Source organism: Cyprinodon variegatus, unplaced genomic scaffold (assembly GCF_000732505.1).
Source record: "Cyprinodon variegatus isolate N-32 unplaced genomic scaffold, C_variegatus-1.0 Scaffold270, whole genome shotgun sequence".
NCBI lineage: Eukaryota > Metazoa > Chordata > Actinopteri > Cyprinodontiformes > Cyprinodontidae > Cyprinodon > Cyprinodon variegatus.
This window is the reverse complement of record NW_015150723.1, coordinates 733,151-844,315: the sequence shown is the minus strand read 5'-3', so window position 1 is coordinate 844,315 and position 111,165 is coordinate 733,151. Positions and strand designations below refer to the sequence as shown.

Here is a 111,165-nt window from a genome sequence, read left to right as displayed (position 1 = left end):
CCAGTGGATATTTTTTGAATTTTTACGGAATGACTATGACCTGGATGACTGAGAACCTTCATCAGCATATTCCCCAAAATCCTTCTCTATATCTTTAAACCTTCGATCTTACCGGCGCACATGTTCCACCATCTCTGTAGGGACTGAGAACATCTTTGTAGGAGTGCGCTTGGTGACCTTCTGTTCCCGCACCATCTGCTGGATGGCGTGTATGATCTGCTGGGTATGTTTAACTCCAACCTTCACTGCATGGCAGAAGTCTTGCTGCAGCACATTCTCAGCAGACGCCTCGATCATCACTAGTAGGAGCAGAAACAAAAGCTGAGCATCTTACAAAGAGGGAAGAAGGGCCGATTATGAAAGAAAGTCTGACAGGAACAACTGAAGGACCTTCAGAAATTTGAAGGAATATGCCAGATTGTGATTTTAATTTCAGCTTTTGACTGAAATTTGAGCAACATTAGATTCACTGTAGCAAGATAAAAAAAAAACTAAAAGGCAGAATATCCAGAAATATTGCTGGTTTACAGTAGCTGCCTGACAAAGTTCTTACTCAAATTTAAACATTCCTGTTTCTTTCAGCTTGAATGGAGCAGGACTTAGGATTTACAAAACTACTAAACACAATCAGCACAAACTGAACTCTAAGTTAAATGTCCTCAGCAATACCTCAAATAAACAGATCTGATCAAATCTAGACTGACTTCTGAGCTCATTTCACCAGATTGTGCCTAAAATAACAGAAGTTTGACAATTTTAAAAAATCTTATTCATTTGAATATTTTTTCAACAAAACAGCATTTAAACTGACCAATTTCAACTCACCCACTTGACTGCTGGGAGCTCCGGCCACAACCAGGTTAAGACTGCTTGATGCCATCTCTGCCCTGGTGGGGTTAACCAGTAACTCTCCATTAACCATTCCCACTCTAACAGCACCTGTAATCCAGGGTTATCATAGTTATCTATTACCAAAAAGAAATTGAGAAAACATAATAAAGTGAAATAAATAAAAACGGTAACTAAAAGGTGAAAAATATTACTAACTGAAACTGATATATACCCTCATTATTTATAGGCTTTAGAAACCGATATAATCTGTTGGTTTTTATTACTTATACAAATAATTACATGAGCACGAAAATGAAAGCCAGAAAAAACTAGCTGTAGACCTAATGAGAACTACACTAAAACCAAATTAAAATAATAATAACTAAAAATAACTGATAAAAACTAGCAAAACCACCCTAAAAATTTATTTAAATAAAGTTAATTATTGGGAAAAAATGGTCACAATAAAACTTAACTAGAATCAAAAAAGCAAAGCTATTATAGCCTTTCTGTATAAATGACAACCAGTCCCAATGTGAGCAGGGCTGCACTTAGAGGACTGCAATATAAAAGCAAAGAAATTCAACTGAAAATCTGAATGGAGCAGAAACAGCTGCAGGTTTCCTCACCTATGGGTCCATGCCAGGGGATGTCAGACAGAGCCAGGGCAGCAGAGGCTTTCAACAAAGGAATTTGGGTATTAGAAAGATTTTAAACGTAATATTTGAAAACAATGGATTTTACAAGATTCTTTTTTTTTACCTGCATTAATTGCAAGCACATCTGGATCATTGACGCCATCAACTGCAAGCAGGTTACAAAGGACCTTTAAAAGATATGAAAAGGATCAGGAATATTGTCATTTCTGGAAAACTGGTGCAAACCTTTAAAGGAATTATGTTAAATCAGGATCAAACTGAACTTACCTGAGTGTCATAAAAGTATCCAGCAGGAAAAAGTGGTCTGATCGAGCGATCTGAACGATAAAGAGTCGGTTAACGACATGTACATCAGTATCAATACATAATAAAGCTTTAGATAAAGCTCACCAATGAGTCTGCTGGTGAGGATCTCATTGTCTGTGGTGCCAAGCTCTCGTCTCAGATAGTTGGTGGGGATTCGACCTGCAGCAGCTGCTTTCTGTCTGTAGTCCACCTTTAAAACATAGAAATTACTGAGCAGCACAAATCCAGAACTAGATCCACCTTAACTCACATACAGGTCGACGTAACAGAACAGCAGCATTTCTGAGAATGAGCTCGATTAGCTCAAAGCGTTCAAATTTTTATGACAAACACAGGGTAAGGAACTTACAACAAGTGGCATGAACTGAGATGGTGAAGGTTTGGTTTTGCTGACAGCAGTCACCATCACAGAGGTTTCTCCCAGCTGAAGGTAAGAGGAAAAATACAGGAAAAGGTAGCATCAACACCCTCCATTAACAGCAGCCTTCTTGGATTCCATATTTAACAAAAATCATTTTAGAAAACAACATCTTGTTATGCTTGCGTTGTTACAAAACTCTCTTCGATTATTAACTGCAGAAGGAAAATGTAACACTGAAAGTCTAAACATGGACAACCAATCTCATTTTATCTAAAGTTTCTAAACAATTTTTAAAAGATTTTCCAGTAACAAAAATGAGAACTTAAAGAACAAAAACATCACATTCACGTATTATCCTCCATAAATATCTAAAAACATGATCAGTGGGTTTTTAGTCCTGCTTCATTGATCTTAGCTGCTTTTAAAGGAGGCTTTAGTATTAGATGAATAAAACAAAAAGCCTTAAACATTCAAAGCAGTTAACAATACAGAATCTCGCATATATATTTATGCCTCTTCAACATTTCCACACTCCACCCACAAATTAGGAGAAACAGCAGGCTGATTTTATAGCCATGAAGATAACAAATCAGGAGCAACACCTTTTTTGGGCAACTGAATTTCATAGTTATTAGATATAACTACTTTAAAATACTGTTTGTTTTTTGTTTTTTTATATCTCTTGAACATCGGTTCCAAGAGGTATATTGACAAAAAAGGATACACAAAAAATCCTGTTGGCTTCATGCATGTTGTTAAAAAGTAACATTGAATGACTGTACTTACTTAAGATAGAAACTGTCATATAAATAGTATGTATATATTGCGGAATTTTGTTGAAAGAAAGACGAGGAGAGGTTCTACAAACAATGTTTATTATAGATCATGAACTGTCATTGTGAATTGTTACACATATAAAGTAAAACTTGCTTGATAAACAGATAGATAGATAGATCTTTGGCCTAAGATTTAAGATAGGAAAAGAGGTGACCACAGAAGACTACTGGTTGCATTTGGAGAACCAGGTCTGTTTTGATTTGGTCCTGTGTTATGGAACATTATCTACTCCTTGGCATGCCTAATGATGACCTGCTTTGACTGCTGGTGATCAGTTTAATGAGGTTTCATATATTTCCAAGGTTTCAGTCATCTTTGGAAGAGAAACAGGCCAACAGCATTACAGTTCCACCATCAAAATCAACAGAAATGAGGTGATTTTCTTCTAGTTCTTTCAAGCCTAACCCACCTCAGATGTTCACTTAAAAAAAAAAAATCATCATGGTCTCAGATCCAGTACTGTTTAATAAATTCATATTTATGATCATGACTTAGACAGATTTTATTTTGTCATTTTGTACACACAAGTGTAAACTAACGAAAATTTAGTTAAGAACAGCTCTCTAGACTATTTTATTTTTTTAAGTGCAGCCTAGATAAAGGTGAGCAGCAGTGATAAAAACAAAAAACATTTTGATGAAAAAAACAGTAATGTAAACATATCATTGTATGGTTACAGTTCTAACATTCATTTTTATTATGGTGGTAGGAGTTAAAAAAGGCAACTATTTCCAAACTGGGGGTTTATTTAACCCATTAAATTAATTAAACTTAACTATAGGTTGTGTTCACATATAAAACCATCTCAATGTGAGATTATTCTCATATATTAAAAGATTCACTGACCCAATAAAAAGAAAAAAAATGTGCATGAAGATGAAAACATGGGAAAAATTCAGGATTTTCTTTCCTACCTGCACTACAGCAGATCCATCAGCAAATCTGGCCAACAGCCCAGAAGAGATTTCAAGTCTCCTGCAAAATCAAAAGCAGAAAAAGTCCCTTAATCACAGCTTCACCTCATCTATCCTGAACGAACCGCGATTTCAGAGTCATATGGAGCTTGGTTCTAGCAAATAGAGAGAGAAAAAGAGTGAAAGTCAACTCACTTCTCTCCAAGGTCCACTCCCACTCTCCGTGGGTTGGAGTGTCTGCTATAAATGCTCTGGTGACATGAGCGGACATGGAGGCGGACGGACGAGCGGCAGAGTCCGAGGAGATACCTCATGTTTACAGAAACTTAAGGAGGCAGAAATGTTTAGGAAGACAGACAGAGGGAGCTACACTTTACAGCTAGGAGCTGCCATGACAGTTGGTCACATGTACGAAACTACGTAACGAAACCGTCGCTTCTGATTGGTTGGGAAGAACAGATTGTGTAACATCAAAATGTAGTCGGGTCAGATGGTTCCGGCGTGCATGTAAATAAGGTATAAAGTTTTTTTTTTTTTTTTTTTTTAAAAGAAAAGAAAAAAGAAACAAACATGCAAAACCATTTCTTTTAAAACGTTGATATCAGGAATGCATCAAAATCATGACTACCATTTTCGGGAGTCATTCTTCAAAAAAGTGGTGATAACATTACTCAATTAACAGTTATTTTAGTCAATGAACTTCAATTTCAAAAGTTGTCTATCTGGAGTTAAACACTTAATATTATTGCAATAAAATATATATTAATTTAAATTATAAAGGACCACTTAAAAAGAAACAAAAGAAAAAGTTTTCATTAAATGTTGGTCTCTATTTTAAAGCCAAGTGACTGAGACCATAAAATAAAACAAGTCAACCCAACAGTTTGTGAGGCTTCCAAATCTAGATCCCCTGGACCATCAGTTTATAATCTAGAATTAGATGCCTATTTTTTTCCATTAAGCTATGAAAGAGTTGTTATCATATAAAAATAGTAACTGTGCTTTTAATTTAATATACATATGAGTTCAAGCTGTAACTAACAGTGTTAGTATAAAATGTTAAATATTTTAGACAAAGTTGTTTACTTGACTTTCCGGTTAGGGGACATTCAAATATGACCCCAAGCTCAATAAAATGTTAAAAACCAACTAAATAAATCCCTGCTCACTCTTTTAGCCAGTATTAAGAAGCAATAAACATATGTATGGCTTATGTGAGGAAAAAAGTGTTGTTGCTGGATCATTATATACCCTCTTTATGACAGCATATTTAAAATAAATACATTTTAAAAACTACTCATTAAACATAAATTCTAATATGTGAGGAAAGAAAAAATATAAGGCAATATCAGACGTGTGCATCAGTTTGGCCCCTTCTTGGTATATTTTGTACACTTGTAAAAGTTGTGTTAGTTGCAACAACCCTTTAAAAATATTTTATTAGGCAGATTCCAACAGAAAATAGTGGTTTGTCTAAAGTCTCCAACAGTATTTCTATTACTGGATCATTCCTTTCATTTCAGTCATATATGAAAAAGTCACAATACTTTCAATCTATACTAATTAACACTATTGTGATATAAAACATTTTTTTCTTTCGTTATTTAAAAACATTAACTAATGTAATTGAATAGAAGTTCACAGGAAATAAAGGTAGAATAATTAGTGGCAAACCAAATTAGTTAAAAGTACACTATTTACACAATAGATATAATTTAAAAAGAGCTCACAATGTAAAGCTGAACAAGTTCTGAATGCTCTAAATGTTTGTGGAAATCAATTGCCTTAAAGTTTTTTGGTAAGTTAGAATATTAAAGTTTGAAATACCGGATTTGATGTAAAGGTTTAGAGTATTCTGAACTATATGGGTTTACACAGTGCATTTCCCTGAACATATTTTGGTACTTGAATTTAACTTGCTCAAATCTGATTCTGCCCCNCCCTGAACATATTTTGGTACTTGAATTTAACTTGCTCAAATCTGATTCTGCCCCGCTGCAATCCTTCATGGTCATTTGCAAAAATAAAGTTCTGGTTTCGTTAATCTATCAGTTCTATGTATGTTTTATTGGAACCTAGGATATCAAATACTATCAGATAAGCTTACCGGTATTTATAAAGTTCTTAACCAATGTTGTTTATATGTGTGTAGTCAAGTAAATTTTATTATTACGTGATTAAGTGGACTGCCACTTAAAATTGTGCTTTCGATTTTCCAATTATCTCTTATTTTTAAGCATGTATGTAGTGACAGTGGAGATAAAACCTCCACTTTAACAGGACGAAAACTCCAGCAAAATCAGGCCCAGTGTGAACATCCATCTGCAACAGGATGAACTGTGGTTTAAGCAGACAGAACAACCACACAAAAAGAACACAGAAGCCCTGATCTAGGAGTACTTTGAAAATAGTAAAAAGTTGATATCAATAGTGCTTTCATTAAAGGATTTATCTAGATGACAACATAGTTGTCATCTAAATAAATCAGTGTGCACCAGGCCAAACACAATTACCAAGAAGAGAGTAAAAACACCAACAGAAATAGAACATAGTTTATAAAAAAAAAAAAAAAGAACATAGTTTATAAAAAAAAAAAAAAAAGTTTGTTCAGTTGTTGTAAGTAAAAACATTTGCACTGATTAAAATAACTTTAACTAGAACTAAAAAACAGAGGTTGCACCAGTCTTAACTTTTTAAAAGGCAATCTACTTTCTAGTCTTTTATAATTTTCCTCTGGTGGGGAAAAGGTGCAATACAACATGTGACCGCTAGATGCCAGGCTTGTAAACATAACGCTATTGCACTGCCAATAAATCGTTTTAGATCTCTCACCAATACAGATAGACTGCTCATGTATTAGTTTATCTATGTAGCTATTTATTTACTTTTTTTCTGTGAATATTCTACTGATATAGTTTTAAATCTTCAGAGATCCCTCTCCTGATACTGATTCGTCATGCAGATTTTCACTTTTTAATTTCTAAACAGATGAAGATTGTACTTGAAAGCACAACAAAATGTAAACATTGACTTTTCTCAAAAAGTATGAAAGTATTTCCTTTATACATTTATGTTAGATTGAGATGCTGCTTAATTGATTAATTGTTCTTAGTTCATTAGTCATTTTAGTGAGCTAGCTTTCAGCTCATCCAGCACTAAGTTATCTTACCAGCAGTAAGCCTTCAGTCAGTCAGTAAGCAAGCCTCACTAGCAGTGGGAGCACTCTAGGTTGTTATGGCAACAGATGAGTGCTAACAGCATCTCTGGTGCTTGGTGGATTACTTACAGGCATGGAAACATGCACACACAAGCACAGACACATGAAAACAGCAGCTAATTGCTGGGGAACATAGAGGGGTGCACACAAGTGGCTCAAACAGCCTCACATTCCCATCATTACCTGAGGCTTCAACTATAGAAACACATCAGCCTATTATCTTCTTTGAGGGCTTAGGGGGATACTGACATAGCATTTGCATCACCTAAAGCAGATCAAAACAATGCTAAGGACCAATCAATATTCATTGAGGCTATAAAACAAGCCTTTCCCTGATTTATAACAATAGACTCTCAGTGGAACTGAGGCTGAACTAAACTTCAGATTATTTGAATCTTTGCTGTAAAGATACAAACCTGAAATAGAATATGGTGGATTAATGGTAGTTTAGGAGGTTTCCATCGTCTGCATGCTTCCATCCCTTCAATACTCAGAGGATTTCCATGAATTTGATGTTTTCATACTGCAGTATTGAGCAAGCTGTATGCACATGGAGATTCTATTCACTACAAGCTTCCAGTGAGCAGATGGAATTGTGCAGAATTGTAATGCATTCTGGTCATGACTCATCAAGTTTTCATCCATTATTCTGAGAGGATCTCCCCCTGAGGCTAGGGTTTATTATCAGTGATGCTAAATTGCTTGCTCATATCAAAGTATTTTCTGTAGAAAGAATATTGTATTGTTCTCCTCTCATAATGACAACCCTGTGAAGGATCTAACTGATATGCAAGGACCCTGATAGAAGCTGGATAGACAGCTCTTGGCAGCCTGAACTGGTGTGACATGAATTTCTTTGTCAGAAGCGTAATAATTACATTAGGGTAGATGGCAAACTTCCACCTGATTCTCTTCTCAGAAGAAGATTAAATGACTGAACTATGGAAGAATTCTTAGCAAAAATACGATCTACTCACCTCCTAACATGAAAAAACACTGACATTTTAAATTCAAGATTTTTACCTTTGCAGTAAGCTGTGTAAAAAGTATTAAAATTATAAATCTCCATGACTTTAAAAAAAATGTTCATCTTGCAAATTTTTTGTTTTTGTTTTTGCTTTTCTGCTACAGTCAGTTTCAAGATAGAAAAGATGGGAATAAACCACAGATTTTTATAGATTTTTAAAATAGTTTTGATAGCAATGTTGAATTTTGTCAACAATCGGAATAAAATAATTACCCTTCAAATGTGGCATTTTTCATTTAAAGGAATCAAGGTTGATTTATGTAATGTACTGAAGTTGTTTCCTTTTGTTTACCTCTGGAAAAGGTAATTTAGGTAATTTATTGTAAACGATATAGGAGCACAGCAAGAAGCTATTGAGCAAAGAGATGAATTGCAAGCATTTGAAAAGAAGAATCTTTATGTTAGGAGCTATTTCTAAATGTCATATCATAGTTGGAATCTGTCCCTTCTTAAGTGTTTTCATGTTCATTACCATTCATTGTTATAGAGTCTCAGCCTTTCATCTTGCATGGATTCTCCAAGAGCTAATGTCTCTTGACAGCACAACAGTGAGTCCCCTCATAGCAAACACTCATGTCACACCTATTCATTATTTAGTAACTGAGTTTACTCTGTGAGGATCCATGAGGATCTCCCTTGGCGGTAGGGATTTCATAAACATACATCATACATTCATAAACAAACATATATTCATGCCATTATATACATTATACATTATTTAATTAAAATCCTAGATTTATTTTTATATATATACAATATAATATACAATACAATATAACAATTGTCGTGATTCATATTTACCATGAGTTGAATTAGACAAACATTTAAATTTGTGCAAATGTATACCACACCTCTCCTTTATGCATACAGCTGAGAACAGTATCACTATATGTAATAGAGAAATATTTTGGTTAAGATAATATATTCAGTAAGTTTTCTACTGAGAATAACATGATTTTAGTTTGAATAGACAATGAGTAGAGAGAGCAGAGATCTACACAGTTGGAAACATGTAACTGCACACATCCAGCTGAGAGCTGCCTGGTTGTAAAATTCAAATCCTTAAAAAAAGGCATTGGAAGGATGTTTTTTCTAGTGCTAGCTCATTTTGTGTCATGGGTAAAAACCTTTCCTGTGAAGGACTGAAGTTGTAATAATAAAAAAGAAAAAATGAGTTAAAGTATTCCCTCAGTGCAGAGGTGTTTAAAGTACTCTCATGCTTTACCTTAGTAAAAGTAAAGATACCTGTGTAAAAAGACTGGTAATGTAACTGAAGTACAAAAGTAAGATAAAGTTTTTGCCTTAAATTATGCAAAAATTGTTTAAATAAAAAAAAAACTGTTTTATACACAAAATCATGATTATTTATTCTTTTTTGCTCACTGTGTCAATGGCGAGAACATAAAATAAAAAGCCTAACCATGAAGTTTAAGCTGTCTCATGAAGCACTGCACAAAACAAACCAAGAAATAATAGATATACAGTTATAAGCATGATTTTAGATTTATTGTAATAAACTTCATACTTTTTACTTTTCATCTGATGAATTTGTGGGATCTTTTAATAATGAATAGATTAGTTTATTTAGACCCAACTTTATTTTATTTATTATATTTTGGAGGTTCTTTTACATGCTTCGCCTTTTACATAACAAAACCAAAACGTGTGTTTAAAAAGATCATGTTTCAAAAAGCACAATAATTCTTTCGGCAGGCCCTATATTAAAGTTCCCTTCATGCTTAACTCTTAAACAGGAACTTACACTACACAGCCCATCTGTATTTATTTAGGATTTTATGTCGTAGAGGAACCTTGCTGTGGGTTAAATGTCACTTCAGTAAAATTTGAAAATTCCACACAGCATTAGACAGAACCACACTGCAGAACAAGCTCCAAATAAAAATGCTTGTGGTGACTTACAAATTCTTGTAAAATAACTACAGAGAATCTCAGCAGTGAGAGGAGGTGGTATTTGCTCTTAGTAAGCAATGCTGCTTTTGAAATAACCCTTTTAATGAACAAAACAACCTTTGATAGAGAAACATTTAGGCCCCTTGAGTCGTCATACTCCAAGGGAAGAGTGTGGTTTTCTATAAACTCAATGATTGATCAGATAAATGTTAAAGCTTACAAGAAAAACCCAGCAGTGCTCCAAATAAAATAAAACGTACAATAACAACACCCTGAACTTAAATTTATTCGCCTCCGCAGTGACAGAGCAGAAAATGACAGTGTTCTGGTTGCTGTGTGGGAAAGCTGCAGCGGTGAAAGGTTTTCATTAGGTGCGTCAGAGTTTAATTGTCTGCTGAGGTGATGGGGTTAGGAAGAGATGCGTGTGGCCTTTCTTAGAAAAGGGAACTGTTTGAAATAAAAATACTTCACATGCAGACATCTTGTTTTTCAAGTAAAACATACATCTGTGCATTTTATGAGAGAGTCAACAACACGATGCAAGCGAATGCCACATCAGCTGATTTCCTTAGAAAACTAATCTGTCTGTGTGATTTTATAACATAATATCTGTAAAGTGTCTTAAGATTATGCCGAGATAAATAAACTGAATTCAATTGGATCTCAATGAAAGATCCTCAACCTTTTCATTTATCTACGTTTTAACACATCTCAGCTCCAAATCTTAAGGTGCCTCATTGGGATTTTATGCCAGGGATTCATAAATTCATGGTTTAATTTTTCACTTCTAATAAGAGTTATTTTTTTAAGGATCTATAAAAAAAAAACTAAAGTTTAAAATGTGTCTTGTGTATTTGTATCCAACCACTTTACCCTAAAACCCCATATATATAAATAACTATGCAATGGGATTGCCATGAGAAGCTGGCAATTTAGAAAATTCTGAGCAAGTCAAGTTGAACTTTGTGGAGTTTATCATGCTGATTTAGTGCATTTCATACAAACAGGAGATGGATTTACTTGTGAGGTCAGAACAATCTGGATCTCAACACTTTAGAAAACGTTTATTTCTTTAAATGTAAATACTTTTTTAATGCGCACTTCCTCACCTTAAAGTCAAAATTTGAGGTATATACAATTTTGTAACCCATCCTTAAATAGATTTTTAGTTTTAGTTCTGCCTCAATGACTTCCTAAAACACTGTTACTTAGAACATATCTAAATCTCAAGCCATTATAAATGACTGCAAAAGCACAGATAGCAGTATCTGCCATAATGTATGCAACTGAGAGCTATCCTTTCGTAAAGGCTGCCTTTGAAAAGGGCTCAATTTTAGCTTTAATTCAAACTACACTGTAGCAAAACTCTTTATTTCCCAGGTTCCCAGATCAGCGATTGCCTTTTAAATTGGCTGTTTTACCATGTGACCTCTGTTCCCTTTTCACACAATCAGAGCCATTCATCAAGGAGGTGTCTGAAATCCCAAGACATTCATGCTGCTTTAACCTTCAGGCGCTGGGTGTGTGATACAACTCCCTGCTGCAGACTTTCTTTTAGCAATTAGGTTCAAAATTAATCTCCTTAATCCAATCAGAAACTGTTTCTTTTATTCATTGCAAGTGTTAAGATTTGCATGTTTGCTATTATGGATTGATAATTCAAAACATTTGTAATGGTAAACCACCATACATATTAAATTAGTTTTTCTTATAATGCATTTTAAGCAAGCAATATTTTGGAGAGAAAAACTACTCCATCCTTTTAATTTTGATTTAAATAATATTAATGAATTAGTATTAAGGTGAAGATGCTACTTTTTGTTAAAAGTACTGATTATTTATCATTTCTGCTTTAAGTGTTCCCTGTAACCAATTGATGTAAGCTTAACATGTTGCACATTTAAAATTATATCAAAGGCATAGAAAATTTAAACCATTGTTAAGGGGCCTCCAATAAATTAGTACATTTTAATAGAGGTATAGAAATATCATTTCATTTATTGAGAAATACAATGGTATCAACATGATTTAATGGTTTCAACACAGATCAATTAGAAAAATTTTAATTGTTATAAATGACTTAGAGATATAAAGGATGTGGAACCGTTTTTTGTAAAAGTGCAATGATAAGTTGTTTTTGTTTGACGGATGTGTTAACTGTGTTAACTGTGTTAATTGAATACTATAAGTTTAACCTAAGGTTGAGCTTGTGTCTACCGATGTATTTATATATATCCATCCATCCATTTTCTTTACATGCTTAATCCCAAGTGGGGTCGCGAGGGTTGCTGGTGCCTATCACCAGTTGTCTACGGGTGAGAGGCGGGGTACACCCTGGACAGGTCGCCAGTCCATCGCAGGGCAACACAGAGACAAACAGGATAAATTACCATTCACTCACACACTCCACTCACACCTAAGGAGAATTTAGAGAAGCCAATTAACCTAACAGTCATGTTTTTGAACTGTGGGAGGAAGCTGGAGTACCCGGAGAGAACCCAAGCATGCTTAGGGAGAACGTGCAAAATCCATGCAGAAAGACCCTGGGCTGGGAATCGAACCCAGAACCTTCTTGCTGCAAGGCAGCTATTAGTCTTTATTTAACTATATATATAAGCAAATAAAGACTAATAGGTTGTATGCAGATTAACAATAAAGTCATGGGACAGCCCTCTATATTTCACACACAGGAACATCAAAGACATAACATTCTAAGCAAATATAGTTCTCAAATTTTTCCCTATGGACCTGTTATTCCAGTTAAAGCCCCAGAAGCAAACAACAGATAAAATTTGTGCAAAAGCCATTTACACAAATTAACCTCTAATTGCAATAGTAACCAATTTACATTAAAAAAGGGTACATATTCAGTTGAATTCTGTCTGCTGTGTCATGAAACAGGATGAACACATTTCTGCCTGAGTTTAATGACACGTTTTTGCTCCTTTTGATAAAAATGGCTGAGATAAATTAGATTTAAACTTCTGAGAAGCAGAAAGTCACTTGCTCCAAATTAGTAGTTCCTATTATTTATCAGTATGTGTTAATGCAACTAAAGATGAAATCATCTTTATATATTTGGATCTGTCAGAGTCTGGGCGTCTTGTTCAGTTGTTCACCCACCAGGTGTCAGTATCATCGAGTCCTCACATATCTACCACATTGAATACAATTCATGCAAACAAAGGGGATCACCTTTTTTTTGTTTAGGAGAAATTAAATACCTAAATATGTGTTTGCTGCAGTGTTCATTTGAGGTGTTGATATATAATAAATATGGTTTTCATTAAAAAAAGAAACAAATGTAGGTTTATTTCCTTCACACACTTGCAATTAAAGCCTAATAAAATGACTTGCATGATAAAATGTTGACTAATAAGTATTTTTTTTTTTTTTTTTGTTGCAGCCATGACTCAGAGGAAATGTGAAAGGGAAGAGGATGCTTTGATCCATGTCCTAGTTTAGTAGGAGCAGGGAGGGCGGCGGGGATCAGGAGGCGGATCTTCTTGTCCTCCAGTCATCCTCAACTCCTCAGCTCACTCAGAGCTCAGCGTTTGAACAGAGACACACCGCAGAGGCTGTCTGGATACCGCTTTATTATTAAACACGAGAGGAACCCGACTATATGAACATGAGAACTTGAAACGTCTGGATTTTTCTCTTTTGCTTTTTTTTCCTTTATTTTTTTCCCCTCACTGCTGGATATTTTCCATTTAATGAACCATTTTCGGATTAAGAACCCGATTGACCTTACATCGCTGTATACCTTCAGTTTTTTATTTATTTATTTATTTATTTATGGGAGGAAAAAAATGTTGGAGAGGAAGCCAAGCCCCTTCTTTGGCATCTGACACAGCTGGGTCGCGTCGAGAAGATTGAGGATTAACATCTTTTTTTTTTTTTTCTTGAAGAAACCCCCCTTTCCCCGGGGTTGTTTGAACCCAATTTAAATCTAATCGTCAAAATGAGTGGAATATAAATAAAGGCATATTTCGCTCAGATTAGCCCTCAGCGTATCTGCGTAAAAGCGCATCAGGAGATGATGGAAAACGAGGTTTTCACTCCACTGATGGAGCAGTTCATGCTCACGCCTCTGGTCTGCTGGGTAAGGAGGACCTTACCTCCCCCTTTCAATTAAATATATATCAATCTGGATTATCTACTTACCCCCCCACACACACCTTTTCTTTTCTTACAGGTGAAGAGTGTTGGACAGTCTGCAGTATCCGATGGCAGCAAATTATCGGAATATATGGAGCTGGTGGATGGGATTTACCTGAACGAGCTCATGCTTGAGATGTAAGTGATTTGACAGGAAGGGAGACATTCCCATCTGTCCCTCCTCTTTGGCCTACATTGAGGGACAGAATTAGCCCGAATGAGGACATGCTCAACTAGATCTACTGTCGATCTACTTTCTGTGTGATTATTTACATTTTAGTGAATGGTTGAAATGACATTAACCCTTAGGGCCCCCCTTTTTTTAGTCGGGTTGAGGGGTCATCTCTTTGAGTCAATTAAACAACTGCAGCCTCTGTAGGTTTTTTAACTGAATGGGACAAAGGGACTCTGTTTTGGGTCAGAAAATCTTATTTCAAGGCTCCTTTTGAGCATTTCTGCAGCCATGTGTTGTTGAGTTGCACCAATTATCAACTCATATATCCATAACCTTTGTCTAACGGAGGGTGCATGGAAAAAATAATCTGTCCATTGATGCATTTGATTGGAAAATGGGTTTTGTTGCAGAAATTAAGCAAATCTGCAGACCATTTGGAGGCGTTAACCAGTACATTTGTTTTTGGTCCACTCTATAAAGCCTCAAACTCAATGCTATTTCTGATATTTTGAATTGAAAAAGCTTCCTGGATGGGAAGCGAAACGTCTTCAAACTTCCAGTCCAGTGCTTTGTCTTTTTTAACTTTTTTTGGAATGACTATGACTTAACTGATTGAGGATCTTCACCAGCATATAACAAGAAAATTTCTCCATAAGCATTGGGTCGCTTCTACCTTGTTTTATGCAGATTATTGTTTCACAACTTTCTAATGCCAGAATTGTTTTCTCCATTCTGCAGATGCTTAATAGATATTTAACTTTACCTACTAAATGATGAATTGTTGTGTTGGGTTGTAATACCAACTTTTGCTGTCAGTAGCTGTCTTGGTAGTCTGCAATGCTAGATTGCAAATCTTTATCTCATTTTAATAACCTGAGTTAAGTGCATTTTGTTGGCGCGTTTATGCAACATAAACTGTGGGATTACATGGGTTTGATGCATTTAATGAACAGGACATAAAAAGCATGTTTGGCCTGCCAATCTGATGAGAGCCGATAAAGGAGAAAGGAGCTTACTCAAATCTCTGGCCAATTGATTGTTGCGTCTGTAATCTTTGGTACATATATGTAGCATATTGCTCTCCTTTCAAATCTTTATTTTTTTTTTTAAATTTTTGTCTTCATTTTGTTTTTGTTATGTGCACCATATCCTCCATCAATTGGTGCTGATTAGAAGATACCTCCTTGAGTTGGCACCCCGCTGTGCGGTAGATTATTCTGCAAATATAGCCTAAAGCAAAATAATTACTTTTAGCTGCAAATAATTTCTTTTGCAATAAATGCTCACATTACAAAGGTTAACCTTAAAGTAAATTTGTTTTTATGCAATTAAAGACACAATAAAAAAATAAAAAACGTTTGTTTCTTGTTGCTGAGGGAACTATAGCATGTCAGATTCGTGTCGTTCCAGTCACTGAATAATGCATACTGCATGACAGGAGACTGATTTCCATTGTCTGGCTCCAGGCAGCTACATCTTCCTATTAAGAGTTTTCCGTATTCTTTAATATTTCCCACTAATGCCAGGCTTTACACTGTCAGCGTTTTATCCCGCTTGCATGTCTTAAGGAGCATTCAGCTACGGCTTCTCTCAGTCGAAGGGATTGTCACTTCACAGGAGAGGATTATGTGTGGCACATGCTGTGTCGCCTCACGTCAGCTCCACTCTTAGTCAGTTTGGCAATATTTAAAGCACAGAAAGATGATAACAGTTGTTTTTTTTAATAGAAAATAAGTAATTGATAAAAAGTAGATATATAGTGTTGATGTCAGATGAAGTATTTGAGTCAGTGGTGAAGAAGGGTTTGTGTTTTTTGCAGCTAGGATTCCTGCTCAGTTTTGGAATGTATTCCATTTGTTTTAACTGTTTCTGGGTTTTAAGGGTGGGAGAACTTTTTTTTTATTAAAGCTTTTATTCCTCATTCCATTATTTCAAAGTTCTATCCTTCCTTTTTTATACCATTATTCATCAGTGTGTAGTACATTGTGGCAAAGCTGCAAAAAAAGGAACAGAAATGTGAATGTTTTAGTCTAGAGAAGTGTGGAGCTGAAAGAAACGTTCCTGAACCCTGTTTTGCACAAAAAGCTGCTTAACCCTACTGGCTGTTTCCTGTCATTTGATGGCAGCTTCTCTCCTTCCTCAGTCCTTGACCTCCCACTGCTCCAGCGTTCAGTCTGCTTAGATGAATCCAGTTTAAACCACCTCTTCAAACACGTTCACCAGGACTAGTTTTCCTCCTTCGTTCTGCTTTGACTGGTTGAGCCATTTCAAAACTGAAACATGTTTAGAGAGGCTCTTTTTAGGTTTAGCTGGACGACTCCATGTTTTCTTGTTTACACATAACTGGTGCAAAAACAGAACAAGTCTGGTATTTTCAGCATTTTTCCCCTGTGGGACCAACGGATACTGGCAAGCGGAAGGGTTTTGGGGGGAGGGTTAGGGGGGGGAACAGAAACAAGGAAAAATTGGCCAAAATCTAAAGGATAGCTACCTTTCACACGATGAAAGCTGACAAAAGGAAATGCAGTAATTGAATTAGAAAATGTAAGCTCATAACAGCTCCTTAGTTCTATGTTTAATGGAAAAATATGTGACCTTGGTTTAAATTCTGTCAGCAAAAAATGTGCTGTGTGGGAATTTTAAATTTCCAGTGGACAGTTTAATGATCTTGCAGAGGGGAAAGCCTTTATTGAACTGAATAGGACTGTTACAGTGTCAGTTATTTCCTTACAGGATATCAGGGTTGCCATTCAGAGGCTTGCTTGGTTGCTGCGTTTCTCTAAGGCTTCTGTGTTTGTGTGGGAGTGTGTGTACATGTGGATGTTTTTTTTTTTTTTTTTTTTTCCATTCCCTGTGCATTTGGTTTTGGACTGAGGCAGCTGTTGGTAGTCGTCTAGCCCAGCCGCCCTCCCACACAAAGGGCTTCAGTACTTGTTAGAAGTTGTGTTGGTGAAACTGCATGCTCTTTGTCTGCTTCCCCACTTTCAGACTTTGTTAGTCTCCTTCAAAAACTCCAATTTGTCAGAAAAAGAAACTAAGTTCAATGCTTAATTTATAGATTCAAATTCCAGTTTCTGCTTTGAAAATGACAGAATATTCTGAATTTCTCTTCAAAGCCCTCATTTATGAAAGGTAATAGATATAAAGCCAAGAACAATGAAAGAAAAAAAAATCAGCCATTATAGATGTTTCCTGGTGTAGTCCATTATTCCAGTGTGTGTGTGTGTGTATTTATCATGGACGTGGTAGACCGGCTGGCAGCACTTGTCATCAGGACAGCATGGGAGAGCGTAGAGAGACCCCAAGATTATCTAACGGTTTGCTGACAGACACCCAGATGGCACCGGGTCCCCTCCCCTTGCCCTTGAGTGACTGACATCATCTAGCCAATTACATCGCCTCCATACTGATGTCATACCAATTAGCTGTGCTGCTCAGCAAGAAGGCGCCAATTAAAGTTAGTCAGAGATGCTGCATGTCTAAAATCAGTTTTCTTGGCAGTTCTGCAGACCAGTACTAACTGTTTGGACGTTCCAGTGAATCTTTCAGCCAGTCTTTTTCTGACTGTTGGGAAATAACTGAAAATAAAGTGAAGAAAATCCTTTTAATAGACATTTTTCTAAATGGTTACCATTTGTGATTTTAACTGAACATTTGTTTAGTGTTAGACCTGAACATGCTGTATAGTTTGTCTGGGTTTATTTACTTTCTGTTTTTCTGTAGGTCTGTACGTTTTCATAAATCTGCAAAGCAGAAACTGTTAAGTTCTTTACCAAAGTAAATCCAACAGGCCTGATCCTGAGCTGATGCTCACTAAAGATTTTTCCCTCAACCCATACCTTAGTAGAGCCATTGCTATTGGTAAATTTCTTAGTGATATTATGATTATATGCATCTCAGTGAACCTCCGATTTACAACCTGCCTTTCTGACGCCTCACCCTGATATGCATCATATAAACCAGCGCAGTCCTGATGAGGTATGAGTAAGATGCACCTCTCTGCCTCTCACAAGTTAACTGCTGCTTTTCTAGCCAAGGATGAAAATAAACTGAACTTTTGGTGGTATGTAGATTTGGTGAAGCTTTCGCTTGACTCAGATACATTATTTCCCTTTTCAGTTTGTACAGTCCTTTTATAGAGATTGGTTTAAATTCAGATGAGGTAAAATAGTTCAGTGAGAGTGAACTTAATAAGTCAGACTTTCTGCTGTTTTCCAGATGAGAATATTTGTTTTATCCGTTACTGTAATCTATGTCACTTTGATGTTTTCTTATCTTAATAGTTGGCTTCATGTTCTGTAAAGATAATGGGTAAGCAGGAACCCAGCAATTTGGATTCTAATGTTACAGTTTATTTCTATGAGGCTAATTTTATTAACTGTATACCCTTATTGCAAGTTTGTATAATCCAAAAATCCATCTTCCAAATGTGTGTTATCAAAGCGCTTGAAGGTTTTTAATGACTGACTGCTGAGCTCTTGTCTTTCTGTGCTGTATTACCCCCAAAACTTATTTAAGCTTTTGGTATATTTAGCTTCCCAAGCTGAATGTACTTTTGCTTTGGTTAAACGATAAAACAAATCAGTCATGGCTATGTACTATTAGTGCATGTATGCAGAATCAATAATGTCCGCTTTAAGATTGATTAAAAAACCGGGAATGCTTGCAAAATTGGTTTTAAATTCAGCTAATTGCAGAAAAATATACCACCCTAACCCACAGTTCCACGGAAGGTTTAATGAATGAAGGTTTAAATGGTCTTCCACAATCTATAAGAATTTTCTGATGTTTTAAATAGACTGTAGTGTTTTTCTTATTCTTGCCCACTGTGGTGAAAATATCCACATTGAAGATCTTTTTTGGCTGCTCAGTGGCTCAGCAAGTAGAACTGCTGCCTTGCATCAAGAAGATTACAGCTTTGATTCCCAGCCCGGGGTCTTTCTGCATGTAGTTTGCATGTTTCTCCAGTGCATGTATGGGTTCTCTCCAGGTACTCCGGCTTCCTCCTACAGTCCAAAAACATGATTAGGTTAATTGGTGTCTTTAAATTCTCTTTAGGTGTGTTTGTGTGCATGAATGGTTGTTTGTCTCTGTGTTTCTCTGCACCAATGGAATAAAGCAAAAAGATTCCACTACTGTATAGATGTATTCAGCTCATGTTAAACTTAAAATAAGAAGTTGGGACTCAATTAATTTTCGATTCTGTAAAAAAAAAAAAAAAACCCCCCCAAAGAAACGGCTATTTATGAAGCAAATACTGACTTCAATGTTGTTAACCAACTCTAATCTTTTGGTAACAGTTTTTGTTTGTTTTCTCTCTTCTTTTAAATCAAAAGCCCCAAACAAAGTCCCATGCGTTTCGGATCTCTGTCTTTATATTAATAGTTTACACCGATAAAACAACTAAATAGTGCTTTGCAAAACAGACCTGACTTTGACATATATGGCTGTGATTTGCAAAACGTCTAAGCTTTAGATACTGTTAACTTCTTACCCAAAGGCAGGTTAGTCCCTCTAACTGTATTGATGTGATCTGCAGAGAGGTGTTTGAGACCTAAAATCACTACAGTTGGGTTTAGGTCCCCTCTTGATGACTACTCTTTTCTGGTCATGATCAAGTTTTTTATTGGGTCATTAAATTAAGATGTTTTCAATTCCTATATTAGGCATTGTATTCTATTAAGGCTCTATTACAATTGTAAAACTAAACCATTTATGTTATATTTGTGATGGAAGAGGTTGGAGCAGGATTTTTTTAGTTGTAAGGATGTTTGTGTCGTATTTGAAGGCCAAATATCAGGAAAGTATAGAGAACTAAGTAACTGCATAGGTAACACCAATAATCTGAACAATCATTCAGTAAGTCATTGTTTAAAATGAGTTTTTACGAATACAATAAGCCAGAAAAGACCAAACAAGAATTGGATACTGAAGATTTGAATCACAGTTATAAATATCAATAAGCAGAGTCTTGCATGATTTATTGTTGCTCTTTGGATTGCAATTCTTCTCCTTTTTGTTGTCATTTCTTAATTGGCTATACAATAAAAGAGAGGGATATAGACTAAAAAACATATTTGAGAAAGAAATCAATAATGTATAGGTTTGTTTATTTATCTTTAGCTTCACATCTGGCTGGGGAAAAATATCACCTTTTGACTGTCTTCTTCTTCTTCTTTCAGCCCATACTTATATTGAACCATTTTACCTTTCTTAATGTTATTCCTTCTCTGTTCCCACTCATTTATTCAGTGCTCTTTGTTCTACCGTTTCCTGTCTGCGCCAGGTTATAGCAGACATAGTTCAGATTCTTGGACTGAAGAAGGGAGCCAGGCTTATCTGCCACTGGGGTGTCTCTCTGTCTCGTTTTTACGGCTACTGTCTGGGAGGGGGAACAGGGCCTCTTTTTTTTCAGTTTGATGTTAATCTTTCATCACTTATAATCATCTTTGAGTCATGCCAGTCTCGTTGTTCATACAGCAGGAGGTATTTTATCATACCTGTCAGGAAACTGCAGCTCTGACCTTAAGGGATGAAAGTTTAACACACAGCTGTGGTGATGTGAGTCCAATGCGAGTCACTAGGAGCCTCATAACCAGGAGGATGTTACAACTGTGAGTCTTAACTTTCTCATGTCACGCATTGCAAATTAAGTGCTTTTCATGCACAAACACAAAAAGATTAGGTTGAACACTATGGTTATACATTATTGTTTTACTTCTACATTTTCCATTTTCTGCTCCCATTATTGGGGTTAATTTTCTAGTCCTGCCTTTTCTCAGTTAATGCAGACTCAACACTTTGTCCATCTGTTCTGAGCCTCCCAATGGCTTAAGGGACACATAATCCCCCTCAATGGTCCCCTCAAACACATTTGTTATAAAACTTCAGCAGGATTATTAAGGTCCATAAACTACAGCTTAACATTGGCAATTAGCAGCATGGTTGCAATAATTATTTACCAGCTACTCTATCTTTCTTAGTTTGACTTGGAGCAAAACAATCTATATCATTAAAGTTCTGAATACTCTGTAGGATTAATTTGGCACTGACCAGTATAATACAGGTAATACAGGTTCCAATATAAAATACACTTTTTGAACTCTTGCCTGAAAAATTTTGGTTCATATAAAGCATGACATTGGGTTGTTTCTGCAGATTTATTGGCTGCACATCTGCTGACTGTGGAGACCATTGGAGACCATCATGTTTAGAGCAGCCATTAGAAAACAAGTAGACTGTGCTCATTAATGGACCTTATGTGCAACAGTACCCTAATAGAGGTGTGGAGTGTTTATAGGATGTTTAACCGAAGTTACTGAGGTGGCCGAAAGTGGACCTACCTGTAAACTGCCGTTGGACTGCGAAAGCAGTTTCTTTCCTGGAGTTTTTCCAAAATGTGTTGATAGTGCAGATATTTATGAGCTAAATAATGGGATGTCTGAAGTTGTTTACATTTGTGAACCCTCACCACCAGGACCCTCTACTCTCTCGCCAGGTTTCCTGAGCTCTTTTTCCATCCTCGTATTCACAAATTTTAATAGGTGACTGTGTGGAAATCCTGTCTGTATCGAGTCTGAGCAGAGAGGCGTGGAAGCCCAAAAAGACGTAATTTGGCTGCACGGACCTCGAGGACGTGTCAAGCATAATCCAAGCTTTAGCCTCATCCATGACTACTTTAAGTAAATCAGGTTTGGTTTTTTGGGCACCTCCCAGTACAATTAGACCATCACATTGAACTACAGTATGGACTCAAGGAAAGAAAGAACCCCTAAAACTGTTAATGACATTTTCTCTCTATAACATCTAAATGTTGCAGCTGATATTTAACCTCCGTCTATTGTTCTTATAGATGTGGTGGTGGGTTCCTCTGTTGCTGTTGCTGTCCATGCGCTTCACAGTTTGACAGGTTTTGAATTCAGAGATGATGTCAAGGGTACCTTGTTTTTTATCGGGTTTATTCTTATTTTATTAAGCTGATATTTCTTTTGTATATATTATCTTAAATGACTATCCATGCTCAACAAAATGTTTAGTTTCCACCAAAATAAAACAGAGAACCACAACTTAATTTCATTTTAAATTGTAAATATTTCTTTAGTTGCTGTTGGCTTTAGTATAATCTCCTGTCATAAAGTAAAAGATGGAGAGAGAACAGGTTTGATGTAATGTTTAAAATGTGAAACCTTGACTTTTATTGCATGTAGCATTTTATTTTATCTTCTGTTACCTGAACTATTAACCTCGGGCTTAAATGGTTTTCTATTCGTGTTGCCCTGCACACCTCAGGAGCCAAGCCCACGCTGCCCCGCTGTGCTTGGACAGTACAGCTTATAATCCCCAGCTCCAGCACGTGGCCAAATGTAGCCCGTATTCTTTGTGTGTGTGTGCACATTTAGGCTGCTCTCTGCTTCTATGTGTATGTGCGTGGCTGCCCAAGCTGAGCCTAATTCAGCCTGTCATATATAGGTTAACACGACTCCATAACCCACTCAACCAATCAAAGGCGGGACACGGGAGGAGGAAGCCCAGTGGCCCCGGGGTCTGAGGCTGCTGAGGAGGGACGGCACCGACGGGCCGGCTTATTGACTCGCCGTCTGGTCGTCTTGCTGAAGAGTTGTCCACCTTCCTGGCAACTGAACTGGCTTTGGCTGTCTACCCCTAATCTTTTTGTGTATTTAAAGTGTTAGATTTACTGTATCAGCAGGATTAGGGGGGTGGGGGTTAATAAGCATGTTTTTGACAGCCGTTACTGTTTTAAGTCTCCTTATTTATTAACTTCTTAATCCAAAAGGGTGTCGGGCTGTGCTTCACCGCACAGGGGTGGCATCAATGATGTTGATGTTTTGGTTCCACTTCTATGGCAGCCACGTAGTCATCTGACTCTGACAGTGACGGAATGCCATTTTTTTTCTCCCCCATACCTCCCACAACACATTACCCTGCTCGCCCTGATAGGATTATAGCTTCCTCTGTGATTTTAATTAAAGAGTTAAATAGACCCCCTATAATGGGCTTCGAAAAGGGCTGTGTGTGTGTGAAGGGGGTAGATGGGGAGGTCACATGAGGGTCCATTTAGACCAGCACTAAAAGAACCCTGTGTTCACCAATTAGCATAAATGACTCTGTGTATTGGGGTGGAGGCTGACCTAAGCTAATTAGCACATACAAAAAAATTGCCAGTTGAGTTAGAAAAAGGCTTTCAGAAAATATAAAGCATGCATCACTATGATCATTAACATTATTTCCTTGATGGCCTTCCTGTTTGTCTGCTGGCGTTTTTCACCTTGCAGTTGTGTTTAATGTGACAATTTATTTCTATAGATCAGAGGTTGTCGGCTGTTTCTGCTTAGAAAACATGTTTTTGTAGCCATTATTAGCCCTACTATGCAAAGGGACATTCTCATCTACTTTTATTTCAATATTAAAGTGTCACACATTTGTTGGTAAACAGATTAGCAGGCTATAGGCAATGCATGAACATGCATGACTTCACTGGTGCTGCTGCTCTGCATGCATTCATAAACAATTGGAGCCCCCTCCTCCTTTTTTTAAAGAGGATGTTCCTGGCATTTGACCCCTAAAAAATAGGTCACTGGGTATATATGTGTTATCGATTGAAGATCATATGAAAAGCTTGATGGAAAAAGGGCTTCTATCGATGCTTTAAGGTTCTACAAATCTTGAATATAAAAGAATTGTTCTACATGAATCCAAGTCAGATCCTGTGAAATACAGATATGGGTTTTCTTTCACAGCGTAGAGAAATTATAGTTTTTACTTCAGACTCTCTAAGATTAGAAGCTGAGAGATGAGACTGATTGTCAAGAGGAATCTCCCGTTGTCTAACAGACTAAATAAATATTCTGATTTGTATAAGAAAGTAAATCCTTATTAAGTTTAAACTCAATTATAAATTTTATATAAAGTTAGAGGAATTTTATATTCTGTTATTCTTTTAGATATTTTCAGATTCCACTTAAACATTCTTTCCTTTTAGGTTATATATGAGCAAATAACCATTTAGATGATATCTTATACTATTAAAGTTTAAGTGGCAAATAAAGTGGCAACTTGGTAAGATATTTCTAAAAATGTCTTATCATAAATAAATTGAAACTTTTATAAAGAGGGGGACTTTCTTTTTAACTCATAACATGATGTCACTAAAGATTTCTAGCTAAAATAGTGAATCAGATAAAGTGTAGTGCCTGGGATCTTTTTTTTAAGCATTTTTGTTTTTTGACTTTTTAAAATATAATGAAATCGGGTTGGCTATAAAAACTCCCTGCTTCACTGATTGCAGTCCTACTGCACATGTGCTCTCCAAGCTGAGAGATTATTATTTTATTTAAAATTTCTTTTGTGCATGCACAGGGTGACAGAGACCTGGACGATTGTGAAATTCGTCCACTTTCGAAACCTTTTTCAAAGCATACCATTGTCAGAGAAAGCCCGTCTTTTGTGAAAAGTAGAGACACAACAATACTTTTCAACCATGTTCATGTATTATAATCTCGGCCTCTTTAGTTGTAGCTCTCAAATGATGCAGGGATTACAATGTTTTTACCTGACAGATAGCGGATTGTCTTATAAGGCAAATATACATTCTAAGGAAGCATCAGGTTGCTACAGTTGTCAATGCTCTGTGTGTTTAAATAATATGAAGATGTAGATGTTTTAGACATTTCTGAAACATTTATAGTTGATGTTTGTTTTACACCAGGATTGCTGGTACAGAATTTATGAGCCATATTGATATTGTTTAAAACTTTAATACAGTAGTGGTCATGTGTTGTTTTGCATAAGCAGTCAAGAGGGTCTGTTGCACAAGAGTTGGGAATTTGAATTGGTTTCGGGGTCATGAGAACAAAGTCATGTGTGGAGGTCATACAAGTATCCAGAGACACTTATTAGGCCCAGAACGATCATTAAATGTTCTTTCAGTTTATTTCATCAAAAATATTTCAGTTTGAATTGTTATTTTAAAGGCTTGTAGTTTCCGTTTGTTGATTTTTCTTAAAACATGATCCATTAAAAGCTGTCCTCCTTATTTTGTCGCAGACACTTGTTTTAACAGTTTAAAAGTTAAACATTTGAGGGGAAAAAATCTTTGGTAACCTTATTTTATTGTTCTTCTTTCTAGAAATCCCAAAGCCACTGTGCAGAGGACCAACAAGAAAGTAAACAATGACCCTACGCTGCGTATTCAGAACCTTTCTATTCTCATCAGGCAGATTAAAGCCTACTATCAGGTAAGATATTTTACTTTTCCTATTTTAAATTTTTATATGTGCATCACATATAAAGTTTAGCTTAATAGTTTTCAACTATTAAGGTTTTCTTTTGTATAATGTAAATCAAATGAAAATCCCTTTTATTTTTGGCTTAAGCTGTGCATATTGTTGTATATAAGCACAATAACATGGTCATCAACTCTTTGCTGTATAACAAAGATATTTGCAGATGTGAATGAGTGTGATTTAGCATCCAGACAATCAACCAGATCTGTGATGGTGCCAAATATTTAAGCAAACATCGGAAAATGAAAGCACATTGATATGGCAACATGTTAAAACAATAAATCTCTTGTATTGGTTTAAAATCTTTAATTTATTACAGCTTAGTTTCCTTGGGATAATGTTCTTTGTTGTTCATCACCATTCTAGACGAGGTTTGTACTATAACTTGTTAGTTTATCGTAGAGTCTTGAAACTAAATGATATTAAAGAGGATCTTTAAAGTCATCTAAATTCTTACAAGACAAACCTTGGCTTTCCTCTGAAGTGAAAGCAAAACATGTGTTCATAGTGCTGTAAAGAGATGCTATCTTACCAGCTTTTCTTCGCTTCAGAGGCTTGTATCAGCTTAGCCAGCTTCAAAATATTGAGGTTTTTGTTATCGCCACGACTGATCTTTTTTGATCTGAATGAAAATGGCTGCAGTTTGCCATCCCTCTGTGCTCAAAATAAACTACGGAAGAGGAAATATTAAGAAGTTCTTTAACTAGACTTTACACAGCAAGGATCAAATTAACAACAAGCAGCATTTTGCTGTTTTTGGCAAACTGAAATCAGCTAGAGGGCTGCAGATGAGCTCTTAAAACTAATATTTCTGGTTTTTGCTGTTTGCTCCTGAGTTGAAAGAAAGAATAGAAAAAGGGGAAGAACTTAAAGCTTTTTAAATCCACCTTTACACTGAAGTTAGTTAGTTTTTATCATGAATCAAGGAATTAGAAAAAAATATCTCAATAGGGATTCAGACATGTTTTGAGAATAATCAACACTCAAGCCTGATTCAGGATCAGGATGTTTCAAAGCAGTCTGTTCATTTTGTAAAGATGCATACCTAAGAAGAAAATCTTGTTCATTTATAGCAATGCCTTTAGGAAAATATAAATCTGTAGTCCAGCCTTACTTTTAGGTATCTTGTTTTTCTTTTTTTGGATGAAGTCGGATGGGCTTTACTTTGCCAGTACATGTTGCAGCAGCAGAGATGGTATCTGTGAGGAGATGCTTTGTGCCAGGTTTCTGCAAAGTCCGAAACCTTTCAGCTCAGTAATGGTGCCAGTTGTCTGATCATTTTGTAACCGCAGATGTTGTATCCCATTCTCTTATCACATTTAATAACAGATAAACAAATAAAAGACTTGCCCTTACTAGTTTTTATATCATTGGTTTAGTTTTTCAGTCTCCCTGCTCCTGTACTGTCTTGTCTAAATGCAATATCAGTCATTTCCTGTAAAGTCTTTGTAGTGGTAGCAGTCAAGGCTAACCAACCAGCCTGTTGCACAATGTCGCAAGTTAGCGCTTGGTCTAAGACTCCAATCTTCTAGTGTCCTGGAACCTTTAGATGCATACTTGTTCAACACATCATTATCAAGTCAATAAATCATCTCCTCAGCAGGATTTAGATTTCTGAAAAGTCCTGCTGATGAAATGTTTGATGCAGGTCTGCTGAAAGGAGGTAGGCATCTAGATACTGTCGTCATCAAAACCCCATTTTTTTATTTTGGAAAGCAGCAAGTGGGCAAGATGTTAATTTTATTTATTTATGATTTAATTGATTAATGATTGATATCACAGTGTTTCTCAAATGGAAATCATTTGTCTTGTTTTTGTTGGATCATTGCTTCTGTGATTGTAAAAATCCTGGTAGACACTCCTGGATCATCTTATGTAAACTGTGAGGCTATTGTTTGAAAGGGAACCACTAAGAGCTCCATTAGGGTGCTTCAAAGTGCTACAGAATTAACTGTTATCAGAGTCTGCCTGCATTAAGTCCTAACTTGCAGAGTGTCTGGATGATGAGATGAAGAGAGGTTAACGACATTACCAGGGGTCAACTTTGTGACTCTGTTAGACTCTGTTAGAACTTTAGAGCAATTATATGATGATATAAAGAGCCGTCCTGATTATGGGAAATTTGAAGCATTAGAGATTGAACTATGGGTTAAATAGATATTTATATGAATTTGTTTTAGGGCTAGTTAAAAAAAACTGTTAAAAAAAAAGTTAGAGAAATAGGTAAGTATATATTGTCATAGGAAAAAACCCTGAAACAATTAGCATTCTGTTTTTAACCAATTAAATAATTTGTTTGGCAGCAGAGAAATGTCTAAACACATCGGTGACGTTTGTGACCATTCAGGTGTCAGGTTTGTATGGATTTAGATTTAGAAGAACATTATGAATCAACAATGAAACTGTTGTTCGTCTGCGACGTTTGATTAATTCTGCCCATTTGTGCACACATCTCCTCCATTGACCTTAAGGTCATACTATTGTTCTGCTACTTGTGTCTGTAGGCCCCGGCTCAGAGACCACCTATTGGGTTTAAATCCCTCGCTGTGTGTTCATTCGCCCTCATGATGGCATTTCAGAGACTTTACTGCTCCTTAAAGGCTCCTTGATTGACTGTAATTGAGAAATGTCTGTAAAAAAACAAACAACTATTATATCAACTGTCATAAATACACTTAGATGATGAAAATTTTGTTGACATTTCTTTTTTTTTTAAACCTCATTTAGTCATGTTCAAAAGATAAGCGTATGCCGTACCCCTTTGTTTAGGCTAGAGTGTGATTAAATAGCTTTTGAAAATAACAAACTTTGCACAGGGTTAAACTTCTTTTTTCTGATTACCTCAAATATCTACATTAAAATATATCTTTTTATTTGGTATTTTTATCCTGAATGTTTTGTTTTAATTAGCTGTTGGCTGAAATTCACCATAATTACTTAGGCTTAATCAATCTATGTGTAATTAATTTTTTTTCACATAGCAAAATGAGTTTCTGAAATAAAAAACCTTTTCCATTACCTCATTTGTTGAATATGACGGTATGTACTGCTTTGTTGTTTGTTAAAATGACAATGAATCAAGCAATGAAACATATTGTCATTTGAGAGATAATAGAGTTTATTCAGTCTGCCTTTATTTTAGGTTTTCATACATGGACTTGATCCAAAAAGGTACATTTTTGATGTTCTGTGCTTTATTTGCTAATAAACTGGGCTGCATCATTATTTTTTCTAGGGCTGCAACTAACAATAATTTTTCAAATCGATTAATCTGTTGATTATTTTTTTCGGATTAAATGAATAGCAAAAGGTTCCTTAAACGATATGTTTTAGGAAATTAAACTTAGGTGAAACTAAAACTTTCCAATTGAGGAGTTCAGGATAGAGCCCATTTTTATCTTAAATGCAAAATGTTTATATATTTTTTTTACAATTTTGGTATAATCGCTGCTCTGAGTTAGTTTCTCTGTCAACTAAAGGAATGTTTTACAGTCTCTACAGTCCAAGTAACGTTTAATTGATTACTAAATTAGTTGACGATTATTTCAATAATCGATTAATCAGGATTAATCTGGATTCATTGATTCAGCCCTAGTTTTTCTATATATTACACAGGACTAAAAGGTTGCAGATATTGAAGTCCACTTGAAGTATGTGATTTTTCCAAAGATGCTAAAGTTCCCAGACAGTAATTGGAACATAGATGAAAAAGCTGGGTAAAAGGCTTTATTATAACTGATATCATCATTGCATGTAGACTCTACATATAACATTTCACTGGCATCTAGTTAAAGAACTTTAGAATGGTGACGCTGCATACTAGAAAAAGCAGTTTTAGACCATAACCTCAGTCTAAAAGGTTTTGCACATTTCTATTTTTCCTATTTTGTCATAGTTTTGATATTAAAGAGGATCTTTAATGCTGATGCATAGGAGGGAAAATAAGCACGTAACCAGATGAAAGGTAGTGAGAGAGGTGCAAGACCATGCAGCTAAACAGTGCGGGGGGTAGGGTTGGTGCAATTACATTATGGTTATTTTGCACCTCCTTATACGATCAATACATTGATTATAAACTAGACTTTAATGTGAATTCACACTGATGTTCTAATACAAATTTCAGTAGAGTTAGAAAATGTGCACCTTCAGTTTCCACTCGTTAGTTTCACAGATTTTGAGGCCAGGCGAGACAGTTTTTCAGTTGCACTGAAATATTCTGAACTCATGAAGAACAAAGTCCTCTCATCAATTGGTCTGGACCAGAAGCAGATTCTTCTTTCCAAATGCTGTTCTTCTTCTGCCCAAATGCTGCCATTCTTATGTCACACTCTGCCTCTTATAAACTAGGAGCAGTATACATTCACACTGCAAGCAAATCTCTTCAAGCTTTGGATGGAGCAGCAGTAGTTGCGGTTCTCTGGTCAATTCCAAGTTCTGGGATTGGTTCACACTAACATGATGGGCTCTAGAATTAAGCAGAGCATACACTGCTGTGCAATATTTTCAATTGTACTATGCGCAGGGTTTAAAAGTTCACAGCTCACGATGCATGTTCTCATGCTGCATGTCCAAAAACCACACGAGATGAGCACCGAGAGATTGCGCTGGTTGGACTCCCATTTTCCCTCCGCTCATAGACACTCGTAGCTCTGCTTCAACAGCAGGATTTGCCCACGAACACCTTATGAGGGCCGACTAAATTTCAGACACGTTTGATTTCCTCCCGACCTTATGATCTCTAATTGGGAGATGGTCGTGAGAGGCTGATCGCCCCTCTCTACCCCCTGTGTGGTACACGACGCAGGACACACGATGAGGCTAAAACTTGGCCCGATCATAAAATTCACGACTAGAAAATCGGCCTGAAAAGGGAAAAAAATCGGGTATGCCCCGCTTTAGGTAGGGTAGCAAGCTTTCCAAGGGCTTTGTGTAAAAGTGCTGTGAATCTTGGCTGTTGTGACTTTCTAATCTACAAAAAGGGATTTTCTATTTCAGAGATATTTTATTTTCTGTGCAATAAACAGAGCACTTTCTTGTAATGTCTTTTGTAATATTGACTTTGTTGCCCGTTAGAGGAGGAAGATGATGCAAAGCAATTCATATAAGCAGAGCTTTGTAAATGTATATCAAATGTTGTGACAATGCCAAAGCTTTATATTTCCTATTTTAGAGGGAAACCAAAGGTAGGAGTTCATTAAATCTGAGCCCTGGCTAACTCCCTAAAGGATCTTTTGGTGTCAGGAGGAAAAGTAATTCATTAAGCTTGTTGGACTCTTATTGACAGACAGTTGAGGACCTTCCTTAGTCTGCTCTTTTTACTTCACCTCCCCCATTTGTCTTTTTCCTCCTCACGTCTCTACTGAGTGTAATATTAGGAGCTTGTGTGGAGAATGCATGAGAGGATGAGTGAAGGTTGACAAGAAATTCAATAATGATGGTTTAAATTTCATAAAATGAGCTTTCTAGGGGAGAGCTGAGTGTGTTTCCACACCATGTGCCATATGAGAGTGTTCAGTCTTTGTTGCTGTTTAAGTATATCGTGTAGGAGGACGTCTTTGTCTAGACTGGCCTTACTCTTTGATTCCACAAGCTGGTAAACGGATCAAGGCTTAGCAGCTGTAGCTTTTTAGTTTGTGTAAATTAAAAATGCTTTTTAATTTTTGATGAAAACGGGAAACTTTTTCTGTAGGATGGCCTCGATATATCTGCATACTAGTAATTACCACTTCTCTATGGGGCGACATATTAACTTTGCCAGTTGCTTAGCCATTTTTGCATAGCAGAGTCCACTTAAGGAATCATTAACCTGTTTTTCTTTCGGCGTCTTTTACTTTTAGTTGGGAGAGTTTTGTCCATATGTAGATTGTAGATGTTGTTCTTGTGTATATATATCTAGTTAGTTAGTTTGCAAAAGAAAAGCCCTTCTGTCTTTTTTTCATCTCTTTAGTTTGGGGTGTGTCATAAATGTTGTGAGCTGTGTTTTGACTGTTAAAAGGGTAACAGAGAACCCTATTCATTAAAGCTACGACTGGCCCTAAAGCTCTATGGTTATTTGGTCAGTCTGAGTGGTGGCTTGTGAGTCTCCCATTGCTTTGCTGTGTTTGCTAGATTCCACCATACTTTGGACTCTGGCTTTTTTGTTAACTAGTTTCTTTCTGGTTTATTCTGATTATAAATTATTTAAATGGATCAATTCAACCTTCAGATGGTAATACTTCTGACATATTCATACTCTCTAACCAGTCTTAATATCAGAACATTTGTTTGCTTGTTTAGTTTTTCTGCGAGGGAAATTGGTAACCTTACCCTTTTTATTGAAAATAAAAAAATATAGTCCTATCTCATGTTGATCTTCTTTCCATATGTTTCTCACAGTACCTGGTCCTCATGTTCAGGCAACAAATGGTCTATCTTTAGGGAATAGCAAAGAAAACTCACAAGGCACTTCAGATTAATTAGAGCCAAAAAGGCATTGGAAATCCTTTATGCCAGATAGTTGTATAAAAATGCACTAATTTCTAATATAAAAAGATGAACATGCGTTTATGTTCACTGTGCTTCATGTGTAGCTAAAGCTTCACTGTTCCTCATTTGACTCCTTGCTTTGCTGCTCTTTTCAGCATCAGTCATAGTCAAAGCAGTTTAGTAGGGCACAAGCTTAAAGCTGCAGGCTAAATGTGTGTCATCATGCTAAGTCACATGCTTGCTATTCTGAGTATCTATTTGTTGATGTCTGCTAGCTGGCTGGTTTTTTTTTTTAAATATACTATCTACATTTGTTTAGTTTATGAATCTAATGTAGCAGTTGCCATATTTGCATTTATGTAAATAACAAACGTTCATCTTTTTTCTGGAATTGTTTTTTCACTTTGGTCCTGAATCAGACCTAACTGTTAATTTTTTCCACCACTTTTGTTTTTGTTTGGTTTTGGCACATATAAAAGGTATTAATGAATCTATTTTGTTATTTAATTTAGCTCTAAGGACTATCGTTTAACCCATATTAAACTTGCAAAACTTGCATGTTGTTTTGATTACCTTGAAATATAACTGAAAAAAGGTTGGATATATCTACATGTGCTCAGTCTGTGCAGCTTTGTCTGTGTGATGAGCAGGAAATGTTCAAGTAAAATGTATTTAATATCACCTAAACTATACAAATAACTGGTATTGAATTTTTTTTTTAGCTAGTTTAGTGAAAAGTTAGCTTTTTTTTTTTCCTTTTCAGCTTCTGTTGCATGAATTTACTTAATTCCACATCTTTAGTCATTCATATACAGCAACATATAATCCAGAAGAGGCCAAAAAGAAAAATAATTTTTTTTTCCAACTTTAATAACTACAAACTAGTGACATGCTTGCAATGTTTGCGATATGTTTGCCTGCTCAGGTGGAAGATTCAGAATGTTACCTTTACATAAATGCTTTTGAACGTGCTCCAAATAGATCAAAACTGCTTATAATTTATATATAAGTACTTGAGCAGACTGCTGAGTTATGTAAAAGATGTAAATCCCTTTATTGTCCCATAATTGGGGAAATTAACTCTCAGCATTTAACCCATCCCCTTGGGAAGCAGTGGGCTGTCATTGTTTGGCGCCCGGGGAGCAGTGTGGGGTTAAAGGGTCTTTTGGGGATCGAACCAGGTACTTGCAACCTTCTCAGAGCACAAGCACACTGCTGTAACCACTAGGCTAACACTCTCCTAGAGCAACAGAATCTGTTACCATCCAAAAGATAATTGGTGCATAATCCAGTATACCATTAAAAAGCAAGGACTAGGGCTCTGTAGATGTTTGCTTTAAATAGCAGAACTGAGGACAAAATTAATCCTCATCATGACTTCCTTTAAAACAAAGAAAAAACATTTTAACCATGCAAGAGGTTTGGTTTTAAAAGTATATTTTCTGATATGAAATTATTTCAGGACTTGTCTTTACAGTAGCAAAACATTTGTCTTTATAAAAGTAGAGGTTGTTTAAAAACTGGTCCAAATATAACGTGATGTAATTACAGCCTTCAGGGGGAATGGAATATGTGTAATATGCGGTTACTGTTTATACGTTTGCCTTGAAGGGGAATTAGTGGCAGTAATGATGTGTAGCTGGTTTCCATATACTAAAAGGCAGCTATTTCAGAGTAACTAGGGGAAACTCAAAGCTGGCTTCTTGTTTTGCCTCACTGATCAAACAATGTGTTTGGGATGTAAATGAAATCTGTTGACGTAATGATTTTATTCATGATTACCATTCAGCGGTTTGTGCTTTCTTCTTGTAGCTCCGTTACAATTAGTTTGATGAAGCCGAAATGCTTTTTTTTTTTCAGTAAAAATAGAGTTTTACATTCAGTTGACTGTGGCTATGATGTTATGTAACCTCTACAGTACAATGAGTGCAACAACGTTTCTTTGAAAATGGTAAAGTTGTAAGTTTTTATAGCATCTATTTGAAATGTTAACATCTCAAAGCATATCTCACAGCTGTTTCTTAATAGTTTTTTGAGCCTCAAATACAGCAGAGCCATATGATTTTGGACTCATTGTGTATTAAACACAAATGATTTTTGGCTTCATATTGTTTTATCAACTTGTGAAATGTTTCAAGGAGCTGATCCAATGTTTATACTGAGTAAAATGGCTGCCTTGATTTAAATTTGATTGTGTGAACTTTTCATGCCACTCTGAAGCAGAGCCCTGGGGTGATGGGGTCATGCTTCCCCAGCCCACCTGCTACAACCGCTCCACTCATTCTGCCCCAGGGCTGTGTTGTAAAACACATTTTAGCTAATAGATTACATAGAAATGCGAACGAAACGAGATACTAATGGCCGGTTTCCTCCACCTACTCGTGTAAGAGATCGTGTGCCCATCTGTCTGTTGGTTTCTCCTCAGCTGCTGTTCTTTTCAGGGAGGTTTTTTTTTCCTTCACATTTTTGTTCCATATAATTCAATCTATTAAAATCTGAATGTGTTCCCTCCTTAATATAACTAGTTTAATTTCTGTTTTACATTTGAAAGAAAAGAGTCTTTGTCACCTGGCTCTGCTATAATGGTGACAAGAGTATTATTTAGATGAATTAATTTTAGCCAGCAGGTGTTGTCATATAGACTAACCTCATATTAGATTACTTACCCTTCTTATGTGCATTAGTTTGGTTTCTTGAAGTGATTTAACTGCAAACAAAGTTTCTTTGCATTGATTCACTTCGTGATGTTGGATCATCTGTGTTTCAATATGCATGTCTGCATGCCAAAAAGCAGAAGCATGTTTCTTCCCACTTCTGATGAGGAAATAACCTTTTACTTTAGATCTCATAATCTCTACAGCTTCTGCAGCAGAAGGACAGTCTGCAGAGGCCAGGGGAGATTGCTGGTGTGCCTGTGTGTGTAAATTTACTGTATCGTGTGCAGGAGGCTCCCTAGTATGGGGAGAATAAACCCATCTTCCCGTTTCTATGGTAACTCTGTGTCTGCAGAATGGGTGTGATTCAGGCTCTCAGGGTTTAGGCACACACACATTAAGTAGCTGTACAATTAGCCCCCTGTTTAAGCGTTACCGCTAGCGGAAGTTGTGCTTGGGTGGAGGGATGGAAAGGTGGATGGAAACTGGAGATACTGTTCAAAAGCAACACGGGAACTTTACAACCTTTCAACTGCTCTGCATTTCTTCAAAATAAAGCAAAATAAATGTGTATATAGCCTTGCAAATGTAACATTAAATGCAACATGAGCCTTACTTTATACTGTTTGCAGCTTTTGTGTGACCATCAGCTAGAATAATTGGAAATCGTCAGAATTGACATCTTTTTATCAGCAGAGGTGCATTTGTTGCGTCAAAATGTGACATGTTTACAGAGCTGGACTCATGTCACGCAAAACTCCAAACATGACTTGAATGAACACTCTACCCAGTGCTTCATTTATTCAGTCTGTGTAAATATCTCTGTGGGGTGGAATAGGATCCAGTGTTGAAAAGCCTTGAATGATGCTAGAATCAATAACACAGCTATGTTGTGTCAGGATAGGGGGATGGTGTTGAACCGAAAGATGTGGAGGGAGGTGTTAACGGCAGCACTGCAACACTAGAGTGAGAAACGATGGATTTAACACTTGGCTTTTCCGTATTTCAGTTTTATCTATGGTTTTAAATACTTCTCTTCATCACAAAGCTGGGACTTTTTCACAGCCAGCTATCTGACATGGACAGGATTATCTATACAAATCATTGAAGAGACTAATAAAGTGACCAAGCAGGAGACAGTTCTGCAGTGATGGCCTCAATAGAGTGCTAAAGCTTAATCTTAAAGCCTTAATGTGTGCTCACTTGTGTGCCTCAGTGTTTCACATATTGCTACAACATCCTCAGTGTAATGTTATTCCCATTGCTGCCATGTACATTATTTGTATATGTATAAAATCCAAACTATATCTAGATAAGCCAAAGTCTGTATTAGGTCTGTCTGCTTTATTTTTTATTATTTTGACTATTTCTGAGGGCAAATGTTCACTATTATCCATAATAAGTCCAGAACATTTAACTTGGATCATTTTAATTTATAAATTGTTTATTTAATATTTACCAGGTAATGCCAAATACGAGTTTATGTTTTTTTCTTATTTTGTTTATTATCATTCCCAGATCTTTAAAAAAATCTGGAGCCAGTATTGGTAATTTAACCTCTCCATGTGGACTGGATTATAATCCTCAGGTGTTGGCACTGAACATCTTTCAGGCCTCAAATCAGTGTTTCAACTCTGTTAAAACCTACAAAGTCATATTAAGAACACTTCTAGAGGTGAAAGTATACCTTCTAGTGCTCTTTTCCAGTAACAAACTATTTTAATTAGGCTGTGCATTACTGTACATATATAAATTGACAACCTTTGCATTTACTATTTGTCTACCCGACCTTTTTTATTTTAGCCTTGCTCTGACATTGGGAGTTTATGATTTTAGCTATTTGATTTTTTTCTCTTTTGAGTTTACAGACTGTTAATGTTTTTCAGGAATGTGAAAACATGGATTTTTATTTCATTTTAAGCAAACTAAAGGTTTAGTAAACCTTTATTTTCCTTTTAATGTATAAAATTATTTTGCCAGCTGACCAGAAGCGTCCAACATCACATCATTAAAGGGATTTTACATTTTCAAACATTTTGAAACTGGAATTTAAAAAACCTTAATAGTAACCAGTCCATTGCTGATGGGCTTTGTATAAACATGTTAAAATGGTCAGGTTATGATTCCACAGGGTACAGCACATTATCAATTGGTCGTTGGCTTAAATGAAAATGAATTCAATGTTTTAAAATAACCTGATTTTAGAATTTTAAGGTGCTAAACCTCTGTTGTTTTGCAGGATTATCTAACAGGTGCATTTAAAAAAGGGTATCCTCTGCTGACCGCAGAGTCACTGTTGTGTATTTGGTCGGTGACAGAAAGCACAGCTGTCTTCACATCATACTTACTCTGCAAATGCATGCTGCCAGACACAGTGACAGGTGGGAGATTTGATAGGACAGCTGTGTGGATATTATGCTTTTGACAAAATTATTGCTTTATAAGTCTAAAACCAGAACAATGTTACAGGAAATTAGAAACATAATAAAGTTTTGAGCAAAAAGTTAATGTTTTGTCACAACGCATAGTTTTCTTGATTTTTGTGTGTGTGCATGCATGTGTGTGGGAGGACTTCATGGTCAGCGGGCTGTCAGACACACCAACTGTCTCTGTGAGATGAACTGTGGCTCTCTCTGTTTTGATTTCTCTGTCAGAACCTTGTGGCGATCAATCTGTCTTTGTTTTCACACTTGAGGTTTATAACTAGAGCCTGCAAACTGTAGCCCTTATTTCCAAAGTTAACTATTTATTTGTATCATTTGTTTGATTCACAAATAAACTGTTGAAATAAGACTTCAAAGTTTTGAGCTAATAATGGAACTGCAGTTGATTTGTGTTCAATGAGAAATGTAAACCATGAAATATTCAATTTTGTTGACCTTCAAATTGTTTCTGTTTAGAGAAAGCAGACTTTATTGTGAATAAAGCTTTTGTTTTACATTAATTAATTTTCTTCTTTAAGGGTCAAACATTTAATTCAAACATTAAAGACCATTTTTAAGTTATGCAGGTGGTAGGGTTTCCGTGTAACTGAGAGATGATCGGAAATTGCATCTAAATCTGAAATAAAGTCTTATTGGGCAAATATGAGAGCTCATGTTTGCTTGTTGAGCATCAATGCTAAAGTTACATCTTCATGTTTGCTATTTGAACCACAGCCCCCACCGTCTCTGTCATGTGCCTGCATGGTTCTTATGAACTGCAGCTTTTGAGCCCGTCTTGGTTTTGATTGGTCGAATGAAGGGACTCCATAGGTCCCAGCTGTTTCATTCACGCAATCCACATAGTCACTCTCAAAAACTCTTTTGTTGCAGTGCCTACATGTGAACATCAGATTTTCTGTTTCATCATAGCATCCTAACAGGGATTATTGACACTATTGCAGTTAAAACATGTTTATATAAGGTTGTGGTCATGTGTTGGCAGATAGATTGCAACTGACTTTAATGGTTCTCATCCCTGCTAGAAATGTTGTTTATACAATGCAGACATGGTCATTATAAGGCCTGCCGATCATATCCAGTCTTTAGATGATATGCACAGTGCCTAGGTGGACAACAGGATGCAGAAGAATGAAAAATGAGCATAAAATATGTAAGGTTTGCACGCAATAGCAAGCGTAGCCATTATACAAAAATAAAGACTAAATATATTTTAAGGGGTTACAGCTGTTTTTTTTTATGATTAAATGTTTTCACACACTGTTGTTTCAGCCCAGCTGTGGTTAAACAGGGAAATGTAGAATGATGATGCTTCAGCACTATGTGACCTTTTAAGTGAGGGCTTTACAGAATCACCTTATCAATCTATTGACTAGTCGTATTGCAAAGAACCGGAATGGAAATCAGTTGGGTCTTTCCATTTTTTATGATAGTCACTGAATGTCTACATGTGACCTAGTTGATGGACCGAATCATTACCATCACAATCTATGTTCCTTTGGTCTTGATTTTATTTTATTCAACCTCCTTATTGGCTGCAGATGGTAATAAACAAAATCAATATTGACTTAAAATGATGTCCTTAATTACTTTCATGTGAATTTCACAGCTCTGACTACTGAATCATGACCTCTGTCTGTCTGACTGTCTTGATCTAACATCTATGTGTCAATTTTTCTCTCATCAGGAGAGTCTCCAGCAGTTGGTGATGATGCCTTTACCAAACGTCCTGATTCTGGGCCGAAACCCTCTGTCTGGTGAGTAATCCTCTTATATGGAGCACAGCAATGCCATTTCACTGGCAAACTGTTTGGATGGAGCTATGTGGGTTTTATTGGTGTGCTCCAAGGCAATCCTCTGGTTGCCTACATGCTGGTAGTTGATGTGTTTTTGCAAGTCACTATGAGGGTGACATGATATTTAAGTAGTCTTTTCGTCTCTCCATTAAAATAAAGTACAAATCTTCTTTTAATGATTTTGTACTTGGTTTTTGTCTTTCTTGTTTAGTAGATAATTTCCTGACATGGTTATTTATATCTCTGTCTCCATATGCTCCTTGATGAGCTAATAATTCAGAAATTATACAAGTAAGAGTTTGAAAATCTGGAATGAATAATCAGTATTAGATAAAAGAAAGTCAAAATGGATTATTCTGCTGTTGAGGTAACAGAAAACTGTTTTGTGGGTTGGTGATAGACTACCTTTGTCAGTATGTCCTTACTCCAGGGCCAGATCTGTGAAGCGCTATAGTGTTAAATCATCTGAACATATCGTAGCACGCCTTTTTGACCCTCCGCTTAGCCACGCTATTTGATACGTCTGTGTGGCATTAGGGCAATGATGCTGTGTCAAATGCTGAGTGTCATTAAACCATCTTTGAACACTTTGACCTGCAGCCTTTCTGACACCTGATATCTCAAAATGAAACCTTTGAGAAGAACAAAAGTAAAAGCAGGTGGTCAGTGGAGTTTATAATAAACCAGGTTTATTAAATAAAAGGAGAGTGATATGTTGAAAATGTGTGTTTACCAGCTGGAATCACTCTCAGCAGATGGTTTGTTGCCCTTTGAGTTCATCAGTTTATCATCAGTCCTATAAAGGGAGTTTCAGACTTTGATGAAAGAAGCCTTTGGCTTTTTAAGCTAATTAAATGGCTTCTTAATCCATCAGCTAGCTCCATCACATGTTGTTTTTGGATTTTCAACACCCTTTTGTTGCCGTAGTTGCCTCTTTGATTTTCATTCACCCCCCTTCAGCACTAAAGGTGTATAGGTAAAAAGGTTAAAGGGACTAAACACACACTGCTTTGCACTAATCTAGAATACACATATGATGTTGTTTTTTTATTTTACAGTTTTTATTATGTTTCAAAGTACTATTTCAGGATAGTTATCTGAGCAGTATATCCAATAGCTTTTAAGACTTACTGAATCTTGCTTATGGATTTACAATCCATTTACAATTTATGCTTTAAAATACTACTCTAGTAAAAGGAACTACTGAGAATATACAAAGGTATGTTGATGTTCACCCCTACAAAGAGTACCCCTTTCCAGATGGCTGAAAAACCCATTTAAACCCGGGAACAATTGGCTTTTAGTGGCAGTGGGAACGGCTCACGGCGCGTGTTTACCCGGGTCAAACGACTCAGCAAGCGACCCGCGTTAAAATTGCCTCGGCTCTGATTGGCATACAGTTGGAACACCTGACCCAGGTTGACCCAGTAAATTACGTGACACCATTGAATGCGACTTATGGATTTCGGTACACCGCGCCAGACGCTTCTAATCTTTCAAGCTAAACAACTCTGTTTACATTTGATAAATATAGCACAGTGTTGGTAAGGGATTTGGACGCATAATAGAGTGAAACAATATAGAATACTGACTACGCGTTGGCTCCTGTCCATGTTGCTCTCCATTATTTATTTCCCTTATTTCCGTCGCACTGTCGACATCATCAAAGCTCACCCAGCGTGATGCCGTCGTCAGACTTGCAGCAGTCACGCAGTGGTGGGGGACAGTGGCTACAGAGCTTGCCGGCAGAGGGTCAGACTCAGGTTTTTGGTCAAATGGGAAAAGAGGCAAAGCCTATTGTTAGCGTGTCAGGTTTTGAAAAACCTGGGTTGTCAGTGGGAAAGTTTAAGAGAATGTTTTGTCTGTTTCATTTGGCATCAGCCTTTGGGTAAGGGACGCTTACTAAATGATTTCACTGAACAGAAGAGTATCTGCTTATCTTTATATTGGTAGCAATTGATTTCACCCAACCATCCCCTTTGTTCAGACCCCATCTATACTGGCTGTTCATTGAGCACTTCAGTGTTGTCATGAGTCTTAGTTAGAAGCTGACAAATGTAGTCCTCTTTCCGTGTAAACCCATGGTTCATTTCTCTCTTAAGTTCTCCTGCATCCAAAAGTAAATACCTGGCAACAGCAGGCATTTGAATAAGGCTTTCAGGCTACACTGATAGTCACACCATATATAAAGCATCTCAGAGTTGATATGGAATTGGCATATGACCACCTGGTTAAAAACTGGGACCGTCAAGGAGAGTCCCGATTACAGTCTAAAATTTTTACCCGACATGGGAAGTTTAGCAGAAGTAGTGACGAGTTTCTACAGGCTTACACAAAGCTGCAGAGTTAAAGTCAAGCCAAGATAACCAACTGTGCATAAAGCCTTTGGTGAGGTGGACAGGAGCAGACAGAAAGCATTCGATTTCTGAAAGAGTCGCGTGTGCTTTACCTATATCCCGTCATATAATCAGTCAGCAGCCCAGTCAGACCAGCAGCAAGTAAGGAGGGAGGTTTGATGGCTGCCAGCTGAAAGTCATCCGCCATGTGGCTTTTATTATGATCCCACATGGGGGCAGGGGACAGCGCTGAATGTGTCTGGGCACATGCGTGTGTGCGTTTGGCTGGTGATTGGGGGAGGGGTGACTTCACAACAGTGAACAGTGGGAATGCACTGTATTACCCTCCTTACCCCCCAGGCTTTGGGCTAACCTCTCTGCCTTCCATAAATACGCACAGAGAGACAGACTCTCTGAGTGCTTGCTAGTTGTAAACTTGAATATCCGGTGTAAAAAGATCCATATTTAATGTAGATAAATAATAATAGCTATCTAGAAACCATTTAACAGAACAGAGAAAATTAGTCATTTAAAGTGAAAAGTAATTGGGCAAAAACGACTTACTGGGTCTTGGTAACCTTTTTGGCTTTAGCACATACACAGAATAGAAAAAGATTATTAGAATTAATTGAAAGTCTCTAATAAACATTACTTTGAAGTTAATGCTCCTTCTGTTCTCATTGGATGATGCTACTTGAGGTTATGTAGATGTTCTCTATGGCAAACATGGGCTTCAGGCCTTTTTTGATGACTAAATCTAATCTTCCAAAGTTTCTCTAAAATTACCCAAACTAGTTTTTTCGTTTTTGAGACATGGTGAGTATGTTGAACAGCTTGATCCCTTACAGGGAGGTAATTGTGTTCTAAATGACTGTCATTTCGAGACAAATGAGGCTGTAGCAATAGATTATACATGCCCATAAACACTTACATTCTCGAAGACTGATCAACAATGGCATTGCAAAGTGAAGGGTTAGTCACTGTCCTTTTGACCCCATTTCCTGCCAAAAGGATAAAAATGGGCGGAAAGACGGAAGATAAAAACAAAGGACTAGATTTTTGAGTGCAGATGGTGACGCTGAAGGGACAGCTCATTTATAGCAATCCTATTGAAAGGAAGGAAGGATGGATTCATGCTGCAGAGAGTACATATCTGGATGAAATGAGTGTGTGAGCAGCAACAGAAGAGGAATATAGACCAGATGAGGTGTGAAGTGTGACCAGGGACCCTCCTTTAAGCCTTTAGCTTCTGGTGCTGCAGGGAGATTTCCTCTATTTTCAGTCTTGTGTCTTTGCCTCCCTGCTGCTGCTGCTCCGTCTCTCACTTATTTCTATATTTCTATTTATTAAGCTTATGATGCTTTCCTCCTCCTGTCTTGGTTTGCTTTTATCTTGCCTTTTGGCTGCATCTTCTTCTTGTTCCTCTTTTCAAACCTTATGAATTATTTATCCTGTCGGTTTCTTTATCTCTCCTGGGTTCCTCCAGTAGATTAGCTGGTCTAAATCCCTTCACTGACTAAAATAGGTTCCTATGGTTTTAATGAAGTATTTTTAAGCTCTGTCAGTTTGAAAAGTTTTAGTTGTTGCTACCCTTCTAGACCCAAATAAATCCACTCAAACTTTATTTAATACGTAAGATATTTTATTTTATAGCATGAGTAAAGTACTGGTGTGATTTCTATTACCGGTACATTAACAGCCGTTAATATTAATGGACTGTTGAACTGAAATGTGCTGGGGAAACCCTGCCGAATATTTGCTCTGTGTTCCTTTTTGATTGAATCCTTGTTGAACTGCAGTAGTTGTAAATTCTTTGCATGGATTTATTTTTAAAGATGAGGGAATTATTTATTTAGGAATTTATTTTCCTGCTTTTCTAATAACACATCAAAGTTGAACAAAACTCTTCCATCTGAAGCCTAACTTTTATCTCAGCCAAACAAATTTTCTCAGTAAGAAACCAAACCCAGAAAATAAACCAAGAATTAACTGTTAAATATCAATTTGTCAATTAATATCTGTGTTTGACACATTGTGAAAGCCGGTGGAAGATTGAAAGCAATGTGCCCAGAATCAGGTGTCCTCTGTGTGTTCCTGTTATAGCACAGGGTGTACTTGTAGCATGATAAAGAGTTTTCTGGGTAAATTTAGGTTATGTAGAAGCAGAGGAGGAGGCTGGGACTCTCCGTTACCTAGATACCAACTCTTCCCATTGAACTACTGTCAACCTGAAACTTAGAAGGGAAAAACAGTTACTTTTACTTTAAGATCCAACATAAAAGACATCCTACTACTCACCTACACTCCATCAACTAGCATCCATCAGTCATTTACTGTATTTTCATTTTTAACTTTAAACTATGGTAAAACTGACTGTTGCGTGATTATGTATTGCATCAGTTCAAGTTGGGTTTTAATCAATAATAACTGTCCAGAATATGTATAAGTTTAACAGTGCTGTGTTTTTGGTTGTCTTTTATGTATTTTATTCGTAAATAATATATAAATAACCAGTTCACAGTACAAATGTATTGGAGACATTTCTGTTTCTGACATTTCCTTAAGTGCATTGCGTAAGGAATAAGAACCTGATTTTTTTACTTTCTTATTTGTGTGTGGTCCACTACTAGTGCATGTCAATGTCTTCACATTTAACCCTCACTTTGCCTATGGCAAGATTTGTAAACATTAATCACAGTAAGCTCAGATTTTCAAGTTGTCTGATCCAAGCTGAATAGCTTCCCTCAGAATCACAGAGATAACAACAGAAATTTCTTTATATTTCTGTGAAATTAAGTAACAGAAATGTCATACAGATTTTTCCACTCTGTCATATCAGGAAGAATTAAAAGCAGAATGAAGTGCAGAAGGAGGCTTGTGCTGCAATGTTAGATTACCAGCAGCTTCCTCCTATGTTGTGACCTCTCTGACTCTAAAATAAAAAGATAAATTAGTAGTTAAGACAACACATTTCTGTGCTTCATTTTTATGTTTTAGTTCGGTATGAATTGCAATTAAAATATAATGGTCTTACTTGTGATAGGATAACATAGGCTACCTCTCTTGCATCCATGCAGCTGTTGTCAATAGTGCCTTGTCTAGGGTTTAAATATTGATTCAGGAATAATTGTTTAGTAAATTGGATGGATGGATCCTGAGGAAACTGTTGTAGCATAAAGCCAGCAGTGTCAGCACTATTTTAACACCCCTTCCCCCCTTTACCAGTAATGTTGATTTCAGTAGTTTTGTACAGTATTTTAGAAAACAATAGGATTTTTAAAATCATTCTTAGTCCTTACATAAAATGTACTTTATAATCTCCCTTCCTATTTTTAGATATCTCAGTGCCGTTGATGGTCTATTAACCAAACAAGCCAACAGGCCACCCTGCTCATAGAACTTGCTGTCATTAAGCTGGATTTATTGTCATTAGAGCCGGAACAGCATTGGCATTCACTGCTTCCTCGGTCACATCATGACTTGTCTTATCACACCAACACACTCATTCAAACAGCGGAAATATCCCAGTGGTTTCTCAGCCACAGACGCAATTAAATGACTAATTACTTATTGTGTACGACTAAATCCCTCTCTTGCATAAACACACACATTTGTATTTCTACCCCTATTGGGAGTTTGTATTGACTTTTATCTGTTTAAGTAACTTCTTATAAACGTATCACTAATAATTACCTTGAGCATCCCTTTTGTTTTTGTGTTTTAAAGGGGTTCTACTGTATAACAACCAAGCTTTGGTTCCAATTAGTCCTTTTGGTCTACAATAATAGTCATGAATATGCAGTATTTAGAATTACACACACAAAAGTAAGCCTTGCTTAAAACTTAGTAATCTATGTGTGGCTTTAAAACCACATGTAACCCTCCTAATTATTTTATACTAAATCTGTAACAAACAAGGACACGCATACACATGCATATAAACCACCTGCTTTGCTTTTTGTGCAGCTCCAAATCCCCAGATGAGCTCAGGCCTGTTGAATAGGCAGACAGCTGTTTGTAGGTTTCAGCAGTTTCTGATAATATGCCCCAACATGTGGAGGAGAGCTGGAGGTTTATCCGGCCGGCCAAATACTCCACGGAAAACATTGTGGCTCTGGATCTGGAGGGACGGATTTATAGAGGTGGAAATTGTAACAACGCTGGAATCCAGCTAATTGGAATTCAATGTGGGAAACTAGATCTACTAAATCCAGGTTTTAACAGCAATATGTCGAGTATTTGCAGATGAGTGAGCGCACATCTGCCAAGAAAAGATGTGCCTTAGAATTGATTCTTAGCTTGGACTAAAATGTTGGCATTTCTTGTGGGAAAACACTTGGTTTTGCTGTATTCTTTTTTTTTTTTTCTTTTCTTTGTGGAGAGAAAATTTGAAAAGAAAAATTAAGATAAGCTTTTTATATTTTTTGACCATTTTATACCTCAGGCAAAATACTTTTAGAACAAATTGAAGAAAAGATTGTGCTTTTTTTTTTTTTTTTTTCCCCAAATAGTCACATTCCCTGCTATCAATGTTTTGTAACTAATAAAACCTGATCAGGGTTGTTTATCTTCATCTTATCTATTTCGATTATAGTTCACAGACCTATTTGGGCAAATGGTTGAATAAGTGCAAACAGACATAGGAAATATTTAGTTCACTCCATATTTAAAGAAACAGAACTGTAGTCATCATTATGTGATATCTAACAGCGACAGACAATGGCTTTGCATGCCACACTTTTCAGAGTTTTTCTAAAACCTATTAGAACCAGGTATTTTTATCTTGCACTGAAAAATTCTGCTATTCTTAGTCTTTTGATAACCAATCGATTATTAAAAAATGGTTATCACTTTTCCCTTTTAGAACAAGGTCTGGAGGAGATGAAGAAAATGTTGCTGCTGCTTTTAGGATGCGCTGTTCAGGTAAGGGCATCACTGTAATGCAGAATTTATTTGAAACCAATTCAATTACCCATTTAATCTAACCCACATATTTAGTCTTTGTAAATTTCATACTAGGCTCATGATGTTTCACAAGCTTTGTTGTCATTTCAAATGTCTTAAACTGTAGCAAAAACTTTTTCTCAATGAATATTTTAATCTTGATCCTGCAAACCTTTCATTGTGTGCAATTTGTCTTGCATAGGATTTTTTTTTTTGTTCTTCTAGTGGTTAATACATTTTGATTGGTTTAAGAGATAGTTTTAAAGATGTGACTATGTTTTTTTTCACGTGCAGCTACTACTTAAATGTGTGTGTACGATCTCTACTAACCAGTTATTGATTTCCACTTTCCAACTCCTCAAAGACTTAAACAAATTCCTGCTTCTCTTCCCTATATTAGAAACTGATGCATTTAAAAGCTCCTAACTTACTTCTCTCTAACAGTGTGAGAAGAAAGAAGAGTTCATTGAACGTATCCAGACTCTGGATTTTGACACCAAAGCTGCGATAGCATCCCACATTCAAGAGGTGCTGTTTGCTTTTAATGAAAAAAAATAGAGTAATCTGTTAAAATGTTTGATTAATACAGTGACTATTTAACTTTATTTTGGTTGGATTAAGTCTAACTGGTCCTGATTTTAGGTGACTCAGAACCAGGAAAATGTGGTGGACCTGCAGTGGTTGGAAACTGGGGAAATGCCCCCCGAGGATTTGGATAGTCTGTCCCGAAATCTGGCTTTCCACCTCAAACGCCTGGTGGATGAAAGAGACACACAGCTGGAGGTAATAGCCTATTTGTTATCTCGTTTCATGTTTTTACAGGGATATATACCAGTGATGCTTTTTCTAACAGGGTTATGTGGAAACTTTTCCTTTTTTTTTTTTGTTGCCACAAAAGAGCAGCCGCAGGAAGGAAGGGCTGAAACTGTTAACTGTCATTGAATTGTGTGGGAGTGTTCTGCTGTGACTTTATGCACCATTAAATGACTTTCCGAGCTATGGGGTACGGATCCCCATTACCAATGGCTGATTTTGTGTGTGGGTGCATGTGAGGGGTTGTAATAGCCCCCAGATTACCATTGAATTTTCCAGCCGTTTTCAATTAAAATCCCATTTCCTGTTGAGGCTGGTAGATTAAAATAAGATTGGTGTGGGGCTCTGTGTAACCTTTATCCTAATCCCTGCTTTACTTTTTAAATGAAGACTGCTTTGATAAAATCTAAGGGTTTTCTTTATCTGCAAGTCCATTCTGTGTTTTTTTTTTTTTCTTGAATCACAGTGCAGCACAGCTTCACCTCTCTACCTTTTCTTCTCCCTTCCTCTTTCATTCAGACAATCGTGGAGCTCACCCAGGAGAGGGACTGCGTACAGCTGTCTCCACTGGCTCCCTTTGCCACCCAGTCTCCTGGTGACTCTCCCAGTATGAGAAGAACTGAAAGTCGCCAGCACCTCTCAGTAGAGTTGGCTGATGCCAAGGCCAAAATCAGACGCCTGCGTCAGGAACTGTGAGTCCCATCAGCTAGATCAGCAATTATTCAAATGAAGCATGTAAATGGACCTCTGATAATACAGACTAATGAGTTCTGGATGTCCGCTGTTTTTGTTCTCCTCTTACTTTGGTTTTAAGATGGTCCAGTTTTGACTAGAGGCTCTAATACAATCACTTAAAAAAGCCACGATTAGGACTATTTATGAGGATCCTATTATCTGTCCCCTGGTACATGATTCTTAGTCATACAGGATCTTAGTTCATTTAGTTTGTATCTGTAAAAATACATTAAAAAAGGTTTGCTGTTCACATTCACTCAAAAAGAGATATATTTAAGTTAACGTCTTTTTAAACATGAATTAAGACACGATAATGAAATCTAGAAGATTTTATTAGATTTTATGCTAAACAGGCACTAAGATTTGGTAGGTAATAATTATCATTATTACATTTTATGTGTTTAGGAGCTGCTGTTGCAATGTTTTGCTGCCCTACAGAAACACACAAAGTAACGGTAAACCTGCTCCAGAAGGCTTCCCAGAGGCCTGATGATGATGAATAATAGAACTTCCTCTTCAGAGTGCTGTCGTCTTTAGCCAGATGATGGTTTAATGGCTAACGGATCAGGTGGTACAGGATGACTGGCCGGTGGTTTTAGCTTCCCATTTCAAGGAGGGATGTCTGTGTTGCACTAACATCTATATTAATGGATCCAGACCCACTTCCCATCATAAGTCTGTGCTGGAGCTATAATAGGAACATCTGTTATCATCAGAGCATATACTTTTATAGTGCGCAATCAAAAAAAACAACATAACTTTGCAAAACAACAGCAAAGAAACAAAGATGAAGAATTTTTGGCCATGATTTTGTTTTGCAGAATCCATCATCATGCTCCCTCTATATTTAGCAAAACTGTGTATTTTGTCCCATTTCAAACTGGAGCCTTTGTGTGTGGGCAGAATGAAAGACTGAATTAAGTCAATTTAAACATGGTAATTTGGATTTAGAACAAGGTGTAAGCCATTATCTTTTTGTTCTGTTTTTTGGAACCTTTAGCTGCGGTATCTATAATGGAAACTTTTTATTGAAGTACGTTGTACAAGAGGGAAAGAAAATATCTCAGTTTATAGAATCATGTCATATGACTTCTATTTCCTCTCTTTAGCCAAGGAGAAGTATGATTATGACTGAGTGCATGCAGAGATAATGTCTCTGACCTCTGTCTAAGGGATGCCAGGTCATCGCTGGAGGATATGCCCCTCTGCTCCCACAGCGCTCTGTTATAGAATGCTTGTTTGTTAAATTGGCTGCAGCTTTCCTCAGACACTTGCTGATGCCACTGGATAAAAAAAGCTGAGGTTGAGATTTTTTTTTTTCAGTTTTTATTTTTTTTTCACATTTATGCATTTCTAAACATTTTGTTTGTGCAAGAGTATATCTGTCCTACATGGCAGCAACATTGAAGCTATAAAGTTCAATTCAGTTTGGAGAATATATAATTAGACATTAATTTGTAAATCCTAGAAATGTCTAATTATTAAAAACATTCTGTTACTCATTCAGTGTCCTTCAGAGGTTGGAGCCAGTCAGGTAAAACTAATGGATTATGTCTCCAGAGCTGTTTAGTTAACAAAAAACTTAGATTTGAAGATCCTTTAAAAAGGATTGAAATGGTAAGATGCTACCCCAGTGTGCAACATTTAGTCTGTTAGCAACTTATTTATTTTTGTCGATGAGGGCCTTTCATGTAGTAATGTTTTTTTTACATTTATTTAATTTTAATGTTTGTGGTGAGTCATTTCCAGCTAGTTGTGGAGGATTTCCAATCCACCAAATGGACAGAATCTCACAGCTGCATTTGATGAAGCAGCTTTAATTTGAAAGCCTCATTCAGTACAGATGGAGCTTGTTTTGTAAAAATGGCAGGAAACGGAACCAGCTGAAGTCATAATATGAGGAGAAAAAGCTAATCTTCCACACAACAGTTGACAGGTGCTTGTAATTTCCAAAAGACAGCCTGTGTGAAAAATGATGCAAAGCTGCAGAAAATGGACAAGTCAATCAGTTGGAAAAAAAGAAGGGGGTGACTCCCTGCACCGTTATTGTCTAGCTTCCCAGATAGCTGTTATAGAAAGCGGGAGGTAAAGGATTGGAGAGAAAAGAATGACTGGATGGGATGCCTCTCCTTATTGAGATGCACAGGGAGACTAAAGAGAGCTGTAATTAAATGGAGCATCAGATGTTCAGTTTCATGCAAACACATGCAGAGACTGAGCAGCATCTCAGGAATGCAGTCGTTTTCTTTCAAAGCGGGGGACAGATTCTCCCCTTGCACTGAGCATGGAGAATTCACACATGTACACAGAGAAAAGTGACATATTTCCCTGGTATCCATGCGTGTAGCCTTTTAGGGTTAAGGTGGAATAAAACGCCCACTACTATTAATGATGAAAACATTCCAGACTTTTGATTTTAAAGTCTTTTTACTTTTCAGCTCTTATTTCTTTCTCCGAGTCAAGGAGGATAAAGGGTTTTAGCCTGAGGGGAATATTTGCTGTATGTTAAGCGTTGTCAAAGGGTTTTTCAGGTATTTGAGCTAGTTCCTCTTCCAGGGTTTGGGTGTGAGAAAGTGCAGCCAACGGAGAACTAAACTTTCCACCAGCTTGTGTTTGCACATGCTTTGGGCTGTTTTGGGATTCTGTTAACTAAAGCATGCACTAGGCTCCTCCCACTATGCATTCCTAGTATAAGATGTTTGTATTTACATTTTAGGTTCTAAAATCTGCTTTTGGGGGAAAAAAAGCAACTTATTCAGCTAAATTAAGTGAGAAAGGAAAGCAAAACAGCCCAAACATTACTGGTACTGGGAACAATCTGCTAAAATGCTATTTCTGCTACCTGTACCGTTCAACAGGCCTCGGGTACCATATTAGTGTTAAAAAGTAGCAAAAATGTGGGGAGGATTTTCCCAATAGATGCGCTTACACAAAGTATTCAACGCTGAATGCATCATTTAAACTAGAGATGCAGCGATCCAATACCACTTTACATTGAACTTTTATTTCAGGTTTTATCCTCTGAAAAATTCCTGCTCTCTTTTGCAGGGAGGAAAAGAGCGAGCAGCTACTGGACACCAGGCAGGAGCTGGAGAACATGGAGGTGGAGCTGAAGAGACTTCAGCAGGAGGTAAAGTCACCAATCATGGCAACACTAACACAGCTGTATGCACATTGTTTTCAAATATTCCAATGAGTTCACTTTCTCTCCACCTGTTTTCTTTCTCCGTACTGTTTCTAAAAGTGCTCCAGGCTTTAATCAGCTCGCCACTCATTATCTCATTAGGGGCTGTTTGAGCTATTTTTAGTCTAACTGTAGATTCATATCGGTTTAGATGCAGTCTGTGCTTTGATGTAAGGCTTTACCCCTTCAAAAAAGCTTTAGCTGTTGTGATGAAATGTTAATACGAGTCCTTTTCTTAGAGCTGATTATTAGAGTCTTTTGGTCATTTAAAATTTTTTTTTTGTGTGTGTAACCAACAAGAATAAATTAGTTTGTTTTACATAATCTACTAATCATATCATATAGAATGAAATATCCGGCTCGGTATGCTTTGATTTCTGTCTGTGTGAAATAAAACTTTTTCTTTAGTTTCTGTTGTTTTAGTAGTTTGAATCTTTACATTTATGTTTTTGTTTGTGAATCCCTGCAGAGCTATCAGCTGCTGTCAGATGCTCGCTCAGCCCGGGCCTACCGCGATGAGCTGGACGCGCTCCGAGAAAAAGCCATACGTGTCGACAAACTGGAGAGCGAAGTCAGCCGATATAAGGAGAGACTACATGACATCGACTTCTATAAGGCCAGAGTGGAGGTAAAAAAGGCCTCTCTCCTACATCTATCCATTATTTATCAGTCTGCTTAATCATCACTCCATCTATCAGGTTGGAAAAGTTTGCGTAGTGAACCCTGTAACAATGGTTTACAAAAGGAAATTACTCAGGGAATTTTGATATTAGCGTTTTTCTTTTCTAAAATGATCATATTAGTATTCACCATATATGTGTTAGACTTACATTTTTTATTCATTTTTTCTTAGGAGCTAAAGGAGGACAACCAGATTTTGCTGGAAACAAAGACAATGCTGGAAGAGCAGCTGGACTCCACCAGGACCCGGTCTGACAAACTACATCTTCTGGAAAAAGAAAACCTTCAGCTTAAGTCCAAGATGCATGATCTGGAGATGGTATATGGCTGCCTTGTTTAGGGGTGGCTGATCTGGGACAGCTGCAGAATGTACAGAAAGACATTTCTCTTACACCTAATCTGTCATGCAGGAGCGGGATCTTGACCGAAAGCGCATGGAGGAGCTGTTGGAGGAGAACCTCGTGTTGGAGATGGCCCAGAAACAGAGTATGGACGAGTCCTTGCATTTGGGCTGGGAACTGGAACAGTTATCGAAGACTCCAGAGCTGGCGGATGGTAGGAAAAAAAAAAAAGTTTTCTTTTTTTAAATGGTATATATTATACATAGAATGACTCAATAAAAAAAGATTCATAAAGTAAAAATGAAGATGCCAACAAATAACCAAGTAAGCTATACTGGAAACTACTGACCAGGACAGTCATTGGCCCTCAATCCTGGCATTATCTCTTAGGGCTCTCTGTATTCGCCAGCCTCCACAGGGCTTCCTTTTCACTTGGATCTTTACTGTAATTAATATTTAATGGCTCAAAAAGGATAAGCTGTGTGGTTGTATAATAAGGGCTGTTAATAGGTTTAGCAAGCCAAGGATCTGGATAAAGATTTGTGAGGATTGATGTTTAAGAAATGCCTTAGTGGAATTACAACCTGTAAGACTTAATCCAGTGTTTGTAATTATTAATACTAGTTTTGCACCAATGCCATTTAGTTTGGCCCCAAAACTACCGGTAATACCCGATACCTGGTTGTGCATTATTATCCGATACTAATACCATCTGTTTGAAATTGATGTGTGTATATATGAAGAACTGCATACCATTTGGATGCAAAATAATTGCCATCATGGCTTTGTCAAGCTGCTGCCTACGTTTGTAAAGCAGGAAAAAGACTAATACAAAGTGAATCGAGGTTGAACTTTTTATTGCCTACATGGAATGGCTGACCATAGTTGAATAAACTTTTGGCTCTCAAAATGGTATCGGTGCCCTTCTTGTTGGTACTCTCCGATACCAATACTATAACTTTAGTGCAGTATTGGGGCCCTGTCCGATACTGGTATCGGTGCAACACTTGTTAATGCATTGTGATTTATTTAGGTGTTTGATAAGAAATCTGATGTGATTTGAGCTTGTCCCATTTCAAATCAAACGGCTTGTATTAAACAAATTTTTCAGCTTTTACTAGTATTATATTATCATTCAACGGAAAATTGAAAAAGTAATGATTGTTAATAGCAGCTGTAAGGACAGTCTGTTGCTGAAGCTTTTCCTACCACAAGTCCTCCTTCCACTCAACTTTCTGTTGATACACAACATGTGAACTTCCTGCCTCTCAGCAATAACCTTTGGTGGCTCTGTCTCCTTGTGAAACGTGTTGATATCTTCCAGACATCTTTCCAGGCAGCAGTCTGCCCAATGATTTGGCAGCTTTCTGACACATTTCTCTGTTTGTAATGATCCTATATTATGAGTCGGAGATGGGTGGCAGAAAATATAGCACTTTTACACAATGTACAAAGGTTTTGAGATATTTTTGATATGCTGAGAAAATGTATTTTATATTAAACATGTTTGTTTAATTGCTTTAGCCCAACCGAAGTCTTTGGGTGAGGAGGTGAACGAGCTGACCTCCAGTCGCCTGTTGAAGCTGGAAAAAGAAAACCAGGCTCTGCTGAAGACGGTGGAGGAACTCAAAGGAGCGGCCAGTCAGGAAACCATAGCTAAACTGACCAAAGCCAACCAAGAAAACCAGAAACTCAACCAGAAAGTAAGCTGGAATTTCATTGATTGCTCTGAAATGGATTGTTTTCAAATGTTTTGTTTATTCAGCCTTGGGCTTTTCTAGGACATCTTTAATTTTCTCCTCCTCAATGCCAAAATTAGCATATTTCTTTAGCACCGCATCCATACCACACAAGCCTGCTCTCAGCTTTAGGTCATTAGACCACAATGACGCTGACAAAGTAACTGGGGAAAGGATAAAGAGGGGTGGATAGGAGGATGAAAGGAAAGCTGTAAATCCACACAAAGTTTACAGCCTTTTTCCTTTAACTCTGGAACACTCTCTGCTGAAAGATTTTTCTCAACTATTTGCAGGAGCGGCAGCTCCTCTCTGTGCCCTCTAAAGCTTGTACCATACATTATAACCCCACTAATACTGTATATATATTTATATGATCCAGGTAACATCTCTGTATAGTTGTATACATGTATATAGTGTTTATATTCATTTACAGCCTCAATCACTGTTCATTGCTGATTACTATCAATGCTGTTATACTGTTTATACATACATTTTATAGTCTATTTATACATACCCTCTGTACACTTGTAAATGCATATTTATATCCTGTATAGCACTTCTGGATAGATGCTAACTGCATTTCGTTGCTTGTACTTGTGACAGTGCAATGACAATAAAGTTGAATTCTATTCTATTCTATTCTAAAGCAAAAGCAAAACATTTAGTTCATCTCCGAAGAGAAAATCTACAATGTGGAATTTGGTTCTAATCCAGGATACATTCAAATGTGAAAGCAGCTGCTGAGATTGCGTTCAAATGTGGACTATTGTATAGTTTTAGTTGAGAGAGAATGAATTTATGGTTTTTACTGTATTTTTAACATTTTTTCCTCAATTATGGAGAATTGTTATTAGCTTTGCTATGATTTTATTATGCAATAGTAATTATTAATCTTAACCCACACTTTCACCTGCTCCCTAAACTTGTCTTTTTGCAGAAACTACCCCCCTTTACTTGATCTTAAACAAAAATCTGCCTTAAATCATGGTGCATTCACTGTACCTCAGTTATTTTTTTCCTCTTTACCTTCCAAAAAACTAATGAAGACTTTAATCAGTATCCTGCTGCTGCTATGTATTTTCATATATTGTTTTCTATTTCCAAAAGGTACAATTAGATATTTTACATGTCAGTGAAAGTAATGTTAAATGTTTATAATACCCTACTCCAGAATTAAAGGTGCATTTTATTTCTCCAATATCGGTAAAAAGAATTTGTAAGTTCTCATGGGTAAAATTTGTGTAGAAAATAATCCTGTATCACATCATCAAGTTTATAAAACCTGGATTTAAAAAAATAAAGGACTTTTGAGTTTGAAATCCACAACCAGCAACTATTACATCCTTTAAGTAGCCAGTGTGAATTCAGCTGCATAACAGATGTTCCTCATATCCTGTCAGCTGTCATATTTTAAATGATTCCTTAAATTTCCCACCATGAATTTGATTCTAGCTCCTAGAAAAGACCATTCTTTCCAGCAGCTAACCTGCAGTATATAGAGAGATGGAGGGGAAGGGGGGGTAAGTGGAGTGTTTAGCTCTCCTTCATACTGCTGGTGAATATGTTACATTTTCCCCTTTCTCGCTGAGAACATTGGCTGAGATTTATTTTCCCCTTGATGCTAAAAAACTGATCCATTCCCAAATTGAACTATAATACTGGTTATGAAGGAAATCTGAATCTCACAGACATTTCCAAAGGCTCTAATGACATGAAAGGGATGCCGTTCCCATGTTTAACAAACAGCTTACGCTAAGATATTTGTTGTTTTCAGCCTGAGCATAATTCACAGTTTGGAAAAATCTTGTTTTATGAAATGAGTTTTATCTAACATGTAAGGACTGTATTATTTGTTTGCAGTTAGAACGACTGGAGAATGAACTGACTGTGGACAGGGAGTCACTCCGTAGTGCCGAGTCACTAAGTACAGACCTGATGAAGGAGAAGGCTTTGCTGGAGAAGACACTGGAGACACTGAGGGAAAACTCAGAGAGACAGGTCCGTCATACAGGACTCAATCCCGTCCATAACTCTGTTTATAATGGCTTAGACTAGCCCACTCATCTTAATTATGGTACAATATGACAGAGGTAGCTGGTTCAGACATCATCGTTGAAATTGTTAATAAGGTTTCTGACCTCTAGTCTGATGAAGCATCATGTGTTTTTCATTTAAAGTAAAGTCTGCACAAAGATTTCTGCAGCTTCCTATGTGCTGCGGAGACTGTAGTCGTCAGACCCAAATCTGACACCTTTGATTACTTTAACCTTGTGATAAGTTAAATCCAGCTTTGATGAGCTTCGGCGGGAAAGCAAACAGCACGCCGGGCTATCAGATTATCAGCCTAGCGGCTTTGTTGCAAATATAATGAGATGTAACTAATGCTGAGCTATTCCTGTACACATACTGCAGCTTGGTAAAGGGCTAATAGGTTTTTAGTGTTTTTATTTTATATTCTCCTGGAAAATGTGAGGATTGAACAACTTCCATGCAGAAAAAACGGGGTTTATGAATAATAAAAAGAAATTATTTATTAAATGTGACTTTAAGCCTCTATTGAAGGTCTGCTTTCCTTTCTTTAGATGAAGGGTCTAGAACAGGAGAACAAGCACCTGAGCCAAACTATATCCACCCTGCGTCAGAGGTGTCAGGTTGGAGCAGAGGCCCGCGTGAAAGATGTAGAGAAAGAGAACCGAGTTCTTCACGAGTCCATCTGTGAGACGACGGCCAAACTAAATAAGCTGGAATTTGAAAGGAAGCAGCTACGTGAGTAACCTGTTAACTGTTATTAGTTGTGATGTTTATGATACGTCTATCAATGTATGGGAAGAGATTTGTTTTTACACACATTTACATGTGTTCGATATCTGTTCTCTTTATAAAAAAATTATCAAGCCAAAAGTCTTCCTGCAAAAGTGAAAGTTTATGTGTAAATGCAGGTAAGGAGCTGGAAGTGATGAAGGAGAAGGGTGAGAGAGCGGAAGAGTTGGAGATTCGGCTACAGAAGCTGGAGAGAGAAAACGAAAGTCTGCAGAAGAAAGTTGCCACTCTTGGAATTACCTGTGAAAGGGTTTGCTCCATTTTTTTTCTATACATTTCTGTATTTTACACTTAACCAATAATTTCAATAATTTCCCAAAGCACTGCCCAGTTGCAGTCCTTGTTTAGTCTAGACATCTTTAGAAGGGGTGTAGACAATTTTAAAAATGATTTGATTCAATTATATGAAAACATATAACACATTAAAATTCATGATTACTGCAGTCTAGAAAAGTGGGGAATTCCATCCATCCATCCATCCATCCATCCATCCATCCATCCATCCATCCATCCATCCATCCATCCATCCATCCTGATGGTATTCCCAGGTGGCCCTTTCTAAGCTCTCTGTTTTTTTTCCTTTAGGTGTCTTCTTTAGAGAAGGATAACTCTGAGTTGGAGGCAGAGGGCCGTTCCCTAAAGAAGAAACTGGATGCTTTAAAAAACATGGCTTTCCAATTGGAAGCGTTGGAAAAGGAGAACTCCCAGCTGGAACAGGAGAACCTGGAGCTTCGGCGCTCGGCTGAGAACCTCCGGTCAGCAGGTGCCAAGGCTGCTCAGCTGGAAGCGGAGAACAGGGAGCTGGAAAGCGAGAGAACCCATCTGAAGCGCAGCTTTGAACTGCTTAAAGCCTCCTCTAAGAAGACGGAAAGATTAGAGGTATTAACACATTCAGGAGGTGCTCCTCTGACAGAGAAGCGTCAAAACTAGACTGAGAAGGAAACAAATATTTAAGATTAAATCTTGGCTGGTTTGAGGTATAAAGATAAGCTAAAGTTTATGCTTTTAGAACAACACACATATGCTATCAAACCCTTTAAAGGTTTAAGTTATTGTTAAAATGACAAAAGAAGATGTCAAAATGATCAGTTTTCGCCAGCTGACCCTCCCTCACCTGTTGCTACAATTTTTCCTCTTGCTTGTAATTTACAGACCATGTCAGCTGTCCCCAATTCACGGTTTGTAAAAATAAGCCTCACCAGCAAGGAAATGACAAACTTAAAAAGTACAGTTTATAAGCAACATGAAACATTTCTGTATAACAGCTGAATAACAACCAGACGAACTAACCTGCTAATATTAGCTTGTTGGATTCCCAGCATTGGTCTCAGTGTTGGTAAACAGCAGAAAGAAAAGGTAATGCATCATATTTTTAATTGAAAGCAGTTAATTATTTAATCAAGTAAGGCATTTTTATATATTTTTGATAATAATCATAGATTTTATTTCACTACATGTGGGTGAAAATTAGTTTCTGAAGTCCATAATTATAAAATATCTTATATATATCAATAGATAAATAAATAAATAAATAACTTTCCAAATTAACTTTGTTTTAAATTTCTGCTTAGTGATTAAATATATGGTTATGGTTTTTACAAAAATATATCAAACCAGCCGATGTTTGTGACAAGTTTAGAGGTTTGTAATATTAGAATTTAATTGAAATAGAAGTTTCACAACTACTTCAGGGAAGAAATTATAAATTTTTAATTTTTCTTAATTTCTTCTGCCAGGTTAGCTACCAAGGTCTCGATACGGAAAACCAGCGGTTGCAGAAAGCTTTAGAGAACAGCAGCAAGAAGATCCAGCAGCTGGAGGCAGAGCTGCAGGAGGTGGAAACTGAGAATCAAAGCCTTCAACGTAACCTGGAGGAGCTGAAGATCTCCAGTAAAAGGCTGGAGCAGCTGGAGCAGGAGGTGGGCTCTAAAAACAGTCACTAAAATGATGCTAAGTGGTGAAAATAATGTTTAATGCACTTTAGAAATATACAAATTGTAATTTACTTATTACCCTGTTCACAAGTATTACATGTTTTACTATATATGGACAGTTTTTTCTTTCTCCAGTTGTAGATTTTAATCAATGACACAACAACAGTTAAACTAATGCGTTGAAAGTGTTTTAAAGCAGAAACAGATTATCCTAGATGGTTTGGCAATAGGTTTTTGGACTTGGACTTTCAGAATTCTACTGAAAAGGTTTTAGAATCTAAAATAATCCGATCACATATGTTTTTTTTTTTTTTCCCCCACAATCTCCTCTTTATTACAAACTATCCAAAACTAGAATAAAACTCTGGAACTAGAAAGCTCCCAACTGGAGAAGGATAAGAAGCTTCTGGAGAAGGAGAACAAACGGTTGAGGCAGCAGGCTGAGATCCGCGACTCCAAATTGGATGACAGCAACCAGCGGATCGCCGCCCTGGAGAAAGAGAACCGCACGATGGGCAAGGAGATGATCTTCTTCAGGGACTCGTGTACGAGAGTCAAAGACCTGGAGAAGGAGAACAAGGAGCTTGTTAAACAGGCCAGCATAGATAAAAAGACCTTACTGACACTCAGAGAGGTAGGCAGATTTTATATATTTACATGTTGTGATCCTCCAGCGTCATGTTCAGACTATCAAACAGTATAAAACTGCAAGAATACTACAAAAATAATTAATACATTATAAAAAAAAGTGTTGGAAAATAATCTGACTATTGAGTCATCGTGTTGCACGATGAATACGGCAACATGCAAGCTTTGGAAATTCATTTAACATGCTTAAGAATACTATAGTTATTATGCATTAATGGCAAAAACATAGAGTCACCAATCAGGATCAAGGGAGCTCATCTGCATTGTGAGTCACTGAAATTCCTTACCTTTGTTTCGTTTCAAAGCAGGGAAACACAGACGGTTGGTTTGAGCTCTGGTAGCAGAGTCCTGTTTTACCCCCCTCAGCTTTAACGTTAGCTGACCTAATGCTCATGTTTACTTGTCACTGCATGAATAACAGTAGCCATGTTTGCATGCACAAATTTCCTTGATCAAACTGAATTATGTTCGGTATCTGGAATGCATTGTATGTTTGAGCTCAATGTGCACCAAGATTTATTCAGATCAGAAGCACTCTGACTTTGAGAGAGTGCTTAAAATGCATGTGTTTCATCCTCCTGACAACAGACACACAGATCTGCTGGTTTTGACTGTTCTCAGGATGGATGTGCGCAGGTTTTGGGTGTAGTTGAGCCATTTTTGCTTTTTCTATACGCGGCTACAAGCTCGGCGACTCATTGTGTTGCTGTTCCTTGGTTACTGCTGGGTTACATGATGTGAGAGCAAAGACAAATCGGCATTCCTCAAAGGGCTGGGAGGTTGAGACACAAATCTGTTACCAAATCTGGGCTGATCTTATTTGACAGTCAGTCGGGGTGTGTTTGCAGTGTTGCTTTGTTGTGCTGAATATTTTCCCTCAGTGCAGCATCTCCAATGTGAGGTGCACCCAGACTAGGGATAGGTACCATTCACCTTTAAGGCCTTAGCGTCCCAATGCCAATTGTGATTATATGTGCCTTAAATAAATGAAGATGATGATGATGTTGCTTCCTCATGGCGCTTGCTGAAGCTGACGATCTGCTAAAGGATGCCAACAGTGCCAAATGGAGGAGTTTTGGCCTTGGATTCCTCAAATTTAAAGTAATCCTGCTGCCTGCCTAAATTAAATTTACCCTAATCTAAATTAGCCAAATTACCTTATTTCTGACATCATCACGCTCTTGTGCATGCAATTCTCCTTTTATGTCCGCCATTGAAAATTGGGTACTTTTCCACTACTTGAGTGTCACAATAATGCATTTAAGCTACCAAAACATGGTAACATTTCATTTTACATGAAGAGGTCCTTGTTGGTACCAGGAGAATTTGTCCAGTACCAATAAAAGTACTGAATCAGGAACCCATCCCTATTAACCCAGACCAGTTTCCCAGGTTCACTTTAGTTTTTCTTTGATTATGTTAATATTGACTGTTAAATCTTTGACCAACAATCGAGTCAAAATAAATTCCCTCTTATTTTAAATCCAAATAGTTTATTTTTGTGAATATTGTTGAAACAGAGCCACTTATTAACAAGGTGATTCATCACTTACCGGAAAAAATAAGGAACCAATTGATAAGATAAGATGTTTTAAATATGAATTGCAGATAAACACAGGCCTATAATACAGGATGATTAGAATGCAGTGTTGTGTGTGTAGGAACTTGTGAGTGAGAAACTGCGGACTCAGCAGATGAATAATGACCTGGAGAAGCTAACTCATGAGCTGGAGAAGATTGGGCTGAACAAAGAGAGACTTCTCCATGACGAGAGCTCGGATGACAGGTACACGTACAAAAAAGCAATATTAATGCAATAATATTGTTATTCGGTGATGGGTCATTTTGAAATCAGTGTAATATATATAAATCAGAGAGGCAGATTTTTTTCTTTTTTACTTTAAGTTCTCAGTTTTATATTTTTATTTTTTTTCTGAGCCTGAATCTTGTCATGCTATGCAAGATACCAGTTTACCTTTTTTTTTTTTCCTTTAACACTGTTCAGTTGTTACATTTATCCAGTTAATGTACAAATACCACGTTTTTTCCTTTAGGTTTAAGCTTCTTGAAACCAAACTGGAGTCAACTTTGAAATCATCGTTGGAGATTAAAGAGGAGAAAATTGCTGCTTTAGAGGCGCGATTGCAGGAATCCTCCAACCTCAACCAGCAACTTCGCCAGGAGCTGAAAACGGTAAATGATGCAGCAATGAGAATGCGATGAGATTAAAAAGATTCAATTGTCTATAAAAGAAAATAAATATGAAAAGATACAATCAATACCATATATTTTAATATAAATTGAAGAAAAACTACGAATTAGACAAATGAAACAAATTGTGAAAATTATGCATGAGTTACTGAGGTCTTTGCCAAACAAACAGTTTACAGTCTAAATTTGAAACTTACTTTTTTTTTTTTTTTTTTTTTTACGTTAACCTGCTTTATTTATGTATGGTATTTTTGGGCTGTGAGATTGTTGCAAACCACATAAGCGTTCATTTTGATGTTTTATCTGATTCTCCTCAGGTAAAGAAAAACTATGAGGCACTTCGCCAGAGAGAGGAGGAAGAAAGGATGGTCCACAGTTCACCTCCCAAAGGAGGCGAAAATTCCCAGAGTGTCAATAAGTGGGAAAAGGAAAGCCATGAAGCCACCAGAGAACTTTTGAAAGTCAAAGACAGACTCATTGAAGTTGAAAGAAATGTGAGTTCTAGTGAGCATTTCAGATTGCTCATGGGTTTTTCCTGTTTCTACTCCAACTCTCTGCATTATTCCTGATCATATTTGTGTGTTTTCCTAGAATGCTACGCTGCAGGCTGAGAAGGTGGCCCTGAGAAGCCAACTCAAACAACTTGAGACCCAGAACTCCAACCTGCAGGCGCAGATAGTTGCAGTGCAGAGACAGACAGCCTCCCTACAAGAGAACAACACAACCCTGCAGACACAGAACGCCAAACTGCAGGTACGTCTTTGTTCAAATAAAGCCTATTTCCCACTGAAAATACCAGGTTCATGCATGTTTTTCGACTATGGGTCGATCCGCTAAGAATTGGTATTTGGCTCCCTTCCTATTGGCAAAGAAAAGCCTGGTCCAACCTCTAGCTGGGAATCTGCATGGCCTCTGTAGCCCTGCGGCTGCATGTCTGGTGACACAATCACACACTTTTAGCTTTGATGCTGTCATCAGTGCAACAAAAAATCAGGAAAGTAAACAATGGAGAGCAACATGTAAGGAAGTCAGTATGTAGTAAGTCTGCTTTAACACTGACCAGTGTTGAGCCATGTTTGTCAAATGTAAACAGAGTTGTTTTGGCTTCAGCTAGCTGTTCCCATTGCCACTAAAAAGCCGATTTTTCCCTACTATAAAAAAGTTTTTTGGCCAGTGGGAAAGGCCTATCAGGTATGACTGATTGCCGTTAAGAGAAATGCATGATTAATCTTAATATTAAGTAGTTACCAGCACAATGCCCCTCATTAATTAGTCTATGGTCCCAATGTGTTCTAAGGAACCAAAATGCTTACCGTCAATTACATAATATAGAATTTTTTGGTAATCCAGGAAATTTTGTAATATTTTTCTTGTGCATCAGAAGGATTGGAATTTCAACTGCAAGATAAACTTTTATTTAGTCAAGTTTTGCATCATTTTCATTGTTAGCATCCATCCTTCTTTGAGGCAGGCGCACAGAAAACTATTTTAACTTAAGCTGGATTTCGCTTTCTTATTTGAGCTAATATATTGTTTTAATGCATAACATAAAAATTAACTAAAAGGAGAAAGCTGTTACTATGATTAAGTAACAAGATGTTGGTGTCCCAATAAAGGGTGACCCCTGTGTCAGAGGTGTATTGGCTCTGGATTTGCTCTCTTCCCATTGTACAAGTATTAATATGAAATAGCTGTACAATTAGTGCCAGGAATTAGAGACCTGAACTTGTTTATTTCTGGGTGTCAATAAGTGTGACCTTGCTCCTCTCTGATTATATTATCCTAATGTCAGAAGATTGGTTCAGGAGCGTGTGTTTAAACACAGTTAAGCTGTTGCACCCTGTGTGTTTGTGCAGCTCCCCAGCCAAGCGGCTTTACTCCCTGCTATGGATTTACATTTGCTCTCACTGTTTGCCAGCTTTTCAAACTCTTCTGATGTGTGCAGGGGTTAGACAGTAGCTGCTAACTGGGTCTGGAAAGGGTTCAAGTTTCTGTGTGTGCAAAGCCAGCAGTCTGATGGCATTTATTTATGTGTATTGCTGTATGGAAAGCTACCTGGACATGGTTTCTCAGTGTGTGTGAATAAACTGTTAATTACTGTAGAGAAGTTTCAGGCAGGTAAAGTATACTGACTGAAAGGGAACTCATAAACTGATAAAGGAACATAGTTCCACGTTTCCATTTCTGCAAATCTCAATCTTTCACTGAATAGACACAGTGCCCCCTACAGACCAAGACCACAATAACTTCTTACTTGGTTTTATTGTTTGGTTTGAGGAGAATATGGCCTGATTTCCAACATCTTTGCATGAAAAAAAAAAGAAAAATCTGCTCTATTTTTATGCTGTAGGTGGAGAACTCTACTCTGAACTCCCAGAGTGCTGCCCTCATGGCCCAGAATGCCCAGCTGCAGAGCCAGCAGAGCAGTGTGGAGGGAGAACGAGAGGGAGCGCTGAAGGAGAAAGAGGAGCTGAGGGCGACGTATGAGCTGCTGCTCCGAGATCACGAGAAGCTTGCAGCGCTTCATGAGAGGCAGGCGTCAGAGTATGAAGCTCTAATAGGGAAACATGGTGGCCTGAAGACCTCACATAAAAGCCTCGAACAAAAGCACAGAGACTTGGAGGACAAGTGAGCCTCTATCTTAATATAGCAATATTCACTCACCGTTTTATAGCAAACTAAAGAAACAAAATCCCAATTTCTTGTTGCATTTTATATTTATGCACACAGATATAAGCAGCTCTTGCAAAGAAAGGGGGAGTTGGAGGAGCTTGAGAAAAACCTGAATGACCAACAGGAGAAGATGGCACAGGAGAATCAGAGCCACCAAGCCACAGCTGACCAGTGCAAACTGCTCAAAGAGGAAAACGACAGGTTAGCTTCTAATGAGGCTGGAGTAAAGGAAATTGCTTATAAAATAAGAGTTTAACATCTTTCTTTTTTGTAATTTTAAGGTCAAATTAAGTATTCTTAAATGATTGTTGCATATAAGTGTTGGTATATGCATAACAAGATAAATTTATGTCTAAAAATAGATTATTTCTTATGCATTTCACAGACAAACCACACATTAAAAGTTTTTTGGTTTTTTTTATTACTGGATAGGAGCATTACTTAAGATGTCTGGTATGATTGATTTTTCTTCAGTTAACACTGCTAAAATCAAAAATTTGCCTCAACAGATACAAAATTAGTATCTTAAACTGAGCCTGTGTTTGGAAACTCCAAGTCAGGAATATATGGACATTTTGAATGGATAAAGTGTAGAAACCTGGATGTTATCAGAGTGACTAATTACTATATTACCTCGAAACCTCTGTGCCATCTGTTTAGGCTGAACACTGCCTATCGTCAGCTGATGAAGGACAACGAGAACCTGCAGGTGGACCATAAGAACATAAAGAGCCAGCTGAACAGTGCAAAGCTGGAGCAGACCAAGCTAGAAGCTGAGTTCTCTAAACTGAAGGAGCAATACCAGCAGTTGGACATCACCTCCACAAAACTCACCAACCAGTGTGAGGTAAAGATACTGCCCCTCATTTGGAGCATTTTACAGTTTTTTCAGATATGTTCAAAGATGTAGTTATAAGCAAGTCTTCCCATTTTTAGTTGTTGAGCCAACTAAAAGGAAACCTGGAGGAGGAGAACCGTCACCTGTTGGACCAGATCCAGACACTGATGCTGCAAAATCGAACGCTTTTGGAGCAGACCATGGAGAGCAAGGACCTGTTCCATGTAGAGCAAAGACAATACATGTAAACTTAAACATACATTTTTACATACTATGCTTTGCAAAAGAATCCATTCCCCTTTTTCATATTGTAGCATCTGGGACCCTTAAATAACATTTGAGTTGCTTTAAGAGATCCTTTATAAACAGAAAGGAGGTCTACCTTAACAGCCTGATCAGAGAAACAGCCAAGTGATCCATGGTATTTGTGTATGTCCTGCAGAGATCCTCTTTTTCACTTCAATTCAGTTTATCTATAAAGCGCCATTTCACAACACATCATCTCCAGCAACTTTACAGTTCACCAGATCATACATTCAAATTAATAAAACATTTTCTATCTAAGGAAAACCAGTTGATTGCACTGACTCGAACGCAATCCCTCTTACCAAGCATGCTTGTAGCGACAGTCGAGAGGAAAACGAATCCCTTTAAAAAGGAAGACCTTTTAATTCCCTATTTATATGGGAGAATCCCCTGAAAGACAACTATAATGGAGTATAAAGGTCTCTTTTAAGCCTTTCTAAGGCAACTTTAAGCATATATAATAATGTGTATAAAATATAGTTTTCTGTTATTTTTCCCAACCTGGAAAAAAGACACTTGCCTTCACTGTGACGCCACCAAAGGAATTGCCACTCTGGGCATGATTTAAATGAAGGAATAGTTATAAGATAGTGAAAAGCTTAAAGATATTTTTGCATCACATATAGGCCCACAAAAAAAATACAGGTTTTATATAAAGCCATAAGAAATAATGTTAAGTTTTCTAATAGCTCTCTTTGGCAACGATTAAAAAAAAGAGATTGGACCAGAGTTAAAAATGGCCTAAATGCAAACACTATCCTAAATTTAGAGCTACATCTACAAGGAAGACTTTAGATCGGTGTAAAGGTTTTAAATGCCTAGTCAAAGTCCAGCTAAGAATCTAAAGGGAACCTTCGGCTGCTCATTCTCTCCTACTTCCATCTAACAAAGTTTGTGCTGTTTTGCTCAGATAAATCAGTAAAAAATGTGCTAACATGGTTATGACTCATTTTAAAAATACCTGAAGCTGTAGGCCGCAAATATGATTCTACAAAGTATTGGATTTGAGAGCTAAATACAAATCAAAGCCAAATTTTTCCTAGTTGTATTCATTTTATTTCAATACTACTTATGTCTTCAGTTTTCCTTAATAAAAATGCACCACTTTGCTTTGGTCTGTCACATCAAATCCCAGTAAAGTGTTTTAATGTTTTTGGTTGTGACGTGATAAAATGTGAAAAATTTTCAGGTCTGTGAACATTTAAAGGTTTGAATAATATTGTAATATTTTTCTCTCTAATCAATTTGATCTGGTTTGTAAGAGTTTTTGTCTTTGTTTTTGCTTTTTACTATCTGCTATATATAGAGACAAGCTAAATGAGCTGAGGAGACAGAAGGAAAAACTTGAAGAAAAAATAATGGATCAGTACAAATTCTACGATCCTTCGCCTCCACGCAGGTAAAAAGCAACTTTAATATATAATAAGATTTACTTTGCAAAGAGTAGATTATTTTTAATTCTACCACATAACTATGTTTTACCTCATTTACATTCAATCTGTTGACTGTTAGATCTAGCTTTGGAAAAAATGCACCATCATCATGAGAAACTCATTAAATATTTATGGCTTGCAAAGCCTTCGGTAGCTGCATAAAAAAGTACTTAAAAGGAAACTCATTAGCACTACAAATAGTTTTTTTTTTCTTTTTCACCAACATCATTTTCTCATGGTTGCTGTATTTAAATCCCTACTGTGATTACTCTTCATCACAGGCGTGGTAACTGGATCACTCTAAAGATGAAGAAGCTGATCAAGCCAAAGAGGGAGCGGATGCGTTCTCTCACGCTGACTCCTTCTCGTTCGGAGCTCGGAGACGGTTTTTTTACGTTTCCTGCTGACAGCCAGGACAGCTCATCCATAGGCTCTGGTTCTAACTCGCTAGATGACACGCTCACACAGAAGAGGAGCAGCAGTGAGTATGATAATGATACCTTTATCTCGTCCTAAACACACTTTCTTGATTGATAACGTTTGGTCAGATGGGTTTGTAGAGTGTGCCTGAAGGACTGAGTGAGTCTTTAAATCCCTAACTGCTCCTTTGCTTCTTTATCTCTCTGTGCAAAGGAAGGAGAGGGCAGCATCCCCATGCCCAAAGTCAGGGTTCCTCCAATGGTATGCCGTGGATAGGGAGGGTGGGCGGGGCTAATGACCCAACTGTCATGTCTCTTGGGGCATGTCTTTGTGAGTTCATTGTCTGTGTCGCTCATAGAGGTTACAGTTGAGCTGTGCAGAAAGACAAGGTTAACTCTGACTCCACCTGGTTAACAAAAATAGCAGAAACTCACCTTTGAAACAGCAAAAGGTGGGTTCGTTGAACCTTAGTTTGATGGTAACCAAGCTCACAAAGCCTAAAATATTTGATTATTTATTCCACCTCATAGGACTATTGTTTTCAATAGTCCCTATTATTGTTTGTTTTTAAAATGTCTCACAACTACAAGCATTAAGCTATAAATATTAATCGGTTTAACAGTTATAGAGAGGCATACCTGGTTTGGTGTTTTCTTTATAAGCTCACGTCTGTGTGCTCCCCTTCCCAAATAGCTACAATAAAACAACATTTTTAAAAGAATGATCAGCTAAAAAAAAAAAATGTTTTATCCCTTACCTTTCATATCTGTTAATTGTGTCAACATCTTATCCAGTGGCGTCCAGCTGCTGATGTTCAACTATGTAATATAAGCATCTGATTTTGAGTAAGCAGAGTATGATACCTTGAAGGAACTCAAGCATCATCATCAAACACATCATTGTGCAAAATCGAAGGAATACTTGCATAATGATCAGTTAAAGCTTAATTACTGTGTATTTTAAAGACGTGTCTTTATATCTTAAACCATTTTCTTTTGTTTTAACACAGATTTTTTTTTTTATTTTAAGGTGATTTTACCTTTCCTTCAGGTTTAACGGTTTAATTTAGCAGAGTTGTTTAGGTTACCTTAATTGTAATCAGATTACTTCAGTTTACTTCATGTGCTTCTAATCCTGAAAGCAGGTATGCCAAATTACAACCTATAGGTCTACCTCTGTTACCATCTCCAAACAATCCAAGAGCAGGTTAACCATCTGATACTGCAGTTCACCTGTAAAAAGGGACTGGATCATTCTCTACCATAGCAATAAAACTATTAAAGGGTGCAATAAAAAATTGTCACAATAGATGATTGATGTTGTTTATCACAGCTTATCATCCCACACGTTGCAAAGGTAGTTTCAGCCGTTGAAGCTGAAGTGGATTTTTATTTCTGAGGAATTGTGGATAATCTTTGTAGTCAAACTTAAGCTGAGTTTACATTTAAAAGAAAATATCATTCAATAATTAGATTCAAATTGAAACTTATTATATCAATAGAAGAGTTATTTCAGCTGATTTTAATGATTAAGACTTACAGCTAAAGTAAACCTTAAATCCAGTTTCAGATGTGAATATTGTAAAAGGATTGTTATTATGCAAACATTAAATTACCTACATGATCACATTGAAAACGTACCTGACAGGTATCCAGCAGATTGTTACGGTCCAATGGAAAGTTGAGTGGAAGGACAACTTGCTGTTAAAAGCAGTAAGTTAGCAACAATGATGAGTCTGAAGGAGGAACATGGAGTCGTAGAGGCCAAGTCAATCAAAGTCCAGTCTTGGAGTTGCCATTCTGACTGGCACATTTGTGACACGAATATCGGATAACATTTAATTATCCATAAGTTAGCAAGATCACTGATTCCACTAATCAGGGCTTGTTATATTTTAGGAAAAAAGGGGGAAAAAAATCAGATACAACAGTGGAGATTAACTGAAGGCCACTGTTCTTTTTTATATATGGTCTGCTTTCTAATAAATGCTATGTGCTATATTAAAGCAACATTTATTACTAATGTTTATCATGCAAAGTGAGCTTTCAGTGTATGTGCTTTACAGCATAGCTTTTAATATATGTATATTTCCGTTTGAAATACATTTTTTGGGCTTTGATAATATTCTTATCTAATCTAATATTCTTCATATTTTTAGCTGTGAAATATACCTCATAAATAAACAAAGTAAGATTGGATTTTATCTCCATTGAGCCCGGTTCCATAAAAAAAACAGAGCTTATGCTGCTCATATGTGTTCTTCTTGTCTGTGATCCTTTTGGGACACTAATAATTCCTGAAACTCTCCTAATTGCACCCTTTAATACCTCTCATCTTCTTCGTCTTGTCTAGATGTGGTCATATGTCGACATGTTTAACCAGTGTAATGTCTGGAAAATAGTTTGCATTGTAGTTTTTAGAGTTTAGGATCGTTAACATGAGGATGATTGTGACGCGTGCTGACAGCTGCAGTGTGAGTGTGTGTATTTGCATACCATGTTTATATTTTTGTTTAAATGTTTGTTGATTTTTATACAAGCCTGCCCTAAAGTAAATATTTATTTTGTGAAATGTATAATTAAGAAACTCGAAATGTTAAACTGGCATTTAATAAGTGATCAGCTTTAATGTGGTATTCTTTCGCCGTCTTTCTAACACTAGCTAAATAAAAATCTTACCTGTACTGTAAGATTTTTTTTCCAGTCTTTAAAATCAGCTCTATTGTTATAAAAACTGTTTGTTTAGAATTTAATATATGATGCTGGTCAATCTGTTTAGGCTTCAGTTGATCCAGACTTATAATATTTTACGTCTGATGTTTAGTAGTGGAGGCTAAGCTCTCTGTTCATGTCTCCCCTGGCTCTGATTGAGCCAACGTTAACCACATCCATCTGTTTTGCCCTCCTTTTTTCTTTATTTTTCTCTCCTCCACCTCTCTCGGCTTGTTCTATTGCTATCCCCCCCTTGTCTGTCTGTCTGTCTGCCTCCGGCTGTGCTTCGACAGCTATAAAAAGGTTACCTTTCATGAGGAACAGATCCAAGGACAAAGACAAAGCCAAGGCCATCTACCGACGCTCGATGTGTAAGACCTCCGTTAGCCGCCACCGTAGCCTTTCCAGTGCCTCTTGTTGTGATTCTAGTAGAAACAGAGAGGGAGTGGTCACTGATGTCAAACTGATGAGAGTGGGGCTGCGATGCTGTGGCATTAACGTTTAATATTACATATTAGCTTGTCAGGTTCTATTTTACGTTAGAAACATCTGCATTAACGACTTAAATCGTTATTATATATTCTCTGTATCCTTCATTCCCCCATTCTGCATCTGATAACATCAGTGATCTGTTGTCCAGACTCTTTTTCTTTGTAACCCAACTTCTCATCACTTTTTCTGCTGAATGCTTCCACTTTCTGCTGTGAGGTATTTGAAGCCCTCCCATGTGTAGTGTCACCTTGTTCTCAGATAAATGTATTCCCTTCTCAAACTAAAAAAAAAAAAAGTCTTATTTTTTCCTTACGTAGATGTATTTCTTGTGCTGTCACATTTTGCATTTCCAGACAAAGGCCTTCAGGTTGTGGCATTTGTTGGGCAGATTTAATTTGTGCTCAGTATTTTCATTTTGCACATCCAGAGTGAAAGGCTGTGTGTGTTTGTGTGCGTGGAAGATAGCCTGTTGAAGTGAGATAGCAGGGAAGACTGTGGTTGCCTTTCATGCGCCTGAGTTGTTTCTTCCAATATATGGCATGAATCACCGACTGCTCGATCAACACCGCACTCACCATGAAGGACTTGAAATGGAGCCTTTTGTTGTCTCTATGTCTCACTCTTTGTCTCTCTCTTCTTCTGTCAGTGTGCTGCATTTCAGATCTTATTCTGCTGACATGGACTCACATTTGCTGCTTGCAGCTCTGCATGCCTTTCTACCGCCGCATATGGCTCAATAAGCAAAGTGCACAAAGACGATATGTAATGTCTGTAAGGTTTAGATGAGCCAGAATGATCGATGGTTCTGCTGCTGCCTTCTTTATGCACTTTGGTTGATTGTAAAATCGCCGTATATGCCTGCATGGGCCTTTTGTAAGAGTTGTTTTGTGCTATAAGATTATAATGCTGTTTGATTTGAATAAACATACTTGCAAGTTTAGGGGCTATTGCAAAATACTAGGAGAGCAGCGATTGCAGCTTTTTGGCTGCGCCGGTAACTGATCTTTAAAAAGCTTGACGCAACGATTCCAATTTTGATCCCTACCGATTTTTTTATTTTATTTTTTTTTAATAACCAACACTGTTGGTTGTTATTAGATCGCAAAACACCTTCAGTCTTTCAATATGTTACTGAAAGGCATTAAGCAGTACCTGTGAAACAACAAAAACACCTGAAATTACTGCTCTCTAATATAAATACAATTTTAGAGCATTCATTTTAAGACCTGTGCAGAGGTAGATAAGATCTCTGGAAACAATAGGTTTTACATTTAAGGGTCAGTCCATCAACGATCCCCCAAAATTAAAGAAATTGACTCAGATAAATTGGCCGACTGATCAACCGGTGCACCCCTACAAAATACGGCTGTTTTCTTCTTTATTTGCAACCTTTAGTCTTGGTCTGGAAAGATTCAACTATATTGCTTTCCACTGTGAAAAACAACATTTAAAAAAATAGTATTTCAGGAAGCAATTTTACTGTCTTTATGGGGGAAAAAAGTACTTTTAAATTATTTATTTTAATTAAATTAACTTTTCTAGATTGTGCTACTCTTTTTTTGTTTAGAACACCGTTATAATTAAATATACCAAGCAAAACTAAAATGAAACCCAAACATTTATACGTAGAAGTGTTTTTTACAAGCAAGTTGCATCACAGCTTTGATTGCTGCATTGTCATTTATTACCGGCTCATTTCTTAATCACTTTCAGCCTAACGGGAAGGAAAACTTAGTTATTTTTAAAGATTTAGAAAGAGAAACGATGATTGAGATTATTTCATATTAAAGGGTCCTTTCAAGTGTAACCATTTCAATGATTCTAAGTTGCTATTTGTGACATCTTTTTATTTCTATCTGGACACTCAGCCATGAACGACTTGCTGGAGAAGATGGCAGTGGCGGGTGTTTCTGCCTCACAGTGGACGGGCAGCACGGAGAACCTAGACGAACCTGAAGCAGGGGACTCTGGCATGACGGGAAGCAGCAGGCGCAGCGGGCAGCGAATGAAGGAGCTCGCCTTATCCACCAATGCTATCGACTGCGCTGCACTAACGCTGCCATCAGCTAGGCACGGCAGAGCTAAGCTCCGCCTCCAGGTCAAAGGTAGGAAAATTAACCTATGATATTTAGATGTTATTTTTAGTGAAGTATTTGAACCTAAAATACTCACTGAGCCTTTTATAGTTGTTCTTTATGACTGTAAAATATAAACATGCACTTATAAATGTCCTTTGCCTTCCCGTAGTGGGTTGTCCTTATTTATATATGTGGCACAAACAGCATCATATCACCTTACAGGACCAACCAATGTAAAGAGGAAGGAACTTAAAAAAAAAAATCATTTGCAGCTTTATTTGAAACTTCTTTAGTATCTAATATTAGCTATCAGTAGGGTTGGCATACTAAAAAAGCAGTTATATTTACAGTAGGCAGCAACATATTCAGATCCAGCATGTTGAGGTCAGATGTTTTAAGATGTATTCTCTCAGCCGGCATGGTTCTTTGGTTTTAAATAGCTTCTCACAGCTTTTGAGTTTCTGTTTGTTTTTTTCTTTTTAAACCCTCGCTGCCTCTTCAAATGGCTAACTTTTAGTCTGTCTCCACAGACAATGCCTCATGTGAGGATGTTGCCGGTTCCTCAGATGACCCCAAGAGTCAAGGTAAGACTGACATGAAAGCAGGATAAAGGATGTTCAGATGTGAGAAGTGAATAGCTGTGGAATCAAGAAAAAAAGGAGGTCATCTGCAGAAACGTTGCCTTTATTAAGCCCGGTCTCCCGACTGAAAGGAATTTAAGTAAAAAGGGTAAAAAGTGAAACTGTCTCTTATTTAGGCCTTTGAATTTTGTCCAGGACATCTAATCACCCGCCAGATTAATCAGCCCTTTGCTGCTAAAATATGGCTGACACAGTTTGTACACAGCATCCAAACTGCTATCACACATTATTTACACCTAAAATAGCTAGAACATTCTCAATTTTCAATATAGTTTTAGAGAAAAAACTGATTTGTTTTCACATTTTTTCAGAATTGTATTTATTCTTGCATCAAACCACATTTAATCTGAACTTAACTGGCTAATTTTGTTTCATTAAATGAGTTGAATGCTTTACTATAGCACTGCTCATTTCTTTCAGACAACTTTGCATAAAGCATTTATAAAATAAAATGTAATCCTTTGAGACAGAGTTCCCACTTTCTTATAATGGCATTGAGGAAATGGAGGTCCGGTCCTACCCTGTACATTAGTTCTGATGCATTAGGTCTCTGTCTGAAGTATCTATTGATTTCTGAAACACTTGTCTGTTTTGTTTCCTAGCATTAGTGAATGTTAAGAACTTTTATGAGCATTAAGAATTTTAGATTCCACCGTGTGGATGTGCTGCATTATGTGTATGTGTGTGTTTTATTAGGCATTGCTTTGTATCGTCCTCTTGAGCTGAGGGCAATGTGCAGAGTGCCCTGTAGCATCTGTAGTAAGTGCCATTTACTGTGCACAGGCTGTCACTTGTGGGGCTCAATGAAAGGGCTGTTTTTCTCAGAGTAACACCTGTAATAATGGGTTTCTAAGTGTTGAGATTACCTCTAATTTGGTATGATGAAACTTAGTCTGAGCTCATTTCACCTGCACTGGTTTCCTTTTTAAACTAACCCCTGTGGGAGTAGGGGAGCACAGATTAAAATGGACTAATCCCCCTCTTTGCTTCCTTTAACTCGGTCCATTTCACGTCATTTATTTATTTATTTTTTTATACTAACAGACTTGCTCTGATTTTCCTCTCATCTTAAATAGAGTGGGTTGATTTTTATGGTGTTCCTTCCATCTCCATCAGTGGTTTCTTTGTCTTCTTGAGGCTGGCGCTCAGCCACCCTTCCTGTCCCTCAGCCTGACATGAGCCATCTGCCGTCCCAGCAGGTGACGCTCTGTCGGCCTGTTGACGTGCACCTGCATGTTTCTCCTTGTTTCACTGCATGTCGGGGGATAAATGTAAGCTTGTGTAAATCCTAACTGAACGTGTGTTCGCCTCCCCTCTTGTCCTCTACCCAGCCTCCAGACCCTCAAGTCTTCATAGCAACAGGACCACAAGTAGCAATAGTAACAATAATTCACACCTCACTTCTCCCCTGGAGGGCAAAGGTATGCTGCTCCATTTTCCTCCATTTTTAGCCACCTCCACTAACCTCTTAACCTCTTGGTTTTTGTTTCTGTTCAAACCATATGATCAGAGGACACTGACCTTTTCTAATTTGAAGGATAAAGGTTGTAGTTTTTGTCTGTGGGTGGACACAGTTTAAAAAAAAAGACGACTATTCTGTCAAAAAGCTGTAATTAGGATCAAGAAAGAAAACGTTTCTGTCCTCTTTACCAAATCCTTGGCCTTCCACAGGCACCCTGAATGGCTGCCTTAGCAGGCCTCAAAGTGAGAGCAGTGGGGAGTTCAGTCTGAGCCTGGACCAGGAGGTGTGGTCCAGCAGCGGCAGCAGCCCTGTCCAGCAGACCGCCGCCCTGCGTTCCTCCCACCAGAGCCCCCTGCAGCTGCGAAGGTCACTGGAACCTTCCAGCAGCTCGGCCAGCTCTAGCCAGGCTCCGATCAGGAAGACGGGATCCCCCAGTGAGGTTCTGTCCCTGCAGCAGTTCCTGGACGAGGGTATCGATCCTGCAGAGGTGAGGGCTTGGAATGTGATTATGTTGCAGTTTTTTAAGATAAAGGAGTGGGTGGGAGGGTTTGTGTGTGTGTGTGTTTGTTGGGGGGTTTGAGACGGGGAATTTAGAAGCAGAAATCAAAGAGGCTTTTGTGTTTCCACTGTGATTCTGTTTATTTACTTACTACCTTTGAACCGATGTATGAATATGAAGTAAGAACAGGCCTATGAGCTTTAATTTACTTTAGGGCTGAAACAATTAATCGTATTAATTGTGATTTATCGATTATTGAAATAATCGTCAACTAATTTAGTTGATGAAATTTAATCCGATTAATCGTAGAATATAGATTCTGAAACATGCCTTTAGCAGACAGAGCAACCCACTTAAAGACATAATTATATAAAAATTGAAAAAATTTAGCATTTATGATGAAGAACATTTTTTCCTCTGTCAATATACTTTATAGGGAACTCCTCAAGTGGAAACGTTTTAATTTAACCTGGTGTAATTTTGTAAAAAGTATCTTTTTTAGAATCTTTGACTATAGGATTATCAATCAAAAAAATTATGATCGACAGATGAATCGATTTGCAAAATAAGTTTGTTGCCGCCCTTATTATAATTTTGCAGTAAATGTTATAAATCCCTGATTACTAACCTGAATGATGGCTTATTGACATCCATTAAGTACCAATCAATGAAGACTGAGGGGTAATTTATAAAGCAGCTCAACTATCTTCAATATTTAAAACAATCTTGTTTTATTTCTGCAAAATCATGGCAAAATAAAGGTTAATGTCCTGTTATTGCTTTAATTTAATAAAGAACCCCAGACTGGGGTCAGAAGGTTAAAAGCATCACTTGGCATCACTTCTTCACTGATGCTGAAGATTGTAAGATTGCCTTTAGTCATTTTCTTGTTGAATCAAAAGCACTGATTAAAACTAAAAATGCATCAGGTCATAACGGTTTTTTTTCTACATTTAGGGTATATGAATACAGTGTATTGACTTGTAAACATCTAAAAATAGAAATAAGTGCATTTGTATCTATCTGCAGATGTGCAGTCAAGGCATATAAATAATGATTCCCCAGCTTTTGCCTTAGTTGCAGAATACAGACAGATTGTTTTATTGAGCTGATTTGAGTTTAGTCTAGAAAGCTCTGCAGGTAAACATTGTGTTTAAAATTTTCTCCAATCATACATTTTAGTTTAAGATTTTAAAGAGAAATTCAGGTTTAACATTTCTTTTTTATTTGCTATCATGTCAGTCAGACCTAAATGACAAACGGTCTGATTTCACCTTCTGATACTTGTGACCAAATATTTTTAAAAGCAGCAGCAGGTTTCTACAGAAACATATTTTTTTTTGTTCCACCCGTTTTTTGATTGCATGTAGGTGTCGTCTTGATACATTTTCTTCTTTCCTCTGTAGTCTGGCAGTCAGGAGAACCTCACTGTCGACTCTCCTCGCCTCTCCACTTCTTCTGAGCACGCTCAGAAAGATCGCTCGTCTACTAAGGGCCGAGGCATTTTACGCTCCAGCAGTGGCAAAGCGGCACCAGTCAGCACCGACCGGTCTCTGAAATCCTCAGGACAACCCGGGCGCCCGAGCCTGAGGAAAGCTGAGAGCACCCGCGTCAAAGGCTCCGCCCCCATTCGCTCCAGCCTCTCCTCCCAGGGGAAAGCCACGTCCGTCTGCGAACGCCTGGACTCTGCCTCCTCCACGCTTCCACGGGCCAGCAGCGTCATCTCCACAGCTGAAGGTACCACAAGGCGCACCAGCATCCACGACCTGCTGTCCAAAGACCACCGTCAGCCTGTGTCTGTTGATGCTTCTCCTCACGTCCCCTCCCCCAAGGCTGGAGTACGCTCGCAGCCGAAACCCAGTGAGTACTACCCCAACAGCACCTCTTTGAAAGGACCCCTCTCCGCCACCTCCCCAATGCCCAAATCTGTCAGCTTACCCTGCAGCAGCTCAGAGGACCCCGACCTCGACAGCTTCGAGTCTTTCCTCGGCCCCTCCTTCACTGTAGAGTCAGTGTTCATGGACTCCATCTTTAGTGAGTCAGCAGAAAATCTCCCCTTCCTGTCGCTGAACCCCACCCTAGTCAGCAACATCAGTGGTCCCCCAGCCCCAAATAAGAGCCAACCTCATCCGGGGCTGAACCAGAGCCCACACTGCCAGTCCAATGGCCAGATGAGATCCAGCTCAGGCAGCCTGGCAGAATGTAATGATGGTATGGATCCCAACAGGATCGCCAATTCAGAGCAGACACTGAGCCCAGAGGAGAACCAGTCTCTGTGGTATGAATACGGCTGTGTTTGATTCACCCGAAGCTTCCTGACGTGATGATCACAGCCCCTAAGAGCTGGAGAATGAGATCATTGATGAACAAACCTCTTTCCTGCATGTATTCATCGCAGCACTATCTTTTGATTCGGTGCATTAAGGTTATTTTCTGTTTTTCATGGTGCTGAATGCTTTGGTTTTTCTCTTTTCTTTTACCCCGTTTTTGAGTTGGGACTTAAAATTTTCCATCCAAAGGCCTTTTCTGTTTTTTCCCTCTGCTGAAATTGTAATACTGCAAATATCCAGTTATATTTCCAGATGTGAGGCCTGAATTGGCTGATACTTTGGGAAAGATCCATTTAGATCAGCAAAACCTTTTTCTGTCACAAGTAACTGTCTCAGTTTGTCCTGTTCTAAACTCACCTCCCACTTTATGGTATTATTTAATCTAAATGTTTTTTCATGGTCTGTTGTTCTGCATTGTTCACTAAGTTGCATGGCTTTGTTCTGTCAGCCTGATTTCAAACGTTGATTTTGATCTTGAGAATCAAAATGGATTTTAAGCTTTTTTTTTTGTTTTGTTGCACGGTTTGTTTTGTGCATTCATTGTATTTTCTTTTGGGGTTCTTTCTTGGTTTCAATGTGTGCATATATGTAAACTGGAGGCTTTATCGGGTGGGTGTCTGATTATGGTGTGGTGGGCTCTAACTAACATGTGGGGCTGGTGACAAAGGGATGAAGTTCTTGCTTAAAATGATCTCTGGGATGTCATTAGTGGGACAAGTGAAAGTTGACAGTGAAGGTACCGGATTGTTGGAACATCTTGGTGAAAATCATTTTTCACTTTTCTGCAGATTTTGATATAATATGGATGATAAAGGCTGCAAGTGTTGGATTGTTTTATCAATGAAGGATGTATCATTGTTTTTTTTTTTTTTGCTTTTTGATTTTTTTGTTATATATATACTGCCCTTATTTACCACATTGCGGCCATGTTTTGTATAAAGTTGGTAATTTATAATCAAAGACAAGCACTGCTTATCGTGCCAAACTTATTAAAACTTTGCAGTTAGATTTTTTTATTTATTAGTTGCTATTTATGCCAATGGCGAGTCGGTGCATTTCTGAAGTTATTGAAAGTCTTCTACGAGATGTAACAAACATTGCTTTTGTCCTACAGATCTGGAGGGCAGAAAGTCTAAAAGCAGGAGCGGGGAGCCGCAGCAAAGCTGCTGAGCTCGGCCCCTGCCACCCTCGCCTGCCTGCTTCCATGCTGCGAGCGCGTGGTGAGTGAGCAATGAGAGAGTGGGATGGAAAAAATGGCCGGGAAGGGAGGGTGGGTCAGTTTTGTCACCATGGAAACCCTACAACGTGGTCGTGTAACAGATGTCTCCCATCATGCTGTGCACTGCTCCCCCTGCTTCACTCAGCTGTTCCCTGTAAGCCCCGCCCCCTTTCCCTTCTGCTCCTGCGGTGCCCAACTCCTCCCAGGTCCTGATGGGACCCGGTCAGCTTGGCATATGGTCCATTTTACTCCTCTGCCTGTTGTCTTCCTCACCAAGTGAAGCACAGTGTCCATCCTCCATGCTGTGTCCTGTGTTGGTGTAAATGATGGGACTCCTGGCTCTTTATCAGGCTGCTTCTCACTGCTGCATGGCTTTGCTGTAATGCTGGATCCTTCCCCTTTTGCATGTAGACCCAGGCTGGCTGCTGCTTCTCTTTCTCCCCTTGTTGCAACCATGTTTTAATGCAGTAAAAAGTATGTTTTGTTCTATTTGACTGTAGATTTTTCTTTTTTTTTTCTAACCAGTGATCTTTCTTTTTTTCCAATTCTTTGCACTCCTCTTTGCTTGTTTGGCACTCAGAGAAAGGCCTTGGAGCTGTGTGTCTGGAGCTTTGTAGAGCTAAGCTGCAGCCGTCTACAGTGAGAAAAGATTGTTTGTCCCAGATTCAACTTTTTATTTAGGAGATTCAGGACACTTTAGTGAAAAAAGTGGCTTCCTTCTCTGTTTTCTTTTTCCTTGAATCAAGGAAGCTACAGTAAAGTAAAAAATATCGCTTTGACATTTTACCCCTTAAAGACTGTGACAGATTATTCTGCCATTTTAAACCAATGTGGCAGATCTCTAATGTGCACTAGTCTGATTGAAGTGCCAATGTTAACACAACAGCCAAAAAGGAAATCTCAACCCTGATCCAGGACTCCTTCCCAGATCTACGCATCCTTCAAGCCTGAAGCCATCACTACATAGTTTAAACAGGAAGACCACAAAAACAATGTGAAGCATGTCTGCACAAAAAAAAGCTTCTGTTTTGGACTGAAGAATCACAGTCTGCATGGAGCAATCAATCATTCCACTTTCTTTATCCAATCAAGGAGGAGGATTGTGAAGTTTTGAAACACAGTGGGACATAAAGCCATGACACTTAAGGTTGTTTGATTTGAGAGAAAGAGACTGATCCCGGGAATGTTCAGGTCACCTAGGAGACGGTTTGTGACCCGAAACACCTTTTTTCTCTTCTAAAATCCTCCATCGTATACAGTTAACCCCTTGGTAATCAGTCATAGTTCCTCTCCTGCTCTAACGTACAGAAATCACAAACTGCTCCAGTCTACCTGGGATGGAGGTGACCTGCACACTACATTTCTGTTGTGTTCAACATGATGGTGACAATGAGACCCAATGTTTTTTCTCCTTTTTCCACTTTTACATGTCTCCATTTGATGTAATTAAAATTCATCAAGACCACTGTTTATGCCTCTTCATTTATGCAGCGCAGCGATTGTAAGGAATGTTTTAATAACATCGGATTGTTGGTCCCAAACTTATCAGACGTGCCCGAGTCGAGACTTCTGAGTCGAGCCATATGGTTTCTTATCATGCCATCAAGTTCTCATCATTGGATTTTTGAGTTTGAAATCCTGAACTAAAAAAACTTTGGAGACCTTTCTGAAACGAAATGTGTGAAGACATTTTGAAAAAAGCAGAAATTACATGTAAAGAGTTTTTATTCTGTATGTTTGTGTAAAAAGAAATCCATTGGGTTTAGGCTTTATTCTCTGATTAAAGACTTTTAATTATCAATGTTGAAAAAGCAAGTACACAAATGGCAACTTTTTTTAAAAGCGATTTTCAAATGGTCATTGAAAAAAAATCTTAAACTGAAAGCTTGTCTGAGCTGTTCTAATAGTTTATCCCATATATTGTTCAGCTGTTTTAAATTCTAATTTCAAAAATTACAAATATAATCAGTTTATTTCATAAGGGATTCTGACCAAAAGGTTTCTTGAAGGTTTAAAGTTCAATATGAATAGGATTAGGAAATGTACCACTCATTTACCATTTTAATATGACTATTGATCAGTGAAATTTGCTATGGACCTATTAAAAACCTTCCACTGATGATGGGTCCTGTAGCAAACCTGTAAAAGATGGAAAAGAGTTGGTTGCTACAGACCTCCACAACAATGGTGCGTTAGGAGCTTCATGGATCCTATGCAATAAGTTTCATACTCCAGTCAAATGGGAATGTTTTCCAACATACCAATTTTATGAAGAACTTACACCGACAGGACCAAAGCGCTGTGCATAATGATAAAATACAATGCAATCATAAAACATGACAAATCCTCACTTTATCCTTGTGGAAAACATCAGAAGATATTGTTCTAATTTGACCCCTTCATGCATAATGTTGAAAATATGCAACAAACCATTTGCATTATATAAACGGCAAAGATTGTGTAGAAATTCCTCCCAATTCCAGTTATTACAGTCTGCACAGAACAAGGAACCTTTGGCTCACTCGCTTCCGGTTCAACTGATCCCCGTTATAAAATGTAACTTGTCACAAATTTAGAATATTTGTGTTTATTTTTAGTGCAATAGTCAAAAAGCCTACCAGAAAAACAATGTACTCAAGTCTTCATATCGACAGAATCAAAAGTAGAGAAACTACTGGCCTTAATTTTGGTTTATTACAATTTTTTTTTCTTGACAGTGGCTTCATTTCGTGCATTTATTAGCTAATTCATCTCACAGCAGGCTCTGCCATGCTCTCCTCTGGCTAAGTTTTTCTTTAAAACTTTTGTAAGATTTTTTGTTACCGTAGTAAGTGGAGAAAGTAAAAGCAATAGTTGCTTCAAGAACAGGCCCAAGAGAAATAGGAGGCTCACAACAGGGATCAGTCAGACTGATGTCAAATTCAAGTTAATTACTGATCCTACTTATGAAACTGTGCAGTCAAGTTCAGCTTAACAGTTCAACTGTCAAACCAAAAGTTTACCATCGAAGGAAAACCCAGATGCTCATAGTAACAGACTGATAGGTAGCCCGATCCTATGGATTAAATGATTTCAATTTCATGTAAAGCCAACCAGCAATTATTTTTTTCTCAAAATACTGCATCTTGCAATCTAATCCTCTATTAAAAAACTTTACACAATTTTACTTTAATTCACATAATGTAAATATGTTGGTGTCAGTCCTAGAGGTGAGCTGAGCCTTAACTGCAGAACAGTCATCAGTAATTTAAGACAAAACAAGCACAAATACCCATTTCATAGAGATCTACACATTTATCAGGTATTATTTTTTTCCTCACACACAAAAATTATGTAATTTTGAACCTTAACTAAACTGAACAGTGAATTAGTTACAACTGACCTAACAGAAGGTTTATATATTTTTTCCCCTTTACACCAAAAAGGTATTTTCTGTTGGAGGAATAATGTGGCTTAACTGTTCATCAATCAAAACTGATCAATATATCCTTTTTTTTATTATTCTGTCCACTGTAATGCTTTGACCCAACCAATATACTGTTCAACTCTATATTAAGAATCAGGACATGTTAATCAATAAACTGTTTAATTCAATGAATAATGAATTCGTCTCAAATGGCTCCAAAAATCTTCTGCAGTTATTTTTCTTGCTAAGAAGACTTGCTGGTTATCAAGTAAAATAATACAAAAACATTTTTATTTTATCAGCATTTTTATTTATATCATCATGCAAAAATCCAGCATCCATTTCAGTTTAGACACATGTAGCCCCTTCTTTTTATGAAGTCACAATGCAACATTATTTACTTTAAAAGGAGCACAATCAGGCTAAGGCTTCAGCTAATCTTTAACACATTTGTATGTGAAATAACACTATTCTTTATATCTCCATTTTATAACTTGGAGGATGCAGATAACAAATTTCAACGTCTTTATCAAGTCAACAGTGAAAAATTACCAGAAAGTAGACATACATGCATATTTCTTCCTTTTGTAAAACTGCATATATAGTGTTCAGATTTTTTTCCCCACCCGATATATTTGTAGCATTTATTCCATTTTACTTTACAGTTTTCAAAATAATCATATTTTCAACATTTGTCAAAGTATTTAGTTTGAATGTTGCCATTTGGGTTTTCAGGGTGAGTTTATTTTTTGTATTTATTTTTCATTTGGCTTTAAGTCTCAGCGTGGATGGTGGAAACTTTTGGGTGGGTTTGCTTATGCAGAGATTAAGATTTAAATAACAGAATCTTTTAAAGGTCTGGATGTTTATATATTAAACATTCAGACTGTTAATTGGTGTATTTTACCATCTGTGTATGACACTGATTCATATGAACTAAAAATTTCTATCTAATCAGTTCTTGAGCTAGGTGGTCAAACTCTTATAACCCTCACAGGACACCATAAAAATCAAGCTTTAAAGTCTATTTTTGTGCTCTTATTTATTTTATTTATATAATTATTTTACGACCATGTGGGAAACTAAATGGAGAGAATTGCTTCCTGTAGATAAAGAGGAGCATCACCCTTGAATCATGGCAAATGACTGGTTAAAGTAACAATTGACGAGAAATTAAAATCAGATTTATGGCCAAAAAAAAAAAAAAACTGTAAAAGACAAGTGTGCAAAAAATCTCTGCAGTATCCAAAGAAGAGAGTTGATGAGTTTATATTTCTATTGAACTCAAAATAAGACTTTGTTCTAAATACTTTGACAAATGGTTTCTCACCTACTACAGGTTCAAAGGGGGTGTCCTATGAAACGGGTTTAACAGACAGAAAATTGGTGTGACGTGGCTTTTATACAACATTTGCACATTCTGTATAATTCCATTAAATTCCACAGAAATTTTGATTTTTCACTATAGTTTCCCTACAAATGGAAGTCTTCTCTGTCCTTATAGTGGTGCAAGCAGCACTGATAATAAAATGAAAAATATATTTTAGAGCTAAAAACTAAGTCTTACCTATTTTCAAAGGCTGCTAAATTATTAAAAATGAGCCCAATAAATAGGTAGATAATTACATAGTGTTTGTAGTACATCTATGTGAAATGGGGAGTTAACAGGCAGACCATCTCAGTTGTGGGCATTTTATTTTACTGGATAAGAAAAGATGTTTAGCTGTGGCTTTTGTTTGTTAGTATTTGTTTTATCTCTACAAACGAATCAGCTGATATTCACTGATCACATTATTTCTTATCACACTTTCTTTCCGGGTGGATATTGTGTTAGGCATCATGTTAGTGTTCCAGATGTAATGCCATCACTCCTCAGCCATTAAAACAATAAATCATATTCCTTAATATCTGGCATTGTGAAATGTCATTGTGTGCATCAAACCACAACAGAATTGAAAAGATATCCACCTTTAAAGCAAAAAAAAAAAACAATGCATGTATACTTTTAGGTTTTGTTTCTGGAAAAGATACTGACCTATAGCTGAAGAGGTTGGGATGGGAACTGCAGATGAAGTTCAGCACAACCATAATGAGCTGAAAAAATTATTTAATTGATTATGGTTTCTTTTCTTAGCTTTAAATGTATCAGTTAAAATTACACTGTCTTTGATATTAGACCCGATTTAATTTACTGCCACTATGGTGCTAACTCTACAAATATTTACCTTTAGCAGCATGAAAGTTTTCAGGGCAGGTCAAACTGAAATGTAACTGTTTCCTTTTGTTTAACCAATATTTATAATTTGATACCCGTTTCTGCTTTTTGGGCCAGCATTAGAAAATAAGTAGCTCTTAATTGGAGTTTTCCGTTCAAACATGACCTTAAGCTGTGCAGGTTAGGGTTCAAATAAGGTCAGTTTCGAATCCATTGGTTATTGCTTCGTAGAACACCCCTTTACTCTCAAGCTAACATCTTAAATGTACTGCAAAGTCCTTTTTTCCCCATCATAACATTCCCACAAGAGTCTGGGAATTCACCCTCATAATAATAAAAAAAAATAAAAAATATTTGGTGGCATCAACACACAACCAGGCTGGTGCCCACAGCACATACAAGATACTCAGAAGCATTAAAAAGAAAAAAGAAAAGTCACACAGATTCTGATTTACAAAGCGCCGTGCTGCAAAGAGTGAAGACAGTTTCCATGGCATCTGGGATACGTCGACCGGACAGAAGCACAGGCAGTTTCTACAATAAGACGAGGCTCACTGTTTCTTAAAAAAAAAAACATGTTCGTTCAACTGCTATAGCGCACAAGTTACCAGGCTGGTGCAGGAAGGACACCCGACAAAGCCTCTGCTCATGTGCTGGTACAGATTCACACAACGCTTGGAGACGACAAACACCGACACATATGTGCGTTTTTTTCCTTTTCCAAAGAGAGAACATTTGATCTGGTGTGCTTCTGTCATGTTCCGATTGGAAGAGTCCATTTATCAACTTCAGCATTCTTCTGCTAATGTTTTCCTGTTGAAAACATTTGTTTTTCTAAGCTTTAAAACATTAAAATGCAAACATCAAAACATCTAAGACTACAACATTTAGAACAGAGACGGATAAAAAGGACCAAATCCAACTGACTGGTGTCGGCGGAGGTCCTGATAGTAGCCCTCTTTCCATCGAATCCCTCAGCTGCAGACTGTTGACAAAACTTTTTATTTTTTACATTACCAGGACTTCACATTGAAGTACAGAAAGCCAAGGTGGACAATATACAGTAAGAACACCACCAAAACAAGAGACGCGTGCGGGAGAGGTTCTCCATCACAACAATCAGACTGCTTCCATGGAAGTCATTGATGGAAGGAGGAGGGCAGAGGTAGAGTGAGACGGTGGGGATTTGGCAAGCCTAACCTGAAGTTGCAGAAAGGTTTGCTCCTTCAGCGGAGCAAACACAACAGCAACAAGTCTTTAAGTGTGCAAAAAACAGTCCAAGCCGGTGGATAGTTGGAGAAATCATGCTTCACCTCAAAATATGCAAACTGAAAACCATGGTTGGACATTTTAAGGAGCTTCAAAATTTCACTGACAGCACCACCTTGTGTTTGGATCAAAACACCGCATACCAAACAGATTCTTCTGCAACTTCAGGATGAGCTGGCCTTGAACTAGACTTAAGAGAGCAGAGGAATGCGACTGTGTTTGTGCATGCATGTTGTCTAGTGATATCTTTGTATTTACATCTACGGACCTAAAAAAACAAACAAAACAAAAAAACTGCACAGTATCCCTCCTACATCCAGAAAGCACATTCCCCCTATTTTCCTCTATATAAATATCTCTTTATAGACACTTCTATTAAATAAAATCCAATTTTATTAAAAAATGAACTCAAAATGCTTAAAAAAAGAAAAAAAAAAATCAATCAGGATACAACATCAAGTTCTCAACACATGCTCCAAAAATGCTCAAACTAAGGATCCCTTCAGTAACATCATGTTTAAACACTGACTCCTGGCATTAAGCACATACTAGTCACTCATTCCCATGAACCTTACGAGCACATCGATAAACCAGTTAAGTAAAACACAAACAATACTTGCATTAAAGTAAACAACTTTCTTCTCTGCTCAAGCAAAAGTGATCACATTATACCAAATATCACAGCCCAGGAATTTTTTTTAGGTAATTATAAGTGTTAATATTTCTTACACTCAGATAAATCTGAGACTGGGAGAAAAAGGCTGTGTGAGAGCAGGATAGCATCACCGTTTTGTAGCCATTAGAAGCATGCACCCTCTGCAAGGCAGGGCCCCACCAGCTGGGGCCCCTATCATCATCTACTAATGGATGGACTGGATTGGTGTTGGTCAGTCATTTACTCAGGCTTTTGAAACATTTTTTTTTTTCTGTGTGTGTTCAGGTGTTTGTTTGTTTTGTTTTTTTTCAGGGGGAGGGGTTTCCTTTTCATAGATCGTAATATTTTCCCCACTTTTGAGTTTTCCGAGCAGCCTTGACCCAGTCAGGATCCAGGCTCCACTCCGACCTCGGAGGGTAAAGTAGCTTCAGAGTTTAGGCAAACCTGCGGACAAAAACGGAAAACATTCATCTTAATCCAGCTAGATGACTTCAAACTGAACAATAACGGGGTCTAAGGGTCAAAAAAGCTAATCAAATTTAAACAAACTCAACTCCCTCTACTAATATTTAGACATTTGTTAAAATCAAAAAACAAAACATGTACTCTGTAGTAATAATCTCATAGCCAAAGGTTCCTTAAAGAATATTTTTTACAAAATTAAACCAGGTGAAACTAATTCTTTTCTACATGAGGAGCTCTGGATTTTTTCATCTTCAATGCAAAATTTTTATCACATTTTTTTTTACAGTTTTAGTATAATTACTGCTCTAGGTGGGTTGCTCGGTCAGCTAAAGGTATGTTTTAAAGTCTTGATGCCCAAGTTAACCATTAATCGATTACTAAATTACTTTATTATTTCACTAATCGATTTATCACGATTAATCCGATTAATTGTTTCAGCCCTATATTCAACAGAAAATTCCTATCAAATGCAAACGTATGTAATCAATTAAAGCTTTTCTCATTAGTTCACTGTGGCGGTCAACAGTAGGAACACTATTGTGGTTACGAAAAGAACTCCAGACTCTGGGTGATGCTTAGCTTGATCCAAAAAACATCAAAGGTGTATGGACACTTAAGCGAAGGCTGTGGTCCCAATTTTACTAGTCATTCATCTGTCTGTCTGCTGTGTAATGATGGCCGTAGGGTTTAAGGCTACCCAGAGCTCTTTTCCTAGCTATAAAATGAGCTAGAAGCTACAACTTGAGGTATTCGGATCTGGCTCTTATCAAAAATAACAATGGTTGAAAAAAACCCCCCACAATCTTTGAATGGATACCTTGATAAATGGAATACCTTTACTGCTGTCAAATGTGATATATAAAACCAAATCTAGAAATGCAGAATTAGCTACTTTAATGCTGTCTGCTTCATATTATCACCTCTGGATACAGCCTCACCTGGGCCTGGATTTTCCGTTCACTGCAGCGGTGCCGCCGGTGCTCCTGAACAGTGGAAGTGAACGTTGAGCCACTTGGCGTCGCGCCGATGCCACACACGGGTCTCTTCCGACTGGCAGGAGCGCGGTCGGCCTTGGCCGTCGATGTACTGCGTCAGACGGATGTAGGCGATGCAGGCAGCATCTTCGCCAATCAGGTGCACGTGGGGGTTGAGGATGGTGGTGTGCACCGGTTTGCTGTTTTTACTCAGGACTACGTGAAAACAAAAGAGCAAAACTCTTACTTAAGGGAATAAATAAACTGACAGATTCAACATGGCAGTTAGATAAGAAGAGAAACTGTAATGGGAAGCTTTGTGTTTACATCTTAAAGCTTTCTATCCCAGATTTTTTATTAAGATAACTAGGAACAAACACTTTAACGTTCCCATGGAAGGAAACTCCTTTTTTCATAGAAAACAATTGTTTTATAAGCCACATACAGGAGAATCATTCTTCTGCAAATATGTTGCATTAAAAAAAGTCTTAATGTTAATACAACATATATTTATATATTCCTCATATTTCTATAAAAAAATTAACATTTAAACATTTCTTTCTTTTGAAAAATCAAAACAACGGATAACATGAAAACTTTCTAAGCCATGGGAGTCTTTACTAGTTCTCTGATCAGTGCTTCCTTAACTGAGCACAACATGACTGCAGCTTGAGGATAACAATGTTGCTTTAACACCCCCCTGCTGTGTTCTGTATTGTGAAAAACATTTAATAATATCAATATATTTAACAATATTTTTTTTCCCCTATAGGGGATTTAGACAATTGGAATAAAACAATATTTTGGATATAAATAACTAATATATATGGGTTTCTCTTAAACCATTTAATTCTTCCTTCATTTAAAAAAGAAAAGAGTAAAACTAAAAGAAAGGTAAAATATTCATGTTGGTTATTTTTACTAATTTAACAACAGAAAACAATTTTTTATATAAAGAAAAACAAAGATCTAATTCTCTCAGGCATCTCCAAAGACGCTGCTCAAGGGCCGTTGTCCTGCAGATTTTAGAGGTTTCCCTGCTCCAGCACAGCTGATTTATATTGATAGTTGATTAACAGGCTTTTGCTGAACTGCATTCATCAGAATCAGCTGTGCTGAAGCAGGGAAACCTCTAAAACCTGCAGGACAGCGGCCCCTGAGGACCGACTTTGGGGATGCACATCTCACACGGACTGGGATGAAAGTACTGATTCCCCACTGAGACGTTCTTCTTCCTCTATTACCAGCAGCACAACTGTATCATTATTTCTATCTGTCTCTACATCCCCAGAAAAAAGCAGACAACTTTCTGTGGATAAAATATCAGGCTACAGTAAAGTGACGCCAGTAGCACAGAGTAAAAACTTCAAAAGGAGGAACTTACGATTTTCAAAGTAGAATTTGTGAAAGTCCATGCCTTCCACCAGGTTTCCAAGAGCCTCAGGCTCAAAAGAAGTCAGTCCAGGATCACAGATTCTCCTGAAGGAAGGAAAATAAGCAAATAAACCCAGAGGAACCAAGAAATGCCAAAACAACATTATAAACCTGAATTTATTCTAGAGATGATAATCAATAAAACTTGCGTGTAGGCATCGAAATCCCCGTTGTTGATGGCTTCAATCAGCTGCTCAGTCATCTTAATTATCTCTTGCTTCCGAGCTGAAAACAGGAAGGAGGGGGGGAGCAGGAAACCGGAAACATTATGGAGGGTCAGAACCCATCTGGAGGTCAAACATGCACACACCACATGCTCCACCTCAGCACGCGGCATTAGGAAAAACTCCACTGATGAGGGCATCAGCTTCCCCACCCTGGGTGCATCAAATCCAACACAAAAACACCTTCTGTCTCTCTGTTTAAGAAAGTGCACTCAGATACCAGAAATGAGGTAAATGAGATAGAAAATACCCACATAGGTGCGCATTTGAGAAATTAGAGCTCAAACATTAAACAAGAAAAGCATAAAAAAAATAGTTTTTGGTAATTAGATGCAGGTCTAAGACCAGAGAGAAACTACTAAAACAAGTGCAGGAATGTCTGGACTCGACAAAAAAAAGGCTTTGCAAGGGGCAAGTAAAGCTCCAACAAACCACGGCACACAGGCCCCGTCACTAACTCGCCTGCAGCTGGAAGTCACGTGCTGGGTTTGACTGATCGGAGCCCAGAGCCAAACCAGTCTGAGCTGCAGCGTCAGTGAAGCTGCTTCTGCCTTCCTGTGGGGAACCAGCTGCATATCACATGCAGTCGGTCCAGATAAAGTTGAAGATATGCAGAGCCTCAAAGCTTTGCATGATAAATCAGTCAGTTAAGCACACAGGCCATTTAGAGATGGACGTTAAGATTTAGAGAGCAGCAGATAACTGCAGCCATGTCAGCATGCCAGCAGATGGCGACACAGGACAGGGTGGATGAAGGAGGGAAGAAAGAACATACTTATTTACCTCCTCCTAATAAGTGCATTTTCTACATTGGTTTCAGGGTAGAAGTGAGGTTGAAGAATTGCTGCTGGTAGTTAAAGGAAGCTGACAGTAACTTACAGTACAGAAGGGCATAGAGGTGATCAAATCTAGGCCTGTTCCTCAGCAGAGCTGCACTGCCCTGCTGCTGAACTCTCTGCACCAGCAGTCTGAACAGCGGCCAATGCTTTTTTTTTTGTTTATGCCCCCCCCATCCTGAGATAAACAAAAACAAACACAGATACGTACTGACAGCGAGCCTGCAGACGACAAACAAGGCTGGAGGACAAAAATATCTTAGCAGGTCATTTCGAGATGACATAATAGGAAACAAACAGCAAAATCCCAGCAACACTGCAAACCAGCCAACAGCATCATGCTTAACCGGCTTCATCCTGACCTTTGGACCAGAAACTGATGAAAACAGAGGTTAGAAAATACAATCAGCTTTCAGGTTAGTCCCACTCGACTCGGCTTTGGTCCCTACTCACAGTGGCCTCCAATGATGCAGATTCCCTGCTTCCAAGAACTGAATTAACTCCTTCACATCTCTAGTTCTGTAGATCTGCAGCAACGAGTCATTAATTCTAAACAGATGTGTGGCGATGAGGAAACAGGGCAGAATCTACAACGATCAGGATTGGTTTTTCAAAAAAGATCAAACCTATTAGAGACGTGAATCAAAATTATAGTTCAACGTATTTCATTTAGATTATGCTTACACCAACTTACACAAAGTAGATTATAGTTTTGGCGTTTCAGTAAAACTATACACTTATCAAAATCAGAAGTGTGCCACACATTCTTTTCAATACCTTATAACCCTGTTCCTCCTTAAAAGTGTCTAGCCACACAACTTGCTCTCAGCAGTTGCAAAATTTATCATTTAAATTCATTTGTTCTGTAAAAACTACATTTATGGGGACATATTAGTGAAAAAAAAGCATAATTAAGGCCAAGGAACAGATGCAATGGCTCAGGGAGTACTTTGTGGGGACCTATAAAGGATTAAAAAACAAGATCTGAAGCTCTTAACATCTTATAAGGTTGAATCATCTGAAAATGGAAACAGGACAACTTCAATCCCAGTAAACCACGACTTTCCACCTAAACTGACAGCAGGATGAGTTTAGCGTTAAAGATGTCTTATAAAGGGAAGTTTGGTTTGCACTTTAGCACAAGCTATATAGGGGTCACAGTAAATGTGTTGGAGCAAGATCTTTTTTTCTCTTAATGACCCATCCAGGATGCATAATTTCCACTGTCAGACACAGTAGAGGCAGCATCATGCAGCAGGGATTTTATTTAGAAATGAAAGAGGAGCTGAATCCAAGAGGGAAAACAGTTTGAAGCAGCCAAAGACTAGAGACAGAAGGTCATTTTCAAGTCTTTTTGGTTAACATCCCATAAAGTTATACATTCTTCACACTTCAACTTAAAAAAAAAGCAAATTAAAAAACATAATAGTAAACTCCGAAGTCATGTGTCAACATACTACGCTTAGTAACACTATCTTTTAGAAAAAAAACAATAATTAATCCGCTCAACTAGCTGTGAAACATGTGGAAAAAAACAAATATTTTTAGAAGTTATTATTTTAAAAGTGAGCCTTTTAATAATTTATCTATAAAGAAAGACACTAAAACACATAAATATGAACAGCCAAACATGTTTAGGAAAGGAGGAAACCTTTGACCTTTAGTGGCACAAAAACTAAATGCATGTTTTTTTTTTTGTTCCAAAACATTTTCAGAAATCAGGGTAGAACTGATCTGTACGGCGTCATGTTTTTTGTTTCACATTGAGCAGACAAAAGGAAACCACTTACATGCAACACTTATCTTTCCTGTGATGCTCATCATACTACAAAGCCCCCCGCCCCCCCAACCCTGCAAGACTCCCAGCCCTCACATAAGCTCTTTGTTGTGAAATAAGAGTTGACAGTTGTCTTAAAACACCAACCCTGCAGTCATGCATTACCTCAATACAAAGGCAGGGAACAAATTGTCATTTTTCTATCCCTCTGATCTGAAAAGGCTATAAAGTGAAGTAAAAGAAGCATGCATAGAATGTGAAAGTTGGACAAGTACCTTTCCTACCTTTCATCTCCTCCTCTTCTGCGTTATTACAGCTCTCTGTGGAGCCCTGTCAAACACAAAGGGTTCACACAGAAAGAGACGGGGACAAAAGGGACGAGGAGAGTGGGAGGAAAGAGAAAAAGCAAAGTGTTTCTTTGATCCTGAGTTATTTGACTGAGACATGATTGACAGCTCTGGACACACTGCCTATAAGGACACAGTCAACCTGATGGACAGATGGAGGGGTGGATGTCTCCCTCCCAGGAGCACAAACCAGCAAAAACAACGGCGAGGTGAGGGGACATGCTCAGAGCTGCACACACGATTTGATTTTTTTAAATCACAAATTAAAATGTTGAAATAAATGTCTGGCTGCATGTTAGTTTCACATGTCGGGTGAAGGTCTAAGAATAGAGTCAGTAGGAAAAAATGACTTACAAGCTTGTAAACTAATCTGAAAGAATTTTGTCTTCATAAAATCTGACAGGAATATTTTCACTGGGCATTTGGTGCAGTTAAAGAAAATCTGTGGAAGTTTTCTATGCAAGCAAAGGTGAAAGTGTCATTAAAAGTAAGTAAAGCAGCATCTATGAGGATTTTTTTATTATTATATTGAGTAAGAGAACCTCAGCATTTTTTTAAATCTCATATTTATCAAACTATGGTGCTGATTTATAAAGAATAAAACATGACTTTATTGTGTGAAGTATTCCATAAACAGCTGGACTTTAGGCATAATCCCAGTTAATAGGTTAATACTGTGAATGTAGCCCTGCTAATGGGTGACTTCATTTCAGATATTTACAGTAAATGTTTAGAATAATTTAGGTAGGTTATAAATTTAAATAGTCATGGTAAAGGTTACAAAGAGGTTGGGGGCTTCTTGATACTTTTTTGCTTTATATAAAGTCAAGCTATAAAAGTTTCTCATATGTTTGATATAACAAAGTGGTTAAATCCCCAAAAACTGCAAGAATTATAAAAGAAAAAGGGGCAAAGCAACCAGGACTCACAGGTTAACAATTAAGCAAAATAAAGTCATGAGATATGCAAATATTAGACTAATAATATTAGAAATGTATTCTTAAATCAGCCCTGCTCTCCAATTTAACATCCCTCTAATTGCCAGTCAGATACTACTTCTAATTACTGAAGGCTTACTTTAACTAGGGAGATTATACAAATTACATAAGATTTAAATATTCTAAATCAATCTTAAGAAAGAGGGAACACTTTATAAAACAGAGTCAAATCTAGGACTTTTAATTTTTGTGCATTTTTATCAGCAATCTGTGCTCTGATCGTTAATTCAAGCCGGTGGCTTCAGGTTGGAGAAGGAGCGGCTTACCTTGGTGCCGTCTGTTGGGTTGTGTACAACTGTTGTCTGGGCTTCCTGGTGGGAGGATGGAGACACTTTACCATGCAGGGAGGGAATGAATGATGCCAAGGAATACCATCATATTCCACGATGACAGACACACCAAACAATCCCATGTGCAAAAACAGTAAGGCACAACAGCTACAGCACAGAGGTTGAGAGACTGTTTGCAGTATTTCATTAAAGCGCTCAGTTTATTCCCCCTTCATGGTCAACGGGATGATTTTAGTATAAAACACACAAAATCAGACGCATACAAAAGTACACATATTCACCAACTGAGGTCATGACTGAGGAGGAGGGTTCTGTTGGATTTGAATTAGATTTCATGACGTGTGCATTTAACCTGAAAGTCTCATCAGAAGCTTATTAATCATAAACACTTCTGTCAATATCAAAGTTGGAACAGGCACATTCAGATTGGTGTAGTACAAACTCTTTATTTTCTCTGTAGTTACATCCTTTCTTTACGGCTAGTTTTAGGTTAAAGCTGGATAACATCTCTATTTAATAGAGGAGCCAAGTCATTTACAAGAAGCATGTATTTACTAAAGAAAAGCCTCTTATTCATCATTCATCTTAATCGTCTGCTTTTCCTCCTCTTGGCAGAAACCTGGAAAGAAAATGAACTATTTTGCACCAGTCTTCCAAAAGATTGGTGGTACTTAAATTTTCAGCAAGCATCCATCTGAAATCTGCATATTGTTTTTTTGTACTTTGTGTCAACCCTGTTTGTTTAACAACTCCTCTTTCTCAGCCTGGAGCCTGCCACCGGAACATTCAGCACAAAGACGTTCAAGAGCTCCACACATCAAGAAAGACAGAATCCACAGTGTTCTAGTGTAGCTGCACACCGATTTTAGCGCTGCAATTAACCTTGGAGGATGCAGCCCCTTCAGGATATGTGGAATTAAATTAATTCAGGCACTGTTGCCTTAATTTATGGTACTGATGGGGGGGTGTCCAAAAATGTTAGATATGTATTGAGATTTTTTTAAACTGCATACAATTTTTAAATTGTTGAAATTCAGTCTGCAGAGAGTGAGACTTTGATAGGACAACAGGAAGGCTAAATGTGTTCCAGAAAACAGGATCGGTTTTATCTTTTTGAACTTTTAGAACGCTCAAGCTCTGATTGTCCTCCAAAAAAAACAAAAAAACACTCAAACTGTAAACATCTTGTTAGCTTGTCGGAGTTAATGCAAGTGTCTATATCCTCTTAAAAACACAAATTAAAACTATGGTCTACGGTTAATAATGATAATTTCTAACCAAGACACTTGTCTTAAAATATCAGTTTTGGAAAATCTTTAATTCTTCTTTTAATTTATCAGTAAACGGATATATTAGCTTTAAGGCCACAATGATTCACCCAAAAACCCATATAACTGAGCCCAGTAAAATAGCATTTCTCTCATTCCAAACAATCAACAGAAAAAGCATTTTTTGGTGCAACATTAAACTTCTCTTATAATTGCTTAGCATGATTTTGCTTCCACTGGTTTTGATGACGAACTCAGGTCCAGGAGACTGATCATCTCCTTGTCATGACCTTAACCTTTAACTCATCCCACGGTCCTGCTTCTTTACTAAAGGCTTCCCATCAACGTGTTGCAACACTGTGGACCTTCAGGCCAAGCTGACCTTAAGTGGGTCACCGGGGCTGCATCCCCCTGCAGTTACAATTCATTACTCGACTTCTCAAGCTCCTGTTGTACCCAGAAGTCCTCCACAAAATATGTTTTTGTGTAAAAACACATCACTTTGCTGTTATTCTGAACCCAAATTTAGTAAAAAAAAAAAAAAACTCAGTTTGAACATTAAGATATACAATATAGTCACCTAAATGAAGCTCAACAGAAATTAACCAAAGTATTTGCAGCTGAACGTTCAAATAAAAATAATTTGTCTGCCTATGCTTGATGTGCACAGAGTTTGTGTGTGATTGCAAGAGGTTTGGGTAAAACATGAGCCAAGGGAGACACTCCGAGTCACAGAGCAGATGTTTAAGTTTTAAAGCTGTCCAAATCTCCACCAACACCACAGGTTGTTTTTGGGAAAGAGGCAGAGAGAATGCAGAGGAGGAACGAGACAGAGAATAAGGATGATAAGGAGAAACTAAACATTTAAAAGAAGGAAAACATAAGATGAGGCCATAAAAAAAACTAAAAGTGAGTGAAAATAAACCGATGCGGTACCATTGGTGCGGAAGATGACATGCTGCTGTCTTTGGTGCTGCTGCTGCTGCTTACTACACTGTTTTTACTGTTGTTTCCCTGTGACTGGGTCAGAGAAACACAACACAGATTGACTTGCACTAAAGCGTTAAGCTTCAAACAGGAGTCACAGGAGCAGAGCTATAACTTGGCAGAGCTACATATTCCATAAACTACTATGACGGAGAGGAGTTATTAGATGCACCATACATTTTTCCCCCTGCTGATATGTATTATATTAGCAGCCAAAGTCCAGAATGTGATTTCCTTTAATAATCAACATTTTTGCAGACTAGAATCCTCCATTAGTATGAATAGACTTTATTTAATGCAACCTACATAATAGAAAACATATTTAAAAAAAAAGAAAAAAAATGTAGAAGAATTAGTCAGAACAGGTATTTACAAACTAACATTTTTATGTTGCCTCCACAAAGTTAACATAAAAAAAGTCTATTCTGGTTTACTGTGACAGAATAAAGACACCAACTAAACAAAACTCTAAATACTCATACAGGTTAAACTCATCTGACAGTAAGAAATAGCTACCAGTCAGAGAAAACTTCTATAAATGGGCCTGTTCAGGTCTGTGCATGCAGTGAAGGCCTTTAAAGTGGTGGAAGTGATGTGTGTTGATGTTTAGTACAGTAAGATGGTGCGACCTTTATTAACAGAGGAACATTTTTGTAAATCTTTTATACAAACATGCAAAAGAAAAAACAAACATTATCTGATAAATTTTTTATGAGAAAGAATATTTTGCAGTTTTTTTTGTTTTGTTTTTTACCAGCTATGCTAAAATAACAATTAGTAGTGATATGTAATAATGATGCATAAAAATGTAACAAAATGTATAATCGTTTTTATCCGCCGTGCCACTTAAGAACAAACCGCATCCGGTTTTGGGTCCGATCCGACAGAAAATTGTGTCGGACGAGGTTGTGGTGTTTAGCGCTCACTGAAAGCCAATGGGGATGATCACACTGATTTTCTGCAGGGGGCTTGCATAGCTCCGACTGAGATAGACCCCAGGTCGATTTTAGTCTGACTATGAAGCAATTCAGTTAAAATTTTAATGGGTCTGACATGGAGAGAGATGCGGTTACAAAGGAAAACAAATCAGCTTCGAGGGGAAAATGCTAAATAAAATCTGTTAATCGCATGGGGAAAGAGACAGTTTTGGAGTTGCACAACAAGTTTAATAGTAAGCTGGACAGACTCTTGCAAAATGAACGAAACATTAAAATAGAATACTTTACCAATGATATGAGGTCTGGAGGACAGAAAACGGATTAAGTAGTTAGCCTCTTTGAGCCTCGCAAAAAACCATCGAGGCACAGAAAGCGCAGTTTATCAATCTCGAAAAAAAATTTATTCATATTTTTTTTCCTTTAGACGCAGATCTGATCATCTTTTTTTTAATACAGTATATGAACATTCTCCATCTGTTCTGCTTTGAGATGCTGCACAGACTCGTTAAGAGGGGCTTTGCTTTATAGAATGCGTGTTGGTGTTTTGTTATTTATTTTTATAACTTTTCCTAATCTGTCCAAGTCAAATGTGGGGAATTGTTTTAATTTGTTTATAGCACAGAGACAGAAGTGGGGAAAAAAAGCTGCTCACCCTGCCTAGTTGTAACTTCTCTATATGCAAAAAAAATGGATGGAAAAAAAATTGGATGGGAGATTAAAAAGTTGTATGCAACTGGTGTGTTCAGGCCTTTAAACTATGTGTTTTGCAAAAGGGCAACCCTTTCTTTTAGAAGGTAGAAGTGTATCAGCCTCCTTAAATCATTCCAGATTACGCACGGGTTGGGTAGGTAGCTTTAGCCAACCATACACCCCATGAAATAGCACAATTTTATTAGGCTGTAGTTAAATACTGAGCCACTATTTTCTCCATCACGAGAACTAGCTTTTACTTTCTGTGTCCAGAATCTGCAAAGAAATTTTCCATTTTAGTTGTCTCAACCCACAAGTGTATACAGTTTGGCCATTAAATTTTATAATCTGCAATGAGACACACAAAAAAAAAAGGTTTGCACACGCCGTCTGCTGTAAATCACTCTGCACCTGATCTGAAGATCTGCTCTGAGCATAAAAACACATTTTCACCTGATTTAAAACAGATACTGTCACAGTGTCATACTTTTTAAGCAAACAGATCCCAGTTCAGATAAGAGCTTCCTTCTTGTTGAAAGCACGACCAATATTCCCTCGTCTTATTCAGTCGCTGACCAGGCTTCAAATTTGCTCTTTTTGTTTCACTGGAAGAAAGTTTTATCGTCTTACTTTTGAGAAGCATCTATGATGGGTTAAGTGCATTTGTGGCAGCTCTTTTTCAATTTATTTCCAAAGCAGTCACCTGTGTTCTCACACTAATGCGTCAACAGTGGAAGAGACTCAACAAAGGAACGAGGTGGAGAAAAGCGCGTCACACCCAGGCACAAAGAATACGAACCCAATCCCTCTCCTATGAACTGACTAAGGTAACCTATAGGGGCAGGAGCGATTAAAAGAGAAAAACAAGAATTAGAACGACGTTAGAAAAGAAGTTAAAAATGTTGTTGTTATCCTTGCAGCTGAGTTCATACTGCAAATTCTGGCTAGTGTAGCACCACTGCTTTAAACTATAGAAATTTTAGCAATTTTAAAATTTTACCTTCCTTGCCTTGAGGCTTAAACTGGCCTAGAAATCCTTCAACAACTGCCCATAACATTCAAGCTGCCTTTAAATACTTTGTTCCTCCATTTTGGTAAGAATAGGTTTGCTATAATAAACTGAAAATTTTGGTATGCGGCATTGTTTGAGTAAAAAGCACTGAAGGCCTTTATCGAAAATACCCCCTAACCTAACAGACCTCAGAAAAAGACGTATTAATCAAATATGCATAACTAGAACATTTTTTTATTATTATATGGAGCGGCTCAAGACAGCTGTTTTCACAGGACTGAAGGAATCCTTAGACATAAAATGCAATGATGAAACAATGGGAATGTAATAACTGGAACAAGGAAACATGGTTGCAAAGGAGTAGAAAGTTTGCAGAAGGGAAAAAAGTTCACGTCTGTGATGCTTTTGGATTTGGTCAAAAGTTTCAGTAGCAGAATCACAGGAGCAATCTGGGCATGTGCTGTTTGTCTGCAGCTAAAATGATATCATGGGACACATTTGGTGGAAGGGAGCGGTTCGTACAAATGTTGGATGTTGGAAATCCAACGGGAAAAGAGTAGACAAAATAAAAACAGATACTGGAAGCTCATTTTCCCAAAAGGAAAGAAATAAAGAGCAAGCAGGAAAACCAGACAGGAGAAGAACTATAACGAAGAGACGGAAAAAAGAAGGAAAAAAAAAAAAACAACAGAGGCGATCTCACCATCAAACAAACACTTGAGCTGGACTTCCTTTTCTGACAGACAGCAATGGAAAGGAGGAGGGAAAAAAACAAGGAGTCATCGGGAAACAAGGAAAGCATCAGAAGCAGTACAAAAAGTGAAGCTGCCAAGGTCGTCTCAGAGAAAGAGGGAAAAACAATAACAGCTGCACAGGTGCAAAGATGAGACAAGGAAATACCAAAGCTGTAGGAGGAAAAATGAATAAGCTGAAAGAAACACAGTGAGTCAATAAAAGAGCTGTAACATATGTGGAGGTCTGCAAGGGGAGAGGCTGGAGCTGCTGGATGTAATGGCAGTTTTATTCATGGCGTTTCACCGCATGCACTGACGCTTACTCCCAGTCAAAAGGAGAGAGGCGTTTTCTGTAGAGTAGAAATGCTCTGGTTCCATCTTTAGCCACAAAAACTTATCAATTATAAATATATAAATTAATAAAAAAATACAAAAAAATCATTTCATAAGCTAATATCACAGATATTTTTTCAATCACAAATAAGACTCATCAGGGCAAAACTTACCTTCACACCATCCGTCTTTTTGTTTAGTAAGGTTTTGCATGCTGGAAGAAAGTAAGACAAAAGTGGTAAGAACAGGGTGAGCAGTGCAAGACAAACTGACACTATAAGGACAAACTATAGACAGGAAACAAAAAGATTCACTTCATGTTCATCCTTCCTGCAGCAGGAACGCAGTAAGGAAGATAATTATATGAAAAAGCATAACTGCTGCACCACAAAGGACCATCAGACTTATTAGGAATGGTCATTTCATATAGATGGCGCAGCAGAAAATGACGGAAACAAAATAGATTAATGAACGGTTGAAGTGCTATATTTCATTTACTTTGAAATTAAATTACTTTTAAATTGTTTTATTTATTTTTTTACTTTATGAACAATTTTATTAAATTTTATTTATTCTTAGTGTATTTTTTTAATATTAACATACTTGTTTTGCTACAGGAGACAGGATCAGTCTCAAAGTTTATTTCTATGCAATTTTTCAATTAAAATACAGCAGTCCTTTTTTACTCAGTTAAAAATAATAGTTAAATAAAATAGCACCTTTTTAATCAATTTTTTAAATAAGACTTTTCCATATGTGTTTATTTTTGTAATCATAACTCTTTATTTTAACATTTTAAGCAAACAAAAGGGTAAGATTGTTTTGATCTGATCAGTTTCACTATCTTATAAAAATAAAGGTCTTTCTAGATTACAGAAAGAAAAAATATAGACAAAGGCATTTATTTAGATAAAGACAGAGATTTCTAGCCGGGTTTTTTCCTTTTTAAGTAATTGTAGTTTTAATTTTTTTTTTTACCACATGTTTGAAATTGAAACAGCAGTGACCACTTTAAGTCAATTTGAAAAAATTAAATAAAATGTCAACTTGAAAAACAGGTAGATATGCACATTTTAACCCTATTTTGACTCAAGTTATTTCAGTTCAGGGGGAAAAAAAATCAAACTTAAGCAGATGTGCTGATAGCTCTTTAAGATAAATGACAACCATACCAACATGGAGCTAAATAAAATGTTTAACAGTCCACAAATAAATAATAAAAAAACAATATCCATGTTCATCCCCTCCCAGTGAGCCACCCTTACCTTCCATTTGAAAATAGAAAAGGAGAGCAAAGAAGAAGTCAAGAGAACATTGACGCGTTTAATATCTTAAAATCTTAACTGAAAACAAAGACAACTGCAGGGATGAAGAGTCAGGCTTTCACTTCAAGTTCAAAAGCTTCCTGAGATCATTTTCATTCAAGTGGTTGGCTCATGCAGCACGGCATGCAGCATCCACTTCAAAGTCCTCATCCTAAACGCTGCAGAGGAACCAAGTCTCTGAAGCGCCTTTAATTTCAACATGAATATGTCCCTGACTCAGAACCAGTGAGTGAGCTCAAATATTCAACAAAGGAGCGTGGAAAACTCATCAGGGCCAATGATGGAAGCATCCTGTTATAAACCTGTTTTTGTTCTTAAGCCTGATGCTCAGCTTCAGACATTTCAAACATGTTCTAAGGTTTATTAGAAACGATAAAACGTGCTAATTAACAAGCTGAAGGAGGTTTTAACTAACAAGTTTATCAATAAATGCAATAATTAAAGTTACATTAAAAAAATTCATGATTTTTGATTTACTGGAGCATTTTTTTTTTTGCTCTAACTTATTAAATATATCATATATATCATATATTCAACGAATTAGAATTACTGTACATTTAATTTATCTCAGTAACTCTGTTCAATTAGTGAAACATTTACATAGAAAAATTACCCTTCGACTGATGTTCTACTTTATTCCTGTTAGCCATGATGATTTTCCATTACAGCTAATTAATTGGAGACCAAAAAAAACACAAGGCCAGTTTAAAATCAAATTCTAATACAATAATGTTGCCTTAATAAAAAGCATTTTTAATCTGACAAACAGGCCTCTTCTAAACTGAAAATGACTGTAGGATTATTCTGAAACTACATGAACATGGATACAATTGGACCGTTTTCAGAGGATTTTTGAGTTTCATTTCTCAGAATTTTTCATTCTAAATTTTGAACTGAAAAAGCTTCCTGGATGGGAAGTGAAATGTCTTCAAACTTAGAAACAAAGACCAGTGGATTGTTTTTTTTTTTTTTTACTTTTTTGGAATTCATTCTAAAGACATAAAAATCCAGATTGATGATTAGTTCAGTGTTTCCTCCACACACAAAAATAAACTTAGCAGATAAACTATTTTATACGGAATCATCCTTAACTTTATTACCAGGTTAACATTTTTTTTTCTTTGGGTTTCTTTATTCTAATGAGTCAAATCTACCAAATAGAAACAATGTTAGCTTTTTTGGGATCAGCACTCAATCCTGTTTTATCTAACATTTTTCTTTTATCTGTTATTAAATGTAAAAGTGGAAAAATGTCAGGGATCACAACAAGCATGAGGTAGATTCATACACTTCTGTTGTTAACCATATTTATTCTTTTCTTAAGGTAGAAAAGTAAAAGTTAGGTTAAGCCGCTAATTTCAATGCCTTTTACTTAGTGACAGCACAACACAACGCAGTGCATAATTATTAAGTGTAAAGAAAGATTTTTTCTTATAGATAGAAAATTAAACTTTTTAATATTATGGTTTGATAAAGAAGCAATACTACGAGTTTTGGAGCCAACGTCTGCTGTCAACCTGAAATTGATCTCTGGAAGAGATCCAAAGATTAACAATACATTTGGGGGAATCTGGCAAGGAAAAAAAAAAAGTCCTCTGCAAAAACAAAAATGTAGTTGGCACAGAAAACATGGAAAGGAAAATTTTAACTTAACATCACACCCTGAACGATCAAAACCAGGAGGAAACTTGGTGGTAGCAGCATCATACAGTAGGGAGGGTTTTTTTATATATGAAACTTTGGTTAAAACTTTAAATGAATTTTCATACATGATCTCCAACTTACTTGACAAGCGTTAAGTTAATATACCACAATTTCAGTCTGCATGCGAGTAATTATAAAGATGTTAATATAAGAACTCTGACTTTAATAAATCATTTTTTTTTTCAGAAATCTGAAATTTTCAGGGAATTCAGGATATGAATTTGTGAGACTAACATTACAACTCTGTAAAAAAATGTCATATGATTAAATGGTAGAATTCTGGAAAAAAGCTGAATTCTGGAAGAAATGCCCAGAATCCTAAGATTTAAGTTAAAGTTCTGAGAAAAGGCGTCAGAATTCTGGAGTGATAGCAAGAACCAAACATGGTATGTGGGATGCCAGTTTAAAAAAAATGGTATATGCCAGTTGGGAACCGGCTTATGCCAGTCGAAACTAGTTTAAGCCAGTTAGGAACCAGCTTAAGCCAGTTGAAAGCTGGTTTATGCCAGTTAGGAACCGGCTTATGCCAGTTGAAAACTGGTTTATGCCACATAGGAACCGGCCTATGCCAGTTAGAAAGATTACCAGCTGGCATATGCCAGTTGGTAATAGGCATTTGTGAGTTGGAAACTGGTATATTCCAGTTGAAAAATGGCAAATGCCAGTTTTGTCAAAGGACCTACATGGGCGCTCAATATCCTAATTTGGTTTTATTGACAATATATTTTTGCAATAATATAATTTACCTTCCATATAAACCAGTTTCCAACTGGTTTATATGCTTTATATCATATGTCATATGATAAATATGGAATCTTACTTTTTCCCAGTACTTTTTTCCCCTTCAATGGTTCTAATTCTCTTCTGTACAAAAAGCATGCCAAACGTTTATCATTTCTTATTTTTATTTTTTTTTTTAAGTCTAAAAATAAAAATGTACTTTCCACTGCATAATTATGCATCACTTGTTGCGGTTCTACTCCTGTTAGGTCATTTCCTTTTCTTTAGCATCACTCAGGGATTCCTAAATCACAACTTCCTGCCAGGACTCTCCGGCGATGACAGAAGCGCTTTGTTTAAAGCTCAATAACTCTGCAACGCTGCTTTTGATTTAGTCAGTTAAACAAAAACAAGAGAGCAGGCAGAAGAGCAGAAACAACAAGAAAAATAGTTAACGAGGGAAAATTTGCATTCTGTTCATCCAGTTTTCCATGCAGGATATCAAACTGAAATCTTCACTTGGAAACATGCTTGGCTGGCTGTTAGAGCCAGGGCCATGCTGAGGGAAGGTGGCAGCGAGCAGGCAGGCTTCAGTTCACAAAGGAGGCAAAACTGCTCAGATTATTATTCATGTTTGAAATATAAAGGCTTTACTGTGTTACACTGCAGAGAAAAAAGAGCAGCAGCAGCATCCCTTATGCAAATGCAGCGCTGCACTAAGACAGCTTTGATCGGCGGCAGCTGAAAGGAGGTCAGAAAGTCATGCTGGGGGTTCAGGTAAAAGACTGCTACATTCTGTGCAGGAAATCAAACAGTCTGACCTGGGAGGGAGGCGTGCTCATTAGAGCATTAAGAGCGCAGCAACCAGGCCAAAAGGTCAAAAACCGAGATTCAGCTACACTTTCCATCTATGAGCTTGTGTGCAAGTGCCGCCTCTGTGCAGTGATGACCATTTTTTAAAGTGGTGCATCAGTGTGTAGGCGGCAGGTGGAGGCAAGGAGAGGAGAGAGGTTCAAGCAGCACGAGCCACATGCCAACAGCCCGAAAACAGAGTGGAACGTGCCCCCCGTAGGACACTCGCTTCAAGCAGACATACCTTCCTGAGCCATTGCGGCCGTACTGGTGGTAGCAGCGGGGCTGGTGTGCTGCCGTCCCACTATTGGACAGAGAGGGGTTAAGTTTGGCCATTCCTCAAGTTAAAGTTGTGCTCAGAAGTTTACAAACCCAGGCAAAATGACAAATTTTCTCCCCATAATTAAGGGAACATAAATAGTTGGTGCTTAGGTGAAGCTGTTAAAAATGAAACAATAAAAACAAGGTACCCAGAGGCCCCCGATCAAACGTTTACATCAGCGCGTTCTTGTTCTAATATTGTGCATTCAATGACAGACATGGTAAAACCTATTCTTCAAGCAAAAAGCCTCAAGTTACCATTTTGCATAAGATTTATGATCTTAAAGTCAGGAGGCTGGGATGACCTCTTCAAAATTTTTTCCATCTGGGTCTAGACATTCAGGTCATCATTATGTTGGAACGTCCACGTGGATCACGTCTGCATTTTTCCGACAATATTTTTCCCTTCATCTCTTCACCAATTTTATCAAGTCTTTGTAGCTCTCTTATGTCCAAACCATCAACAATCCAACTCATCTGGACTGCTTGGGATGGTCAATACAGTTAATCTCTCCAAATAACTTCTTACACAAGATTTGTTCTTTGTGTGTGTGCCATCTGTCGACTAAAGCAGGCGACCCCTTTTTCTTCATGTGTCCCCCTATAATCGGTCTTAAAACACCCTGGCATCCTGGCAGGTATGACCTTTGATTGTCCAATATCTTCAAAATTACGTAAACAGCCAATCACGGTTGATTTGAGGAGTTTGAACACATATCCACTGAATTAACAATGCGACTACCAGTAGTTTCCCTTTTTTATGCATCAAAAGTAAGGCCTAGAGATAATTCTAGATGAAAACATGCAGGTACTGTAAACTTTTAAGCAGAGCTACTAGGACACTTTTTTATCTCAACTTGTGAGCAAAACTCTCACTTGCTAGCATAATGTGTTTCAATGTATAGAGCCACTTACTGAATATTGAATTTTAAACATTTTAGCTAGATGTTCACTAAAAGTTAACGGCCTTTCATTTAAGTGAAGTAGCTGATGTCGAATCTCCACTCTAAGACACTCAGACGACAAATTGCATTATCTGATCATTAAATTTGTGAAAAAGCTCTGAGTGATGTGGAAACACATTCAGTCTGTTTCCTTCAGTCCACATCAGTGGTTGACAGTAATCCACTTGAACAGGGTTGCTTACATGAAAGCATGTAAACACAGAGCCAATAGTATTAACGGCTCGGCCTGCTAGGCCATCATCCGGCCCACAAATTGGATGTTCAAACACAAGCGGCATGAGCTCTCAGTGATCAAACTGCTTACCACGATAAAATCATAGAGTGCGTCCAAAAGTGCAAAACTGAAACCAGGCCATTAAAGGAAGTAGAGAGCAGAGGAGTAACAGCAGCAGAGCAGCTCTGATGTGTGTTTGCTGTGTACACTCAATGGAAAGTTTGGAGACATTTCAATGTATGTTTCACTTTAAAACAATTTCAGAAGCTGACCTGAAAAGTTCCTGGAAACCAGCATTGTTGTGATAATTGCTCCCTGAAGACAGGACCAAAAAAAAAAAACAACAACATGTCATTATATAATAATCATACAGGTGTTTGTTTTTTATCTTAATCTTAAGAACCTCTAATCGTGTCACCACGCACCTTAAGTTTTCTCCTGGCGTTGAACTTGCGCAGGCATTCAACAGTCTCTTGACGATGCATCATGGAGGCAACAGTGGAGCGTTGCTGCAGATACAACAGACGCATTATTTCACATTTATAAACCATCAGCAAAAAAAGATAAATACTATAAAAAATGTTGTGGGGAAATTATCAGACAATGTTCTTTGTAAATAAATTCAATAATTTAAAAAAATGTATAAATACTGTATTTTCCAGACTATAAGCAAATACTTTTTTCCCACGCTTTCAACCATGCGGCTTAGAAGAAGGTGCAGTGTTCTGTAAGATTATCATACCCCGTCAGACCAGCAAAACCATAGTCAATAAGCATACGCAAGACATCAGATTTGCGTTTATCCCTTTAGTTTTGTAGAAAAAATAGACTTTAAACTACCTCAGTGGGCGTGGATCCCTTTAGTCATGTACAAAAAAAATATTTAGGGTGAGATTGCCATACGCCTCAAAGAACTCCATAAATTAAAGGGATAAACTAAAGGGAATAACAGGTATTGACTATGAGTATGCTCATCTGACAGAACAGCGGCTTTTCTGTGGATTTTTCATAACCGCCAGAGGGGGAAGTCAAAGGTGGAAATGAAAGAATAAGGGACTAGCAGCTGACACGACGGAGAACAAATATCCCAAACTCACACATTTTGACATTTATTTGCCGCATTAAAGCTGCCGAACCAATACAGAGACTGGGATCAACTCCTACAGAGCTGAAATAAAGAACTGACGAAGCCCCATCTTTCATTAGAAGCTCTATTGCTGCGAGTCAAAAACCTAACAGGAGGTGGGGGACAATTCAGTAGATATCACAGGCGTATAGCCCGTTGTGGTATGATCCCAGTAAAAAAAAAAAAAAAAGACATTGTGGGCGTGGCTTATAGTGAGGAAAATTAGTCCGGAAAATAAGGTAGCTAGTATGGCTGCATGCTGCCATTTTTTTACTTTTCATCAATTAGCTCATTTTAAGTCGTTTTAATCTATCTGCTCACTGTTATCAAGGACAAAATTGCTTAGTGACCTACAGTACGTGGACTGAGGTCATACGATAACAGCAATACATGTTTTTGAAGGACAAAGATATAAGTAATAGATAAGGAATGGGCTGGAGAACGTAACCTTGAGAAATTCCACGTTATTTGTTTTTGCTGAGATCTAGAATACCTACAGAAGGTAACTCAAAGCAGTCATAATGGAATAAAATAAGATGGGAATCAATCTTTCACATTACAATCCAATCCAATACAGTTTTCAGTCCTCATTCAGTACTTTACATTTACCTCAGCACTGAGCTCCAATAAAAATATGTCTTATAACAATCTTTATTAATGTAGTTGATGTGTTGTGGTATAGTGGAGAAATTAACCTGAAATAGTTAAAAAGTTTAAATTCGTTAAAACACAAGTTTTTTTCCTTATCCAGAGTTGACAACAGGGCAGTGAGTAGGGGTATGTAAGGCTTATTATTTCATTTATAGTTTTAATGAGAAACACATAAAGTAGATGACAAGTGAGCAAAGGTCCAAAGGTCCTTCCACCGTTGTGATAAGAAAAGAGCAAGATTCTGACTTACGCAGACCCAGGGATGCTTGAGGGCCTGGTCAGCAGTGATTCTTTTGGCAGGGTTAATAGTTAACATCTGATTGATCAGATTCTTGGCTTCTGGGGTCACAGTGTCCCACTCAGGGGAAGGAAACTGAAGAGAGATGAAAATAAAAATGTAATTAATGGAACTATCCTTTAAAATCAGATTTTTACTAGTGACATCCTTTAGTATGATCCTAAAAATTTGTAAAGAAACAAACAAAAAAAATCATGATTTGTCAAAATAAAGTTTTGTCATATTCAATATCATAAAAAAGGTTTTTGCACTTAACATTACGTAAAAGGTCACAAATAAATTGCATATGTAAATACTAACAGCATGTATCGCAGGTTAACAAGGTTACATTTAATATTTTCTTCTTTAAAGTAAAGAAAAAAACAAATAAACATGGATTTTAGACAAGGCAAGTTTATCTGTATAGCACAAGTGTTGTACATGCATTTGACAATAAAATATAAAAATTAAAAGCAGAATATAAGTAAATAATGATTAAAACATAAAAGCAGGCAGAAAAAAAAATAAACAGTTAAATCACAATCTTAAACTAATAATATCTCAGTTAACAGTTAAAAGGCAGCTTTAAACAAATGTGTTTTTAACTTCAACTGAAAAGAACTCAGGCTTTCAGCACTTTTACAGTCTTCTGTGAAATTGTTCCAGAAAAATGGAGCATAAGAACTAAATGCTGCTTCTCCATGTTTGGTTCTAGTCCTGGTTGTACAGAGCATGTTTGAACTAGAAGACCCGAGTGGTCTGGGAGGCTGATACACTGAAAACAAATCTGTAACGTATTGAGGTGCTGATCCATTCAGTGATTCATAGACCAACAGAAGGAATATTCTCTGAGCTAAAGGAAACCAGTTGTAGGACTTCAGAACCGGGCTGAAGTGCTCTACTTTCTTAGTTGTAGTGAGAACACAGGCAGCATTATTTTAGATCAGCTGCAGCTGTCTGATGGTCAAACCTGCAAAGGCACTGTTGCAGTGATCAATTCTACTAAAGATAAATGCATGAATAAGTTTCTTTAAATCCTGTCCAGACATTAGTTATTTAATCCTGGAAATGTTGATTAGAGGCTGACTAAGTAACTGCCTTTTTGTGCCCCTGAAGGCTCAGGTCTGAGTCCATTGAGTCACCAAGATTTTGGCCATGATAAGAGGTTTCTAGCTGTAGTAGCTAAACTCTAGATCTCTTTGTTCTATGGATGAAGCCAACAATGGGTTCTGATGGGTTCATAGTCTCCTGGTGACATTGTGATGTAAAGCTGTCTGTTGTCTGCATAGTTATGGTAACTGATCTTGTTGTTTGCTATAACCTGAGCCAAGGGGAACATGTAGATGTGTGAGTTCCCTACTGACACATAGACGTACCTATCCTTCAGATAGGATTTAAACCAGTCCAGCGAGGTACCAGAAAGGCTGACCCAGTTTTCCAGATGCTCTAATAAAATCGAGTGATCTCAACAAATCCCACAAATTCGTAAACAAGATGGCAACTCAACTATTGATCCAGAAGAAATTAAGGACATGATTGCCTCATTTTACTCAAATCTGTATACTTCAGAGATGGACTTTTGAGGTCTTTAAACATTCAGAAACATGGCACGAACAGGGCCTTGTACTTGGACAGCCAGATATTCAAAAGATTCAAACTCATCCAGGATACACAGTGAATCATTCAACAAAGTAACGAGTACTGCTCCTTTTCAATTAGTCTGCTCTGATGGAGAAAATTTTAATAGGGAGTTTTAGTCTCCCAGAAAATTCCTTTGGCTAAAAGATAAGAATGTAAAAAGTAAGAAAAATTTAAGGAAGTGGGGCGTGAGGCAGAAGAAGGAGCAGGTTTTAGCAGGCCTGTTTGTTTTTAACGACCAATTTCTACATTACAAATCATCAGTGAACATCCTTTTAGCAGACTTAAATAAGTTGATTAAAATCCCAATAAAATAATAATAAAAAAGGTTCTAATAGTTTTGTTTTTACGTTTTTATTAGTGACAAAATATATAGTTAACCAAAATAAAAGCTATCTTCATGGAAGCAATGGTATTCAAGATGTGCAAATTAGTCTTATGCCTAATCACCAGATGTGGTTGCTTCAGACTCTGAAAATTAACATGGGTAATAAGTTCTCATCACCCACAGGATATGATCTAATAAATATGTTTATCACTCTCTGACAAAGCATTTCTTTTCGCTATAGTAACAGAAAAAATTCTGCAGTAAAAAGCAGTGAGTTTCAGATTACTTAGATCATTACATTAAAAAAAATGAAATGAAGATCAGGTTTTGTGGTTCATGTTTCATGCACAGGGGTGGAACATAAACAGGCTTTATGGGATCTGCTTAATAGCACTTTTGAATTCAGACATTTGAATTTCAAAAAAGGCTAGCAGTCATAAAGAAGTTTATAAATATGTAATTAAATCTATGTGGAACAATATGTTCCTTTTGGCACTGCTGAGAGAACACTCAGAGGGTAAATAGCCTATCTAATTCATGAAACCCCAAAACTATCAACTCAGACATATATGTATATGTTGACGTGTTTGAGTCAAATCTTAACCACAAGGTTTGCAAAAGTATCAGGATTGTTAAAATTAGGCAATTTGCATCCATGTGTGGAAGCAACACGTCAAAGAAGGGAATGCATGAATGGAAAAGCTGTGAGAAAAGAGTTTTGGGGATAAAATCTGTCTCAGTTTTGCATAGATTAAATTTGATCCATTTAATAATGAGATACTCTAGACTTTTATTCAGAAACACGTTTAGCCTAATGATTTGATCTTGAAGGTTAATCCTCTTGTTAACATATTCTCTTGACAGTCATTTTTTTGTTAAAGCAAAGAGCATATGCCACTAACGATGTAAAAGAGGCAGAGCCTGGATAAGGCATGTCAAAGAAACAACAGCAACAATGAGGTTAAAGCAGCCATGTTTTTAAAAATGGAATAGGCAGGTGAAGATTTTTCAGTCATTCAGGTCATAGTCATTGCCCCCTTACAGAGGCATAGACCAGTATCGGGTATTGCAGGTTAACGACTCTCCATTCCTAAGGGGCGGACCCATTCTTCCGGTTCAATTTACAACTCAATGCTTATTCTGACATTTTGAATTGAAAAAGCTTCGTGAAAGAGTAGCACAACATCTTTTAACTTGGAAACAAACTTCAGTGGATTGTTTTCTTTTTTTTAACTTTTTTGGAATAAAAATGGAATAGTCTCAGATTTGGACTCATCTTAGGCAAAGAGCTCCAAAAGGTATTTTCATGCCTACCTCCTACACAATTTGTCATGTGTATGAGCCTGGACCTTTAGCAGAGTTCCTGCTGTTCTGTCTCCATTTTAGAATGTAAAATGCTAAGGTTCACAATTAAATTTAGGTACATGAGAAGAAGACTTCAAATTTGTTACAAGCAAAATCAAACTATTTAATGGAAGTAATGAGGACCAAAGAACAAAACTAAAAGGAAGGACAGGAGGAGAAGACGGGCAGGAAACAAGAGAGAAAATATGCAAGGAAACGGGGCGATGAGGACACAAAAGAGGGAAGACTCTGGGAAGGAAAGATGAAAAGGAGGGAGAGAATGATGAAGGGACACAAGGAAG

At 37.4% G+C, this 111,165-nt stretch overlaps 3 protein-coding genes across 28 annotated transcripts in view; 1 reads left to right on the top strand and 2 right to left on the bottom strand.

Annotated features, from left to right (window-relative positions):
* The window catches only part of pnpt1 (polyribonucleotide nucleotidyltransferase 1), a 15,566-nt gene extending 11,256 nt beyond the window's left edge, over window positions 1–4,310 (bottom strand). Inside the window, exons 1-9 of the mRNA XM_015382921.1 lie at window positions 4,104–4,310; window positions 3,909–3,969; window positions 2,146–2,220; window positions 1,881–1,986; window positions 1,758–1,807; window positions 1,594–1,657; window positions 1,461–1,508; window positions 826–939; window positions 113–299 (exon numbers count right to left, since the gene is read on the bottom strand). Coding sequence (XP_015238407.1) covers window positions 113–299; window positions 826–939; window positions 1,461–1,508; window positions 1,594–1,657; window positions 1,758–1,807; window positions 1,881–1,986; window positions 2,146–2,220; window positions 3,909–3,969; window positions 4,104–4,222 — 824 coding nt within the window. The 5' untranslated portion in view covers window positions 4,223–4,310. The remainder of the gene's footprint in view (window positions 1–112; window positions 300–825; window positions 940–1,460; window positions 1,509–1,593; window positions 1,658–1,757; window positions 1,808–1,880; window positions 1,987–2,145; window positions 2,221–3,908; window positions 3,970–4,103) is intronic.
* Window positions 4,311–13,604: 9,294 nt separating this feature from the next.
* ccdc88a (coiled-coil domain containing 88A) lies at window positions 13,605–80,211 on the top strand. Of its 8 annotated transcripts, XR_001481452.1 has the most exons (39): window positions 13,606–14,168; window positions 14,262–14,362; window positions 25,546–25,654; window positions 38,950–39,019; window positions 46,259–46,317; window positions 46,783–46,866; window positions 46,981–47,121; window positions 47,671–47,843; window positions 50,935–51,016; window positions 51,540–51,698; window positions 51,924–52,070; window positions 52,162–52,306; window positions 53,617–53,795; window positions 55,692–55,829; window positions 56,414–56,597; window positions 56,771–56,901; window positions 57,237–57,530; window positions 58,388–58,570; window positions 58,941–59,219; window positions 60,895–61,019; window positions 61,288–61,426; window positions 61,762–61,938; window positions 62,036–62,197; window positions 63,795–64,072; window positions 64,175–64,318; window positions 64,778–64,964; window positions 65,054–65,199; window positions 66,568–66,660; window positions 66,976–67,175; window positions 67,328–67,375; window positions 70,119–70,196; window positions 72,186–72,422; window positions 72,926–72,979; window positions 73,733–73,795; window positions 74,368–74,457; window positions 74,708–74,985; window positions 76,404–76,857; window positions 78,442–78,547; window positions 79,127–80,200. XR_001481452.1 is itself a non-coding variant. In XM_015382959.1 (38 exons), the coding sequence occupies exons 1-38, from the start codon at window positions 14,103–14,105 to the stop codon at window positions 78,495–78,497; spliced, it is 5,733 nt and encodes a 1,910-aa protein (XP_015238445.1). In that variant the 5' UTR covers window positions 13,606–14,102; the 3' UTR covers window positions 78,498–80,203. The 8 variants fall into 8 exon arrangements, 6 of the variants coding, with proteins under 6 accessions (XP_015238439.1, XP_015238443.1, XP_015238445.1 ...); XR_001481451.1 differs by having other exon boundaries at window positions 13,605–14,168; window positions 76,404–78,547; window positions 79,127–80,211; XM_015382959.1 differs by having other exon boundaries at window positions 78,442–80,203.
* A 5,298-nt stretch (window positions 80,212–85,509) lies between these two features.
* The window catches only part of LOC107089901 (calcium/calmodulin-dependent protein kinase type II subunit gamma-like), an 80,842-nt gene continuing 55,186 nt past the window's right edge, over window positions 85,510–111,165 (bottom strand). Inside the window, exons 10-22 of one of the 19 annotated variants that reach the window (XM_015382932.1) lie at window positions 107,527–107,649; window positions 105,925–106,008; window positions 105,772–105,814; window positions 104,244–104,303; window positions 99,572–99,612; window positions 99,035–99,067; window positions 95,641–95,724; window positions 93,413–93,457; window positions 92,077–92,131; window positions 89,114–89,189; window positions 88,915–89,009; window positions 87,495–87,746; window positions 85,510–86,535 (exon numbers count right to left, since the gene is read on the bottom strand). In XM_015382932.1, the coding sequence (XP_015238418.1) occupies window positions 87,514–87,746; window positions 88,915–89,009; window positions 89,114–89,189; window positions 92,077–92,131; window positions 93,413–93,457; window positions 95,641–95,724; window positions 99,035–99,067; window positions 99,572–99,612; window positions 104,244–104,303; window positions 105,772–105,814; window positions 105,925–106,008; window positions 107,527–107,649 (972 nt within the window). In that variant the 3' untranslated portion in view covers window positions 85,510–86,535; window positions 87,495–87,513. The remainder of the gene's footprint in view (window positions 86,536–87,494; window positions 87,747–88,914; window positions 89,010–89,113; window positions 89,190–92,076; window positions 92,132–93,412; window positions 93,458–95,640; window positions 95,725–99,034; window positions 99,068–99,571; window positions 99,613–104,243; window positions 104,304–105,771; window positions 105,815–105,924; window positions 106,009–107,526; window positions 107,650–111,165) is intronic. The other 18 variants (XM_015382934.1, XM_015382937.1, XM_015382939.1 and 15 more) reach the window with 18 other exon arrangements.

Bases quoted from the DNA above. Each gene is read 5' to 3' on its own strand.
- ccdc88a (XM_015382953.1), top strand. From the start codon at position 14,103: ATGATGGAAAACGAGGTTTTCACTCCACTGATGGAGCAGTTCATGCTC. The intron at 25,655-38,949 runs GTAAGATATTTT...TTCTCTCATCAG, and splicing joins AGATTAAAGCCTACTATCAG to GAGAGTCTCCAGCAGTTGGT. The intron at 70,197-72,185 runs GTAAGACCTCCG...CTGGACACTCAG, and splicing joins CATCTACCGACGCTCGATGT to CCATGAACGACTTGCTGGAG.